The sequence below is a fragment of the Schistosoma haematobium genome, chromosome ZW, assembly GCF_000699445.3.
Source record: "Schistosoma haematobium chromosome ZW, whole genome shotgun sequence".
Lineage (NCBI taxonomy): Eukaryota > Metazoa > Platyhelminthes > Trematoda > Strigeidida > Schistosomatidae > Schistosoma > Schistosoma haematobium.
The window spans coordinates 25,058,709-25,202,887 of record NC_067195.1 but is presented as its reverse complement, the minus strand read 5'-3'; the positions used below and the strand labels follow the sequence as shown (position 1 = coordinate 25,202,887).

Below are 144,179 nucleotides of genomic sequence, written 5' to 3'. Positions count from 1 at the left end.
TAGAAAAAATCTTTGAACAGAACATAAAGTTCCACAGCACGAGAGAATCTCCGACACGTTAGTGTATGAGCTACTATGATCATTTTACTCTTACTCTTTATAGTCGAAACTCGTTTTCAGTGATTTACCGTACTAAAATCTTTTCAGATTACTAATCCATTAAAAAATAGACTTAATGGTAATCTCCATTTAAAAAACTGATTACTGCAAAAGAGGGTTTTGATATCATTTTAAAATAGATTTTTCTTAATATTCAATTTAACTCCTCTTCCTACCCTGACGGGCAACGAAACTAGAGGTAATTACTTTTACTATAAAATGAACCAATCACTTTAGCTTACATATAAGCTTTACCTCAGTATTTTGGTATCTTGAATTTCACAAATCTGTTTCGTTCCTGTACTTACAAATGACTTTAAATGCCAACAAATGTTTTATGTCTTGTTGCATTTATATTTCACCATGCGTTAATTAACCCTAAATGATCCTACTATATGCACATTCTGATCGTTAATTTTTTCACTTTATCTTACTTAAATGCCAATCCAAGTTCCTATTATCTCCAAGATACTTTTCTATTTACAAACGCTACTAGACTTTTATTGACTACACTGGTAACTTCGTAATCTGTTCATAGTAAATCACTAACTTCTCTATTCTTTTTATTAGAACTTATGGATATGCAACCTGATGAAAAGTTAGTGCATAAAATAATTGCCTTCAACACATAAGTATTTTAACACGATAGTAATTTTGTAACATGATTCTGAATTGGATAAAATTAGCATATATTAACCTGATCTAAACATACCGATAAAATTATAGATAGTATAGCAACTGAATAAGAAAAAGAGTGTAGTAACTTTCATACAATCAATTTCGATTATGATAAATTTTGGTTAAGCCCTTTTATTAACTTACTTAACAGACAATGTTACTTAAGCAGTGACAACTCATCTATTCTTTGTACTATTATGATCACTATCTTGTCTGTATAAATGTGTACGCTTGATCACATGACAGCCTACATACATATCTCTCTCTAGCTTAAATGTTGATAGCTTAATTATCTTTCGATGAATCATTCTCTTCCCCCATGTATATATGTACTCGAATCCTATTAATGGTCTTTGCCTTACTATGTCCCTACTCGAGTTGACTATAAATTCGCCTGTCTACACTGGCATACACATTCGCCTCTCTGCTTTAAACTCGCTTGGTGAGTGTAGCTTTGTGGTCCGTTATATTCGCTAATAAACCGTAGCCGCCACTTATTGTCTTTTAATTTCAAACACCATTGGGATTTACATAATAACAGTTATTAAGGTGATCGATTAGCAAAGCTAAGCCACTACAGTAGAATGTCTATCGCCGTGTTTTAAAGTTAATAAAAGATCATCCGTTGGTAAAATTATCAAATATTCATATATTCAACTAAAGTCATTGTTGTGTCTATTTTCACAGTATGTGGAGTCGAATGGGGTTTGTAGATTACTCTTTGACATTTCTATAAATAACTTTCTTCAATTTCTTGTAAAACATATTGTGCAAAAATCAACATTAACTTACAGTAGGGTTTCCATTGGAAAAATCTTTTGAACTAGCAATATTTTCAAGAGTTTTCTTATAAGGTAATATTTCTGGTTGAGGTGTTTTATTTATGTCCAATGAAGTAACTTTAGGAATAATTGAAACTGCTTTGATTCTTGCACCTACATCAATTTTGAATGCGCTTAAATCTAATATTGCAATATCCTAAAAGAGCGAAAGCAGTTTAGAACTTAAGATATAGACATCGATAAGGTTATTTCAAGAAAAATGTCAAATATGCTTGAGGCGGTTTTTTAACTTATTGCTAGGCAATTATGTCATAATGCTCAGTAATTCCGTGATACCAACTAAAATGGCACGTCAACGAAAAACATCTTAAACAAAAACACGTAGTTTGAAGTAAATCCAACCAAGCTTACAAAAAACACGTAGTGTTTTATTGTTGAAGAGTAATATATAGAACCGTAAGGGGTACATGAAATGCTTGGTCAGACCAGAGAACAAAATGCAAAACGAAACGTACATAAACTAGTCAATATTATGCAAAACTCCTGCATCTATATTTCCTGTATTTATACATCGGACTAATAAAAGTCAATATATGCTGCGTGTGATTTCTATTAACTTGACAGATTTGATACTAATAGGATCTCACCGTAACTACCTAAATGTCATTACATATTATCTTGACGTAAAGTTAACTCCCAAAGAAAAGCAGATTTGTACCTAAACTTCGCCATTTTTCAAACGTTTATTTAGTACCATAATAGACATCAATAGACAGTCATTTTGCAATGGGAATATAGTGAACATCACAAAAGCGCTCAAAATAATAAGCTAGCAGCAAATACAACTTTCAGTTCGTTCAGCAGGTACTACTCTCATTAAGTACTGTAAACCAAACCTTGCACCCAGAAAGAAAGATTAGGAAGCTTTTCATTGCCATGGTAAAGTGAATACAGCGATGTAAGGTTCGCTGCTAAATGATTTTTTCCATTTTATATTTTGAATATCCCACCGACACTCATTCGTGATATTGGTTTTGATTGTGTATCAACTGAAGAGGTTGATTATATATATGATCAGTCATTTGTTAAATTGTTTTTCATGTTGTCTCTTAATCAGTATTGATTACATCAATTCCTTTTTAAATTTTACTGCATTTTAGCACATAAGTAATGATCAATCTTAAGAACTATGTTAAATAATTTGTGTCTTCTTCATGTTTCCAATTTTTTTTTCTGTACCATCTCAAAATCAAATACATTGTCGAAGGTCGTTTGTAGCTAGTGAGGAGTCGCGAAATGTAATGAATTCATTTTATAGTGAAGATCCTCTTGTTCTTGCTATTTGGGTTTTAGTGTTTCAAATTTGTTTTGATTAAATAATTATGTTTGTTAATCACGTATACTTACACGCATTCATATAATATTTACTACACATTGCGTATCTAATAACCGAAAAAGTCAAGAAGTACCACAACGGCTGTTTATATTTTTATCGCTTCTATCGCTTGGAGAAAGCAAATGCAACTGTTATCGAATTCTTATAATATTAGACGATGAAGATTTTATGGGAACAAGTCATTTACACATGGGTATAAATGGTCGCTAACCTCTGTTTAAAGACTTTTATACAAAGTTTTTTTAATATTCAGAAGTTGAATACATTTTTTTTAGTGCTGAGAATTCTTCAATCTAACGAAACATATAATATTGTATACTAATAACACTAAAGTCTCATTCAACCAAATTCGTATTTCAGAATTTCGCTTTTTAGGTACAGTACGTGCAACGGCAGTTTATATAAATGAACCGAACCAATATACCGTAAAGAATATTTAATGCGTTAGTTCTTAGTGTTAAAAAACATTTTCCTCAATGAAATGATACGATTTGCTTTAAAATGTCTTCCTATGCACATCTATCATAGTTGACCAGATGGAAGATATAGTAGCAAACATATCTTCAAAACGAGTGGTAATCAGACTGTAAAACAAAATAGCACAGTAAAGAAACAGTGCATAAACCATCACACCAAGTTTATTGCTGGAAACAGGTAATGATGTAAACAATTTGGCTTAGTATAGACACTAAATGTATGAGTATGCTTCAAAACAAATTTTACAAATTGATAATAAAAATGTAATCAGAATAATTTTATTTTGGCTACACATTTTTGTGAAAAGATGTGTTCTGTAATGACATTGTCCAACTGATGTGCTTGAGTGTAGCCCGAAACATGAAGCTATATAAACCTGTAAAATGTTCTTTGATAGACTTAACAAAAAGTAGATGTTAATGAATGAGCGTCACAGGATGTTATTCTCAGTTTGTCATATTCCCAGGAATTACTCATTTTTGTTCTTACCTGTTGTAATCAAAGGTGATTTAATTCCTAATGATTCCAACAATAAAAGGTATTACTTCTATATGGTGCTATCATAAAGTAGTCATTAGTTTTCAGGTTGTAAGATATTTTTATTAGTTAATAGATCCCGAAAGTAAGATATTGTTAAACGGTACTCAGTCCAGATTTCATAATTCAGCATAGTAAATCGTTTTATATATACGTTTTTGGATTTCATTTGGTTGGAAACCTCAGTGAACTTTATATAAAGTGATAAATTTTTAATATGGGTTTCTTACTAAGGATTTTTTTTGTAAAGTGAACTGTTTTGATTGGTCAATCACTCAATGAAATAATAAATCTGGGGAGGACATGTAGTTTACTTGTTATCATGGATATCATTCTGTATGGCAGTTAACCAACTCAAAATGGCTAATTAAGATTAGTAATAATACTTCATTAGTTTTTGATGTTATTACGACTTGATCGTTCAAAATTTTCGAACAAAAAAACTTTGAATATATTCATTTATCTTTTAGAAAATCAGTGAATGTGTCTCATTAACTCATATGAAGGCCGAGTTGTATAACTAATACCAGATTGTATTACTTACTACAGATAAAACTGCTTACATTTTTATTATTAAGCTTTAACGACCTAACTTTTTATTTGCAAACTTCTCGGGACATCACAAAGGTAGTTTCTTGCTTTTCTACTTACCTTCTGTTACGAAGATACTTTATTAGTTAATGGGTATGATCAGTCGATAAACAGTTATCTATTTATGCATATCAATAATATTTCATTACTCACCTGTATGGCCGTTAGTTACAGGGTTACGTGTGATTTCCCTATGCTACAGAGTCTAGAATGGAAAGGTATGCTGAATTTTTTTCTATTTATGTACTTAACATACTATAATAATTGACATTTGATATTCATGTGGTAACTGTACTCGTAATGATAAAATAATGACATTTTGAATACATAGCTTTTACAACTGAAATTGGCTGTTGTAAACCTAACACATGAAATGAGATCATTTTTTGTAGACTATCTGCATGTATTTACAACAGTCAAACAAAAACTCTGGGGTTTACACTTATTAATCAGGCCTCATTTATCACAGCCATAAGCCATTGTCTAGAATCCAACTAGTTTGATTTCATCTAACAAATTATATCATTCATGTGGTTTCAGTTTATCTATTGATCTGGAATTTTCGTTTTATGAGGACAATTTTGTTGGTATAGGATGATAAATTTCCATGAACCAAAGCCATATTGTTGAATTTTCGTAATGTACTGACAGATAATTTGTATGTCACAAAATAAGCCAATCCAAATAAGTATTTTTTCCATCACGTAACTTTTTAATGGTTGTTAAGCTTAATTTATTCAAAAAATGTCACTACCAACTGGTTTCAATTATTCCACTTAAACAAATAACTATTGCTCAATAACCACTGAAGATTATAATAAATCCATTCTACGTTTGTATGAGTGGTTTAATAAGTATTTCCTTAATGTGTTTCCTAATGAAGATTATAATTAAAGAAATGTGAATAGTTAGTCAAATTTGTTAGTTTATGAATTATTGTTGCAGACCAGTTGTAGTATTTAGTTTTGAGTTCGTCGAAAAATGTTGTACAATAATAGATGAGCGGTTTCTCAGATTTAGGTGCGGCTCAATTTTCATACTAACATTTGTGCACGCAAATAAAACTAAATCGTTCAACAACATGATCTTTTTGATTTTTAAACAACCTCTACGTCTAGATAGTATGGCAATGAATAAGCTGGTATTTATTACACATAACCTGTGTATTTAGTTTGCGTTGCACATAAGTGGAGACTACAGCTATCAACTTCTCATTAGCAGCAAATACAACCTCTCCGCGTTTGAACTTACAATATGCTTTATTTTCTTGTGAGTCAAGTAATCTTTTCCAGTTAGTCAATTACATGTAATGGAAAGCTGGAAGGATAAATTTATTTACGTTTTGAATGCTTCCAAAAATGTTCAGACGTGAGATTTTGTTCACCTAATTAACTTACCATCCAAACAAAGTTTTGTGAATTCCAATCCCTACGATCGAACAGCTTCTTTGATATTTGATAGGATTCTTTGTTATCAATTGAAATAAAGCAAAAATGACATATTCTGGGCCGTCATTCTACTATCTCTAAACACATTTATTTGACATAAGCAGTATGCTTAATTTGTAACCCTAAGAGTAAATTAACAGTTTTATTGAAACATATACTCATTGAGATTCCTAACAAAAACAATAAAAAACTGTTGATTGGAGAGTTCATGTTCCTTGTGTAATCGGTAGCAAACAGTAAACATGTTTTACCATGCAAAACTATTAACATTACTAATTAATAAACAAGTCCGAAATTCATGTTATATGACTTAAAAGGTTTTCAAACTGCTTTTTTTTCAAAATTCGGCGTAAGTGTTGTGGTTTTCATTTACGAATTCATGAACATTTGGAAAGCGATCGAATATTTATTGAACTAAGTAAGACAATAAAATAAATAAGTGATCAACAGGTGAATAATGTTCGATTTTATTTAACTTACTGACTATGCTCTACCAGTCAGTTATCCTTATTGATTTGGATTAAGTCGATATTCCAATATACTGTGCTAATTGAATAACTTTAAACACCACTAACTGCTAGGGAATAATACTTGACCATAGTTAATGACAAGAGTATCCTTTTAACTTAGTTTGCAGAAAGTCATTTGTTCGAATTAGATCTTTAAGAGGTGTTGATAGAGTGTTATAAGGCTACCAAAACTCTTATTACAGATATATATCTTAAGTGTAAATATTTAGTCTGACGACTTTATTTAAAGAATATTTATATTGCAAAAATGTTTCTATAAAATATAATCGTTATTTCTTGTGACAATCTAATTTACTTTTCAGAATTATTACGACTTAGGATGATCACTTCTATTAGTGAAAAATGTTTTTTTTAATGCATTTTTACTGTTTCAGTTTATTCTTTAATAGGGAGTTCCTCATTTTTATATATTGATTAATTAATTGGAAGTTTCACTATTGAATCGTTTTCTATTTGATATTACCTATGACAATTATACAACGCTACAGATTATCAATTTAGTTTCAACATGTATTGACTATGAAAGGTTTATATATAGTACGTAATATGATACGAATATTAAAGCATTTCGATACCATAACTACCAGGTAATTTACTGTAATTTTGAATACAATTGATTCCTAATCGTTTGGAACGCTGCTTATCGTCACTATACAAATTATTCGTTAACTAACACAGAGTAGTTTCGTTGTTTTTTACTCAGTAAACGTCACTGATTTACTATTTCATTCCATCACATATCAAAGGTAGATTTTTAAGGTGTAATGAAACTAGTTTCGCAGATTTATTCATTGAAAGTTGAACCAGATGAGCAATTTCATATATTTAATTTGAACGGATATTAATTTACGACATATATGGAAAAGGCTATTGATTTTTACTGAGAAACGTGAGGGATTTGATTGCTATGCGGAAAACTTAGGAATACGCATTACTTTCTACAGGGTGACTTTAAATGTAATACTATTTATATGACAATCACTTGTGAATCAGATTCCAGATTTTGGATGACTTATCAAGATTAAACGTTTGTTAAGTAGTATAATTTGAAATATATTGTGCTACAGATCTATATATAACTAAGTAATCAAATAAAAACTACTTGCTATTTCTTATCAACCTCATTTTCTAAACCTTATTCATTAAACGATGACTACAATCTAAACGTTTTACTTTGAAGAAGATATTAAGTTAAACAGTTCATCATACTTCTCGTTCAACGAATTTTCTGCCTTGAATAACCGCCTTTTTTAATAACAATGTTAGCACTGAACAACAGTATTTTAATGAATTAGTATGTCACTGAAATGTTTAGATAAAGCGATAACATGTACTTACCCAATCTGTGAATATGAAAGTATACTGAAAGCCGGTCATATTGTGCACATATGCCTGTAAGAAGAAATATATGTGCACGTGAGATATTAAATCATATAAACATTTTAGAAAATGTAGAAAAGATGTAAAATAGGAAAGTAAGAGATAAAACAAAGACAAACAAAAGTCATATTGATACGCAGTAAAGTATATAAAATTGTGGTTATAATGTACAAATACTGTTACAACAATCCTTTCTTTGGTAGTGAGTGCTAAGAGTGTACCAACTAATGCAAGTAATGCGGCTAAGAAAACAAGTGATGTAGCATTATGGTACATAATGTAAAGTTGAACGTACTCGATGCCTCAACACAAATTCTAGGCCTAAAGTTGGGTTTCCTCAACCCTTATAGAAATAAATATCTCTAGTTCTATGGAACAGATCTGACTTTAATATAATTAAGCTTCAATAAGTGTTGAGAAGTGAATGGTGCCTGTACTAAAAAGGAAATATAAATAAAATCTTATTTGATTTGAAATACCAACAGAATTAAAAGTTCGGTGTTCATCGATTTATTCAGACATTAAGCTTCTTATACATTTTGGAAACTGTCCAAATTTAAAATGAAGCAATTTTTCATTTCCTTATATAGCTCAAGTTTAGATAAGAGCTTGAGGGTTGCAACATTGATGACAGCTGGCAACGTAAAATATATATGTATTTGGTCAAGTTTTTTGTGATTTATTTCTGTATTGAAAGAAATAGTTATTTTTATTGTTTCCATCAGATCCTGACTTTTTGACTTCAGGTTATAATGAGTCAGGTATATGAATTCTAAGGTCTACTGTTCTGCACGGGTATTCGTATGGAATTCATTGCGCATTAGAACCCATTCATGGGTTTATAAGTAGGAAACAACTGGGCACACGTGATGTATAAATTCTGATAAAACCTCTTTGCTACCCATATCTAGCACAAAAGAAGAATATTTTAAAAATTAGAACCTCTTTTCTGAAAGCCTATTATTCAAAAAAAAACAATCGCACATTTTTTGACATAAAGCTCTGTCCCGGAAGTATTACAATCATTAGAATCAACCGTCATTGGTAATATATTTTTAGAATAAAGTTTGCAACCCTTTTTTATAACTTCACTTTCCTGATTGTATTGTTTGTAACAACTTTCCATTGGACCTGAATTTAGGTTTGAAACTAAGATTTTGTATCCAGATGAAAATATTTACCGTCTGCTACATGGATACATTATTCGAATTAAACTTGTTTAATAAATATTCACCAATTAAACTAAAACACATACCATAACTAAGAAATTGGTTACTTGCCAACTGGGAATGTCCACAATAAAATTTTTCTCCAATCCTGACCCTAGCTCTGCCATCATTGCTCTAGCACCACTTGCATTTTCATCCCATGATTTAATTTTTAGTATTCCTTCAAAATTATTTACTAAAGTGGCAAATTTGAGCAAACCTAAAATAATATGAAAAATAGATACATACTATGAAACTATTAGTCATGATAACAGATGTAACTCCGATGTAAATGTTTCAAAGATAGCATTGAATGTATGATATCCGCCAATAAATTCTCACTAGTATTGAATACATACTATGAAAATCGTTGTGTGAGACTTCATAGTGTTAACTTCCACATTAAAATTTATTTATATTAGATGTACTAGTGTCATTATTGTATAGAATAAAGTGTCAAATGTTTACTTCATATTGATTGAAATGTATCTAAATGGTGTAAAGTTGTCCAGTGATTTTAAAATACAGAATGCAGTTCTCCAGGGTATTAGGTTGTTTTAAATTTTGTTTAAAAGACACTGTATGGTGCTTGCTCACTTTTAAAATGAAATGTAATTATTGAGAGACTGACCTAAGATAACACGTCAGTATGGTATAGTACATGTTCTTGTTTGGCAGGTAGAACTTACGGAACAGTAATTTTACTCCACTTAATAAGGTAAGTTAAAAGTAATTAGTTCTATTATAGGGTTGATTGAAGAGTGCATCACTAAGGAACAACGAATATATTTCATAAAAAGTCCGCAGGCCTAGTAAATTTTAATAATGTATGACTTAAACTTACTTTCAGGTTTATTGTAGATGAGTGTCATACGTTTCCATTTTTCCACCTGAGTTAAATATTCATATAAACCTATTCCATAACTTTCTATACTTGGATGTAAATGTATGGCATAAGTAGTTTTTCTTGGTATCATATTCCAGTGTGTTTCAACATATGGTAAACCAAATCGATTGGCCAAAGACAACAAAGCTTGTGATAAAGATGTTGAGCTTGGTCCATATAAGGCAATAATGCCTCTATCCAAAATTTTGCATGCTTTAAATAAAGGAGTGAATGTGGACATAGGTAATCTAATGAACAATTTAGTTGAATTCAAAAGAAGTACCAATGAATAGACTTTGCGCTTTAATTAAATTTGAGTCACAGTTACTTAATTATTATTGTCTTCGTTATAAAAAGTGAATTACAGATAAATGAATCCAGGAAGTTTGGTTTCCAGAGATATGCTATCTTGACATGTACTTAAACTTGATGTATTTAGAGATGCAGATGGAAGCTAGCATTATTTAATTGGATAACTTTTGATTTTATTATTCTTGAATAAATTTTCATAAAGCTTACCCAATTTACATTTCGATCAGTAATCAGATTTATTCGTATCAAAGTCGCTTGCAAAACTATATGGTTCCGTCTCAATTTTTATCGCTTTTTATACTACTTGACAACGTATGAGAAGTTAAAAAAAAGCGTTTTTAGCGAAGACAGATCAAAAGATTCATTTTCAATTTAAAGTGTATTTCACTAGACCAGTTATACTGCATATGTTTAGTGAAATTACAAAACGTTGGAAAACTCACCTTTATTCGAGACGCAATAGAAATATGCAGCTACGACTCCAGACAGAACTGGGTCGTGAACCATGGTATCAACGTGTAGTCGTTTTAAAGACGTTATTGAGAGTCTCGTTATGGATCTAAAACAGGTCCTCACTTTACTGTGTTTTTATATATTTCGACCTCTGACATCAGTTAACAACCAAAAATACCTTCAAGATAATTCCACACAATCATATGACGAATTCAGTCAAATTGGAAAGTAATCTTTATTGTTTTATCATCACAAGATCCTTATTTAAATAATACTGGACATTAGTGTGTTCCGAACAAAATGAATCATATCATGTTGCACTAAAAATAAGTATTGTTTAGATTTCGTATATTATTACACTCAAAATATGGTAATAATTAACTATCTTTGTAAATGTATGATTTAGACAAGAAATTGATCGCATGGTTATTAATACAGTACATCAGTCCTGTTTTTCGATCAATGGTTAAGATTAAAAACCTTCAGAAAAATGAAACTGTCTAGTGATGGATATGATTAATTGTGACATCCACTCATTTGATAAACTCAACCCATCACTAAATATTTAAGACTTATTTGCACTTGATCTTTTATCTTTTTTGTTCACATAAAAATCTTAAAAGGACGACAACTTACTATAACTAACGTATAATTTGTGTTCACCTACTTATTAATTGTAGAGTATAAACTTTTTGAATTTTGTTTTTTTTTAAAAGGACGAAACCTCAAGCGTTCATCATGAAGGTGCATAACTTTGTAATTATATATGATGAAAATAATTTCCACTTTTGGTTCCTTTGATTGGTTAATAAACAGTAACCATCATATTTATTTAGAGGTGGGTAATGTAAAATTCCATTGACTAAGTTGCAGCATTACTTATTAATCTAAATGACATTTTATTAGCCTTTTTCGTACTTTTCAATATTTTTTTGTATTTATCTTAATCTCAATAAAAATGAAAACACAAACGTGTGGAATATGTTCTCTCTAACAATCTTCAATGTAGTTCAAGTACTAATAGGGAGAAGTGATTATCCATAAATCTAATTATATATTGTTATTAAACACTAAACAAACAAATTAGTTTTAACAATTTAAATCAAGATAATTTACCGCCATTTACTCACTAATTTAAAACAAGAGTTTACATGTAGGATAATTCAAAAAAAAATGTATATAATACTTCCTTAACAGCAATAAATCATAATCTATTTAATTGAATTGAAGTAACTCACAGTTCTGTCAATTAACTTATTTGTGAAACAGTTGCTTTTAATTTACTTCAAATAAAGTCATGTAAAAATTCAATTAATATGCCGATTTGTATTACAGTTGTTATTAGCATCACGAAAACGACAATAAATCATAAACTATGTAAACTGCATAATCGAATAGATTGTTTTTATGTATTCTTATTGGCATGTTCGTCAGTAATTAATTGTGCGACTAACTCCAGATTGAATCCTAATAATGTAACCGACATTCTGATTGTATATAATCATTCAATTTAAGTATCTCATCAATAAATTCTTTGTTTACATCAAAACAATATTATTCAAATTGACACAAATAGATATCTCGCCAAACCCAGCTTGGTTTGATCAAATAGATGGTGATGTAAATTAATATTTTGGATTCACAGTAACATAATGGGTGATATTTTATTCAATTAATTCGCTTGTTAAACGATAATCATTGAAGTATACTGGAATTCTTTTTAACTCTACTGCTAACACTTTCCTCTAATTCACAGAAATAGTTGGATACCTCTTAGTATTGGTTTGTGATTTTTCGCTGATGATATTTAGAAGCGTAAAGGATTAATCTTTGTTGTTATATGTACTTCTTGGCTTTTTAATTGTGTGGTATTAATGTATTTGGATTTCGACCAGCTGGAGGATTCAGAACGTCAAAATCCGTTTATTTATGTCTTGTCAGTTGGATATAATTGCAATTCATGGTCAGTGTTAACACTGAAACTAGTAACTGCTATTCCGGATGCAAACGCTTAATCTACTCAGCAGGTGTGTTCAGGCAGACAATACTTTATTCACCGAGCATGAAATCATTCGGAAAGCTAATATTCAAAATTAACTGGAAAATTTTAATTTAGAGGTGATATCAAGGGATCCCAGTGCGATGTAGATATCTTAGTAAACAATGATTCCTAAGATCTTGAATATCAACAACTTCGCACTCAGTAGCTCAGTGGACAATGAGTTAGCATTTAAAGCGAAATGTACTAGGTTCTGGTCATAATATGAATATCCACCTAATATATTTTTATGTCCATTCGCCATACAATCGAATTATATTATTTTGAAACATCAGAACAGTAGTTATATAGCCATATAAACCAAACTTTTATTTCGTACAAAAATGTTTTGATAGGTTTAGCATATGGGTGGAAAAAATAAAAAAAGGGTAATAATGAGATTGAAATTTAAGATACTGCTAAATGACAATCGTAAAATTTGACACTAGATTATAGAAATTTAAGGAGGTCGTTAAATGTATTCAGGAAAAAACTAATTATATTAGTTCAAAGATCTAAAGATAATTTTTATCAATAAGATTACTGTTTTTGAGATTACATTACAAAGAATTGAATCAACTTGATGTCAGAAATTCCAGACGAGTAAGTTATATTATTAGGAACTTATTCGTTAAATATACTACTTTTGCCTAGGACAGATCAGATGAGAAAGGTTATTCATATTGATTTATAAATAAATTTATTTGAAGGGAATTATAACATCTTGTAAACCATTAATCTCAAAGAATAGCCAACTTGTATGACCGCCTTCATCATGCTAAGTTATTTTAGATAATGGTCGAAATTTTATGTTTAGGAATAAAATAACATTATCCTTTTGAGGTATCTTGCTACTTGGCTTTTAGGCTTTCAGATATTTTTAGATGTTCTCGTAAACTTATTGATGTCATGATTTCACAGTTAACTAGATTCATTTTTGTATATTTGGTGTCTTCAGTTTTTTATTCTTTTAACATAAATTAAATACAACAAGTTATTAACAATCATTTGGACAATCCATTTTGGATGTCCTGATGGGAATATCAACCCTGGGATGCAGATAAATCCAGGTGATGTGTCCCAAGCATTATGAAACACGCGTCTTAGATCCTATTGCTAATCGCTGTTTAACCTTAATTAAATTTGTGAATAAATGGCTTTATCTAGACAATCCGCAGAGAATGCATGTGTGGTACAAAAAGTTTGATCAATTTTAGTGCTTAGTATAAACAGTGGGATGATGCAAGCATACAGAATAAATTTATCTTACATTTGTGAAAATAAACGATAGACGATTTTTTTGAAAGCGTTTTGAAATAAAGGGAATTGTTTTTATGTTATCATGATTAATTAATTTATAGTTGACTGAATAAGTGAACATTTAAAAAGTTGTTAAAAACATGAACAAATATTTATGCGAACCACATACGACTTTTTCATTCATTGAAATTAATCAATTACTAGTTTAACATGACGTTTATCGACGGAGCATACATTTAATTGGTGACATGGTATTCATAAGATAAACATATTTTGAAATAAGATACATAGATATTACTGACAAAGATATTACTGATGAGTTATTTCTTAGTGTTATAAATGCAAACACGCAATATTTACAGTAGTTTACTATGTATTATCCTTAACAATTTTACAATTACCGATTGTGTGAAAGAGTGATAATATATTTGATTGTCTAAGGAAATTAGTGAAACCGTCAACAAACCTGTGACTATTCAGTTATAACTCAGTTTCAAAATGTTGTTTAAGCAAGATCTTTATAGGTCTCGTATATATATAGTGGATAATCCGTAAATTAACATCTTTCAGGTACTGGAGGTTTAGCTGTTCATTAGTCGACTCATTTGATATTTTACAATAATCCATCTGTTTGAAACTAACTATGTATAAATAAAATATCAAGGACGTACGTAAAACATTTTTATAGTTCATTGTGAAAGTTGTAATCATTTCAAACCCTTATTTGTGAACGGAAGTAAAAAATATCGGTCTAGAATAAAGCATTTTATAATTTTCTGTTTCATATTTTTTTCTGTTTAAGTTTTGACACCTAGAAAAGTGGGAGCTTTGTATTGATCCAAGCGGCGGTATGACTTTATCTAACGATTTCCCAGTAAGATGTAAAATATGCAGCCAAAGGAATGACGTAACACAGGAAAACGACATTTTGCAGTTGCGTCAGAATTTCAATAATAATTTTGCGCAACAGTTGCTACATCGAGTCATAGTTATAGCTATCAAAGTCTAAAATGAAGTTGACACTTGAGAATTTTCTAAAATTGAAATTTCCACATGTGTGAGATTTACGGTTACAAGTAGCAGCATTATAACCTAGTTGTGATAGAAGAGAATGTGAGATTTGTTGTTTACAGAATCTCGAACCGCGAAAGGTTATTCATGTATTTTTGAGCCTTAGCATTAGACCTTAAAAGTTTCATATTTTGACTTCATTACTTTTTCAGTATGGTTGCGAATTCTTTGGACTATCAAATCAATGTCACTTTCATTGTAATTTTATTACTTTTCTTTTTTACAGACTGTACTAAAAGCTGATCATTTTGAGATTGATTTTTGAATATTTAAGCGCACATTAAAATAGCTCTCACGTTGTCGTTGTACGGAAAAATATATTCTTGTTTTGTAGATCAATTTTTTCAAATTTTAGCTTATGCCTAATAATAACCAAAAGGCTTTTAAAAAACAATTCTTTATGGAAGCAGTGTTACTTACCTTGCTGTGTGGCTACAAAAACATTATCTTTAGGTACAAATTGGATAATAGGTTCTAACTGGTAAGATGATAGAGTTCCACTTTGACCTAGGACTTCATTAGCTGCTTGAACACCATTTTCAAACGCTTTCTCAGTGTCGCGGTCTTCATCAGTAAGGATAACTCCTGAAAGTAGAAAAATGTCTGGTTATCAAATAGTTTACAAACGATTAACTTATAAAGCTATTATAATTCGTGAGTCGTTTAAAATCTGTGCATTAGAAACTGTAAATGACCCATTCGAACCAAATACATTTGTGTAAGGATAAAAAGTCAAATATATTGGTGAGTAACGTAATAAACACTGAAGTTATGTCTAAGATCTAGGTGAAACTGAGGGGAACGAACTAAACAGGTTTATAGACAGACTAGATAATTCAATGAAACATGATGGCTTTCTGCATAATCCTTGTCAGTTTCAAAGATTTATACATATAAGATTTTAATGTTGCGTCCAAAATATATTTTATGACTTTTTGAACAGTAAAAATGTCAAAAGGCGGTAAGGACATGGACGGTAAGAGCTGACGTCTTAGATGTTCTAAAACAAACAGTTCTACAAGACGTGTACCGAGTTGTAGAAGCATCTGTAATCAGTCCGGGTACGTTTAACAACGAAAGTAAACCTATAGTGATGCGGTACTTTTAACATCAAAATCTATGGGTAAGAGAGCTGTTATTTAAAGAAGTTACATTTAATGAATATCTCCACGCGTATAAAATTTACAAAGAAAAATTATTTTGAAACATTCATGAATTATCCTATCCGTGTTACTCTGACAATGACATTACTCGCTTGTAAAATCTTTGTAAATTTTAATTACAGTTTTATTCACTGTATATGTTCATCCTTACCACCTGATTACTTGTTGTCTATAGATGACATAAGTTTTTCATGACCCTGATGTTAGTCATTATGCAGTGGCTTTATCCATTAAGCGATATCACAGATTAGGTGCTAATGATCTTTTCGTTGATGCTTTATTTGTGTAAGCTCCTTATTATTCGAAAGCCGAGGTATTCATTTTGTTGAAAAGTTCTGTGTATTATATCTAAACACCATTAGACTACTGATTTTAAATATAAAAATTTATTAGTGTTTCAATAAGTTTACCAGTCTGTAGGATCTAACCTTGATTTCACGTTTAACCGTTAAATGTTTAAGTCAATCCTGATGGATTTACCTCACCAATGACGAGTATCTGAGAGTATTGATAATCAGTAATATAGACCAGGAAGGGGCCAATCATAGTCTCTCTGATAACTGCTAAGCACTACAGACTTAGGATAATGGCTTCATGTCAATCAGTTTTGAGAATATGAAGCCAAAAATCTGCTTCAAGATAGAGAGTTGCTTAGTTTGATGGGGATGTTGCAAACGTTATTTGATGAACTTCAGTTGAAAACACATCACACTGACAACAACGGAGTGGTATATTATATATATTTGACAGTTATCTTCAAATTGTACCTCATTGTAATGAAATGAAGATTTTTCAGAGTCTGTATATCATTAAATAAGGACATTGAATGGATTGATTAATGGTATGGAACAAAAGTAAAACTTCGAAAAACTCCAAAAATCCCAACGTAGTTTGACTGTAAGCCTGTCTTAACATGAAACAAAAATCTAGTAACACTATAAAATAATCTTAAACTGACAACAAAATATTGATGAGGTTTTAACACTATTAAATGTCAAGTTTTTCAGTAAGTCAGTGAATCAATTTTTCTTATTGTTTCCTTCTTTCATTTTTATTATTCTGCCTAAATTCTTCTAAGATTATTGTATACAGTCATGTACATATACAATATGGATGGTTTTTAACATTGAATTTTATCTCGATATACATTTATTCTATGCACTTCATTTGTTTGACCTTTAAATTATTTCTAATATTAAATGGAAAATCCTGTATCTACATTAACAACAAAGATGTAGTTGTACTATATCTAATACTGTTCATCATAAAGAAAATTTCGAGTGTATGTATGTGTACTTTTCACAAATTGTAAGGAGAAACTGCATTCTTTTCTATAAAACTAAATGATACTTTGCAAGTGTTGGACAAAGACAAGAGTTTGTGTTTTTCATTGGGTTATACGTGGTTACTGAAAGTTAATTTAAAGTTCTACCAGATTTATTCTGTAATGTTTTTTTGGGATGGAAATACCATAGACGGTAGAATGTTACACCTTAATCTTCACTGGTTGCTCAATTCTCTAAATTTTCTTACCGTTTGTCTTCAATCATCTACAAATAAACATAGTGAATGTGAACGTAAAGCCGCATAACATAGTCACTACAATATAGCCAGTCAGATATATAGGTCCGAACACAATTACAAACGCATAATGCTTAATAATTTAAACATAAGATATATCTACATTTTCAATTAAACCAAATTCAAACAACTTTCTGTGTAATCAATGATTTGTATATAGTTCAACAGTTAGAAATATATTTAATAGAATAAATCACTCAGCTTTATTCTAAATAGCTTCAGGAGCAACTGATTTCATTATACCTATCGATAACGAACAGTGTTTTGCAATACAGTATTTCAAGTACGACATCTTATTTACAGTTATTATCTCAGCAGAATGTCATGTTCTAAGTAAATTTAAGAGCGATTCGCTCTTGTATTTTCATGTGATAGTAAATGTACAATAACGTATCATTTTCATAAATTATTTACTTTGTCAATAAACTTCAACTTTTTCTATTTAATTATTTATTTTTTTGTGAAATAATTATGGTTTTAGGATAGTTTTCATAGTGATCTAATATCGACCACCGAACTAATATGGTAAAAAAAGCTATCGGAAAGCTGTATGAAATTGAGTGCGGTATTTCAAGTCCTTTTGGTAGGGAGGTTCTCTCAAAAACTGATACTTAATTTGTGCAATAATACAGGAATTGTATACGTGATATTATTTTGGTCAGCAAGGATATTCGTATCCCTTAGTTCCTAATTTAAGTCTTCTACACACCTTTCATCCATTTATCTATAATCGTTTCTTAGTATATTTGATCAGTTGCTTGAATTCTCATTTTTATATATTTATTTGAGCTTAAAAATGTACGAGTGAATATAAATAGAGAGAAGCTCCAATAAATAAGACATTGTTATCAGGAGTTTCCACACTTTATCAAGTATTCAGTAACGTGATGTAAAAATCAATACAAGTACATTCAGAAAAGTATAAATTTGCACGTTGAATCAGTTCAACGTATAAATATTGATCCATCTTTCGTAAACATCTCGGTAAAAAAATGTGTTAAAAATTTCTCCATACTTTGATTACTTTATTATTAAAGACCAAATGAAAAATACAATTTACTGAAATGATGATTTTCAGCTTACCGATATATATAACAGACTTAACTTCTCTTGAATATCTTGTTAAGATTGTATTGTATGGATGAGTTGATAAGTTGGACGGTAATGTACACTGTAATCCATTTACAGTAAATATGACTAATAAAAATAAATTTAACAATATCTCTATGGTGTAAATCATCTTCTGTATGTTTCTTCGTGTTCATCTAGTGTGAATAGTAAGGATTTGAGTGAACTCTAAAAATTAAACAGAAATTATGTTTGAAAAAGTTACTCTTCAATATTTTACTGAAACAATCAATTGAAAAATTACATTGTAGACTGTAATTTTAAAAGTTATTGAAACAGAAGTAAAAATGTTTATTCATTATCGAATCATTTCTAAACCTTCACGCCACATCATGATGGTTGGATTTGTTGAAAGAACAAGTCGTGAGAAAGATAAGTTTAAGTGGAAAAGAACAAACGATAATTAAAAATCAACGTTATTTGATAAATAATAAACTGAATCAGCCAATCTCATACAAATATGAATTTACTCTAGAAACTTACCTTCATGAAAGACTGGTACTGTATTTAATAATTTTCGAAAAAAAATTTCTTTACACTAGTAAAATATGACCGAATGAGGATACTCAATGAGCAGTTAATTTGATTTAAAAAAATAACTTCCTCTAGGACTGTGTATCTAAGTGACTGTTTATCCACACTGTTCTGTTTCTGAGGTCTTTAGAGCAGGGTTCTAAACTACCACTACTAGTTCTGAACAGCGAGTCATTCAACTATTTTAACACAAAACGATAAGCATCTCTATACATCTCGAATTCAACTGTGTAAAATATGGTTTTATTGATGGAATTACTAGTAAATTACATTATAATAAAAGTCAATTTTGACTATACTCGATAAATACTAGTCCATTTTTTCAATCACGAAATCAACTAATTATATATTCTCAGTTGGGTTTCATTGATATGCTTTAACAGCAATATAGTGGATAAAATATATTACAATATTTTTAATAAGAGGCTTAATTTTTGTTCACATTTTTACAAATAAAAATATTTCTTTTTCAGCAATTCATTCAATTGAAGGTTTAGTATAGTAATAAACAATTTTGTTTTCCAGAAAGTGATTTGTGCAACGTTCGATTTCTAAGAAAAAAAATATTTTTGGCCAACTGTACTTTTAATTTATCACTAAGATAATATTGACTCAATCTATATTTTAGAAAACCCATTTAATACAGAGTATAAATGATAAATAATTTATTAAAATCGATTTTTCCTAGTCTCCAATGTCTTTCCCTAACAAAGATCAAAAACAACATTGTTCATTTATTACCTATCGGAAAATAAAAGTGTTTACTGCTTCGGCTTTTGGTCGACAAATTACTTTTTCTCTGTCCAATTAATTTACAAACCATTTATTATTATTATTATATTTTTGCTTAGTCAATACGACAATGCCTTATCTTCAGATCAACATAATTAAACTTAATTATAATTAGGAAAAGCATTTAGATTTCGTGGTTCCTACGAATAGAATCTTATTTAGCACAAATTTGAATTAAGTCTTTTAATTTCATAACAATCAGAGAAATATTCTCAATTATATGTACTATTTATATTTTTAATCATATTTTGAATGTCAATAATGAATTCTGAACGTCTAGAATTATTTAAGTATTTATTTGGATTATCACTAGTAGAATGAGAGAATTTAGTGATGTAACATTGTGAGACGTAGCATGATTTCGCTTTGTTATCTTCCACCATAAAAGCTAATTTGTTTGGATTACGGTAAGAAATAGAATACAGGACGTACATTTTCGTCCGCTTCCATACATATTATCTGGATGTACCTGGAAGATTTCTTTCATTAGCACGTCGAGGCTTGTACTCAGTCTCTATGGTGTTCAACTCCAACTTCGTACATAGTTGGCTTTTGACTCAAAATAGCAACAGTAGAATAATACACACCTTTACAAATGCTATTTGACAATGTTTAAAAGTAATTCTTCGTGACAACATAACCGACCTATGTTATATTAGTTATGTATATACATATGCTTAACTTTAACTGTCGTCTTAGTAATGGATTATAATATTCCTAGTGGAATTAAATTAGTTTAGAGAATAGAAGATATAGTGTTGCACAAAAAACTCAACTTAATCTATTTTAATAATCATAAAACAACAAATTTATGTGGCAATGTAAGTAGTAGTTGTAGGCTACTAAGCAGAAGGGTCATAAATGGAAATGAGAGTTTACGTAATTTTTGTCTATCCGAATAAGCTATCTGGAAAGCGCTTGCAGAACTATTTACGAGCAGTGATCAGGAAACCAGAGAAAGTTACATTCCGTAAGAAGCTTCTCCTTTCAACGCTTTGTTCCGACAGGAATATACATATAAATGTCTTATCCGACAGACTACTCAAAGGGTTTACCACATTATCAATGAGCGAGCTTTAATGCTACAAGGAAAATCAGTTCTTTTCAGATTGGAAAAACGTCTTACTGGCAAGTGAAAACTAATACGAAACCTAGGTCTGTGGTATCCTACTAGTAACATAGTGTATACACTGTTGCATTTTTTGAACTCATGAGGATAATTTAATTTAGTTGATAGCATTAGAAAATGAAGACTAAATAATTACAACATTTGTTACCGCCCAGGGATCGATAGATGGAAACGAATCACGTAAATTGAGATTGCAAACAAATTTTGAATGCGAGCAGTAAACTATTTTATAAATTCTCTCGTTTCACCTACAATTATGGAAGAAACTACTTTATTAGTGCAGCATCATATAGGATCGAAATGTGTTACCTTATCAAGTGATCAAGTTAGAACTTTAATTTACATGATTTTATCAACTTTTTTAAACAAGGATACGTTGTGGTCCTCGATTTTCGGGTTATGTTGCTGACGGTTTTCAAATAACATGTGCACTTCTCATCCCGTTACTTTTAACCTATCAAATTATTAAAAATTTACATGGCTAAAAAGCTGTTTCATTCAGATTAACTGACTGATTCTTTAAGGCCGTGTTAGCTGCTTTCATTAGTTTTTCTTTCTATTCTTTTTGCTGACAAGTGAGTATGTTTCCTAATCAGACCTTTCAGTTATGACATAAAAGCTTCTTTAAATACGAGATATTGATAGACTACATATTTACCCTTCATGAAGTTGTATGGACTCATTGTTATGTCCTGATAAGCATAATGAATGGTAACTTTCGAGATCCATTTATGGACCAATACTATGCGTATATTTTTATCATATAATTGTTAAATAACTAAACTGTTAATATTCATGTCCCTCTTATCATGAGCTTGATTTTGACCTATGAACTATTATTATACGATTTACCATTCTTGAATTATGCCCTGTCTATTAATCACTACCTCTCACATTCACAGCCACATATGGCCAAATCTTGTACAAATGTTGTTTCGTATTTTATGGTACGATGTGATCTGTCTGATTAGTAATATAAACCCCGCAATTTTGAAATAAATGGTTCATATTGCAGAGGCTGAGATTGGTGTTCTGAACTTAACCGTCTGGGTTAGGCAGGAAACAAGGCCGATAAGTACTCTAGACTGCTCGTACGGGTTTTAGGCATCATTGGTCCGATCGATAATTCACTGCTCTATAGTTGGCTGTATCATTATGTTATACATTAACAGGGCACACAGGCCATAAGTTATAACATTTATCACTACTGAAGACAAAAATTAACTAAATTTTTGAATATCGAATATTATATATGTTCAAATATTTTATTTAACTGTTTTTGCAGTCCTAAAACAATGTTAATGGGTGAAAATCAATTAAGCACATTAAATAAATATGTTGTGTGTTATTGAGAAATATTTACAAAAAGTATTCGGACAAACAAAGTATGCTAATTTTTAATTATATACGTGATGAATAAGTAAATGTGGACATTAAACACTTTAATAAATCATATCTACTCATTTTAAAAGAACAAAAACATATGTGATGTTTTGATTTAGTCAACTCCGATAGTTTAGTTATTTACTCAAGTTGGCTTATCTATAGATAACTGCATAGTTACTGACAGACGGTTATAAAAAAATTTCAGAAATATAGAAAAATCATCTAAAGTAAATGTGTAGGGTAGTTCAATATGGATTAGAAGCAATTAAATATGAGATATTTTCTGTAAGTATCTATATTGTCAAAAGAGTAGTAAGTAGGATATGTATGACTCCTATTGTTGATCTAGACCAGAAAATACAACAATACTCCAAGTTTTTTTTTATTAAAAATATAAGGAAATAAAGCAGATTAATAAAATGTCTCAAAGTTGGTATATGGACATGTATAACTCCTTAGAAATTTTCATATGGAATTAATGAATGATGAAATCATTGATCAATAGGAAAACATCATGCATAAATGCAAAAAAAATGAATAAATATTAATTTTCTAAATTGCATAGATCAATTATTCAGGATGCTTTAATTACTGGAATTAATTATGATGTTTCGCAGTATTGAATGACTATAGTGTTTTTATAACCTGAAAACGATAATGCATATGTACAAACTTATATTCGAAGAAATTGTTGATGTCTAAATATGTAAAGCGAATCCTAGTTTAAAAACTCGCATGTGTGTTTTATGGGTTAAGCGCGTTACGTGGGAAACATTTTTTTTTAAATTCCCATCTTTCAGTAGTTCAGCCTTTCATAATTAAATTCAAGTTGTACTTTAAACTCCTATAACACATACTTTTAAGTAATATCTTAAGTTAACATACCAGACAAAACTCTGTAGACAAAAAATTATAGAATACAACCTTTTTGAAGAGAAGAAAGATTATCGATACTAGTAATCAGGCATTAGTTTTAGACCCAAAACTATATTCTTATTTAAAGTTTTAATTTTTTGAACAAAATAAATATATCATTTAGATTAGTTTTAGTTATTTTAACTCCCGACAGTTCTACCAAAGCACTAAAAATGACAAGCAGGTTATCGAAAATAACTGTACGAAACTTCATTACAACTAACACTGATTTGGAGATAACAGATAAGCACATACATATCGATATACAGTAAATAGACAAAGTTGAATCATTATTTTTTTTTGACATCAGAAGAAAAAAAATGTAGTTCACTTGTTACTTTGTAATTATGTCAAGCGAAAATTGTTCAGTAATTTACAATACAAGTTCTGAAGGAAAATGAAATTGCTAGGGTTTTTTCTAACAATTACTTAGTATTTCACTGAAAATTGATAAAAATAAATACATTTTACTTCATCGATACAATAATGTATGAAACTCCTCTTTCCATAGACCATGTCAATGTTGTTGTTCAAATTGATGCTGCATGTTTCTCGACTAAAGAGAGTATCTAAAACCATCCATATTTAACGCTTTTGTGCTACAACCTAGAATTGAGTTCACTGAGCTCAACAACAAGCAGCAGCATCAGTGCTTGTTGTACTAGAGTTGCGAATCAATGTGAATGAGTTATACAGTGTTTCTCAATCTAGATATTGGTTTGCATTGACTATTTATAGTTTGAATACAACCTACGTCTATTATTGATCTTTTGGCGACTAGGAAATTCGTATAAAATAAATTCCGCTAGGAAATGAAATTTATTCATTTTTGACACTAGTCAATATACATTTAATATTATTTTGGGAAAAGGTAAACGTGTTATTAGTGAAAATAAAACAAAATTTAGTTATTGTTCTATACATGGGATTCTATATTAAAGACTTTTATACCTTGTTTACAACCATAATGCATAATGGAACATTTCGTTTGTTAATTTACTGCTACATCAAATTTCTTGTTTTTTTCTTGTTACTTTGATTATAAATAAATCCAGTTATTAAAAACAACACGTTATGTCTAGAAGAATTACCCCACTAATTGCTGAATGTTCACTGACAATATAGAAAATAAATGTCTGGCTACTATGATAGAATATTCATTTATTCACTAGTACTAAAATTGGCAATTAAAAATTGAAAGACTAAGGAATTGTGGTTCCATGGATTACTCGTACACAGCCTCCGATATTAAGTTTTGATCTCTAAAGCGAAACCATTGATTTTAAGCGAATATTATGATATAACTGTGCATACACAGCTAAGTAGGAATTTTCTACTTCCATTTTGTGCCTTTTTTCTGAAATATTATCCTGAGTGAGCATTAGCCTCTATATTTGAAATAAATCATTTTATTACTTACTTTATAGATTAACATTTGGTGGAATTCTTTTAAGATAGTATTGACAACCGTCTAATGATTTCATATGGTTTCATACTAAATAAATGTTGCATGGTGCAGTGTAATTGAGAATACACTTTTAAGTAAATAAAAATTTAGTTTCTGCTTGTATTACTTTTGCAAGCCATAAGTTCAATGATTTATCTCATCTGCGGAAATCTGATTTAAAGAGCTATCAGTTTTACTGAGTATGATTAATGACAACACCACTCTATAAACACTGAGTACGATAAACTTGTATTGTTAAAAAGAGGAAAATATGAACTAAGTGTAATGGCTTGCCACATTTCATTTTTTTAACAGTTTGTTGGCTGTATCTAGTCTTTATATTGTTAAACGAGTATGGAGAAGAGTACTTAGTCATGAATAACTGAAATGTCTTCCTTGTTAGCGAATCTTAAATATGTATTCCTCTTAGATCTTGGTTGTCGTAAATTCAGCCACCAGTCTTTAAGGGTCAGAGTAACTGAATCGAAAACCTTACCAATATTTCAGTGAATAACTGGTCGTAGGATAATCGGAACGCTTGTTTTACATTTTACTAGTGGCCAAAATTGTCTCAAAATCGAATGCAACGATAAAACATCTAATTTGTTGATATGGTATAGGTACTCATCTGATCATATAACATTCCTTATATCTAGAACGTGTTGCTACCTAAATTTCTAGAAAAACGTTTTTTCAGCATTACAGTGGTTAGACTATGTACTTTTACTTTTTAAATAACCAGTAATATCTATTGAATGCACTGGTTACTCAAATGATTCTATGTAATGATTATAACATATCTTTTATCTAGATAAAAATAAAACTGAAAAGAGACATCTCAGTGATCGGTATATTTTCTTTAATTGATAATTAAAGGATCAAAGTAAATTTCGATCAATCAAGGTCCATTTCTGAATGTCAGTATGAAAGTGTTGAAAATGATTATTTTCTTTATAAACTAATGATAAAATTGAATTATTTTTGTTCTACTGGATTACATGTACCTAGTGTCGATCTGATTAGTTAATTAAAACATCTCGATTAGTCCGAAATAAAAAAGAATTATGACAACATGGTATATAATACAAAACTAAATTTTGGACAGTTATCAAAACCAATAAAACAGTAACTTAACATTCCAAAGTCACAAGATAATATTTGTTGGTTTGAATAGGGATTTATCAATAACGATAAAGAAATTACAAGGCTTAAATAGACAGTCTTTTTTATGCTGTCATTATTATATTTATCACTAATGTTCTGCCTTTTATTTCATTGTTTCGTAGGACAATGATATCGTCAGTTGATCCAACATTTCTCACCGAAAAGAAAGGTTTTGTAGGTGTACAACTATTATCTACGATGTTTTTTTCTTTAATAAGCAATAGAAATGAAAGCAGTGGTAGCAGGCGTAAGTAAGTAAGAGATGAAAGCAAGTATGATAACCAGTGAGGTTGAGTTAGACTGTTACACTATGATATACAATCGGGTGTTTAATTCCTGTCGAATAGGTAGAATATGGGTAACAGAGGAATCCAGGATATGCGTTCCGTTTTATTTCAAACTCTTAAGATTGATGTACATACATCCAAGAGTTGACCTTCACCCTGGATCTCCAACCCAGTACCGTTCGTTTCAAACGCGAACGCGTTATCCACTTAGTTATCGAGTCCAGACAGCCACTCACTTGTGCAACCGCGACTGATTAAATTTCATCCAAAATATCAACGACGGAACAATCCAAACCATTACTAATTAAATTAATTGTTTAGTTGTTACGATTCTCGAGAAATATATTTGTCTAACTAATCTAGGGACTTAAACTAATTTGCAGGGCAATAGTTGTGAATATGTATACATTAAAAGAAACTGATCTTAAATGTTGCATTATTGAACTTCGGTTACAGCATTTAAAAAACACTGCTAGAACTTTGGTCGTCTCACGCATGTGTAAAATTTGAATCACAACTGTTTTCTAAAGACTTCAGCCTAACTGAAATAGAAGGAATACTGCGAGAATCTCTCCAAAATGATCTATTGGACAATATCACTGTTTCTTTATTTCCTTTTTGTATTATACCTTTACTTATGACTCCTGTAACTATGTTTTATATTCCTCAGTCTTCTTTGTCCAGGCTTTTATTTTTTATCTTTGGTTAAGATTTACTTTTATTACTTAATTTCATTTTAGCCAGGTCAAGGACGATAAGGTCGTGTATGACTATACTCGAGGTTACGGATTCGTTGACCTTTGAACATTTTCTGAAAACGATTACTTGAATCATTGCAAACAAATATTTAGTCCCATTTTGTTAGGAATACCCTCATTGATTTTTAAGTACTAATCACATTTATTAACCATTTCTTTGGATGTTTAATAAGTTATTTTGTCCGAGAGAAACCTTCGAGTGTTTAGCACAAGCTGTGCTGTTTGAAATATTTTGTACTTTTATTATACTCGGTTAACTTAGTTAAATTAGAACACATTAAATTACGCACAAAGTTTGATAGAATTACATGCGAATGACTTAAAAAGACTTAGTACACCATACAGAAGGACTTTGTTCGGTATAGCTGAATAAACTTTGATTCGTTGGTCCTCTGCATTCAGATGACATATTGGGATTTTTGTCGTTACATTAACCAGTCATCAGAATGATAGAATTCAGTGTTTCCTTACTATTCAGCCCTTTGTTTTCACGAAATAAACTGTATTGACCATTTCTGTCACGTTCAGTTCTCAAAAGCTAAAGTCTATTTTATTTTATTGACTAAAATTACTCATACTTCAAACAATACTACAATATTTAAGAGCAGTTCGCCTAGTATAAAAGGATTTCCTATCAAACTCAAGTTTAGAATTTAATATCCACATACAAGGGAAATATCAGAAGGGGTTTTGTGGAGATTGTAGTAATTTCAATAGTTGAGGTCATGAGTCAATTGAAGCTAGACCACCATGAAAAACCTGGAAGCACTGGACGGCTGTTTCGTCCCATTACGGGACCCCTCAAAAGTGCGCATCTACGATTCCGCTCGAGGGATTCGAACCCAGGACCTGTCCAACGGTGTTAATGTCTCACTTCAACTAATCCACGAAACTGAGCGACACATCCACCATTGTTATCAGTGAGTTTCTATCTCACAACAGATCTCACAACAACTCTATTGGTCACTGCTTCTCACCGGAACTCCAGGATATACATCTTGAAGCCAGTCGCCAGTGAGCATATTCGAACCCAGGATCTCGCGAGCGGGATCGTGAATGCGCAGTACTGAGGAGTCCCACAATAGGACGAAACAGCCGTCCTGTGTTTCCAGGTTTTCCATAGTGGTCTAGCTTCAATTGACTCATGATCTCAACTATTGAAATATTTATTTGTCAGATTATGCAAAACAATTCTCTTCGAGTAAATTATTGGTTTTCAGCAAAATAATAACCACCTTCAGACACTAAAATTGTGACATGTTATCTTATTGATAATATTAGTAGTATATTCGTAATTTGATGTAATTATTTATTGTGTGTTGTGTCACCCTACGTCAGTGTAGTATCCAGTATAGTAACATGTAATAACAGATCTATTTTCATTCCGTGTTCATTTTAACTGAATTTATATCTTATGTTATATTATTTGTTCCCCCAGAGTAAGCAAAATTCCTAGTATTAGAATACATATGAAAGCGGATAAAGACGTAATAATGATATTCCTTGAGTAAATGATCAAAACTAACTCTAATAAATAGGATTTAAGATAGATGTTTTTAAAATAATGAACATATCACTGCTTTATGAAACAGAAGTTAAAATGAATGCTCTTATTGCTATCGTACTATAACACATTATTCATAGTTATAATTATCGCTTACAATTGAATAGCAAAGTTCATGGGAACATTAAACAAAAATCATCCTCATTCAGTGATATAGGTATAAATTAATTAACGTGATAATAATACTAAGCTATATAGAGATAATTGTTATGAACTTCTGATGTCAGTTACAAATATGTGAAATTCGGTCACTATAGAGGATAAATTAAAAGTATCTTGTCTACTATTCGTTGACGGATCAGCGTTATTTGCAGTATAACTGTATAACTAGACCAAATTGAAGGCAGTTGAATATAAATCAGAAGATACTTGTGTTATCACTGAAACGAGAAAACATTTTTTCTCAAAGAAACATTACGTCTGCTTAAACGTAAACTCAACTATGGTTTTTCCTTGATTACAGTAGTCGATTCGAGAGAAATAAACCGTCGTATTTTCATTTATTTGACTTGGAAACTCTAGGCTGTCAGATTTGACAGAGCAGACTAGGAAAAAACTTTCAGGCAATCACAAATGGTCTGAATGTCATAAATTAGAAAAATACGGGCTGACCAACTCCCTAGAAGTGTAAATATCGTACTATGGGTCAAATAACAAAACAGTTAACCTGGCGACAATACTCGTTCCTAAATAATGCCTTCTGAATAGCTCCTCAAAGTATTATTCCTTGTGTATACACTTAAAACTGTTTCTCCTATTAGGACATCGATAGCTAGCTACAGATCTCTAAACACTTCTGTACTGGACTCTTCTTTTCTAGTGATTGCCAAATGTCATTTATGGTCTCGATGTCTGCCTCCTATTTCCTGAGCTATTTGTTTTTAATCTGCCTATCTTCCTTTTCTCTTGACGGTTCGGATTTGGTTCATACCTTAAAATTAGGTTGATTTTTGCCGTTATCTTTTCCCTTGTGAATGCTAAGGCCTAATTTTGTACTCTCGTTGGAAGCACTTCACAGTATCGCGAAAGAATCTAAATGTCTTTTTCATACATATTGCTTAATGCTTTTTCGTAACCAAGGAAATTGGTGTATGTTGATGTTCACAATCAGACTAGTTGTTCAACAATGATCCTCTGTATCGCGACTTAGTTGATAAATAGTTTATCCTTACAAAAGCCGGCTTGTTGATTTCGAAGTTTTGAACCTACTCAATCTTTCGTTAGGTTGAGTAGCACCTGAAAACTGACAGTATTGTTATCTTTATTTAGTTCTCGCACTTAATATGATCTTATTTCTTCAGTGCCTTGATGAGATGTTCTTCTTTCTAGTCTATTGTGATTAGCTTTTTGTCCCAAATCTTTCAGTAGAGAACATGGAATGTCTTTGAAGCTACCTTTTTATATCTTTAGAGCATCAGCTGGTGAACTGGTAAATCTATTCTACTATTTTTCCTGCTACATTCTTGATCGTATCGTAAAGTTCTTTCGTGTTTCTTTTTTTGCGGCTTGTTCTGATGTAGTTGTTAGGGCTCTGATATATTTCTGCTTGTCAACTCTAATGCTGTTCTTCATTCGTTTATTTAGTCGTGTATATTGAGCTCTCACATTAGCTTCCTCTGCTTCAACTTGGCTATTATCAGTTATTCTTCTCTTATTTTTCCTTTATTCAGTCTCTCTCGGGCTGTCCACACTTCAGCGTCGTTTCTTTTACCCAGGTCATATAGTCCCATAATGAATTCATACCTTAAGTCGTTCATCTTGGCAATCACGTTTAGGCCCTCATAGGAATGGCCAGGAATTTTCCTGGACAGTTCTTTACGATGGAATGCAGCCTATGGTTTTCTAAGAACACTTTTGGATTCCATCAGTGCGACTTCTTACGTGCAGGGGCCATTCATCTTCCCCATCAGAATACAACAACAGATCTCCTTATGTTATTTATTTTTGCCCAGACTTTTCATTGAGTTTCATCTATTATAAACACCTCAAGGTTGTATCTTTTTTACTTCCACTTCTATTCGAACAACTCTCCCGATCTTACAGTGTTAGAACATTTTTCGTGTCTACATCAATTCTTGTAATGATTTTCAGAAGAGGCGTCAACCTCATGTCTTTTGGAGAATCTCCCTTCCACCATGATATGTGATAACTCTTCCATATGAAATCCTTTATTGCAAATTAATCTCTATGCCATGATAATATAGACTTCAAGTTACGCAACATAATGAGATCATTAATATTACGTTTACTATTTCTGAATCTCGTGTTATGCATATAATGTTTGCCAATTATAGGAAAGTAGTATTAATTTATTAGTATCTGGACATAACTAGAAATTAATAACTTTACATGTTAAATCTCCATGGAAGGGATCAAATTATTCACTTTTATCTGTAAAGATAGTGATTAACCTGATTTTGCTCTACATATCGGTTCATAGTTATGAATGGAGTGATCGATAACAGATAAAAATTACGTCGTACAGTAATCGACTCGACTTGCGTCTTCTAGCGCTTTGTAGTGAGAGTTATCGGCATCGCTATCTTGAATGTTGCTATGACTCATTTCGAGGTTCAGTACGAATCAATAATCTTTTTCACAACAACCATTAACCGTAAATCAAACACTAATGAAACATATCAACGAACGTCAAACTTCGTGACTTACACTTGGTTTTTGCTTTAATGCTTATAGCACAATTTTAATACTAACCAAGAACAAATTTTGGTCTATGATATTTTGTTTACATAATCTGTAAGTTTGAATTTATTTCTTATTAGGTTGAATGAATGCCTTAGTATACAGAATACCGCTGTCGTAATCTGAAAGCCTATCCTAATATATCCTATATGTCTTAAAATATCCCACAAACTGGTCAATATTGGTTGTTTAATGAAAAAATAAATTTATTTACAGCTTAAATGTCAATTATAAATTAAAACCTGCATTTTTTTAATGTGTAGAATAGAAATCTAACCTAAATTCAGTTATACAGACACAAATTAGTTTTTGTATGTTGATTTATATGCACCCTAATGTCCTAGGTATTTTCCTTTCATTGTTAATCACTAAAGTGTCCATATGCACACTAACACATAATAAGTATGCTGAAAGTCCATTTTGGGGTGTACACAAAGTGTGCATTACATACACACATATACAAATTTTGATTGCTTTTTAAGGAAAAAGTTTTAAAAACAGAAGAAAATCCGTTTTCAAGTTCTAAATCAAAGTTACAGAAGGAAATTGTTTAAATGTTAGTTCATATACGTATGAAGCAAAAAAGTAATGATCGAATGTGTTTAGGGCCAAAATTCTTACATTTCTACCAAAAAACTGCAATTTTAGAAATTACCATTTACCTAGTCCTATGCCTAGTCTTTATTAGGGTGGCTTAATAAATCGAATATATATAACAGTTCCAGTTACTAGTCAATAAATAGGTAGGAACTCGTAAAATTTGTTATTATGTCTTGAAAAACAATGGCATAATATTGATATATGTATGAACTTTTGAAATATATTATAACGCTGATCGGTGTAATCTGAAGATATTGATCGGGATATGGAATGTAATGAACCTAGAAACCTTATGTGACAAATATATTGCGTAATTAGCAAGTAATCTCGGAGTTCTAAAAGTTTTTAAGAGAGGTTCCAAAATGAATGAAAACTATATTAGAGTTTATTCAGAATATGGTCAGTGTTTTCGTAAGATATGCTGCCCATTATCTGTTTTTTTTATTTTTCTCATTACAGAATGATAATATAGGATAACCTTTTACTGCGAAACAGAATCGAATAAGAAGCAAGTTTAAGCAGGTTAGATTTCACCAGTCTAGAAACAATGAAAAAATCTTATTAACTTCAATATCCTTTGGTTTTTCGCAGAATATTTAATCATAAATCAATCAATCATTCAAATTACGTATTCGAATTCTGGTCATTAAATGACCGTTATTGGTTAGATTTTCTTATCCATAATACTCAAATTATAACTAGTATAATATAATAATAGATTCAAAGTGGCAATTAGATTCTAAAATATTTTGTTAATAAAATCAGGGAATTTACAATGGAAGTTCATTCCGCTTTCTTCTTATCTTATCTAACACTTTTCTTATAATAAATAAGGCAAAAAAAATATCAAATAGCAGAATTGAATAATAATGTGACCAATTGTTATATTTCTAAGAATGCTAATAACAGCAAAAGCAGTAATGAAGATAACGTAAATAAATTAGATAATCAAAAGCAAAAAAAACTGCGTTCATTATCCTCAAGGGAAATTGACATCTTCGTTATTTGTCTACTATACAGTTTTGTGATCCCTATACTTCTTTACTTTTTTTAATCTTATCTTTTTTCTTACTTATTCACAGTTAATAAAAAGGCAATTTTCCCTCCTTGTTTATTCCTCTTTAGGGAAATAGTTCATTATACAGTTTATCTAATTTCTACTCTTCATATATTTCCTTAAGCTATTTTCTCATAAAATAATGGTGTATGCTTCAATTGGTTAAGGATGATTTCTGATGTATCCTTCGTCATATATATTTTATCACAATGAAAGCTAAATATATCTGGTAAAAAGAAATGAAGTGAAGTTCAGTGAATATATATATATATATATATATATATATATATATATATACAAGCTGTACGTAAACAGTTACTTTCGATTTGTGAAATTTATATGAAACAAAAGATTATCGACAAATTTCACTAAATAGACGGGTGTATTCGTGCATTATGAGAAACACTAGGTAAATAATTAACTTTGTTGCCTAATACCCTAAGATAATTATATTTTTGACATTTTTGTCAAAACCTATGTGTATACAGATGAAGATAACATGGACTCATTATACAAGGGAAGTATCTTTTTATCTTCAAATTTAAAAGTAGTATTTTTAATCACAATTGATTGATCACTGGGTGGTGATCAGTGTCATGCTTGTCTAGTCCCTATTAGTGCAGATCGAATGCTATCGATCATGCTACAATGTGGCCACCAGTCTAGGTGACTCGACACTGCAGGCACTATATATTGAGATTCAGATGGTGGTTGGTTCCTGTTGACTACCTCCAATCACCATCTAAGTAGTATTTTTAACCTGTCAAATAATGAAACGAAGGTTTTCCAGGCAATTCCATAAAACTGCAACAAAATATTTAGGTGATACTCATTCGTTTCCATTGTATAGATTTTTACGAGTTATGCAACAGTTTTGTTGTGAATTTTACTTTTATGCTATACTGTTTTCAATAAAGTAGACCGAATAACAGTTGTGGATCCGAACTGTCCTCTGAAGCAGAGTGAACAGCACTAATTTTTAAAAAATTGCTGGGATAAACCAGAACAAGACGTTATTTTCACTTATTTGTTTATGTTTCTGTCCCTTACACTTTCATTCTTTTATAATTTTATATCCTTACAAACTTTTAAGTTACAGCCATATAACTTAATAAGGTTTACATCATAAATCAGTGGGATAGTGAAGTCATTTAAACAGTTTTAAATGATATTACTTCTAGATATTTTCGAAGCAATGAAAAGATGCTTTAGATGTACAGTTTTCATTTGTTTATGATGATTTACGTACTGATACAAGCAGTGATTATTGAGGATTTTGTAATTTCTCCACAAAATCATATAATCTTTTATTGCAAGCTATAATCCTGTTATGACGCCAGAAAGATATTTATTCTGAGTTACATATTGTTTCAGTAGTATAAAGTACGGAACTAAAGGAGTAAGACTAGTAGCTTATAAATGATATTCTAGGTAGGTTAGTACTGATACAATTTAATAGTTATCAACCGTGATGAGATTCGATTTTTTTTCAATATCATCTCATTACTTAACGAGACATTACAATACTATGATGTAAACTCCTGAATAACATCAGGTAACTCAAACTGAAATAAGTGTTTACACGAGATCTAAAAATAATTTTAAACTTTATAAATGTAAACCACAGTTAGCTTCATAAATAAGGAGAAAATCTACATTGCATTAACTACAATGATCATCATTTTTATGAAAATCTCATTGAACATTGGTATGATAATTTCTGTTACTAGTTTTTCTTGCCTGAATTAATTGAACACTGTTTTTAGTTAGCTATACCTGAAACACAATTATAAATGTTAAAGCGTATTTTTATTTACTATTTATTGGTGATATTTAATTATTTAATGGATAAATACAGTAACACTGGCCATCTCCATTGAAAAGTGGTCTTTTTTTAAAGGAATACTCTAAAAAGATTACCTAAATTATTATAGTTCGAACTAACTGCAATTCCATGTAAATGTTTTTTTAGCCACATACTTTTGTGTCTGGGCCATTGGTATTACGAGAAACTTAGTGACATTAAAATCTGCAATCAATCGTTTAACAACTAGATAACTACTCTAAATACGTATCAACCTCAGTTTTTGGATACAGTTTCATTTAATCACATAATTACAACCAAATACCATATTTTAAATAAAATATAGATCTCTTTATCTCCAGACGGAGTGATTTCTCTCGACAAATCAGTTAGAATTAGTTTTCAAAGAATAGCACATTTTATTGCTTTGTGTGATGTTTATGTAGTATTCAAAATTATATATATATAGGACTATTGTTTATCTCAATATGGCCATATGATTTTGATATTATATATTAATGCAGCCAGGGCAAATTATCTATCATTCCATATGTCATTTTTGTAGACAGAATTATTTATATACGCAAAATATATATCAAATAATGGTAGGCATGCAAGCCATATCTACTAATTAATTAGGTTAAATATAATCAAATAACTTGTAATCGAATAAATGATAGCATGTGGTAATATATAACCTAATGGATTGTAGTAATCACGAACTATAATATACAAAATTGGATATAACATTATTTGTTTTACATATATTCAGCGAATGAACAAACAGTTGATGTATAATACTTTATCATTATTCATTGTTCAGGGTTGAAGTTAAATAAAATATAAAACTTGTATATGCATAAATCAAACTTCTTTTAATACTACCCACTTCTTATCAAAGTTTTGCACAGAAGTTCGACTTAAAAGTTGTATCTAATATGCTTGAGAAAACACTCTCAGTCTTATTATTTTTGATTTATATTACTATATATTAAAATAAAACCAACCAAAGTGAATATATTCGGAAAAAAATGGAGAAAAAATCCATTTGTTTGTGAGCAGTTGAATCATATAATCTAGAGTATTCAAAAATTTATGATCCTCTTGTGTATCAACAAATACTTTAATTAATAACTGCATAACATTGTTCAGATCACCAGTCACTAATGAACCTGATTAAAAGAGTGTGATATTTAACATCATTTGTAAAACTGCTCAGGAATTGCAGAAGTTAAAAAAATCTTTATTTTATTTTTGATAAAATAAAAAAATGGGACAAAATTAAGATAATGGAGTATTTTATTTCTTTCAAACAATTCGAAATTAAGATCATTAAATTTATGTAGGTAGCAATAAGTCACGTTTCTGTAGCTTTTTCTATCTTCCATAGGGGTAAAAATTTTCAGGCTTTTAGATCCTACATTTCTTGATAAAGTAAACAACATGTCAACGTAAAAACAAAACATGGAGAATCTTTGATCTAATTTGTTGCTGATGTATCTTGATGCAAATAATGTAAATTTTGTAAGAAATAATTATTGGTTTTTGTATATGCATAGGTTTATTGTATAAGAAATATTATTTATAGCAACTGCGCTCGTATATCTCAGGTCCTAAGTTCTATTGGGGTTAATAGTATGGTTTTCTTTAACTAAGATTGACATACAGAAAGCCTAGTTCATCAGTAGATCTTTTTAATAGTCTCAGTGAATCCATAATCGTAATATCGACCACTTGTCCAATGTATTACAATTAGAATTAAAGTTAACTAATTCATATTCGAATGAAACTTAGGAAAGCCTACAATAATATAATCTATATCAACCGTGATTTTAAAACTTTTCATGACTATTGTTGTGAAACTACATGTGAAATTTTTATTGAATCCTTTAACCTGTGAGATACAAAAAAGGAGTTTTGAAAGCTTTAACTGTCGGAAAAGCTGCTTGTTACAATACTTTCACTAGAAGATATTTTCTACCCTGAAATGTTTTATCAAAAGACTATGAAATGTGAGTTACCACATACTGACTGACATTAATTTAAGTTGTTGGCACTCATGGAAATTATAGTCTATAAGATCTCCTTGGAACATGTTTTTTTAAGAATGATGAACGTAAGCGGCATTTGTCGACTCTAATTGGAATTATTAATAAGTTTATATTATCATCGAGGTTTGAATTGATTATTTAAAAAACTGACCACCGTGTGAACTGTTTGTAATAAATAGCAATCATTTCATATCTATTGTCGAAAGAGTTGGCCCAAGTCTTCAAACGGCAGAGGTTCAGTTTTCTACTTATTGAAGTATGCAACCATATCATTATTACTTGCTTAAACAGGAATGCGCCAGTTGAGTCAAACTTCCAAAAGTTAAAAATTGTTTTGATTTCGTTTGAATGTTTTTAACATAAAAGCTATCGAGAAACCTCTTCATTCCTGAGGATTGTAAAAACTCTTCGCTTTAAAAAAACTTTTTGAAGTCATGAAAGTGATGATTAGATAATTGTATTTAGTTCTAAAACCAACAACAATGACTTGGTTAAAGTTTACGTAGGTTTAGAAGAATTAGTCCTCTTGATAAATTTCGATAGTGCACCAAGAAGACGAAGATTATCAGAACTATGTAATATATTAGCGCAAAACATTTCGAACAATCTGATCACACATTTATTTGTTAAAAACATTTATATATAAAAATAAAGGGCCAACTAGACTAGAAATGGGGGGCATGAAGAGACAAAGATAATAATGAAAATAATGTGAAAAACAACTTGAAGCCTCATCACTCTGGATAATAAGCTAATATTACTAGGGTAGATTTAGGCTGAAAACAAACTTTCTTTGGGTTTTCGTACGGCCATGGCTTCAATAAACCATAGTTTGCGCCATTTTACGCAGTGTTAATATCAATCTTATCACCTGTTTCAACTATATGTTTAAAAACAGGGAGCGATGGTTGTATATCATATATAGGTCACGTAGTCAACGAAAATGGTGGAAAGATAAGGTCGTAGATTGAAGAATAATGTTGTTGATTTTAGATCTTCAGGATTTCCATAATTTTTAGAATAGGGTTCTGAAAATGACCATATACGTTTACTTCGATCTGCATGAAATATGAGTCAGATTGAACTACGCTGATGACGGCTATACTTTGCTACTGTACTCTATATAGTCAGTCAGAAATCACTTTTATTTGAATGGAACTTATGTAGATTGTGTTTATTTCACCACTCCGTGTTGAGAAATATCTTTTTACATTGATTTTCCTCGGTACTAATCCATTTTAGCTTCATATTTTACGTATTTTGGTGTTCCATCAAATTAAGAATTTTGTGTCTTTTATCCAAACTTTAACGTGAACCATACTTGGTTAAGTATAAATAAATAGAATTATTTAAACAAATAAAGTCAATTAAATGTGTGCACATGCTATAGGTCTAATAATCATTTTTTATAAGCAGAGAATGGAGATTTGATAACGCGGTTTTTCGTCAACATCACATTTTTAATTACACTATTTATAACCACAATTATGACTTTATAAATGCCAGTATCCTTCCGCAATTTAAAGCTTTTGGGTCTGCTTTTTAAAACGCATCGCATTTGGCAATACTGTAGACATAACACGGGTTTATTGATATTTAGCCTGTATTTATTAGTTTCATCACTTCTGGTTGCTACCACTAGCACGGAAAACAAATTTTTGACATAATCTAAAAAATAATTATTAACATTCTAGTTACTCGAACAGTAAAATTAGTATAAGCTGACTCTTGGAGTGAGCTTATTAGAAATTTATTTGTAACGTGTAAGTTTTAATAAAAATAATCGCTTCCTACATCTCAGTATCAGTATTTGTTTGCACTGATGCCCTTTCTTCTGTGAATTTCCCAGGGAATTCATCGTTATCAAAGCCATTATATGATTTCAACTTGAAATTGACTAATACGTGCTCTTTAAAGTTTATCTAAGTGAATTTTCCGAAGTGCGAGAATACTTAACCTCCTCTCTTTTACTATTGATAAGATTTTCTGACTGAAATGAAAGTTGTTAAGTTAAAAAAATTCTAATTTTCCACGATTTTCTGTCGAATTAGCTAAACTGAGATATCCTGCTGAGCTTTAAATTATTCCTAAATTAGCAATCAAATTTTTTAAGTCAAAGGCTGGTTTCATTAAAGTTTTCCTATGGAAGCGTCTAAATATCGGTAATTAGTTTTACAACTTGATGTATAAACCACTTTATTGTTTCGAATGATTAATTTACAATTGGTGAATTGTAGAAATGTCGAAGAATACTGCATTTTACTATGAAGTAATTAAAGTACTTTTGATTGCATGCATCCTAACAGTATTATTGTCTACTTAGTAGTTAGTTTATAATGAACAACAGATTTCGGAGTAGAAAATATTATTCTTTCGAGTAAGGCTTATTTTCATATGACAAATCTTTCAAAACATTAGTCACTTATTGTGTCATCTAGCATATGATAATGTGAATGAACGTTTCTTATTTAACTTGTCTTGTTCTGAAAATATAATTAAATTTCTGCTACAGCCATTGCAGTACAGATCAGTTACCATAAAATACAAATACATTTATGTAATGACATCAGGAATTTTGTCAACCCATTATTATTGCGTCCTATACTTAAGTCCATCTTAATTCGTTTAATGGTTAATCAACATAATTCGTGGTTTTTTTATAGTTTTCATTCATATTTAGAGAAGTATTTGATAAGGCATTTAGCACATCTCGTTCAACAAGTTCACATTATTTACAAATCATAACTTCAGTATTTTTTTGGTGCAAAACTTATATTATGCTTCCTGCGGCAAACAAACATTGTTATAAGTGTACATAATGACGATAGATATGAATACATTTCAGGGAAACATTAAATTCTTAATCTAAAAACTGAGTTTAAAATCATTTTTATCCAAATGAATATTTGGTAACCAGTGGTTTGTTCTTAAATATCTATATCTACATCAGTCAAGCAAATCAATTCAACAGCTACCAGAAGACAAATTAATTTAGTGATCAGTTTCTAATAAATATGGGTTAGTCAATGGATATGAAAATGTACCCAGTTTACATGATCATGTTTATCATTTGTCATAATGAAACTATTGAAAGAACTACTGAGGAATCTTAGCACTTGTGTACTTTCTGCACGTGTACATAAATTCTTATTTCTAATCATGTAAAGTTGTAAATTATTGGACATATTGAATTCAAAGATTCACTTACTGGAAATGTTCCTATAATCCTCACCAGAATCGTTATGCTGTATGTTTATCAGAGTAACAAAAATATCAACAATCCACTATTTCTGTAAACGTAAACTTGTATGAATAAAGTATAAATAATTTTTACGTTAATTTTCTTTATCGATGATGTAACTGTTTTGTTGTAATATGGTCACTCCATATCAACTTTTATTGCCGAATATTCTGTTATTGTAGAAACATGTCCATTTGCAATATTTTGGTATGAAATATATTGTTTTCACTATATATATATATATATATATATATACCGTATATAATACAGAACGAAAAGTTATTGAATTTGGTAAGCCAATCAAAATTTTCTCTAAAAAGTGTGTTCAAGGTCTAATTTGACTGTATAAACTATATTACATTGTGTGTATGTTGACGGTGGTAGTCGAGGGTGGATAAGTGGCGGAAGGTTATGTTTATTTCTTTAATCAGACAACTATTGTTTTGCTCCAAGTTATAGAACTTATGTCCTTCTGCATGCAACTTTTCGAATTAAGGCCATCAACCAAACATATGCATTCGACACACATACATACATAACTATACGACAAAAGAAAAGACATATTGACAGCATACAGTAAAAAAAAGACCACTTAATGTTTTTCTAATGTGAATATTCTAGATGACAGGCAGTTGACAGTTTAAACACTTAGTGAATGCTATACTAATTTTCTTGCTACTTTATCATTATCATGTCGATGATGTTCAAAGCTGTTTGGTAGCGAAACTAGGTTGACATGAAAATTCCAGGTTGGGGAATAACAAAATAAAGCTTTACGTTCCATATATTTGAACGTGATGGTTCATATATATATCTGTCTATGAACCGCAGTAAAAATGTTTTAGTTTCATCCTTTATAAAAAAAGGATAGCAACAAACAAGCCACCATGCGTTTTGTATAATATCTCGTGTATATATTAACTAGTTCACTGATGGGATTGGTCGATGAACTTACTAAATAGATAAGAGAGTAAAACTAAAAAAATCCTTTATATACATTATATATGCATATACATTCCTGTTTATCAGTCGTAGTTAATCGACATATCAAGATATTGTGCACTGTTGATTTGTTAAGAAAAAGGAAAACACAAAACTAAAATGTTCTAAACCATTTTTTTTCATAGATGGAACAGTTGATGTGAAGAAAATAATTAATGATTATTTTTCTCCTTATATCAAATAATTAGTTTATTGTTATGATCCATATAACTGTAGAATTTGATTGAAGTATTTGATATCAATTAGTGTTTTCATTGTTCTACCGACTGAAGAAGATCTTTGGTAGACTCATACAGATTCCCAAATTGACGACATCCAGATATTTGGTGAAAAAATAACTTGGTACCTGTGAAAGGTTTTAGAAATGATTAAGTTTCGAATTCACTCAATGTTCAAACTTTTTGTTACCAGTATATTTGAATGAGTGTCCAATATATATGTTACATATGAAATGGAAACACACAGTCGCCTGTTAGAACCTGGAAAGTTACAACATGTGCATTAACTGTTGGTGATCATTAACATTAGACTAGACCGATTGTAAATATATGGTTTTAATTTCATTCGTCAATACTAAATATTAGTAGTGAAAAAACGTATTACAACAGAAATATGCAATGGATTTCATGATGTTAAAACTGATGTTCACTAGCACTCTTTGACGAACAATAAAAATCAATAAATATCCGCTAAGAGCTGAATATTAATGGTAAGGACATGACCATTATCATCTAGTGTTTGGCTATTTAATAAAGAAATATTGGCTACTATGAAATGTTTGTTCACATGTTGTGTAGTTATGTGATATGTAAAATAATAATATTTTAGCTAGCTAGAGAATAACAGGATGACTCCTGATGAGTGTTGAAGGATCAGTATATTCCCACGATTTGAACAGATCATGGTTAAAATCGATTGGTTTCAGCTTTCTTTAAATGGAAATTGGATAATGCATCACTTAAGATATTCATTCAAAGATAATCAAAATATGGTTTATGAAAATATTAGATTTTATCTACGTTGTAATTTATCATAAACATAATCGTCTTTATCAGAAAACGTTTGGTTTTATAATAATCCACATAAACTATGTGATTGTTCCCCGAAAACTGATCAATTTACTACTAAATTATTAAAGCGAACATTGATAATATTTTGTTTAATAATAAATTATTAATAAGAAATATGATAAGCGATTAAGAATTGTTTAGCACAATTATTTTGTATAATTCACTTTGGTTAAAGTTCATGCATAGTATCCTTGTTATTTCTTGTATCATCAAGAAATAAGCTAATAACTTAGCATCTTTTATTATTTTTTTAAATGATAAAAATGTAGATTAGTCGTCATTTGACTTGAATTAAACATTTAGTGATATGTATACTACATAATCTATTTTGTTCATTATAAATTAACAAGGGAACTAATTTAATATTAATCAATTTTGAATGTAATTACTACAGTAAATTTGGAATTCTATTCATATACAAAAAAAAAATTAATAACAGAACTTTTTAAAAAAATTTATTCCTTTAAATGTTCTGAATGAAAAGATAATAATTACGTCGTTCATTTCTTCACATTCAATATTATTTCTCAAAGATGGAAATAATTGTCTACAGAATATACATAATATGGGCTTGGAGGTATTTTACCGAAACTCACATGATTGATGTTGATAATAATAACCAAGTACAAGTAATTATACAAGGTATCATCTATCACATCATATTACTATATAATATTGATGCATCAGTATTCTTCTAAATGCATATTTTTGTTCTGTGTCAAAATTGAATTAATAGAAGTAATGGTAGTATTCATTAGGATACATGGGTGGTTGTATTATGGTGTCACTAATACGGAACAGCATATTAAAATATGTTATGTGGTCAAGACAAAATTTAACACATGCTCACATGACACTAAAGGTTCATTTAGATAACTCAAAATCATCTTCAATATAAATATTTTTATTATTGTTCCGAACGATATGAAAGTTTCTGTGAAATAGTTCAAGAATTGACTAAACTATATTTCACGTCATAGTCTAGTATAAGAAATTAGTTTAACACAGAAGTTTATTTCGGTTAGCTGAATACTAATGGCATTTTAAATGATGAAATCAAATATGTTGATCAATTGACTAAAACGTCTAATCTGACTGATCTAAAATGGTATTGATCAAAACATAGTTACATCGGTAGAACATTTGCTTGGAAAACCGTAAATATATATTCTTCAATACTATTTTCTGTTGACCTCAAATTATTCCATTTTATTATATAAACTCCAACTGTATTAAAAGCCAATATTTTCAAAGCCATAAGTTGTCCGAAGAAGTTACAGTTGTATTGATTTATTTACCTTATTTTATTAAAACTCTAACTGATTGGTGAAAAACAAAGTTTTGCAAAATTCACTCTTGATTTTGTGAAACTAAAATTGATTTCGGTGTGCTGTCTATTATAATTGTGACCAATGTTTCCACAAAAGTAATACTTTGTTTGCCTGTAATGAGAAATTTGACACTGCTTAGGAAAAGCGCATAAGTAAACTTTTAGACAACTATACCACTATGTATCAAGGCACAAATAGGAACCATGGGGCTGAAAAATCTGTAAGAACGTTACTTTGAAAGCACCTGATAGAACATCAAAGCGGGAACTTAGTTTCCCCAATGGTATTAAGGTCTCCAAAAAAGGAGAACATTAGGGCAACTTTACGAACATCTAATTTTGTCTAGCATTATTTTTCTTACAATGAAGATAACAATGAGAGTTCTATTTCATTGTATATGACTGTCGTGAATTATGTGTTTCGTTTATGAGCTATTGGTGTATGGGAAACAATACTATCATTTTAACGGAGAGTTTCTAAAAGTATTCATTTGAAAACGTGACTAGTTTTTTATATTTGAAAATGTAACACTCAAGTTTTTCTTTTCGATGAAATTTCAAATATAACGTAAGATGCGTAGTCAGAAATAACCCTACTGACTGACTAGATTTAGAGATAAATGTTCGCAATTTATGTAATCAGCTTCTCCAAAATAAACGTGGAGGATCAAACAAAAATTTATCTTAAACTGCTTTGATTTATTTTCTATCAAGTTCTTTTCGGCCGTCTTAGCACATACCAGACAAAATAATAAATCATTGCTTTGGTATCATACTAATGAAATGAATAGGGTGGAACTCTGATTTGAAAGTTATCTTGCCTACAATTTAAACATTTGCGATTACTTAAAAAATGTATTATTTCCGAATACGTAAATCATTGTGCTTATTTACATTAGCCTATCGTGCATAAATCTGTCAAAACAGAGACAGATGTGATGTATAATGTGCTGCCATGCCGTCAACCTGATAATATTTCTATCACATTACATTACCTTTAGAATGTTTACGGTTGTTTGTCATGTTATCCAATAGAAGAGTGATATTGTCTATTGTGAAAAAAGCATCTGCCTAGTGCATCATGATTTTCCTCAGTTACTTAGTGGATGTAAGTTTGCATTCAATACCGTTTTCAACATTCACGGATTTTTTACAAGATCATGTCACTTTATTCATAAATTGTTTCTTGCAATTATACATTGACGTACTATTTTGCTAATCGAAGTATTTTCGTCAAAAAGTTCCGTCTACATTTTAGCCATCACCAGTCCGACAATGTTTTTATTACTTTTTTTAATATAAGCCGCCTATTGGTTTATTCTAGATCAATCCGTAATATCATTATTTGTTAGAAATACGCAGGTAAGTTGGGAAGACATTAGAGAAAAGCTTTTCGTTATCATAATAAATTTTCTTCATGTATAAACTTCAGATGCCGAAATATTATTAGGTCCAAACTAACAATCGACTGAATAAGGAAGAGTTTTGCTGAAAATTATATAATTTTTAAGTGTTATTCACAACAACTGACTCTAGTTGAGGTGCCTTCGGAAGCTATTAATCAATTAACAATGAGCACCATGAAAGGCTTGACGTTCCTGAGTTTAATTATTGAAATCCTTGTGTGTAAGCTACTGGGAAAACCTATATGGGGACTTCCAAGTTTCCCTAAATTTTCAAGATCATTTGAATTGAGATCATTCATGAACGAACAATTTATATGCCCAACATTAATGTCCATTTTTGATAACCTTTTTTGCCATTTAGTGGTCATAACATGTAAATAGCGAAATCATAGGAAAATAAGCTGTTTAGCATCCATATAAGTGTCATACTTATTATGATGGTCTTTAAACTAAAAGGTTTTTGTTTTTTTGTTTTTTTTTTATTATTAGAAGCTTTATTCAACATTATATTTTTGATACAACATAGAATTCTCAGCATAAAGTATTTCAACAAGTTTCTTTTTCTTATACCTTGATCGATTGTGACGATAAATTTTGAATGATGACCAGTTAGATGTTAGAAGTTCGGTAATCCACATTTGATTACTGTTCATTTGTTTCAATGCATATTGCCAGTAACCATGATGTCGCTGATTGTACCTTTTTGTATCCCGTATAGCGAAAGGTTGTAAACTTTTCATAAACGCGCCTGAATAGGTTGTGCGCACAATAGACATAGTGATGTGCTAAAACAAACAACAAAACAGATAACTTGATGAAATATCTAGATCGGAGGAACAGGTAGCCCAGATATTCAAGCAGGCCGCCTTTTGATTTTAAAGCCGTTACTACTGTCCATGAATATCTACCATAGTATTAATTAAGCGGAGGATATAAAAAGTGGTTCCAGTATTTTCGACAAGTCCTCATTATGTTTAGGTTTAGATTACGTTTATTTTAGTCACCAAAAAACCTTGATTATTGTTCTACTCCACTGAGGTGATAGGATATTTATGAGGCATTTATTATACTCTCAAGGAGCAATCAGTCAAATGTGTTTTTAAACTTACATGTGCCCACTTTTCGACATTACAGATAGCTGATTGAAACAGATAATCAAATTCTAACTAGCTTCTTATCAAAAGAATCACAGTTGTTATAGTTCTTTATGTACACAGTCTGCGAGTCATCGTTAAAATACAATCAATAAGTATTCGTCACAATACCAATTTAGTATACGTACTAGTTTACTTCAAGTATAGGTGTCGACTTATTTTGGTCTTTCCATTAGTTCCAATTATTATGGATTTAATTAAAAAAATAACATCGTTTGTTTATCCTACTTGTTCATTGTTAGTTGATTTATTGAACAAATGCCCTGTTTACGTTTACCCTACCCATAGGTTCTTTCATTTCTCTCATTCAGTAAACAACTATTTATCCTACGTATATATATATATATATATGGATTAGGATAATAATTTATATTGATGTAAAATATATACAATATCATGTTTTATTTCATGTAATCACATCATTCTTTTTCATTTGGAATTTTTATTCTTCCTAAATATTTTATCATGTAGTTCAATTTATTGAAATGAATTATGAGAAGGTAGGGAAATGATGAAATGAAACCGGGGGAAAATAATTACCATGAATAGTTCAAACTAGTGTATAAAAATTATATTTTTGATATGAATATAAGTATCCAAATATAGAAAAAAAAAAAGAAGAAACACAAATGATAAGCCTACAGATATGTTGTTTATTATGTCAATAATTAATGTACAAATAAATATATTGTTCATTCGACAGTAATTTTACATGGAATCAGATGGATTAAGTAACATGTTTTATCGATTCATTTCATTATTTTATAATTTATTTCTTTATTTAACTTTGATTCTAAAGAATAAACATGAAATAGTGAAGTAGATTTTGTAATCACTAGAATTTGTATCACGTCAGCTTATATATATCTCTGGCTTATTACTGCGATAATTTGTTTGTATCTTGATATGATACTGTTTAGAATTCTAAAATGAATGCCAAATTCATTTACACCAAGCACACACACGAGCAAAATAAAAGACCTCCTCTTGATTAAACGAGTATTTTATTGAAATAACAAGCCACCATCCACCTGATACAAAGTAAACTTTAACATTTAATTATATTGCCTATCTAGATGTGATTCACTTGGACAGAGAATTAATCGGTTAAACACCTGTTAACGTAAAATTTTCAAGGATAAGTATATCAATTGAGGTGAGTCATGTTCTTATCCTTTATCTGCTCATGATCTTTAGGATTCTCATAGAACTAGCTTAAACTTCTGATTACTATAACAGCAGTACAACTATAAGAGATTTAACGCTTTCGATCAAGTTTGTTACATAAATTTTGAATCTAGTATGGATATATATATCATAGTATTCATATATCCCGTGTTTTTTCAAATTCAAATAAAACGGTAGGAAGAAAACTGTATTGAACTCAAAATTAAATACTATACCTGGAATAATAGAAGCACTTGCAATACTTAATACAAATATCTTTCACACCAGCCAATTCCTGTATTCAGCTGAAATTTAGGAATACGTGGAAAACATACAATTATCAACAATATCATTTTAAGGTTTGGTAAGTTCCTTCAATATTACTCATTTTAAAGTTTAACTAGTATTTGACCAATTTATTAATCTGCAAAATTAAATTATTCTTTAGATGCTCAATTTTCTTTCTTTTTATTGTTTCAGTGATAATGTTCAGAGATATAAGTTAGCAAAAATCGAAGTAACTTCACTTTAAAACATTATTAACATGTAATCTCCAAATGCATAATCTACAGAAGTGTTAGTAGTATGAGTAAGCCAGTTCTTTATCTCACTAGTGATACTTACCATTGAAAAGTTTCGTTTAATTTTCAAAAATCCCTATTTACTGGTGTAATCTTTTACTTATATTAAAGGAATTAACTTCTCTATGCATTATACCAATGCTTTGCTGAATAGGTTTATTATTAATTCAAAGAAAACAATTATATTTATATTTTGGATAAATCTCGTGACCATTTATGAACTTTAATTTGAGAAGTATTCTTCTTGTAATTTGGAGTTATATTTCAAGATTATGTTTGTAGTCCCAATGTGATTATTGCACCATTTATATCATTAATATCCGTCAAATATTTTCAATATACCTTCACTGAAATCTTATAGTGATTTATTATGAATACTTTAATGTATCGTTAATATCAATCTGAATAGAACAATGTATGTTAGTGGTCAGAACAAAAAAAGATTTTCTGTTTCATTAACCTCTATCAACAAGCTTTTAATAAAAAAAAGTTTTTTTTGAGTTTGTCGTTTTAATTTTTATAGCAGAGATATTTCAAAGGAGAAGTATCTTTATTTTCTCTTCAAGCATATTATGGATTACTTTCGTTATATAATAAACTACATGGAATCTCTACAATGAAAATATATGAATCAATAGTTCGCTTGCTATAGAGGAAAGTAAAGTTTAAATTTCCAAAATCCGATAAAATCGAATATGAAGTAATTCACGTGTGCCATCGGATAGGAAGCCACATCTTCAATCTCTTGAGTTTTGATAATACAGTCTACTTGTTCTCTATGTATTGACTAAAACATAATTATTTCATAACTTGATGTTTGGTGTTAGAACAAGCAGTGGATCATTGGGATGCAGTGCTATGGAATCCCAAAGCAAAAAAAAAACGATTTCCTAATATTACATTATGTTTCTTGGTTCTTTAGATGAAATCGCTTGTTGATTAACATTGTCTTCAGAGAAAAGAAATGTCCACTGAACGACTTACTGAAGAAATTGAAAAAGGTAGTTTGATGTACGTTTTAATTTGTAAATTTATCTAGAGTAGCATAATATTTCATATATAAATGAATTTTGAGCACTTTAGATAAAGTAATAACAGATAAAGCACAAAATAGTATATTAAATAAGTAATTACTGCTTAAGCGTTATCATTTTCAAACCATACAGTTGCAAATAACCTAATAATGATGATCTAATGATTATCAAAGCAAGAACACGATATCATTTCTAAAATAAAAATGTTTACCAAGCTGTAATTCAAAATGTTCGAACTGTTTCTGTTTGAAAAATATTATGCCTTGAGTCTTTTTAAAGAGCAACCGATTCGCAAACTTATACAGATAACAAATTCTGAAGGTAAATGATAATGAAACAAATTCAGAAACGTTTGAAAACATCATTACACTTAAGTCGATGGATGCGATAACTTACATAATAAAACACCTAGTTCCACATGTAATTTTAATGTCAAATTGAAAAGAATTACCTCGTTTCGTTTAAATTATCATATGTAAACGAATACAAGTTAATTAACATGTCAAAATTATATGGTGTCTATTTCATATTGAGTTAATTATTTTAAGCTTTAACATGAAGTTCACTTGATCGTGAATAGTACAAATATAAAAGCTAAATCCTATTCTATAATATTATAGTTCCAAATAACCATAAGATTCATGTCAATAATGATCAGGGACCAGAAACTCTAGCTTCCATGAAATTTTATATTTCTACTCGATAATTAATGTTGTTTAAATCATCATTCAGTTACAGTATTCTTCTTTTTCTAAATATAATAGAAGAATATCTGGGAACAGTCTACCAATTTTGTCTTCTTTTATTTTAACTATAATAAATAGTTGATTTTTCATTTGTATGATGGAATGCATCACATAAATTTTAGATATCGTCTTCAAAATAATGTTTGTTGATATTTTTATTTTTCTGCATGGAATTTAAACATTAATCATAAAGATAACGTGGATTTCTTAGGAAAAAAAATAATATAGGGGTGGGTAATAAAAAAAAAGAAGAAAATAGAAATCAATTGATAAGAATTATTCACAATTTCTCGTTTATTTATTACTTCAGCTTTGTTAAATGGGAAAACTAAGATAAACATCATCAGTAATAAGGAAATCGATTATTTCTGCCCTTTTTTTCAAAAGAAAAAAGATCATAAACCAATGTGATTATAATCCATACTTCTAAAATAATTTAAGTGCACCCAATTAAGTTAATATGTTTCTTAAACATTGTACTATTATACTAGATGTATACGGAGGAGTGAAATTTAGATACAAACATTTCGAAGAATATTGCTGAACAAATAACTTTATTTAATTAAGCACTAAGAGGACAATCGTACGAATCCAATGAAAGTTAGCTTGTATGCAGATACAGAAATCTCGAATTTTATTATCATAATCTAATAACTGGAGAAACACCTTGATGGATAGCTTATATCTTCTAAGAAGAAGATCAGCCATAATCTAGGTTCCAAATATGTAACACTCGTACTTGATGTGCTCTTTAGTGAATAAGGGTAATGCTTCCGTCGGTGAATCTAGACAGATAGCATTTACCTGCACGGTAGCTTTGAAGTGTTTGAATATCCACTTAGATAATTCTTGCTATGAGCCACTTTTTGCTCCTGAAGTATAAGCGTCTATATAACTTATAACACTGGTAGATTAAACTCGTTCAGATAAGAAATATAACTTAATTATTGAGTTGTGTATAGGTTCCTTTCTTACAATATACATAATACCTTTGCTATTCCTCCTTGACTTCCAGTAGGGTGTCATATAATGTTTTGCTGTTGTGCAGACAAACTTTAATCGATTCATTTATTGTCTAGTTAGAAGAGGAGGAAAGCTATGTTAAAGATATAACAGTATAAAATTATCCGTCATTTGTACAACTCTTATTATATGGAACCAGATGAGACCAATTGTGGTTACATATATAGTGGAAGTGATCTATAATACGAAGTCTCAATAGGCTTTAACTGTATAACCTCGCTAATTTTACACTTCTTAAGCCAATATACTGAGAAACAAGGACTGTTAAACTTATAACCAGTTGAAAGGATTTATATCAAATAATCTAATGAAATTCATTTGTAATTATTACTTGAAAGCTTCATAAGTAGAAGTCAACAAATGAAATAGATGAATAGGATCATCACCTATCTAATTACTAAACAAAAACGGGAATGCGAAATAAAAAGATACGACTTTAAAGTTAAATAAAACCAAATATCGAACGTACTAATCTGTTTTTGTCTACGTTGACATTATAGCCAATGATTTTAGTGACAAATTCAGATCTGTGATGCATATTCTTTTGATTGTTGTAATTTTCCAATGTACATTTCATATGAACATATACTAAAGACATTTTTTTCAGAAATTCTTAGGACATATTACTTTTATGACAAATGTTTTGTTAACCAAACTTGTATATGTGTTGCAAGAAAATGTAATTATCCTAAATGAGTTTTTACATGTCACCAAATGCTAATTGAACTTTACCCAAATATATTTAAAATAAATGCATGAAAAACAACTTTTCTTAAACACTGAGTAGTGGATTACCAAATACTGTTATTGAATATAGAACAGTCAGAAAACAATCCATCGTCGATAATGGTATCCCCTTTTTAATGTGTCAATCTCTAACACTGTGAAATATATTGTATTCTACTATACTAAAAGAATCTTACGTGAACAACTTAACAATTATCTCCGAGTTGTTTGTAATATTTCATGATATAAACAAATGAAACGCTATATTGCTTCCTTGAGTTTGATGTTAAAATCACACATGAAAAATAATTGGCTTTCAAAGGACTAACCATACATCATTGGAAAATGGAAATTTTTCTTTAGATTGAAGTCAGTTACTATAAAATGTGAAAAGTGAAAAACATTCATACCAAATGGTTGAAGCCTTATGGTTTTGTAACTATCGATTTAGTAAGGTCAATGATCACATTTCAAATGCATTTAGATATAAATGTATTTTCGACTTTTATATCTGAATGCATTTCAGAATAAAACATGTGTAAACCGAAATGTCGACATTTTAATCCTGTTAAAAAAACTTTATGTGCAGTGAAAAGACCTAAATATATTGTTTAATTATTTATGTTATTCCTCTCATTAAGGTGAAATATGATTTTAGTGTTCCGTTTTATATTATTCAGAGTTTCCCGCCCTTTGCTTAATTAGGCTTATGGTTAGAATATACTAATTGCAGAAATATTTCAATACTTGCAGCTGCCTAGTTTTCTAGCAATCTAATTGTTGCCTGACGATGGCTACTTCTTAGAAGTATCGTATTGTAGATATTTGTTTAACTTATCCCGTCACCTTTAATAAGTCTAAATGTGTGACCAATTGTTTATCACGAAATTTCTTCATATACAACAATTAGCAGGCTATATTTTTATCAGAAAGAGTAGTAAGCGAAAAAATGCCAACGTGTTCGAACATTACTACTGATTAAAACGTCTTACGAGTAAAAATAGTTGGTATGTAAACATTTGAAAATGTCAAAATCTGCTCCAATAGTCTTTAGCATATTTGTGTTTCCATTTATAAAATATACGCTACTGATCAAAACGTCGGCAAAGTATTGCACTATTAATATAATACTGTACACGTATCGTTAGTTTTTAAGCTTACCGAATATTCTGTATTAAAGTTCACCAGGTTACTGGTTTGTATTAACCATTTTATTTTTTTGTGTTTATTAAATCTAAAAGTTCGGTGAACACGCTATCTGTTTGCACCTCTCCAAATTAAAGCATAAAAGTATAGTAATTCAGTCTGCCAGTCCACATTACATATTGTTGAATAAAGATAAGCAGCTCAGTAGATGGATTTATGTATTTTAACATTTTGAAATTTAAATATCCGATAGTTCTGTGTAGCGTTACGCACTCATAACCTTGTTTTTCATTATCTTCTTTTTAAAATTCGTAAGAGAACTAACCACAATAACTAACAATATAATTAAATAATCTAGTTATTTGAAAAGTCAGTTCTGTATTAGTTTAAGTAATTTAAACAGTAAACTCTTTCCGAAAAAAAACATGCCTTAGGTGTGAAACGTGTCAGACAACACAAAATATATTTTAGTATATTGAAACGTGCCCAAATATGAATGTAAATGTACGCTTTGTTCTAGCACTATAAATCTGGAAAACCTACAGAGTTAATCAAATGTGTAGATTTTCCCATTAATACATAGTATTCTTTGCTAGCAGTATTTTATTTGAACAGCGAGCAAATAAATTAGATTGTTTAAATAACTGATTATAATTTGATTTATGCATAACACACTATCAGAAGGGTTTTTCCTGGAGATTATAGTAATCTCAACTATCGAAATTAGTATAACACTGCTAAACACAAACCTTAAGATCAGCTTGTAATGCCTTAAGCCTATACCTTATAACAAAATCTGACCGCAGTAGTTTTAAAAATAAAGCTTTTGGAAATAGTACATGTTACTCCACTATTCACATACTTTGATGAAAATGCAGGAAACAAATGTGCCCATTACTGTGAATACAATTCTTTTAGATTTCCATTTCGATGATAAACTACTTGCTAGTAGATCAGAAAAATGCATTAAATTACAGCGAGTTTGTTACTTTTAAAAGTCACTCGAAGTTTATGAAGTCAGAAGCTTTTAATTAGTAAGGAAATGTGTTTTTCCCGTTTCTCTTTCAAATATTGATTGTATGATTCAATTACTGTGCCATTACTTAGTTTCTTCAGTTCTAATTCGAAAAAAGAATTCTATTCTAAATCTCATAGATAAGTTGTGAAACTGTTTGTGATCAGTGAATACTTTAATGGAAACTGTATTACGAAATAATAAATTAGTGTTTTTTTGTCATTAAATAAAAACAATAAGGTGCTAATTACTTTTTGAATGTTTTTAAGATGAGTTCCTACTACTGGTGTCTTACAGTTGTGTGGAAAAACTAAATGATTGCTTTCAACTTCATTACGTAAAATAAAATTTCTGTTTCTCACTGAAGCTAACTGAATTCAGAAAACTGATTTAGTGTGGAATAAGTTTATGAATATAGAGATAAATTATTAGTAAACGATAAATAAATTTGATAACCTTACAAAATTAACTATATCCTGCTACTATTTAACATTAAATCGTATAAATGAAAGTTTCTCAGCTAAACGTTTTATCATTCAAATAAAAATATATCACAATTATCCAAGACTTAATTAGTAAACATTTATCATGTACCTTGAACAACATGTAACCATTAGACATTCGAAATGATTCAACGACTGCTCACCTATTGGAATGTTCTGAAATATACCGACATCACAATTAGACGAATTCACATAGTGTAACAAAATGCAAATACCCAAACTAGATCACTTATTGATTTATTCAAAATATTTTTTATCACCATAACCTAAATGCTTACAAGTGTATGTATGCAGCTATCATTAATGATACTAAATTATGATTACTAAAGAGTTCAAATGAATAGAGCAAAAATAAATTCACAAATATAATGAAAATATATTTACCATTTATATATCTCTAGGTGTCCAGTTAATTGACAAAATAAAGTTATATATTTCCCACATCTTTCAAGCATAGTTAGTCGACTTGATTATAAATCAGCTTTGAAAATATGAAGAATTGTATTTTCTGATTTATTAACTTAAGAATGCGAAATCTCATGAGAAAAGTTTTGTTTCTTTCATTTTACAAAAGCTTTTGTGCAATGTGTTTTGTCCTTAAAATAGTAATGCCAGATAGAGATAACAGCTTTAAATAGACTTTATGAAATTTACAAAAACTATAAAAATCAGCTGTACAGATAATTTGTGCTACACAAATGAACCAGTGGAATTTGATACTGTATGTAAAAGCTCTGTATATATTAAAGTTCAATTATTCATTTTATCCGTATATTCCTGATATAACTTTTAAGGAGACCATGGTAATATATAATGATCTTCAAGTATGTAACATCAAGGTTATTTTACATTAGAGCGTGTTATTAAGTTTACACAGAATAAAAGTTGCACTGTCTTGCTATAAACCTGGGTTCGTGTGAAAAAATGTCAGTGAATAAGCTACAGAGTATAAAGTTCTTCAACTTTTTATTTGTTTATTATAAGCTGCTTTTAAAACACGATGATAAAATTTGTTTGGTCAATCGCCAAAAAGTAAATTCAGATTAAATTTTTAGAAAAATTATACGATTTTTATAAAATGAAAAGGATTTACGGTTTCAATGCCAGACAAGTACACAAACCAGAGGTTGAATATGAGTTTCCAAAGTTCATACAGCACGAACGTAGCAGCATATTATATGCATATATATATATATATATATATATATATATATATATATATATATATATATATATATATATATATATATATATAAGTTATATAGCGTTAGTCTTTATAGACAAATTGTAAAAGCTAGTAAAACTTGTATTTTACTCTTCGGAAAATCAAAACTATATGTTACAATCTCCATACAAGTCAAGATCGAGTGTACAATTATATTATTAATTCAATTTAAAATTCCGAAACTAATAACAGTTATGTGCTCACTAGTGAACAGCTTCAAAATGTAACTCCTGATATCTTGGTGAGAAGTTCTTGCTTGTGGAGTCAAATCCATGTCGTGTGTGAGACAATTATTCACCTCTGGCAATAGATGAAAGGTTGCGCAATTTCGTGGATTAATTGAAGTTAGATATTAACTCTTTGATGACGACTCGGGGGTCAGGATGTTAGGCATCCACCCTTGGGGCCTAAGGTAATAGGTTCGAGTCTCGTGTGTGAGATCGTGAATGCGCAGTAAATATGAACTAAATTATACAAATGGGGGACACGATAGACTAAATTCAAAAGTAACAGACCAATTAGACAAATGTCAATGTTCTTTCGCTCTTCAGTTATCACCTAAAAACACTTGCTGATATTTAAATTTGAATAGGTCCGACTTAGTTGTAACGCTTCATTTATATTTGATCAAACAGGATCATATAAACTAAAAAGACAAAAACAAGGGGTGAAGTTTTATTCTAATGTTTCAATTCACTCATATTGTGTGAAGAAAACTCTATAGTACAATTGTATTACGTTACTTATAAGTGTTTACTGTAATTTACTGAACATAAAGATTTGAAAATTTATTATATAACAAAGTTGATTATAAATTTTCAAAACCTCTATTATTGATAAATTACATCCGCTCTTCAGCAATTGTCAAGGTGGTTAGGTCTAAACTTACTATTTGATTGAAAACAATTAACTATGGGAAATGAGAAACCTTATAGAATTTGTGTAAAATTGCTGTTTTATAAAATATTAAATGTTTGAAGATCACAGCACGAAACTAAACATGCACTAATAATAGTGTATGGAACATAAACTTCCAGTAATTTTCCAGTAAACCAACTATGCCTTCGAATCTGTGAAAAAAAAACACATTTAAACACCACTGAATCATACGAATAACAGAATAAGAACATGTGTATAGTTAGTTTAATATCTTTTTAAGATAAATATTTAGAATATTCATTATGTATCGTTCTTTATATCTTAGTCTTCAACTTTTTAATCAGTGGTAGTTTTCACCCTTTGATCTTACTTTTAATCAAACTATGTATCAAAAACATTTTCTCTTACTTATAGAAATAATCACAAGGCAAAGACAATGTCTAAATGTCTGTTTCATATATGTATGTAGGTGTATGTGTACTTTAATGTTTCTGTATGTTTCTGCTTTGGTAATGATAATGATTAAAGCTATAGGATAAATGTATACATAGAAAAATATATGAAAGTGATACCATATTTCCTTGAATACAATAAAATAAATTAAATTTTCATATCACAAAACAAAACAAAAAAATTCGAAAAATTAAGGAAATAAAAATGGAACTCGTGTTCGATCATTAAAAAGGAAAAATCATATGTAGTATGAACATGAGACAAATAATCGATAATAGCCGAATTTTTTTTACTTTTTATATCACATTTAAATTAATATTATTGAAGCCCATTTAATTGGCTCGACAATTATACAACATTAAAATTCTTTTGTAATTAATCATTAACACTAAATTCTCCTATAGTGTTGTTAGAAGTACCGTTAATGGTTTTGTTACTGATTAAGTTATTTAACACGTCACTGTATAGTTCTACCACTGAAGTTTTGTAACATCTGTAGTAAAATAATGAGGACAAAAGTTAATTTATTGGGTACTAATTTCAACATCAATATAAAATGTGGAAAAGCTCGTTCAATAGATTTATTGAGTCTTACTTAGGATTAATAAGTTTGTTAAATGCTATGAACTAAAATATCCGCAAATTAGTCGTGATTTCAAAGCTCTTAGTGATGACCATAAATTGATACAGGTTGTAAAAGACGAGTTGTTTTCTTTTTTTGAATTGTTTATTTCATCGGATTTGGTTCTAAAGTAATGCTATACACGATTCTCTGGAAATAATATTTTCACAATGATTTTTGAATTTTCTCATGAATTTTGATAATGTTTACTGTAGACGTTTCGGATATTATCGTTCGTCTAATGACACTTCTCATCTGGAACTTCATGAAACCTATTAAATACACTTTTTCCGTCTACTTCAATTCAATAAGCATTTAAAGTAAATTACGTTTTACGTATTCCCAAAGATATGAAGATAGACTATGTTTCTCAAATTCAATAACATTTAATTTCGAAAACGTTTATGCCTTCATTTCATTCGGTTTAATTTCCTTGAGGCAAAATATATTGTCGGTATTTTCATATAAGAACAGCATATGAACATAATAATTAGTTGTACATAATTTACATTGTGATTTCCCCTCTGTGTCATGAAATATTGTAACATTTTAATAATGTTAAAAACTAGTTTGTACTAAAAACTGTCTTCAAGTATGAATTACCATGATTAGTTGGATTCTGTTAATGAGTTTTTAAAATATAACAATGAGTAAACTCATTACTCTAGACTTACGTAGTTAGCTTCATCATCTCACCAAGGTTAAGTATTTATTTAATTGTCTGATAGATAATCCTAATAATAAGTGAAGGTAGACTAAGACTGTCCACTTGATTAATTAGTTGATTCATCATAAATGTCCAGTAATATGGTTTCACTTACTAATTACTTTTTTTATATGGATTGTGAAGAGATAATTATTTCATAGCTGAAGCGACTTGAATAATTGTCAGAATCCATTCCATCCGGATACGCAACCAATAACTTAAAAGATTTTCGGAAAACAATATTATGTCAGAACGTGAAGGTTACAATGTTAAACCGTTTACTCTAAAGTATTCACTGCTTGATAATCATGACTGACGTTATTTGAAAGTGGATTGTGTACGGAATAACTGGAAAACAAGCTTGAGGTTTACTTTCATAGCAAGAAATGCAGTCAATTAAATCTTTATATATAAGAATGTGAAGAAACTTTTTGTTTAGTATTATGTGTCACATTATATAACCATGTTTTTTCAAGTTTACTGTACATGATAATTTTCAAATTAAAAAACTCAACATAAACCACCTTCCCACATAAGATCAATCTATTTATATAAAACTCTTTATATCAAACCTTTTTGTGATGCATAGGTTTCAATAATACATTAATAGATAGAAATCATGAGTCAGTTGAAGCTAGACCACCATGGAAAACCTGCTAGCACTGGACGGCCGTTTCGTCCTAGCATGGGACTCCTCAGCAGTGCGCATCCACGACCCCGCACCTCACGGGATTTAGACCCAGGACCTACTGGCTTCGCGCGCGAGCACTTAACCACCAGACCACTGAGTCGGCATCCAACGGTGTTAATGTCTAACTTCAACCAATCCAAGAAGTTGCGCCACCATATACCATTGTCTTCAGTGAGCTGATATCTCGCAACAGACCTGGTTGAAGTTAGACATTAACACCGTTGGGTGCCAGCTCAGTGTTCTAGTGGTTAAGTGCTCGCGCGCGAAGCCAGTAGGTCCTGGGTCCAAATCCCGTGGGGTGCGGTGTCGTGGATGCGCACTGCTGAGGAGTCCCATGCTAGGACGAAACGGCCGTCCAGTGCTAGCAGGTTTTCCATGGTGGTCTAGCTTCAACTGACTCATGATTTCTATCTGTGAAATTTCTAAAATCTCCACAAACCCCTTCTGACAATACATTAATAGCTTATCCACAGAATATGTTTAATTAGTTTACTGATTATCTGAGAGATTTTAATTTGATATGGAAATATTTGTACAGTTTCAATGTATATTAGGACAAAATGAGATAGCATTCTGTAAACGAATTGTTGTTCTACATATGCCAACTTCATATTATACTTTTCTCTTTGATGTTTGCATTCGAACATTCAATTTTTCACAAGTAGACAACCACTATTATATAGCACAATATTATCATAATTCTGTGTGTTTGTACTGACATTTTATTTAATATTTATCAGGAGACTTTGTGTAGGTTATACAATTTTTTAAAATCATTTTCAAACCTCTATTGATCCTATCTTCTGAATTGAAGAACACTAACAAACGTTATGAACAAACACTAGGCAGCTTGGATATCAGGTTTCTTTATATTTAAACTTACGAGTGAAAAACATCTTCATATCCAATTCCGACGTATTTGTATACTGTATAGAGATGATAATAATCAAGAAGAAATTTAGATAAAATGATTGTAGAACTTCTTGAATGTTGAATGCGAATTTTGATTTCGAATAAAGTTCGTTGCTATTTAAGTACACACTGATTGTATACTTCACTTAAAATTAATGGGGTTTTCGAAATAGCATGTCATGTTTCTGTTATTATGTCAATAAACCGATATGTCTTTACATCTTTATCATAATCTTGAGTTCTTATTATCTTAATTTTCCTCATACCTTGTCCTACTTCCCTATTAGCTAAAAATATACTGTTTTTTCACTATTGTACACACTTTGTTTATGAAATGATGGCTTTGTATACAACCAAAGCTCAACCAGGAACAGAGATTAACATCAAATGGACACTGAAAATGGTATTGATGTTCGAGGGAAACGTTTATACTAGTCATGAGTAGATAAATTTTATTTAAAATAATCTATATAGCATAGATGGGCTTCATCGTCAGTGACTTTAGGACCTTTAGTCCATTGTTTTATGCTGAAACTCAATAAGGGTTTATCTACAAAAATAATCTAAATCGATGCTTATAAAAAATAACAGTGATAACTGAAGCGTATGTATGGCGTGAATGCGGCTAGATTATGTAGATTTTCATAACCATGGTAAACAATACAACCGAATGAATGTTTTTTTCATATTAGAGTTACTTTTTTATTTATGATGATATAAACAATATTTTTTCACTAATTTTATTTATTTACCTCAAACATTTTGCAGAGTCAATCTCTTTTATCTGTAGATTCTTATGATTTAAACAATATCACTAAATTTCATACACATAGTCCCCTTTATTATCTTAAAGAGAACAAGAACAAAGATTGGTGCAGAATAATATGAATTCATTTTATTTCATTAGGTTCTCATCAGCTGTTTACAACCGAAATTATTTGAAATTCAACATTATTACAGATATTGACATATTTATACATAAGAGTGTGATGAAGGATCAATACATGTGTATGATGATGTAGCGAAGATTCAGATAGAGTTAATGAGCTCATAAAATGTTTGATTCGAATAAATAAATAAAGTTAGAGAGGGAAAGTTCTGGAACATTGAAATAGTGATTAGAACTCATGAAAATAGATTAATGGTAATAAAAAAAATATAAATTGAAATCAATCAGTTATGTATGATGTAATTTAAACTTCAGAAAGAGTTGCAATAATGACGCAATAAATAAATAAATAGGAGCAAATGAATAGAAAGGGTGGCGGTTATTGTTACCAGGGTAAAGAAAGATTTATTACTGTCTCTTTTTGTATACATAGATCTGGTTTTAAACGTTTGATTGTTTGTTAATCACCTTGAAGGACCTCAGTATATCAACTTCATGTCCTGTATCAAGGAGATGTCTTGCGATAACACTGTTGAATGCGTTCAATCCATTTAACCTTAAACTTTTCGAAATATGTTCTTTGAATCGGACGTAGGCTCTCCTTTCTGTTCTACCAATGTAACTGCTTTGGCAGGCACATGTAAATTTGTATACACAGTTGGTGGTAACATGAAAGGGATACCTGTCAACCTTTGATTGTGTCAAAGAACATGTTGTTTTGGACAGGACAATCAATTTCGCTGCAGGATAAGTTCTTGTTAGTGCAGTTTTTAGTCTCATATTGATTGATCCTGTGACATCGTCACCTTTGAATTGAAGTTTAATAAAAATAGGCTTTTTATTTGCAGTGATTTCTTTCGGTTTTTTATCTTTACATTTGCCGTATTTCTCAATAAATTTCAGTGGGTATCCGTTATTCTTTAAACACTTTTTAACATTCATAACTTCCTCTTCTAGTGTATCGGAAGTACATATTCTTTCTGTTCTGTGAAACAGTGTTTTGATCAGTGCCTTTTTGTAACTGATTGGACAAAAGCTATTGAAATTAAGATAACTACCATTCCATGTGTCTTTCTTATAAACTGAACGTTGAACTGTACCATCTTTTCTTCTTTTCATTGCGATATCGAGAAAATGGAACTTGTCTTCTTTTTCATGTTCCATAGTGAAATGGATATTCGGATGTGCTTCGTTGAAAAACTCTAGCAGATTTATTGCATGTTGTTTATTATTACATACGATGAAGGTATCATCAACATACCTCGAATAATACGTCATTTCATCAATCGCTCGTTTGAGTTTGGTTCTTTCGAGGTTAGCCATGAGAATATCTGCTAGGACAGGACGTAACGGACTTCCCATCGCTACACCGTCGATTTGTTTGTATATGATATCGTTGAACTGGAACTGAACATCTTTCGTACAAATGAGTAATAGTCGTTTGAATTCTGGTACTTGTAGAGGTAGGATGTCAGAATGTTGACAAATTATGTCTATGGTTTCAAGAAGTGGTATTTTTGTAAACAATGATGTTACGTCAAAAGAAACCATAAACTTACCAGCAATATTTATGTGATTCATGCTGTCAGCAAATACAAATGAATCCTTTAGTGTATAGGTGGCTAATCGTTGACCCACTGGTTCTAACTTATCTGCCAACCATCGTGCAACTTTGTGGTATGGTGAATTGATCATTGACAAAATAGGTCTAAGAGGATAACCTTGTTTATGTGTTTTCGGTAATCCATACATGTGGGGCAAACGAGACCCACGAGGTCGTAGATTATTGTAAATAGAGTTATCGATCATCTTTTTCAGAAGATCTCTGAGTACTTTGGTGATTCTTTTCTCAATGGAATCAGTTAAGTCTTTGTTACTTTTTTCTAACTTGAATCTCATATGGTCATTCAAGATGGACTTCATCTTAGAGACATAATCTGTTTTGTTCATTAGAACAACACTTGAGCCTTTGTCTGACCGTAATATCATTATATCGTCATTTCGTTTAATATTTCGTAATGCTGTTTGGTGGTCTTTGGATAAAAGCTTAGACTGTGGTGCGGGTGAAACAAGATATTGGTTTGCAATATCGACCAGTTTAGATTTAAACCAGCCTTTCTTTTCTTCACTAACTGGGTGCAGCTCTTTAATTTGATCAAATAAATTCTCAAATTGAGTTTCTGTGTCGATTCTGTCGGCATGTGTTTTGGGGATATGAAATTTAAATCCAAGTGACAAGGCTTCTGTTTCTATCTGATTTAACTTCATTGTTGATAGATTATAGAGAAACTTTTCGGGGTTTCCCGGAAAGCCATGAGTAGATAAACTTTATTTAAATTAATCTATATAGCATAGATGGCCTTCATCGTCAGTGACTTTAGGACCTTTAGTCCATTGTTTTATGCTGAAACTCATCTAAACCACGGAACCTTTCATAATAAATTCGTCAAAATGTTAGGAAAGTTTTGTTATAGGACAGCGATAAATAGAAGTCATAGGAAGAAATCATGATATAATTAATATTCATACGCACCCGCATGCGTCACTATTCAGTAAATCATCAATAAAATGACTTCTTATTATGATCTCCGGCTAACTTCAATTTATAATTCTAGACAATACCATCTCATTCCTCTAAACCTTCTATGTATATTTGCTGAGGATCAGTACACTTTTCACAATTTCTATAATTATTAAACCATTCATATTATTAGTTTCCGGACTTCGTTTAATTGCCATTTCACCCTCCTATGTTTTTGAATGTAATCCCCAAACGACCTCACACTTGTCCATGCAGATATATATATAGGTATTAATGATGATCAATGTCGATTGATTCATATTATATCATACCACATTGTTACGTTTAAGTACATAAATGATTGTAACCAGCTAATGATAAACAACAAACTATAGTGAATCATAGTGTTGTTCTCAGTTTATTCAGACTATTTTTCTAATTCTTAATTTCTTTACTATTTTCTGGCTGATTATCTCTAATTTAGTTTATGAATTATTATCGAAAAAGTGTGTCAGCTGACTCTACATTGAGTTCTTAATAGATTTTATTTACATTAAAGTAATTTAGATCTCTGGTAATTAACGATTACTGTAGACAAAATAAATAGCAAGACAAAATACTTCTTTGAGCGTCTAATATAAATAAAGTTAGGAAAATTCCTTTGCATGTTATACACAATCTTTACTAAAAACGTGAATGTTAGTCAGGTTACAACAATGTCTCTTTTAACTTCATATTCACAAAGAAAGCTTTTTTCTGAATGGTTTAGTCTTTTTCAGAACTATACAAAGATATTGCTACTGTGCTTGCTATTCACTGCGAGATTAAAATCGTTCATTACTGAATTCGGCACAGAATGTCAAAAAAATGTTCTCTATGGATATTAATTAGTTCATCCCTAGACACTGGGACTCTAGATTTAAATGAAAAAAATCTCTAAGAACCACCGTCTTCTCATTAAGACTTTGTTTAAGTAAAAAAGAAATTAATTCTGACAAACAATAAGCAGTTTCTCTCTAGATTCCTTATTTGGCAACAAAGCCAAAAATCATTAAATAATTTGTTATAATTATTGATCAATATGCATAATAATATCCAGACAAAAAAACACTCTTATCTAAATAATATTTCGGTTCGGTATTTGTCGCTAAATATTTAACAAAATGTATTTATGTACCCTATTTCTCCTGATTATATTGTAGATACGTAGAAGAGATTACAGTACTGTAGTAATTTCTGATTTTTGTAAAACAACATTGTTTTCTTCTATAGATGAAGCATTCATACAGAAATAACTTATTAGATAACTGAGTTTAAAAAGTAACGAGGAAAATTTCGTACACTTATCTGTGTGACGATCTGACTGGATCAAATGGTTCTATGCCATATCGTATGTACGAAACAGGTTTAATAGAACCACTTTAATAAAGCTGTCTGGGAATAAAATTCAAGTAAAGGTTTTAGCGAGCAAAATTATTATCAAGATTAAGGCTTGTGTTATAAAAAAACAATGGATACTCAAACGATTCACACTTTAGATTTCACAGTAGAAAGGATTTCCAGCTGTACTCGAGATCATAATCAGGAGTTTTGAGCCTTATGGTGAATATCAATTGTTGGACCGCTGAATAAAAATAAAAATGGTCGACATTTCCAACAAAAAGACATGAATATAAGTCAATAAAAAATCTATCAAATCATAAGTGATTGTGCATTTTTTCTTTTAGCATAGTTCGATTTAAAAATGATTTAAAATTATGAAAATGCACCATAATCTTATTGGTTGTATTACTGGTACATATAGCATTTTCTAAGGTTAAATAACTTTGGAAGACTTGAAGAGAATCTTTATCATAGCAACTGAATTTTGAAAGGCAGATTATAATATTAACCTTCATTATTTTGGATGAATGTTCATTTCCATTTAGTTCACAAAACAATGTGAGATTTCGAAGTTATATTTCAAATTAATGTGAAATGAACAAACAGTATTCAAGATAACACTAATTCCGGGTGTTTTGCGATGTATAAAAAACAACCTATTCTTAATCTTTTAAAATTATTTCCCCTAGATTTCTTTTAAGTTTCAGAGACTTCGATGAAGAGTGACATTAAAGCATTTGAAATTAGTAAAATAATAGCACGGTGTTCATCATACTAGAAACATTTTAGTCGTTTAAAAATCCCCATACATCGTTTAAAGTATGTGAATTGAGGACTGTTAAACAAAATACAATAAAATTGTTAATGTTGACATGACTCATAGAATGTTAACTTGAATCTGCGTATATGTTAAGGTAAATTTAAGATCCATGATCAGAATAAATATGGGTCAAATAGGGTGAGAGAGAAACAATAGTCCAATTACAATTCGGTCAAATGTTTAGTGGAAGGCTATCTTATGTGAAAAATTAGTAAGACCTAATAAGGAGGGATGAATGCGAAGTGTATGAATCGTGTATCGGGGAAATGAGTAATGATGTTTAACTAATAGTAGCACTGAAATCTCCTGTAAACATAACTTAGAGATATGTAGTGTTATTGGGATAATAGCAAACATTAATTTGTAGCCAAAATTATTCTGAACTCATTAGAATGAGTACTTATTATTTTGAAGCGATTTTTGTAGTCAGTGATATTAGTTGGCCTACTACTGATATTCATATGACGGTGTATATCATTAACGTCCACCATAAAAATGAATATGGAATGAAGAAACCGGAGCTATGCATACAGAAGAAATATATTCAACCAATCCTCCTCCCCTGACCAACATCAAGGACAATTAATCAATCGTAATCTTAACTATTGAATGACCTAATTTGACTATGACCTTTCTCCGTCAATTGTAATTGTCCCAGTTATCTTTATTCATAAATCTTTGTATTATTATTATTATTGGTTAAACATCATTAATCTCCACTATACATGATTCATTCACTTCGCATTCATCCCTCCGTATTACGTCTCACTTATTTGATCGAATTGTAATTGGACTATTGTTTCTCTCTCACCCTATTTGACCCATATTTATTCTGATCATGGATCTTAAAATTTTACTTAACATATATGCAGATTTAAGTTAACATTCTATATGAGTCATATTAACATTAACAATTTTATTATGTTTTGTTTGTTACAATCCTGAATTCACATGCTTTTAACGATGTACTTTGACCATTTTTCGGATTATTAATTTGGATATATAATTGTAGAACCTGAAGAGAATTTATCGAAAAGAATATTCTTCGTTCAAATACTAGTCTTTTGAATATGGAATCCTTCTAATGCGTTTTATTGTTTTGTAGTGAGCTCGATATTGTTAAACCTTAAATGACAAAAACAACTCGTATATCGTTTATTGTAATGCAAGAACAATAAGGATTGCCGGAAAAAAGTAAGCTCAATGAATTTCCGGTAAACTGAATCTAAATTTCAGCAGTTTAAAAATCCTCATAGGATATTTAAAAATGAAGAATATTTGAGCGAACAATTGTTTTCAACAACTTCATCATCAGGCTCTACAATTATAAGTCCATAATTATAAAAATTTACATAGGCCAAAATTAAGGCATGTATTAATGAATTTGACAATGTTACGTGTTAAAAAAGGGTAAACGTTTGCATGTGTTACGATATATATATACTTCAAAATTGTATTATTTGCCAAATTAGAAAGGTCATTCAATAAAGGTCAGGATGATTTGGAGTAAAGTGCTCAGTCACAACAAGTATAATAGTATTATAAGCAAAGATGGATAGTGGCTAGCAGTGGAATCCAGGACGCGCGTTTCGTCCTGTTTGGGACTCGTCAGCTGGATGTACCTGCATCTCAGAGTTGATGTTCACTCTGGGACTCGAACTGACGAGTCCCAAATAGGACGAAACGCGCGTCCTGGATTCCACTGCTAGCCACTATCCATCTTTGCTTATAATGCTGGTAAATTAAGGCAATATCGAGGCATACGCACAGTATGCACATATGCCAATAAGAGACTGATCAATTTCAGTCCTAAAACATCAATGGGAGATTCAAGTAAAACAATATCAAGTGAAGTATAATAGTATTATAGCAAAGTTGAAAATGCAAAAAAATTGTGTGAATAAAATGCATAGTAGAAGAATTTAATTTTGTTAATTGAGATAATAATAATAATAAGATTGTTGTGTGAATATAATATGTAATAAGGGGGGTGTTATCAAGGTAATTACGATCAACGAATTAGGAATGATGAATGTGAAGATTAAGAAAGAGATAATCGAAAATAATGATAATAAGGAAAATAAATGAAATAAAGGGAGGGGTAAGAGGTTTATAATATTCAATCTAGGTATTCGGTGATTATTTATGATTATTACGATATTTACCGCCATTATCTTGGAAACATTTCTTGCGAATAAAATTTACAATTTCATGACTGGTAGGCATAAAGTAAACAATGTTAACTATTAGAACATACATATCTCTACAAACTTTACAATGACAAAATTCATTAACACCTACTACTTAATTGCTATTTTTTTGAAAGAAGGATTTTAGGATTATAATAATTATGTTATTGCATATAAAACTCAATGTAGTTGGTATCTTTTCGTTTAACATTAAAACTGGTCAAGTAGTATATGCATTGAAATATGTAGATTTATCATGCAAAACACACATAAAACGCTCATGTTTTCTAGCCAAAGGAATTGATAATAAAACTAGCTGTCAAACAACTTTATTGTTTATCCGAAAGAAAGCTAATTCCGATAAATAAAGTACAGGTAAGTATACAACTATTATTGTGTTACCACTGTGGCTGACTACTTCTGAATGTGACAACTAGGAAATAACCATTTTCATTTTTGTTCAATACCATTTGATTAAGATATTATAATATTCACGAACTGTTTATTTGTTTATGAACCTTATCAATATATGTTTCTATCAAAATAAATGATTATATTAGTTTTATGGACTTCCCATAAATCGATCAAATTAAACTGGTTCTCATTCAGTTACACACCATTAATTATATGGATTATGCTATCGTTCAACATTAAATGTTTGTAAAATTGAAACTGTATTTAGTTACTAAAATTATTGGACATTTAAAATTCGTATAAGTCCACATTAGTTTACCTTATTTTGTTTCGTACTGAATAATTGAATTAGTATTTTTACATATTGAACAAATAGGTGTATAGCGTTAACTGACGTGTGAATTCAACATTTTTGGCTAATTACATTATACCATTCAACAGAACTAATAATGACTTACATGCCACGCATATTACTTAATCTGTGTACTAATCATAATAGTTATGCGAAGAAGGAAATAATGTTTATTCGAAGGTTAAACGTAATTTGACTGATGAGACTAAATTATTACAAACAATTTACTACACAATGACATGACGACAGATAACTCCAGTATAACTCCAGCATAAAATGCGAAATCTGATACATACATGAAGCAAATTCCTTCTCATGTCCTAACAATAAGGTAAGGTGAAAACAGATTTCAAATTTGTTACTATTCTTGTTGATGTACTGTAAGGAAGCATATTTTTGTTACTTTCGGAAATGGTTTTGTATTCAAAATTACGTAATTATTCATTGGGTTTGTCTCACTAGATGTTGCTAGTTACACTGATCAATCAGGAGAGCTGAGTAAATAACTCAGTTATAGATCACGATCTTGAGACTTTGGGGTTGATTTCATATATGATTTAAGGAAACACTAATAGGTACATGTATTTCATGCCTGATATTCAATTTTTGTTCACAGTGCAATAGTATCTTATTCTATTTGAGAATAACATCAAAAATTCAAAAATTGTATCCTGATGCTTCAATTTGAAACTCACAAGGGATTTGTTTAAGCAAAGCGCATATCAAGTTTTTGTTATGTACTTTGTGCTTCTATATATTATTACATTAGAAATTTTTTTATGATAATCTTTTGCTTATAGACTGACAGATTCAGTGGTCACAAATTCATTATCAATTTTTCATATCTTCTAACCGACATTTATCTATAATCAGATCTAAGGTTTTTCGTTAAAAGTTAGATATCATCAGTAGATTCCGATATATTGTTTGTTTTAGGAGATGTGTCGGCTTTTTAATCAATATCAGGGGTTCGATATAGTTTGACTGAAGCACACAAACTAAACTCCTATTAATTTAGCATATTACTGCATAGTTTAAATCAGTATTACGAATAAATAATGATGTGTACATATATTAGTGAGGCAGATTCAGAATGAATATATATGAAACGCGTACAAAATGCGTCTCTGTTTTAAGTTGAGCAAGTAAACGAATCTATCAGGAGAATATCTCTTAGATGTAGGCTGATAAGTTCTCTCTTTTATAACAGATGTGAGCAGTACCGTAAGCAAGAAACTTGTTTTACATTTTTGTATTACTATTAATTTTTTTGTAGTACATAATAAACCACTTTGAATAGGAAAGATTACAAAACGTTACCTGTTAGTATTTTCTCCGACATGCGAGCAAATTTAAGGAAATTAGACTAGAAAATGTACTACAAGTAAGTCAAAATTGTATTCTTTCCCATGCACCAGTGTGACTGAACGATTCAGAGGATAAAAATCTCTCAGTATGATTTACTATGTAAAATAGAGTTCATTTGTTAACAAGACGATTTTACACTTTTTTAGTATACATTCAGTTCGTTAACAATGTTTTTATACAACTATATAATGAATAACTCAAAATCACCTAGCTGCTGATTGATTTTCCACAATAAATAAAATCTCATTTCCCCCTTAATTTTAATTTATAACCTTTTGAATCCATTTCATTCTTTTTAATATATAGTTCGCTTTAAGTTTAGAATCCTAAAAAAATACAGACTAAACTCATTGGCACATAAATGAAAACATACTAGAAGAATTTAGGAGTTATTTAACTGAAGAGGATACGTGGAGTGAGACACTTACAAAAAAATCCACCTGTATTGTCCTAAAAGCAAACGACATTAAAATATAGGTTACATTATTGTTAGCAGTTCTTTTTGACAAATCAATGTCTTTTCAATAGTTATTCTTATACGTAAATAAGGTATATTCCTTATCTTAACATCAATGAGTTCACAAATTTTACATGACATCACATAAGAAGTAAGAAACCAAATCACATTATTGGCAGTGAATATTCCATTCATGTTTACAAATTGTCCGAAATCAATTTATTTCCACCGTCTATTACAACTAGATATACACATAAATATTATCATTATAATTAATCCGTCAATTATTTCATCGGAAAATTGAAATGAAAATAAACAAGCACAGATATAATTTGTGGTTTAATTTGAATTCAATAAATTCATTCTACAAGTTATTTATTGTTTAGATTCATTTAAGCAAAACCAATTAGCTAAATAAATAAAACAAATTTGTTTTGTTATGAAAAGCTTTTTAATTCATTTTCGATTTTTAATATTCAATGAAGCATAAATTAATCGACCATAATAGTTAATTATTATTATTATTATTATTATTATTATTATTATTATTGGTTTAACATACATAATATTCTCATTATGTAGACATGAATGACAGATAATCACTTTACTTTCATTTAAATAATCTTTACAGAAAATAAAAATATCACTTTTAAAATTAAAGTAAAATTATTTTTCCTGAAATTAAAAAGCGATGTGACATGACAGATGATGAGTTGTAAAAATGTTGTTTTGAGCATAGGAAACTATGCTGTTTTTTGTTTGGTATTCACGGAGTAATAAACTTACTATTGTTGAAATAATACGAAGTTATTTTCAACTTTTTTGATAATGAAATTGTTTGATCAACGCGAAATATGTATGTAACTTTTATTTTTCCTTATGATAATGAAATTTATTTTATGTCTAGTTGAGGATAAGCGGTAATTAGCTTAGGAAATTTTAATGGCAATAGAATTAATATAAATATTTGGTTTGAAACCTGTTTTGAAAGTTAAATATGAGCTTTCATGTTCAGAAATTCAGTTTTTCTTATTATCTCTGTTTGTTAGTCAATGATATATTCATTATGCTTCTGTGATAGTCCTTTGGAAGGAAGGTGTTTTATTCCAACTTTAGTTTTACGTTACTCCATATATCGTAAATTGATATCTGTGAACACAGGATCACCCTTTGCTATAAGGTGCATTTCAGTGAGAGCTATCGATCTTGTAAATCTTTAGTTATATTCAACAACCTATACGTGACGTTTAAAACTAGACAACTGGAGAAAAACACAAATGGCTAGGCATCTTTGTTTGGAATAAGCCTGACTTCTTATTGATTATTTGGTGATTTTATCTGTAATATAGACACAGTGTCAGATCAGTCAAAAAATAGATTTGAACGAATTTTTAAAATTTATTCATCTCGAATTTTATTTACAAAATCAGTACGTGGACGGGAAAAACAAGCTAATGTAAAATAAAAAAATATAGGTCTCCAGGGAATATTTAACAAAGAGTTGAAAGCTCTGTCAAATATTTGTACTTGAGCTAATCAGGTCCCAATTTAATCAACACACACTTAAAGTCATCGCCATTTTAAAACAGTTGCTGTCTACCGAATTTCTGAAGTATCAAAAGGAAAATCGTTGTGACAGGAGGAAACAATTTCATTATGGATATACATTTCAGTGAATCGAGCAACTGACTCTTTAAATACGGTCGCACTAAAAAATTTCAAAATGCCACATACATTAAAACATGCCTTTTAAACACAGTCTTATATATAAATTACTTGTAATAATAAGCTAACTGGCAATTTCAATTCGTATTTCCTAAAGTACTTAGGCAAGTTTTATAAGCCGAACAACATCGATCCATATAAATTCGTTTACCCACATAAGAAGAAATTATTCATTATTTATATTTTTGTTTCTGAAAACTATTATTCCGTCTTAATTCACTGATTAACTACTTGTGGAAAAATTCAATTTCCACAATTATTGATTATTTAAGAACATTTTCGTTGTTTATCCAACTTGTCATCACCGTTTTATCTATTTTTTTAATTTTAAGATGTGATAGGAGTGTGTTTTATATTTTCGTTTTCATGTGAAATATATCCTGGGTTTTCCTGAGTATATATATATATATATATATATATATATATATATATACATATACAGAGAGAGAGAGTATCTGTTTAAACATGACGTACATATTAAACGCGTAGAACGAAACATTCAAAATAATTGAAATAAAAGAACTGACTATAAAAATTAAAAGTTAATGAATATTGACTGTTGTAGTTCATTTTGTCTTTCAGTTACCTTGCTTAGACTAGTGAACACTAAAACTGCATAAAACCATAATGTTTTATTGAATAGTTTGAATCGTCAGTTTTGATATCGATATATTTTTTAAACATGCCTACAAGCTATACGTCAAGGAGCACCTTAGCTTAATAAGTATGCATCAAATACTTTTGTATACTCCTAGACGCGTTTTTCACTAACGGTGGAACTTTTTTTTTTGAAAATCTTCGTCATCGAAATCGTGACTCTATTACAGTTCTGCAGTAATGCAATAGCCTTAGAGTAAATCATACAACTGAGACCGTAGGAGAGAATTTCGAACATGAACCAGTAAGAAAATCTCAATAAAGCGCATCATATAATAAAATTAGTTCGTTATAGCAGAAACACATTTATTTGTTAATACCCAGGCATAATGATTTACTTCGCAAGTTTTTTCACAACAAATATTCATTGCTTACACTCTGTCTCGAAAGCTGAGAACGATGTTTTATTTTTGACTCTACATCTGTAACACAACTGGTAAGGTTAAGTAAAAATTATGATTGTGAAAACACGTTTTTCAAAATGTCATAAATATGCTTGTTTTTTCAAACGTAATTGTTTGTGAACAATTTTAAAACGAAATTATAAGGGTGAAATGGGCGCCCGTGAACTAATGATAAAAATGATAACAAGTAGTCGAAATATGTTTCTTCCTTTTTAGTTTATCTCGATTTTCCTTCAAATCAAACAGTACTGCTTACACTAAAGAGGAAGAATGGATTTGTAAAATCTCAGCGAAAGAATTTGAAGTGAATCGAACGTTTCGTCTGGCAATCTGGTCCAGGCTTTTTTACAGTTTACAGTTTAAAATTCACATTTGTTATAAATTTATCAATAAACCGTTAAACATTTATACTTCAAGTCAATCCAAAGGTATCAACGTTAAAGGGATCTTTAATAGACGTGAATGAATATGTAAATTTCAAACTAGGATTGAAGTGATCAGTCTTTCTCGTATAGCGGTCTAATAAGTCAAATTTTCGACAGTATTTGTAAAAATTGGTTTCCTACTTTTTCTCTGTTACCAATGATCACTAATTATGAGCTAAAATACAAGGACGCTGATATTTGATTCTAATTGATCTCTTTGTTTTCATAAAGACTACTACATAGAAGGATTTGGTCTATTGAAATGATATTTGTAATTTCGTTTAATATACTTTTCAGTTCAATCTTCCAGGATGCTTTTGTAACTTGGTTTTGGACCAATTTTTTGTCCTATTTATCGAACGACTTGCGGAATTTCTGGTAAAGTATAATTCGTTTAACTCTCAAACTTTATGACGTACTTCAGTTCACATTATGATCAGGAAGTGTCAGATTTCTTGAAAGTAACGTATGTTTGATGTACGAATCGTATTTCTCTTGTCCTAAATGGTAAAAGGGACGACTAAAAAAACGAATATGCAGAATGTGAGACTGTCTAAAATACATTGTCATCTAACACCAAAAGGCTGAAAATAAAACTGACAAGAATCGACGTTTTCTGGTTTAACAAGAGATAGTTTCAAAATTATGAATGACATGAGTTGTTCCCCCACTTAACGTCAAGTGAAGGAAAAACTAGTAAACCTTTGTATGATTTTGTATGCTAACTGAATATACACTGTTTTCATGGACATGGTATATGCGTTAGTAACTAGGGTCATTATTTCTCGCCTATTTAATTATTTCGTACGTCACAATATACTACTTAATAAATTCAGTAGTCGACCTAAATTTCGAAGAATTGCAGCTTATAATGTGCAATGAACCTTGATTGTTATGTTATCACTGTGTTTTCACTGTAATGACCACTGCCTAATAATTGTAACTGTTATCTTCGAATTCTTCATACTCACTGAACCCTTGTTTAAGTGCAGTTGTTACTAGCTATTATTCAGATTACTATTTGTTTGTAAATTATCTTCATTTAAATATTTCTGAAATCTGTCATTTTTAGATGATATATTGATACGTAGAACGCTACATTCACATAATTTGTGATCATAATACCGTCCCCCAGGCAATCTCTTCTCTTTGAATAGGAATTTAACCACTCACTGTTGAACCTTGTTGAGGAACCGTACCATTTTATTCGATAAGTACACTATTTAATTTCCACTTTAAGTGTATGTCCAATCATGCTGAAGCATTACAGAACAAACATTACGACGCGATTAATGTATTTTTGCCTCTTCATGGAAGAGAGCGAATTCCTTGAAATTACGTGACGTATGTATGAACGATAATGTATGACTAACGAGTATTTCTGACAGTATATATTGTTCATCTAAAAATACATTCCACGTTTTATGATTTCCATCTAGTGATATCTTGTTTTACGACGTTTTGTTAGTCACTATTTTTTGTTCTCAGACTTAAATAATTACACATGGAACTATTCTTAACAGTATAAATTATCTTGATGTGTTCTGTGACGAGAACCTATAGGGATGTGTTAGAAGCTTTGAATCAACTAGTAGAAGGCTTGGACATCATTTTCGTTGGTACATGATATTACTGGCTTGAAAAGTGCTTACGAATTCTATAAATCGTTAACTCATCAAAGTTGCTACTTAAAAAATGAATAATTACTTCTTTAACTTTTTTACACTATTTCATCTATTGAATTTTCGTTTTCTGACAACTGTTTCATCTATTTCAACGATTCTTACGACTCTTACAAAGTACTCGTGTAAGTTTGTCGTTTGTACTGAGCATATATCTTTACAAAACCCATGCCACTGCACAACCAAAGCTTCAGTAACATCTGCGAATGTTGCAGCCAGTGTTACTGATGCTTCTGTTATCCAGTTGGCAAAAAATTACCATAATTTACTTAAGTCTCAATCTGGATCGAGCAAAAAGAGTTCCTATTCCAGCAGATTTCCTGCTCCAACATATATTACATTGAAAAGCAGCATCATCATGGTAGTCTGCACAAGGTCTACAAGTCATTTCATTGGCACAATTACAAATAATGGAACTTCTTAGTTGTTCAATTTGTTGTAGCCGCTCAATTATCACGTCTTCTCTAATATCCGCTGTGGACCGATCGTATGTGAGCATCGGGTACAGAAATAGGCACTGTGACCTTGAAATCCCTCAAACGCTACTGATTGGCTCGTACATAAATTATAATCTTATAGTATCGGTTACTATGTTAACCCCACATAACTTATTCTGGCTTCTGGACAGGTTAATTTATCCATTCTTCTTGAGTCACGTTTTGACCTTGATAATCGTTCACTAATCAACCCTGACTGTTTTTATATGAGTATATGTGTGTGTACATCTTATCCTACTCATCACATTTCTGTAGTTTATTTTTGTGTAACTATAAATATCGACTAATACTTGAATAAATCGAGTTGGCTCACACGCCTTCTCCATTCAACGTCATTTCACTTCGCTCTCTTCTCTTCGCTTTTTCAATCTGCTTCGTTCTTCATTCTTTGTTTCTTCTCTCTGATTGCCTGTTCAAATCAATGAATGCATGAAATATATATATTCAAAATCCATTCTCGTATTTGGCTTATATAATCCCGTTACTCACTAACGCGATTTAAGTCGAAAATAATATACGAGAATATTCAGGATGCATATTTCGACAGCAATCATTCAATAACAATCATTTGTCCACTTTTAGTGGAGTCAGATCCAGGGCCACTAAAGTCTCACCATATATAGGCCTAGGTGTATTGGACTGAGTGTAAACTGAATGCCATTCCATTATTTGAATGCTATCGATTATACCAGTCAGGTGTGTATTTCTGACAGCTTGTGTTTTTATCTTATTTTTTACCGTAATTGGATAACAAAAAGTAGCACATATATTGGAGCAGCCAGTAGAATTATGTTAATTATATAGTTTTGGACAACATTTTACGATATTTTGCATGTAAAAAACAATTGTATTGAATTGTTAACTTTAAAATCTTACGAATATTTTCCATCTTATTACACCAAAAACTTCTAATCATACATAGACTCTTTCATATACATCAATTCATTGTCAATGGACATGTCAACCTATGAGTAAACTACTAGACCATATGAATAACACTAAGTGGTTATGATTGTAAAGACCGAGGTTATAAGAAGGTCATCTAAAATTCAAGCAGCCACGAAACTATTAATCACTCAGAGGATAACCAGTCATATATATATATATAATTGTTCATTTCATTTTAATTAAAAATTATATTCTTTTAATAAACAATTATTTGAATTTGAAAAAAAATACATTATTATTTATCATTAACGAATGAAAATCCGTTATTTTTGATATTAATCATTACTTCAAGAGATCAGTACAGCTTAATGTGTGGTTTTAATTAAGATAAGTAACTACATGAATGAAGAATTGTCGAGATTATTTCACACTTCTCAATAATGTGGTATGTGGTATTTATTGTTTAGTAAAACATTTCATAGATATGAATAATTGTTAAATAAGAAATGAACGCTAAAATAGTTAACCCAATGAACATGCCTATTTGGATGAACAAATGAATACTAGGCATTTTCACTCTATGAAAACTAAATAATTGGATATTGTTAACAATTTTCTATGTTATGACAAGCCTAAATTTGGTTTCTGTTTTTGTTCTTTTTACAACTTGACCAATTTATCATTTGTCAAAAAAAAACAATAGACTTTCTGAAAAGTACTTAGTTTTGTACGATAATAAGAATCTGAGCATGTATTAACAATCTGTTTCATTAACATAGTAACAGGAAAGAAATTTAATCAACAGATAGATTACTGTACTTTCTTGAAATGATTTTATTTAGTAGACCACATTATTTTAGGAACCTCAGAAATAAAATAAGATGATGATTGAAGCGATGAGGGTGTTGTGGATCTAGGATGACCAATAGATTTTCCAGAACTCGTTTTCGTTTCCGTAACAGTGTTCTGTTTAAATGTCGAGATCTCTCGCAACAAATCAGTTTTATGAGCACCGTTACAGCTGATATTGGTCAATGAGTTTACCGAATTAAGTTTACTTTGTTCAATAGTTCTTGAACCTTGAATTGTGTTTACGTTTTTAGTATAAGATGGTTGTATTAATGGAAGCTTTGGTTTAGTTGCTATTGGAACTTTGTCATTATTTAGTTCCGTATTACAATGAACTTTGTTCATGGAGTTATCGAAATCTTTAAAATTTTCCGGTGGAGGAATAGTATTGTTCGTTGGTAAAATACTAGATAATGTCTGAAAATGTAGTTTTTCTGCAGCTGTTTTAAATGACTTTTCATTTGATGAAACAATTTCTGCTTGTTGTTTTAAAGTTCTGGTATTATTCTCTGTATACGTTGTATTATGACAACTTTTATTAAGTATTGATTCAGAATCATGGTCATCCTCTCCAGAAGCCATTTCAATCAGACGACGGCGTTCAGCTACTGCCCTTCTAAGGTTATCTTCAAAAGATGTTTTCTTAACAGTTTGTGATAATGAAAAGCTTTTGTAAGCAGTATGATTATTAATGTCATAGCCATTAGAATTCTGTTGGCAATTAGAGTGCTGAGTCGCCGGTTCAGTAACATTTAATTCAAATTCCTCTGGAGGCGGGGGTGGAGGGAGTAAGAGCTGATCTGACCAAATATCCTGGTTCCGAGCATCTTCTAAATTTTTAGACGGTTTAATACTTTCTGAAAACTTATCATGTGGTGTCTTTTTCAGAATACCTGTTGGCAATTCAGAGTTTATACTGGAAGACGTTTTATTTGGAGTTGTCATAAGTGGCGGTGGAGATGGTATTAAATTTATGCTGCTAGAAGATATAGGAGGTGGAGTTGGAGGAGGTGGATGATCAAAGGATAAAGAATTTTCAGGTTTATTTACAGAATCGAAAGTTTTTTCTGAGAGTGTTGGCCTGGACTAAAAAACATAGGACTCACATTAAATAATACTGAGAAGATAAAATATCTGCTATAAATAGAAGAGATTAAACAAAGTTCTAATCATAAAAAGCTAAAATGAATGATTTAATTTTAATTACAAATAACAGATAACCACAATATAAATGACTACAGTGACAAGGAGATCAATTCAGGCGTAAGACTACCTATTTACTAAAGCACCAACTCAAAGCCTCTAACGATTTTACTTATCGATCCTTTTATTGATGATGAAGTCTGTCAAACAACATCACAACATAAAGTACATGGCTCAAGATGTAAGAAGACTTTAGGATGAATATACATCTAAAATCAGAATGTCAAGAAAATATTTCGACAGTTTTCATTTGATAGAAAATATTTTGGGCAATCTTGCCCTACGAAGCAGTAATTATAGCCTTCAGATATTCACTATTTGTCTTCAGTCTTATCTCAGTACAGGTTTTCATTCAGCTTCAAGGAATTTTAATTGATCAACTGACGTCGCTTTAAAAACCACTAGAAACTAGAGGACACTGAATGCTAGTTTTGTCCTACAACGCAAGGATTAAACTTCAAAATCTGGATTCTCGAAGACAGTTTATTATCTGTACTCCTGAATTTATTGACAAATGTTTTCAAAAATTCTGTTTTTTCATACAGCTTGTTTGCGTCTTATGTTTTGAAAATAAATTTCACACTTCTGAAACTGTTCACACAAAATTTCAGGATTCATTATTGATATTTCTGTAAACCATCAAGAAACAATCACTGGTGGGCAGTTCACTTTTACATAAACAGGTAGTTTGATGAAAATAAATATTTTAGAGTTCACTGAAACTACAGACTAAGAACCCGTAAACGAGTGGCGGTCAATGAGTATTTAAAATAACCACAAATTAGTTCCTAAGTGATATATAGTTTCCATTCGATTCTTAATCGATGTAAGTTCCAATTAAATTTACATTTAAGTACATTATTACTTCAAATTTCTATTAAATTTATTATCCCAGTTGTTTTTAATCACTGATTATTCAACATTTCTGGTCTCTAAAAATTGATGAGATTTCAGCAGATTCTGCAATTTGTATTATATTTTTATTGTTGTCTGATAAGAACACAATCCTCATGTCAGCAAAGCCATTGTGTCCTTACTTTTTAAATATTAGATTACTCAAATGTGTAAAGATATTTCCTTTAATGGAGTTTTACACAAATATTCCACTAACTCTGCTTTTTTTTACATATTTAGAAGTTTGAGTCTGCACACTAAATACACCAGTTCCGACGCATTTAGTAAATGTATGACTAAATCGAATTGTCGCATAAAACGAACATCGATCGGAACCTAACAAAATTTTTAGGATTCTAAAGTTGAAAAACCAGCGAGCAAGATACATTTAGTCGTAGAGCATAAAATTATCAATACTAATAAAACTATCGAATCCTCAATTAATATACTTACCTTTAAGCTAATAGTCAGATTACATTCTGCTTTTTTATATGGTCCATTTTGGAATACACTTTTAGATAAAGTTCCAGTTGTTAGAACTGGTTTACTAGACGGTGGTGCGGGGGCTGGTGTTCTGTATGAAGGTACGTCCATTGAGGATACCGATGGACTAGGATCTAGTCGAAGAGACTTTAATTTTTCTCCACAGATAAAATCATTGGACGAAGATTTATTTGTTGAGTTTTCTAATAGTATTGAGAAATTATTCTGATTTCTATAAAATGAGTCTCTACAAATGGTTTTGTAAGCATTTTCAGTGTTCCTAGGCCAATGATTTTCTACAGATTCACAATGTTTGTTTGAAAACTTATCCTCATAATTGGACTTTTTTGCTTTTGAACTGTAAATGTTGTCTGAAGATTCGTAAAATTTGTTACCTATAGAGGAAATTTTCATTATGAATACTTTATTGATCAAGAATGAGTTTGAAAATAGTTTGAAAATGACAGGAAATAAAGAAATCCTCTGTCATTGGAACATTTTATTAAATTATAACGATGGAAATGGAAGTATAGCGCTGTTTATTCAGGTAATCAAAATTTAACGAAAATAGTGCATCGTCTCATTTATAATATTCACATAATATGCATTAATGAAACAAATGTATATTACTCAAAACCATAAGTCAGACCGTTCGTTCTAAGCGTATATGAGTATTCGTTCATATCGAAGTTGATATAGAGAGAGCCGATCAGAAGTAGCCTAATGAGAAGTTCAACCAATGACAATCAGAAATGACCTAAAAGACAAGTGCATTTCATTGGCAAAGAAATGGATAAATATCCTATGGATTAGAGTGGTATACATATGGATGAGTCTTCGTGGATTTTATTCAATGTCCCAATACACTGTATCTCTCACTCTTGTGTTCTCGCTCACGTAGTTAGTTGGGAAGTTAGCGCGTAGCACACTGTGTATCAGTATCAGATTTTGGACACCACCCGTAACAACAGAAGTCCATAGAGTTTGTGAGTAGAATGAATGATATATTACGCCAGTTTGCTTACAGACTTATAAAAAATGCAGTTGTTTGTAAATGTCTGAATATTTAAAAATGTAAATCCCACCAGAAATCCAAATCAGCAAACAACAAGTGAAAATTAGGTAGATTATTTATTATGGATTTTCCTTCTGTCACTCTCGATTACTTGGTTGTAAGATAATACTCTTAAAATATAAGTTATTATGTATGCATATAAAAAAATTATTTGCATCTTTCAGACTAAAACAATATCAGTATGGCCAAAATAACGGGAAAAATAGTATGAATATTGTCTAAAACTATCACTTACTTTTTGCGGATTGATGTGATAATTTGGGAGTTGAATTAATTTGATCCGAGTCAACAGTTATCACTTTTAGACCTAAAATATCACTGGAACCTCTAATAAGTGAGACAACAGCTTCATGTGACATTGTAGTAACGTTGATATTATTTACCTGAAGGAGAGAAGGATAAAATAGTTATAAATAAATGAACTGGTGTTTTACGAAAAATGTTATTCACATTATGCAAATAAGATTGGCGTTTTTCAGGATACGATATTGAAATGTTTTCGTCGGTGTCAAAAACACTCTTAAAGTACCATGGGAACAACAGCAACACAGACATGGATATTCTCTTCTACTGATAACCTATCAAATAACAATACTTATCCATACCATTGAACGACAGGTAATGGAAGAATAATATATTGTTCAGCAAACCGATGAATTTCCTCTTTTACGGCCAGAAACGTATTACGCGGTCGACACTGTGAATTGTTTAACTGAAACGAAGTAATTAAATTAATAATCACTAATAGTAAAAAATCTGCTCATACATATTCAGTCACTTTACCATTCTCTGAAAAATTCCATTATTGTCCTCAGTAACTGTTTTGATGTGAAATTCGAATAAAACAACTGGGGTCCAACCATCTGGATTATCATGTAGGTGCTGAATTTACAGTGTATTTAGGATGTTGTTAAACGTTTTGCAATAATTTTCTGGATTTCCATTTATTTCCCCAATATTCTGATAATAACACAAGATCGATATAATTTTATACTACTTATATTGAAAACAGTAACTAAACCGTACTGTTAAACCTAAACAAACCAAACGGTTGATAAGCGACATAAAAAGAACCAAAAACTTGTTGATATTTGTAGTCAAAATCAGTATTTTACTCATCTTGAGGCTTCAAGATAAAAAAATTCAAAGACTTTAATATACCTTCCATTTAATTTCCAATTTTATTAGTTATTTAAGTAATGCCAGGAACGGACTACATGTAATTGTTTGCATATTACCGATAAATGCTCCCTAAACAATGTATTTTATGATGACTTTTAAGCAACTACTTTGTTCATGGCTATAACTGCTGGTGTACAGAGATTCTTTAAAAACTGTAAAAGCAAATCATCATAATGACGTAATTTTTGTGAGATCTCTCTAAGTAGGATGAAGTAACGGTTTCTACTCAGCCTTTTAAATGTTCGTTGATGGCATTGAAGCATACTAAAAGTGTCTATTTCTTTACAAATCAGTAACATGTAAGAAAAACATTATAAAAATACTGAAAGTGAATAGTGTTCTGTTTGTTTATAAGTACGTGTGCAACCATCCATCCAAAAGTGATTATCAATCTTTCAAAAAAATTTCACTAGTATTTGCGATAAGAAATAACTTAGTTTACTGTTAATTTTGACGGACGATATTACTTTTCTCACGAAAATTAGTATTGCATATCAAGTACTTCTGTTGAAAAACAAACGCTGTAGATGTAATTATCTAATGAATTTATAGAGCTTTATGAAGCCCGTTAGACTTCTGATACGACCAATTTTCCTAAAGTATGGTTTGAAGACTTTTTGTGAGTGTTTGATATGAAACTCTGAGTAAACTGAAAGTGTTATTTACCTGCCTTCTTTTAAAAAATATTTTTTCGCTGAAATTTCACATATATCCCCTTTACAGTTACTTTTGATTATTTTTCATGGGAGATTGATGTTAATTACAATGTTCCTAGAATCTTAACGTTTTCGAACAAGTGAACTGAAAAATAACATTTCCATGCTAAACTAAAACAACATAAATCCTTGAACGATAAATTTGAGTGTTTAACATTCATCTCACACTGAATAAATTCAATATTAAACAAACGTTCTCTAACCAACTTTCCAAGTTCATGACAGTCGTTTCTTAGAACGTTGTATGAAAAGTATAAATACTTACATTCATACTATTCATTCAAATTTGCTTCATGTTTAATATCACTATAGTCTTAACAGTAATAATGTTCGTATCTAAGAGGTACTATTCAGATTTATGACTGAAATTGCATTTTCAAATGATCTCCATCATAACAACAGCTGGAATACACAGGTTCCAAAATTACATAAACAAAACATGAAAATATAACAGCTGAATTCGCGAATCGAAAACCTACAAGCACCGGTGGACCGTTTCACCCTAGAACGGGATGCGTCAGCAGTTCACATCCACGATCGCGCACGTGGGACTCGTACACGAGACTTTCGAACACGCGCGCAAACGCTTAACCTCTTGACCACTGAGCCAGCAATGTTAAGGTTTAACTTCAGTCGACCTATAGTATTGCGTGGTCTAGAGATTAGGCGTTCGCCCGTGAGACCGAAAACGTGGTTTTTTCTTTAGTAATATCTAAAGGTCACTAGAATCGATTGGTTTTCTGTGAAATACGTTTATTATTCTTTTTTTCTGCTTCAGATATTTGGTTAAAAAATGACTTTAAAATACATTAGTTTGAGTGAAATTAAATGAATAGGTTAATTCACTAAATACTAATTGATACCAGTCTAAGTATGCTTATTCGATAAGTAATTAGTAATGCTTAAAAGCTTAGTATTAGCTCAACCACATATTTGACACTAAAATTTAACTTACCTCCAATATAAAATCACCTGCTTTCAAACCTGCCTTGCTTGCTGCACTATGGGGTTCAACTTTCTCAAGGTATTGTGATGCTGGACACTCAAGACATGGTGTAAAATTTCCAGATATTCCTATACAAAAAGGCCAAAGATTATTACACATTATTCACAGTTTAATCGTTCACAGAGTAATTCTGGTAAATTCAATTTAGATTAATTTTAGTAAAAAAAGAATTAGGATAGAATGGTTTATGAAATTTGAAAGATTTTCTAAAGACATTTGTTCTAATTTGATATGACCATATGTAACTAATATCAACTCAAAGTGAATAATTCTCTCTTTTTGTTTAAGCTTTTGACTTTATTAATAATAAGCAATTCAAAAGTAACCGATGAGTAAGTTCACCATTTCCAGTTTATTTCACCGACGTCAATCAACTTTTCTTCGTATACAGTAACATACATGGTATTGTAATACAATATTTTTGATCACATAGCTGTACAGGTTGAAGACAAATGAGTTCTAGGTTAAAGAATTGATTGCTTTGGCTCGATATCTATGAAAAGTATTTACTTTCTGTTGTGTTGTTTCACTTGCACTAACCTATGATTGAATAAGCTGTTTAAACCCAATCACATATTTTTTTTATTGCATATATGGATTTGCGTTAAAACGCTTACTAAAACAAACCTTAAGTAAAACAATCATTTATGAGTGGTAGCTGTTAAAGACGTTACAGTCTGATATTGATTTTTACACAGTTGACTAATTTGAACTATCTAGTATATTCTTTTTAATTTGACTGTTTTCGTGATTAAAATAAGTACAATAATCCGTGACAAACAACTTGTTTAATTGACCACAAAAACGGAAAATGTATTTCCCATTCAAATATTAAGGTAAAGGGATGATTAATAATTCCACCTTTTTTCTAACAGTGCTTGAATTCCGGTTTACATGAAAGACTGGATTTATCGTTATTTAGTTATATATAAATTTGAAGTTTCCAATATTAGCTTATGTAACATATTCTTTACAATTAGACCATAGTTTAGGACATTTAACAAGATAGTAATACTCAATTGGTATTTTAAAACTTTGAAAATTGTTTCTTTGACAGGAAAGAATGACAGGTATCTCCAAATTAACAGTGAATAAGCATATTTTTATGGAATGTTACTAAAGTAACAAACTTAATGACTTACAAGAGATAACTATTAATCGGATTACTAATAAATTATTGATTGTATACGTTTATGTCTACACAGGAATTTGTTTAAGAGGCTACGCCCACATATGTATGACTCACGAGTACTATCCTTTTTATGGGAAAAAGTAATGGGTAACGCCTCACCTGAACTAGCCAATATACTCTATGTATATGTGATTTTATGAAAAGAATGTTAGCCACGTTCTAATAGTAATCATTATTGTCGTTATCGTCATTAAAAAAATAAGAACGAATAGGTGAAAAATGCGATTCTCATCGAGTTTTAAAATGTTATTCGTTTATTTTCCATTGCAGACTGATGTAGTGAAAGGAGCATAGGAACTAAAGCATCTGATAACGTGAAATAAAATAACTTGACAGTCGACGTTTCGTAGACGAAATTCAATAAAACAAATGAAGTTGAATGTAAGAAGAATGTTGTAAAAATAACAGTGGTCTCAATTTATCCTAAGAAAGAAATTAGTTAAGAATATTAGTATTTACATGTATACATTTCCACATATATACAAATATATTTATTACTCGTTAATGTCATGATTAATACCGAGTCAATATTTTGAGTACCGATGAGTGTTCTAGTCTAAAGAACTAAAATAAAAGTTATTCAGTGAAAAAATATCTAAACTTACCACCAAAATCTCTGATAAACACATTGTCAAACTGGCAGTGTCGTTGACTCATAAATAAATTTAAATCTCAGATGAGTTTAAATAAGCAACAAACATTATCTGCTCCTGTATTAACTTATTCAGACCCACAGAGAACCTAAATGTTAGTTTAGATGACTGTCTTTCGTTCGAGTGTTTTCAGTCAAAAATTAATGTATATGAATGCGAGTAACCAACTCTAGAGTGCATATTCGAATTATATATTTGACTATGAGTAATCATGGTACAACTTTCATTGAGGTATTTTTTCACTCGGAGAAAACAACTGAGTAGTTTATAAATTGTTACAAAAAGTAAAACATTGCAATTTAATTCCTATTCAATGATTTGCCCACCTTTTTTACCACGTACAACAAATCCAAAACCATTCGGACCTCTTTGAAGTGCAATCATTCTAGGCAAGTTGGTGGTATCCAAATCCCTGTCAAAGAATTAATTACACACAAGAACGAAAATGAATGCACATAAAAATTATTTTAATATCATAATAGAAGGCAAAATTATTATAGATCAAACTTAAGAAGTTTAGTTTATCCTAAAATATATGACTAAAAAGACGTTTGAATAAGTGATGAACAAAATTCACTTCCAAATTAGCAAAACAATAGCTCACACTCAAACAGAAATGTCCTTTCTCAATTGAAAATTGTTTACTTTAGCCCGAAAAGGATACCAACTTGAAACGTGTAAATCTTCTAGCAAGTTATAATTCTTTATGTTACGAAATATAAATATTTTTTACAGCATTATCAACGCATAACCATTCAGAACGACTACTGAACATAATTGATGAATCTGAAAATAAGGCATACAGAATAATCTAAATGTTCAAACCTTGTATATCCTTAATAAAATATAATTCTAAGCCCAATCATAGAAACTTTGGGCAGTTATAGGGAAAGAAGATCGTATTTCGATTCATTTGTAAATTATTATTACTATTACTTACAATTTCATGCTAAGTATACAAGTGACATTTCTAAAACACTTTAGTTATTACTTAGTGTCTTTAGAAAACGGTAAATATCTATGTTACTCAATATGATAAATGAATTCAAGTGAAATGGAAGCATCTTTATCTTGTCCATGTATATATAGTATATTTATTCTACCGCATTTATTTACAAATTGTAGATTGGTTATGGAATACAAGTATATTATACATAAACGCCAACTTATATACCTGTACTTATCATAATTAAAATAAAGTGTATATTTGTTAGTAATAGTCATATGTAATTGTCTTGATATGAGATCAGTGTTAAGGCTATGACCACCACATACGATTGTTCAAAAACATCAATTCATGTGTATCAACCTACTTACAATCCAAATTCAACGAAATCTAACAAACAATGTATGTTTATTGCGTAACAGTCTTATACTATAGACTAAACAACTGCCGTATACAACTAATTACAGGATATATTGTTTGGATAAATGAATGAATATAAAGAAAATAGCATATGTAAAATATTATTTGGATTTTGATCATATCATATGAAAAATATACAGTTTATAATCCAGATCAATAATTCGCCATTAGTGAATATTTTGGTACTGAAAATTAACTGAAATGACAAAGTCGTAATCCATTTTTTTTAAAGCAAATTGTTCAATTCAAGAATAAGTTAATGCTTGTTTAATGTATCAAATGATTTAGTTTTCAAAAGACCGTTTTTTTTGCAGTATTCATTGTAATGATTTGATCAAGGCTAAAAGTCGGGCATAATACTCAGCCTTACAAACCGTAACGATTAATCGGTATTTAAAACTCTCCTAGTTAAACTGAATTAAGCCAAAAAAAACATGGATTTACTTCGTCTGAGAAATGATAGGAAAAATTTACATAAAACAACTTATAAAACTATGGTTCCAATAAGTCATTTATAACAGTATTTCTAAGCACATAATTATTTATTACTACATTAGAATAGCCGAATGAGAAGTTTGTAATTCTTGTCAGGATCTGTTGGTTGCTGAAAATCCGCTAAATAATAATATATGTAGTAATAGTTTCAAGACACTTTTCCTGTATTCGACTCTACATGAATTCGAGTTTCGTGATATTAGATTTAACAAGATCACGGATGATGCCAAGACCTTAATGTCTGGTAGTGATCACGACATCTTTAACCGATTGGCTTGGAAATTATTAGTTATTTTGGTAAATTCTGATTAATATTTTCTACAAAGTGGTCCGTGTCCATTGCCAGAAATAAGACTTTCAATCAATATCTCATACTTCTCGAATTATCGAAAGATCGTTTTAATCATTTGCAATAATTACTCTAAATTAACTCTTTTTCTTTAACCGTTTACGGTTTCTGAACAATAATGAATCCACGTTTGTATAAAGCATATTCACTTAAATTGCATGGTAAAGCTAGAATAAGTGAAACGGGAACAATACTTAATAGTAAGGCATATTGATTATAAATGGGCGAGACTCTAATTTAGGGACGAGCCAATCAGAAGCGTTTAAGCAATTTCAATTATTAGTCAATCAGAAGACAGCATAAAGTAAAAATATATTAAAAGAAAGTAATAAATTACGGTGGATATTCTTCTTTGACATGATTTAAAAACTCGTATGTTAGCATCCTAACCCTAACCTTAACCCTCACCTAACTCTAACCCTAAACCTAAACCCTCACCTAACCCTAACCCTAAACCTTAACCCTCAACTAACCCTAAACCTTAACCTTAACCTTAAACCCTCACCTAACCCTAACCTTAACCCTCAACTAACCCTAACCCTAACGAGTTTCTATTCCATATGCATTGTGAATTCAGAACCTCTGAACCTCAACCAAACCTTAACAAGTTTTTAAATCATGTAAAAGAAGAATATCCACTGTAATTCATTACTTTCATATAATATATTTTCACTTTATACTAACTTTCTTCTGACTGGCTAATAATTGTCAAGGTCACTTAAGATTCGTTCAAAGGTCGTCCTTAAATTAGAGTCTCGCCTAAAAATGCTCTGATTTACTACAGCTGCAACGGTGGACACTTTTTAATTGTGCAGCAATTTGAAGATGACTTATGGAATAACAATGCGTGCTAAACTACTTTAGCTGACCAAATGTTTTATATGCATGAAAGTTGCACTGGCTTAAGCGAACAAATAAAATCATTTAATTGGTGCGTATAAATGCATTTTCACAATTACTCAGTGTGACATCTTTGAGAAATTATATTTTGACTTGTTTGCTTTGAAAGATGATATTATATACATACTACCTAGACTTGTCCATTGTTTTCTACTAGTGATACTTAGAGGTTAGACTGAATAGTGTTAAAAAAAACATATTTGTTTCACTGATAGAGAAGATGAATTCGCTTTGTAATGCGTAAACAACGAACAAGCTCATATTGACATTTTAAGTGAATAATCTTTCTGTAGGAATCAGTTTGAATTCATATAAGAAGCTATGGACTTGATATCAGTCACTGTTGAATTTCGCATCACTGAGTGTAGCAAAATTGATGAAATATTTATTGCTGTGTACTGTGAGTTTTTCTGAACATTGACAGATGGATTTTGTCGTTGTTTAAGTTTTCCGAAGTTGGTAATGTTTTGATGAATCCTAAAACTTATAAATTGAACTCTAGCAAATACTTTTCCTGATCTTAACTTTTAGATAGACGAGAGAGTTGATCAAATAAAACATTTTTACATAAATTAGTCTACGAAAGATATTGTAGATTCATAAGCCAGAGACTATCAGCAAATGCAGATTATGGTAGGGAAAAAACCTACTTCCAGATCAGGAGGAAATCAGGAAATGACGCTGGAGTTGAATAGGATACCCACTGCGGAAGTTATCAGACAAAGCAAACCCTGACTTGGAGTCCTCGACGCGAAATGAAAAGAGCAAAATCAACGAACACATCATATGGAAGTGAAGACAGACATAAAAAGGATGGGTCGTACTTGGCAACAGCTAGAAAGGAAAGCCCAGGGCAGAGTATGTTGGAGATACTTTGTAGGCGGCCTAATTAAGTCGTAACTTATTAGAGCTTCAAGTGCATGAGAAATTTAGAAAAAACTAATGATATTCATTTATGAGTAATAAAAAGTACAAACAAGTCATGGATAAAATACATCACATTTACTTTTTGATTATGGTATATACATTATGAATTGAACGTAATCATTCATAGAAAAACTAAATATATAGTCTATTAAACCGCATCAAAATAATTGTGATGACTCATTTTATGTTACATAGATATGAAAACCAGGTTTAATCTTGTTTAAAACTCAGCAAAATAAATAATAATTTTAAATAGGTACACTGTTCTAACACAGTAGTTTCCGTAAAGCATATATTTATGTAGACCGTTTCATTTTCAGTTAAACTAATTGAAATAACCCACTCATATGGAGAGATGTTTTTAAGCACTTTACCATTTAAGCTAATTTTCTCAGGTAACAATTAACACATTGCTGTTACATAAATTTATTATTTTCTGATTTTATGTATTAAATAGATGGTATTAGCTAATAAATACTAACATCATTCAAATTTCACCACTACTTAAAGAGATCATGACAGAATATTCGTTACTAGATCAATTTCAAATGACATTTGTGAACTTGAGTATTGAGAAAAAAATTTAACCTTGTTACACTTCTTACATTGTTAACAGAGAATGTAAGCAAAGAATAGATCAGATGAAACCACTGCTTGGAATATTAGGATGATTGAAGACTCAATGTATAAATAAATTCCTTGAATTATTCAACTATTCACTAATCATTAATATTTATATTAAAATGAGTAGGATAGGTAAGTGAATAAAGTATACTGTAAACCACAAAAGTTTATTTTAAAACATATGCTTACGCAATACTATCACGATTTGCCAATAACAACTGCAAGATTGCTGATCCATTCCTGACACTATTCGTGGATGGAGCTGCAAAGAAATGTTTCAGAAATTAATTAGAATATAAATGTCATACAACCTTCCTTATTTATAAAATAGGATAAAGAAAAAAACAACAAAAATGTAAATGAAACACTGATTCATAAATAGTAATGTTTTCTCACTAAATTGGCAACAAAACACGAAAGTTTGATGGTAATATTACTACCTGTATTTATTCCGTTTAAAATGAATTGAACCAGGCAGGTGTAAATATATTTCGATCAATATTGAAACCTGGAAGATCCGGATGGCCGCTTTGTTTTAATATAAGACTACTCAGAAGATCGCATACACGATCCCACATACGGGACTTCATCTATCTATAAGCATATATCATTTCAAAGTCAGACCATTGATTTTTTTTAGAACAGTATTATTTATTTATTACTTTCGACGCTGAATATTATATCATGAATGAATAAAAGTACTAATCTTATTAAATAAACATTAAATCGACCTTAGAAAAAGCAAAATGTTCAAATAACTAATTAGAATAATGTCTAAACCTGATGTGACTAATCAATTGCGTGATATACATTATTTGACTAATTAAAAGATAAGTTCGGACGTTTCTATTGTTCAGTCATGTATCTAGTGCTTTTTTTCAAATTGATTTTATTAATAACCTTTGTAACAATAAATACACATAAATAAATCCGTTCATTCCAAAAAGTTGATATAAGTAATGAATATATTCTGTGAGAAATAAGAAGCATGATAGTAATTAAGATTATAACATCTAAATAATGAAATTATAGAAGTCTAATACTTTTTTGTATTATAGAAGAATCTATATTTATATCTATATATATAAGGATAAGTTTTGACAGTTGTTGCATCAGATATGCAGTTAAGTTTAATGATTAGATGAAAAACTCGGAATCATGAATAATATTTTAATTTACAATTTTACACTCAATACATTTCTAAACATTCAATTAGAAGTTTTAGTATAGTTGAATTTCAGCTAACACTGAGATCCAGATCTCCTACATAGTCCTATTTTGAACTCTATGTATGGATGTACCTATGTTTCAGTATTGATGTTCATAGTGAAACTCAAAACCAATCCATTACACCTCAAACACCAATCCATTATTCACTATTCTACCCGTTGAAGAATGTAATGGTATTATTGATAATAGATAATAGATCAGGGTAGGATTGCATCTAGCTGAAGATTCTCAAATGGACTAATGCCCGTGTCTTAGATTCCGCTGCTAGACACATTTTAACTATACTAAATCCTGTAACTAAAGCCAATATCAAAGTAACCAGTTCAAAATTCAATCTTAAACATCAACAACGTAAAAACCCAAAACATCACAATTATTTTATTACAGTTTGTTAAAGTCGTTCAGATTGGTCTCATGTTGAAACAATTAATAACTATAATGCGTTTCAGCTCATGAAACAAGATATAAGGTATTCCACATCGGTCACTACGCGAAGTATGCTTGGTAGCGAAGTTAAAATGATGATATTTTAGCTCTATATCAGATATGCAATATATTGCGTATATTCTGTCGTCAGTTAAGATTTAATTTATGGAAAAATATAATACAACGGTACGATATTACCATGAAATCAGTTGATCAACAATGTGTGCATAGTTTAATCACTTATAAGAAACTTTCATTGACAATTTAAATAATGAAAAGAAACCAGATTATTAAAATTGAATAAATTATGAAGTATTTTGTTGTTTAGTAGTTGAATTCATGAGTCAATTGAAGGTAGATTACCATGGAAAACCTGGAAGCACTGGACGGACAGGTTTTCCATGATGGTCTATCTTCAATTGACTGATGAATTCAACTACTAAATTACTATAATATCCATAAAACCTCTCTCTGATTGTTTTGTTGTTGTTGAATAAAGTGAACACACTGATCTATGAAACATTTGAAAATTTGGCAGTCGTATAAATTTCATTTTATTCATTCTATTTAGTAATGACTAAATCCAGCTTTAAAGTTACTAAGACTAATAATTTGATATATTTTATGATATTGCTTAACTTTTAACGTTATTTACCTCTAAGAGGTTTTCAATAATGACTCATGTAATAACAATTTCTGACTACAATTAATAACTATATCAGTGACCAATAATGTTTCTTTACATATTTCTCATGTACCTATAAACGGCATTGTTACTTCCGTTTAGGATTTCTACAGACACGTTTTATTCAACAACTATTTCAGTATTATTTTCCTAGAACCGACGAATATTATCATAATTGATTATCTTTATAATATTCACAATCCAAATTTTCATGTATATAAAGAAGGGTTAACTTAAGATGTATGATAATGAGTTTAATTAAATATCAGTCTTTAACCCCATAAGTGTTTAGTTTCTAATTAGTAATTTTAACACATTAATGATTAGAAATCTGTCAAAAGACTATTCTAATATATTACAACAGCTTTTCTTTAAAAAACATTCAAAACATACCAGGCATTTCACTTAACTGTAATGGTATATTATCGAATCGTACTTTTGCATATGGCTTTCTTCTCGAACTCCGAGTAGTTTTCGCCATTTATAAAATGATTCTTCTAGAACTGCAGAAATTTTAAATAAAATATCTTTTTTTCCTGGTTAAATAAAATAAATTTTCACGTTTGTCTTGGAATGTAAACTCTTGCCTGACTACATTATATAGTTAAGTGAAATTTTACAACTTAATACGCATTGGTTTACATTTATAATTTAACAATGTCATTTTAAACAACCAGTTTAATTAGAGCATAAAGAAAGGAATGCATTCACCTAATTATTTATATACAAGCTCATAAGCTAAAGAGTATTGTGTGTACCGTGTTAGTTATTGAAATTATATCTCTATCAAAAAAGAAAATATCTAGACGTACTTTTGCAATTGATTGATCACTGGGTGGTGATCAGTGTCATGTATGTCAGGTCCTTCTTAGTGCAGATCGAATACTACCGATCAAGTTGCAATGTGGTCACCAGTCTAGGTGACCCGACATTCCAGGCACTATGTTGAAACAAAATGATGGTTGGAGGTAGTAAACAGGAAACCCTGGTAACGTCTCCGACTGTGAAGCTGGGTGACACGAGATCGAATCCGTCAGGGAGCATAAGTTCCCTCAAAATTACAGGTACACTTTGCTGACGAGTGCCAAGTAGCACGAAACCTAGGTCCAGGGTTTCCAGTTGACTACTTTCAACCACCATCTTATATCCAGACGTACTATTGTACAGCGTTCTAGATAACAATAAATATCATACCTCATAAAATTCTATATTAGTTATGCTTAAGTAAAGTGCACATAAAATAGTGAGCTGTTTAAAAATCAAATTATTCTAACAAATGATTAATGCCACCTTACTACCCACACTTTAGAGAGTGTTCCTACATTGAACGATCACTATACAGCAACTGACGCTATATGTATCTGGTCCATAATTCCGATCAAAATTTATCTAATGGTGCACTGACGTTCTGTACACCATGTTTTGACAAGTAGTTGAGGATAAGCAACTTCTCAATTTAAAATTTTGGCATAAATCTCTTAAAAACCATCGCTTCCTAAGGATTAGGGTACCTTTTCTTCATGTGTTCCAACTGGTTAAAAATCTAGGTTTGGAGTTTCCTGCCAACTACTTCTAACCACATACCTGATACTACATCTGTTTGATATGTGCTAATAGATTAAATACTATTTAAGTAATTACTTCAGTATTTTCTTACAAAAATTTACAATTAGCCGTTCACTACGATTTAGGATCTTCAACTATCGATTACAACTTATGAATAATTATCTCACATTAATTTAATTCTTTTCTAATTCATCCCTTGATTTTATTTTTAGAGGATAATAAACGAAATAAGTTCTCGAATTTCATCATAATCTACATTAACCCATTTGAAGCCTTTATTTTACGCTATCTTTCACCAAAAACTAGTTCAGTAGGAAACAAATGATTTTATATTTCCTATTTTATTCAAGGTATGTAATGTTTGTTTTTGTAAACACCAAATTTCGGATAAGCTTGAAAATAATCAGATTAAGTTACTTCATTACTGATTAGATATTGTGGTACGTAGAGAAGATGAACAGAAAATGAGTGGTAAGTTGACTCATTTTTCAAATACAGGTTTGCGTCATTTGCTCTGGACTACAATACTTATAAAAGTGATGGTAATACTATCTGGCACTCTAAACCATAACTGGGAAGTCATCATACAGACCAGAGACCTTATTAGACGTTTCACACTTAAATAACACTTGATTACACGACTAAATTCATGTATGCTTTAAAGAGCACAACGTCCCATTGATACTAAATATTTTTGCAGCAATCAGCAAAAGATTTGAATATAATTTCCTGAAACGTATTGACTATATATTCGAATGCATTTTATGTAATGTAACAGTGGTTGGTTGCGATCGGTTAGATCCTTTAAACTCAAGTTTCTTTCAGGTTGGCAATCCTCAACAGAGCTCACCTACAAACATTAGAACTTGTGTCACCTAATATCATAAACAGAAACATTACCACTGTAGTATTCAGGCTTTTCAGTGAATAAAAAATTAATATTGACAAAAAGTCATGTTGTAGTCCACACTTTAGTGACTACGAATGCAGACTATAGGCCAGTTGCTTGTTATTGTGCATAGACACTTTTATTGACGGAATTCCAAATGCAACAACAAAACATTATTACCAAAAACAACTAGATATGAAGTTATTAATAACCTTAAACCTATAGAATGCTTATTCAGTTATTTCATACCTTGTTTAACAACCCATCCGCTATTTTCAACAGATTATAATGCAATACCTTATAGTAAAAATTGGTAGCTTGAAAGAGAAATCATTACTAAATAAATTAATAATATCTGGTTGGAGTGGCCACTGTATTTAATTTACCTAAAATTAACTTTATCATATTAAACATCAAAAGATGACCATACTTTCAAGATAACTTATCAAGTGATCACAAATATTAAGTGTTGGGAACATAAAATTGAAGCATACTTCAAACTGTCCAGGGTGCCATTGAAAACATGATCTGATATCGAGGTGAAAATGTAACCTGATAGACCCTGGATTTTGTAGAGTGAAAAATAGTGTATTACTAAATGAGATTTATTATGAGTGTTCATGATGATAAAAGTACCAGCTTGTTTTTTTGTAATTCTGTCAAAAGTACTTATTTATTAACATCAAATTCTACGATTTACTTAGAAGTTCCTTATTTTTCAAATAGTGAAATTTATCAGAACGTCAAGTTTATGTAAATGACTGAAATATCTTGATAAATGCAATGAACAAAATTATTTAAGGTTATTTAATAATGAAATGGGTTGTGTGTTTTACACTAGTTCAGTAGCTATAGTACTTGGTATAAAACCGGTAGATAACATACTCGAACAACTCTACCCCGTCGTTAATTTTGGTAGCCAGTTAGTTTTACCAGCCGATACACATACAGTATGACTCAAATACAAACATACACTTGTGTTCGACAAACGAGTCAAATAAATAATTAGTGATATTATTTTATTTATTTACGTAAAATGTTAGTATAACTTAAATGATGATTACTAGTATAGGGGTTGTGGTAATTATTAAGTTTTTTTTATTGAGATCATGATCATGATCTCCACAACCCCTATACTAGTAATCAACATGTGCTCACTAGTGACTAGCTTCGTGAGGGAATTCTCGGAGTTCTAGTGAGAAGCCGTGATCAGTGGAGCTAATCCATGTTGGGTAGAGACAGGTATCTACCTCAGTACAATGGAAGTTGGTCGCACAATTTCGTGGATTGGTTGATGTTAGACTCTATCACCATTGGATGCCGGCTCAGTAGTCCAGTTGGTTAAGCGTCCGCGCGCGAGACCGAAGGCCCTGGGTTTGAATCCCGCGGGCGGAATCGTGGATGCGCACTGCTGAGGGGTCCCACAATAGGACGAAACGGCCGTTCAGTGCTTCCAGGTTTCCAAAGGTGGTGGTTCATGATCTCAATCAAAAAAACTTAAATGATGATTGTTAGTCGTATTAGAATTGTTGACGATAATAGTCTACTGTATAAACAGGTGGAACTATTTACGTATGCTTTGATATAAAATATAATTTGTTTTGTTTACTTCAGTGGAGAGAACAAAGGGGCTTAAAAGACCTGATAAATAGTTAGTCATTAATTTTATCAATTCCCTAATAAAACATCAGTTGCATTTAACAAACTTGATAGTTTAACAATAATTGGTTAACTAATCTTATAAAGTTGTATGACAGAAGTGAGCGAGAATAATAGATTGTCATTTCTATTTTTATTCTTTCCAAATCACTTATATGTTTATGAAGTATTTTGTCAGTAATTATAGTGAAAGCTTGTTATTTGCTCAGTACCACGGCAGTGAACTCAGATAATTCGTCATGATTCACAGAAACGCTTGAAACAAGCAACGTAGCAAGAATAATTGATTTTAAAAGTGCTGCACTGAATGTCACGTGTACCCCGTGATGAAATATGAAGGCCAAAGATACGAAATTCATTGAAAGGATATTTTATGAATGGATTTATCACCGAGTTATATATATATAAAGCGTTAATTTCGTGAAAAATTATGAACAATGACGTCATAGAATAGTCTTAATTCTAGGTTATATATTGCAGCTGATATCAATTGAGGGTTGCGTAACTTCTACTTAATATGTGCGAAAAAAGGGCGTGCAAAATTATTTTGTTGACATAGGTTTATAATGTGAACAGAGTAAGATGATGAATGTATTTTCGTCATAATAAACAAATTTATTAATGGGATTAAATGAAGTGATGTTATGATATACGAGAAGTAATTAAATAAAGAGGAACATTTTCAAATGCAAAATCAATCAAACAAAATTAAGGCAATAGTATTGATAATGCTTAAGGGCTACAATAAAGATGTGGATAAGATATCTTTCTTTTATACGCAAAAGTCAGGTTTTATCTCATAGATGGTAAGAGCTTTTGATTATTCAAATAGCTGAAAACGAAGAAACTTTGATAGATTTGCACGAACTATATTAATAACCTTAAAATCAGCATGTGTGTACGTTGATAGGTTAGCGTAGATTAAATGTTTAAGAAAACTAACCGATTCTTTCTCATCCCCTTTGAACCATATCCATATTAAAAACAAGCACTGGCTACGGCCTATATATCTTGCTTCATAATAGTTGGTGAATTGGAAGATGCAAATAGAAGCGATCAGACGAGGAGGCCTGATAATAAATTACTTGTAAAGAGATTTCTTCGCTGAATTTCGTGTTTTTTTATGTTTAAACAGAAATCTTAAGTATGATTAGACAAAGCGATGCCTAATGAAGAAACAGTCGAAATATTACGGTAGATGTGCTGCTTTTGTTAATAAACGTCGTTAGTAATAATTCAGGATTTAATTTAAGAATTTATGATAATACAAAATCAACTATTAAGTTGTGCTTTATGTTGGTCGTATTTAATGTTATTGACAACGGATTAACCTGATAAATAAAACTTAAACTTTTTCATTATTTTAAAATGTTCGAAACAGATAAGGTTCAGTTGCCAACATATAAATTAGGCTCTGCAATTCAAAAAAAATGAGACGAAGGTTTTTTAGCTATTTTGTTTTCTTAAAGTGTGAGTATATTTGTTATTATTCATTTCAGTGTCATGTATTTCTAGAAATCGTCACGTTCTGATTTCATTGTGTAGTAACTTGAATATTACAATACTGCCCGGGTTTCTAGATCGAAACACGTGTTTTTCTTAGGGGACCACACTCGAAGCCTTTGACCTAAAGGTCTGATCCACAAGACGGTGGAGCAACGTCAGGAGATGTAGTCCCATGATAGCCGGTAGCCAATAATTGGTTCATACGCCACTTGTTCCTTCAGGATATTGGAGCCCATCTGGAATCGGGGTTTTCTAACCCCCCTTAAGCGGACCACCAACCTAGTTAAAGCGCCGGACATTCACTTTTCGTTTTCTCAATTTCGTAAACAACACCCCCACCGCGAGAAGGCTGTGACAAAAACTAGTTCATTAAAATACATCAGTTATTTCATAAGAGTATTCATTTCTTTAAACTCTTGTTCATTATTTAGAATTTATTAGTAAGTAATACTATTCTATGAATAATAATCAATGTCATAATTTGTACAAAATGATAAATGACAATAAACTTTGTTTAACAACTTCATTTTTCATTTTTTTCTTTTAAAAAACGTATTAAACTTAATGTAAAAGTAAACGATATTACTTTTAAAATCAAATGACCTGAATCTATGTTAACAGACATAGGTGAATGAGTATAGAAACACAGACTCATTTACTAATACTCTACTAAGTAAACACAAACTAAATTGATATGATGATTTCTTGTAATGACTAAGAAGTATGATCAATAATCAAATAGATTCATGTAACGACTTAAACAACGTTCAATAGTCATTAAATAATACACATGCTCAAAATTTATGCATGAATAAGATAATTCCGTTGTATTCTATTGAAAATTACGAGTTTGGTTTATTGCTTCATGTTCCAAAAATAAAACAGGTTTAAACAGGCATTAACATTAAAGTAAGATGAAAGTTACTCATATCAGGAAAAGAAGATATTATTAGGCCGAATTCGGATGATAGGTATATATGTATTTATATTACATATGGATATTTTTTTCACTGTGTTTTGTCATTCTGAACAAGGTAATAATACACAGTAAACAAGAAAACTAAAAAGTTGTAATAAAATGACTCTTAACTAATAATGGACTCAATAAAGGAACGTTTTTTTAAAAATTTATCACAGATTAATTCAGATTGATTTCGTAATGTGAATAAGTTAAATCTTGTTTCATCGTATTTTTTACCATTTTGAAAAGTAGTGTATACTAATCGATCATTCATTTTATGTACTGCAGTGACTCGTAAGTTAATGGGTAATTTCCAGGGGATTGAATATTATTTGAGAAAAGTTTAAGAATATTCAAAGTGATTAAAAAAAACAGCGAATCATTTCATTTATTATTTTCTTGAATTGAAACTCTTCACTTTACAATGATCAAATACACATTACCTATTGCAATTGATAATCTGTTGAAGATAAAACTAAATCTTGTTTGCTCTGTGTATAATTGTCAGTATGTCTTTATACAGAAAAATAAAGAAGGAATCAATTTTTTAAAAATGTTTTTGGCTTAATGGTCATCAAATCACTGAGACGTATATCGGTAGAGCAAAAAGTGAGGTTCTTATTCATGTCGAGTAAATCTCACTGAAATTGACATTAAAAGTACAACGCATCGTTTAACATTATATACGCCCGTCACTAGCTCGATAAAGGACATGAAGCTGAACTCACAAGATCCTTAAAATTAGTCAGTAAATAGGAAAAAATAAATCTACTGCTTTTCAAAGAAACTATCACTAACAAATTATTGGAACACATTTTATGTGTTCACAAAAGGAATGCCGTTAACTTATCTCTGCTCTACCAACACAAGTTTCAGTACTTAGTTGTGTATTGGCTCTTGTTTGGACGTAATTGATATTACATTTGATGTAGTTTAACTTATGTCATTAAAATTCCACTGCCCACCTCCTCTCTAAAATCATTCAAACATACATTCTAAAAGTAAACAATTTTATGCTAAGTGTCCTGATATACCCTTGTTTTATCTTCAGTTTCGGATCAGTACTTTGTTGTCAATGTGATAAAATGTTTTAAATTTTCTAAATTGAGAACTCATATTATTTATTAAGTTATGAACAACTAAACCGAATTCATGAACTAACTGGATTTATATTATTTTTGTAATATTACATTTTTTGCATTATAGAGATTAGTAGAGGGGAAAATTAAGTGGCTTACAATGAAGTAGATTTTTCACTTCGATAGAAGTCTGTAGGTTGTTTCCTAATGGATATCCAAGTATGAAGAGAGTAAATCGAAGCTAAAGCAGACTACTTACATTAAAGATATCATCATGTAACTACTTAAACTAACACATGACGGCAATTTAAGTTGTGACAATGAAAAATAAGACTGGATCTGTGTACCTTGGTCTGTGAAAAAACAACTAATTGTTCGAATGTATTAATAAACTGGATAACTAAATAAAATCACTATGAAGATAAAAATATATAGGTTATATCCATTAAGTAACTGTAAGTTCACCGAACTTTACTGATGACTTCTTCCGAATTACATGAGTATCGTCTTTGATGACATCCAGACAGAATATCTTGGAGTCATATATTTTATTTAGACATCATTATTCAATAATACAACATATTAATGAAACAAAAATAGCTATTTGTGCAACTAAAAGAACTTGGATTTCTCACAATTTAATGTGAAATTTTAGTCTAAAACAAAAGTATGTTACATTGAAGAGTGGATTCTTTTTCTTTGGTATTTTTTATTTTAAACTGAAATTAACTGAACCATTACGCGTTGATACAATAGGTCTACAACGTTCAAATACATTATATTTAAACATTTTCTCATTTTAATTATGACAGAGAAAATTAGTAGCTATTTAATGCAATAGATATTTGTTCCATAATAAATAAAACAAATTTCGAAAGCTGGAAAACCTATAAAATTGCTTTGATTAGGTAGCTTTTAATTTATCCTAATAACCTGTTGACTAATCATTATTATTGGAATCGAATTGTCTACTTTTAAATAACCCGAAATAATTTTATGATAAAAGATTTTATTTTTCGAATTCGAAGAACATTTATGAACGAGCTATTTTACAGAAAACCAGACATTTTGTATATTGGCGTGGTCCAGTGCTTCCAGGTTTTCCATGGTGGTCTAGCTTCAATTGACTCATGATATCAACAGTTGAAAACCTACAAGTGTTGTTAATATTATCTGAGAGTGTGTCATCTATAACAATAAATTCTTGGGATAAGAATTTAATTGATGGTTTAATACATTTAACTGTACAAATTACTATCAAATAAGTTAGTACTGTTCTTTGACCGATCGTCACTCTTTTAAGTCTCATGTATTAAGTAATATATAGGATTGTGACTAAATTATCGAATGTTTTTCTATATTTGTAGTTTGACGTGTGGCATTTAGAAACATTTTAAAAATATCACATGCAACCGATAATAAATGCATAAATCAAATAATTATTGGCTTACTCCGCATAGACGAACTAACGCTAAAGATAGATGCTGTTTCTGAGCCACTTTCATTTGTTTGAGATATCCACGCTGGATCTAAACTTGGACGATATGTACTGTGTCGGTCCTGTAAATTAGTTGTTTTGAAGGATTCACTTGATGTACGAGGTGCTGCTGGTGTTGATGAACGTCCTGTACGACGACTTTGGGATGGTCTCATGGTAGCTGAATAGTTAGGATAAACTATGTCATTAGGATCATGGCACTTCTGATTGATACCATTCGATAGTTTGTTAAGATTATATGCAGATCTAGATTGGTTTAAATGATTATTCTGATCATCAGACGTTGCCATGTAATCTATAAAGGAATTTAACAATTTATAGGATGTCTTGATAAGTAGGTTTTCTTTAAAAATCAAATAGTCCTTTGATTTGAAACGAAAAGAAATGTCCTCAGTGTATTGTACTTACATAAATATTGAGGTAGACCTGAATCACTCTGAAAAATGCAGAAAGGTCAACTTTGTCATTGAATGTCGATTAATAATTAGTTTGTTTACAGCTTTTATTTTCTCGTTTTTCGTGTTGTGACTGTTTTTTTATGAGATTTAGCTGGATCCTACTCACTTAATCATTCAAATGATAAATACAGATAAATGCATTTAATAGCTAACTGATTGTTTAAATAAAGTTAGCTGAAATGAGATTTGTCCATTTCTACTGCCTTAATTTATGTCAACACTATAGAACAAGTAAAATGATGATCCAAATCACTCACTTCGAAAAATGTATAATGTTAATAAAACAAAATAGGTTGAAGACAACACAGGAGCCTTACTAATATTTCATCTTTAAAAATTGTCAAGTTGCACACTTTTATAACTAATTCCTTGTTTTGACTTATATAATAAGAATATTCTATACATTTTCTTTTCAAGAATGCTTGCTGAATAGTAAGATTTCGAAAATTATTTTTCTTTTATATCCATAAATTAACATTCATGCAAGAGATGATTTATTTTTACAATTTTTGTCTCCATTGTATTAGAATAAACGTAGATTACTATTTTTGTAGTCACTTTCTTCGTCTGTATTTTATTATAAACTTATGGAATATTACAACTAAACACTTGATCAAGTCATGTATTTTGGTTAATTACATATTTTAACTCAACTAACATTTCGACGAATGAATTTGAGGATGATATTCCCAATTAGCTTAATTGATATGAGATAATTAATTCAATAGAATTATTCATGAGATGAAATCTACTTATGAACATGAGCGAGGAATATAATCTGTAGTGACAGATATTAATTTGCATATGTTATAAGAAAATTGCTTAAGATAAAAATAGATGGAAAGATAAGTAAATTAAGCATGTCGCCTAAAGAGTAATATAAATAAGCTTTCTCATTCTGTCTTCATATCGCGAGACTAGGACCAAGCTATATAGAATGAAACAAATATTTAATAGTAATTTAGAATTTTCATTTACTAATAAGAACTATTTCATCATCATAATCGAAACAAGTATTTATGTTATACATAAAAACTTTCATCTAAATTTGGACAAACAGTTTCACAGTAGTTAGCTTAGTTGATTTAGTATTCAAATAAAACCGGGACTTAGTTTGTTGTCTACTTTAAGTTTGATAGTTTTCATTTCGAAGATTCAGATTAATTTGATCTTCGTTAACATTTTTATTTCTGACTTATGTAAGCTACAAATAAAGTAGGATGATGTAATATAATTCTGATTGCAACCAGAATACGATTAAAAACGTGATTTATCAAGTTGAGAGACACCATTATGTCACATAGTGGAGAACGTTACACAGCTGAATGGGTGAAACGGAGTTATTTATATATTAAATGAGGTGGTGAATATTATAGGAAGTAAGAGCGAGTAGCGTACGGTATATCTAAAGTCGAATATTTGGTAACAAGATTTAAATGTCAATTTTTAAAAAGATCCCAATGACATTCACAATTACACAAAGTAGATGGGCGAAAACCACTCAGCGAAACTATGGAGAATTAAGTGATGAGTAAGCATGTCAGATCCGTAATAAATGGATTTGGCATAAGATAAAAAGGATTACGGAAATGAAATAGCTTGATGATTTTATATGCGAATTTGTAAATATGAATAAATTGAATGGTGTGACATCTCTTCTAAACGTTTACTTGTCTTGAGATACAACCTACTTAAGAAGACAAATGCATAACCCCTTCAACACGACGAATAGCAGATAAGGAATATTGATGATAAATACAACAGTAAATCAATTTGAAAGGAAAGACTTTCTAAAGACTGTTCATCTCCTTGATTTCAAAAAATAACAATCTTACTTTTATTATCATTAAAATCTATGGAATCAGATATAGAATTTAATTGATAACCACTTATGCTGGTATTCATCCATGTATTATTTCTTATCATGTGGTTCCCTTTAAGTGTATTACAATGATCTTTTTCAAATTCAGGTAATCCATCTACTTCAGTTATTCCATTTTGCTTTGAGAAGTCATTCAGTCGCCCCATACTAGAACACCTTTGCTGTGATCGTATACGTGAAAATGATCTTCGGCGAAGATTACGTTTTAGATAATTACGAATTGGAACTAAAAATGCAAAGGGATGAAAGGAATATTTTGTAATATAACGTAAATAAAGATATAGTCATTCTACGAAACATGAAATTTCTCTAGTAATCTGTACGAGATTCTATCAAAATAACTAAGCAAATTTAAAGTTAGTAGTAAACCTTCAGTCTACATTTAATTTGTAGAGGAAAGTTCTTTTTACTGCAGACTCAGTCAGCTACAACGTTGGATCAGGCACATATATGCATCGGTTCAAGTTGCCATACTTCATTAGCACAAAAAGATGAACACCGAATTGATACTACAATGTTAGTAATATATAAAAGAAAGAATGCATACAAGGATATAATACAGGAAGAAAAAGTTAGTTCGTAGATATAAAAATATAAAGCAGTTTTATTCTGGCGGTTTAAGGGGAGACAAAGAGTGTATACACCTACTCCATAGTGATCGATTCTGAGCCATGTCATCCAGAATCTCCAACCATCGGTTATGATAGTCGCGCGGACCCCAACCAAGTAGTCTACCAGCATGACTCAGATCAGAAGTTAGTGACTTCAAGGACTGATGCCACGTTTTGATTTGACCGCCCTTAACTTTCTTTTAACCGTCTCTAACACTAGTCAGCTTTGCGCGTCGTGGTAATCGGTGTTCAGGCTTGCATAACACTTTGCCCAACCATCTCAGTCTATAAAGATTCACAACCTCATCAACTGATTTAACATCATTCTCTAATACCCTGCGTCTAACCTCACTATTCGACTTCTTCACTCTCTATCCTTAGTTTAGATGTTGATGCAGTTCAGCTCTGAAGTAACAATTCGCATTTAGAATGGGAGAAGCGTATCTCGAACATCCTGGCATTGTTGCTCAATGTTACCAAAACACTCTTCATTTTATCAGTGTCTTCACTAAACAGGAATATGTCATCTGCTCATTCTAAGTCGATAAGTGGACCTCCTGGAAGGAGGTCGATTCTTGAAAATCCAGTCGGCGAGAATGTTATTTCCAGCAGTAGGTCTATGATGAAGCTGAACAAAAATGGGGATAGTGAACATCCTTGCCGGAGACCAATTGAAGTTGCAAAATCAGATGACAGTTCTCCGTAAGCTCTGACTCGACTGGTAGTGTTCGAGTAAAGAGCCTTCACAAGGTTTATATACTTCTGAGGTGCACCTTTCAATGACAGAAACTGACACAGAACATCTCGGTCAACAGAGTCAAATGCTGCTTTTAAGTCAGGAAAGACCACCATTATTGGACACAGATGAGCATGCCTGGGTTCTAAAATTTGACGAATGGTGAATATGTGGTCGATACAGCCATGACCAGGTCTGAAGCCAGCCTGATTTTCTCGTGTTTGCAGTTCACGAGTCTTAGTTAGGCGTCCGATAATTATTGAGGCTAGTATTTTAGACGCTATATTAGTCAAACTAATCCCTCTATGATTATCACGAGATAACTTTGACCGTTCGTGTGAAACCATAAAGACTGAGTTCTGATCAATTTTATTGTTTGATAGTAGACGAAGTTGGATGATTGTTATCACTTACAGCTATTTTAGCACATGTTTAGCCACTCCTAATAGGAATTTGTGAATAATACCCCCCTATGTATATTTTTCCACATACAAGTAAGTTATTAAACAGATTGGAACACATGATTCAATTGTTTACAGGCTATTTATGTTTTTGACGAATCTTGTACATCATTTTTTTAATAATCATGACTTTAACTGCATAGCACATCACACTGATAACCAACTTAAGTCTTCGTTTCAGCTCATGAAGAATCTAAAATATTTAGTACACATTATCAAGGATTGCATTATAGCCACGTTACATTTGCTTGTGTTTTATGATATTGTATCCAGATGTATATATATGCATATCAAAAATTCAAGTCCAATCTCGTTCCTAATGTATATAAACTTAGTAGTAATTAAATAAATTAACAGCCAAAATTGTTTTATTTTTATTGAAGTTTATTCTGTTTGTAATTATGACTTAAGTGTAGATTTTTGTTCGATAAAAGCTTTAAAAAAAGATTATTTTCATTATGATGAACAGGAATGAACTTTGACACACTATTACGATGATCATGTTCAAACAGGATTTGAGTTCTTATTGACATATAAACGTTGAAAAATTAACATGAAACTTGTGTTATTTTTTGGCTTAATCTCATTATGCTAAAACGATTTAACTGGTCTAAACAGTGTTACATAGTATTATGATTATTAGAACGTAATTAATAATGATAATAAACTCTAATTTTGTGTTAAACTCAGATTTTTCTACAAGATAATTACTAGACTAGATAATAATTATTATAATCCAGTTGACCGATAAGACTGGATGTTCAGTTATTTAAGATATAACTGACCATAAGTGCTGGTTAGAACAATTAACATACCTAATGATACAATCTACTTCGATTTAACCAGTAAAATAGTAGTAGTTAAATTATGCAAATAAATTTCTGTCGCGTATTCGATGTTTAAACTGGATTTTTTTTTAAAGTGATAAGTAATACCAACATTTAAGAAATTAATTTTTATGATTGTATTATGTTCCAAGCTTTAGTTGGTTTTTCAGGTACTTCTATCTAGGTAAAAGGTTAAATTGAATTTTAAAAGGGAAAAGAATTTATGAAATATTTTATGAAAGAATTTGGTCCACTTAACTGTCTTGTAAAAACTCAATAAAAGCCAATAATATACAATAAATAATTGAAATAAACAAAACATAATCAACAAATGGGATTTCGAAACTGAAAGCAAATGGAATGCAAAATTGTAGTTATAGGAATCCATAACAAAAGTATTAAGTTGAAAGAGTTTTTTTTCTGACATAAACCATATATGCTTTTCAAATGGACAGCAAAAAAATAAGAATCTGAACATTGTGAAACTGGAGTTAGACCTTAGGGGTAAGGTAAACATGGTAATAGAATGTGATCTGGATAGAGAAATAATGGCCAAGTGAATTTATTCGAATAACCTTCTGAGACTTAAAAGAAGAAAGCATAATCATCCAGAAATTCTGCAAACCAAAGTGGTAACCGAGATTACGTGTTTAAATTTGGTTAAGATTTTCAAAATTCCTACCTAGCTCATATCTATCCAAGCAAATCCGAAGTATTCGAAACTTTAAGATAGTAGGAAGATTTGCTTATGTATATGCTTCAGGATGAGTAATTTTGCGGTAGATCTCAATGATTTGAAGATGATTTCCTCCGAAAACTTGTCTCATGATTAGAATCATTTAAGCCTGAGCAGTTTCAAAGAGCTGCTAAACACTATTTTACTTAACACCGGAGAGTTATGCTGATATGAATGAGTGTGGTGACAAATGTCTAAAGTAAGGACCCGTGGATTCTCGTTCGTAGACCTAAAGGTGCCATCCATAAACATTCCTGAGAAATTTGAGTCGCTCTTTATTGACTATTTTTAAAGGGCTCTTCAATTTACCTCAGTCAGAGATGAAACGTATCTCTAAACTGTATAGCTTTATTGTTTTGATGAAATAAAAATAAGAAAAGGTTAATCTTTCGAAATTGATAGGAATAATATGAGGTTTACAATTACTCATTTTTCATACAACTGGATAAAACGGGAATCTTATTAACATACTTTAACATATATGTCAAATCGTGGAGTACTTACCAACATCTTGTTCATGAAAACCTTTAATTAAATCTGCTATTTCTATGTGATTAGAAATCATTGCTTGTTCATAAGTCGTGTGTCCATTGAAATTTTTTATATTTTTATCAGCACCTCGAAATAACAACATCCGAGCACAGGATTCTTGCCCGGTGTATGCACATATATGAAGTGGGGTGTTGCCGTTCTTCGATGTTTGTACATTAATTTCAGCACCGTAGGCAAGTAAAATTTCCAAATGTTGTACACGACCAAATCGACATGCCTATTTGAAATAATCAGGAAAATAGTTGGGCAGAGGACTTATTCCATAACCACTGTGAAGACTGTTTAACAGTCAGCATATGCATGATTAATTAATAAATGGTTGATTTTTACTTCAGCCCAAGGTTTTAATTAATGTTATCATAACGCTGTTTATTTACCTTTCCATCACATACCCGATACCAGTAAAGGAGGTGTACATGACATGTTCAGATAAAAACATCTAACTACTGGACATCTGAAGCTCTATAGGTTTTACAATACAACGTATATATGGTTATTTTTAACAAGGTAAATAAGTTAGAAAATCAAAAAAGATTCTCAGTATGGTTGCAGAGAACTGATAGGTGAAGAATTTCGGAAATCATATTGCTAATAATATCAGAATGTATATTAAAAGAAACTCCATTTAAACAAACGATGCTTGATATCATGTGATATAATTTATTTTCTATATGGTTAGATGTTTTAAACTACCATTAGTAATGAAACAGTGTTTACCACATGTAAAGTGCGGATTACTTTGTAGCGAACGCCTAGTGTTTTCTAGTTGATGCCATCACTGAAGACGAATGGATAAACTCTAATATTATTATGCATAATATGAAGCTTCTTCAACATAATCATTCTTATGTTTCTTCCTTGCACTTATGCACTTCGTCATTCAATATGATACAATCATCAAAGGTAGCTTAGAAAACCATCAACCATTAGTGATTTCTGAATCATCGAGTTCTTAACATTTTACAAGTCACGCTAAGAAATAAGGTTAATAAAACTTCTATAAATGAAGAAATATTATATCATATCAGACTAAAGAAAACTGTCTGAATCAAAGTGCCTTCCGGTTACATAAATCGTCCACTATACAATTGCTTATAAGCATATAACCAATGAGACGAAACGTTCAATGTTGTTCGGACCGTGATGTAACCTGTCCATTGATTTGGACTAAACTACGAGTAAATGTTGTATGTAAGAAGCACTAAATATTTGTTTCCTCAAGTCAAATATTTGGTAAAATTAATTGACCAACATTGTATAAATGTATTTGTGGTTTGATCTAAATTACAAACCTTATAGGATACAGGTATCGATTCTTGGAGACGAAATTTAATTGTCATTTATATCAACTGAACGTTATTTACATAGGTACAATAGTTTTCAATTAATTTTTTAGTTATATATATCGTTATGTTTGTTAGTCACAAAATATTTTGTTCTTACTGATTGTACATCTATGTATAGAAGTTTACAGTAGAGTATGTAGAACCTACAGAATATTGTAACCACAGGCGACAACAAATTTCAATAGTAAAATGATCTTTAACTTCTTGAAAAGGTCGAAAATAAGTAGGTGTTCACTGCAACTGTCCAACTGTTTACCAAGTTGCTTGTATTTACGGAAACTCATTTTTCTTTTATTAGTAACTTGTTAAGATTTAGTAAACAAGTATCATATAAGGTTTGTAAACAAAATACTGCTAATTTTTTACATCAAGTTTAAATACAAAGGTTTCAGGTCATTATTGATATTTACTCTGGTGTACATATTCTTCAACTCAAATCTCAGAGATAGTTGATATCGATTTCATAGTCCAAAATGAATAATGTTTTTGCATGTGAGTATTATTAATAATGTTTGACTTGATAATCTCAAACTAATTACGCATTTAGTGGATTATTGACAATGATAAAATAATGATATATATGTATTATTTAAATGAGTATAAAGCTGAATTCCTAACATTTCTAGGCTAAGTATAAATCGTTTCCTCATGGAACTAATTTGAACCAAATTACTTTTTTTTCTAACAACTTACAGTAAATTCACTTGTTGTCCTACTTGAATCTTCCCATTGCTATTTAGGACTGCAATTGATCAGTTTCATGTTGGCATATGTGCATCCTTTTCGGATTGCCTCGATACAGCCTTAAGTCACAAGCTTCTTAAGCGGAGATGGATAGTGGCTAGTAGTGGGATCCAGAATACGCGTTTCGTCCTATTTGGGACCCGTCAGCCGGAGGTACCTGCATTCCAGAGTTGATGTTCACTCTGGAACTTGAGCACAGTACCGTTCGCTTCAAACGCCATCGCATTCTGGATTCCACTGCTAGCCACTATCTATCTTTGCTTAAGAAGCTTGTGACTTAAGGCTATATCGAGGACGTCCGCAACGGATGAACATATGCCAACATGAAACTGATCAATTGCAGTTTTAAATAACAATGGGAAGATACAAGTAGAACAACTCCAAGTGAATTTAAATTTCACCCCATTGCGCAAGCAGGTGGCTATCAGGACTCAGTAGCTAAGTGGATAGAGTTATGGAGTTTGGAGCGAATGGTACTGGGTTCGAGTTCCAGAGTGAACATCGACTTTGAGGTTCAGGTATATCCAGTTGACGAGTCCCAAATAAGATGAAACGCGCGTCCTGGATTCCACTGTTAGCCACTATCCATCTTCGCTTATATAACGGCATTGCTATCATTTCCAGTTGTTTTAATTTCGGTAACTGTGTGGAAGTTGAAGAACAACTTCAAGCGAAATATATTATTTTAACTCATTTGCTTAAGTTTGGAAAATTAAAAGATGACTGATTTACTGTAAATGGACGTATCCGGTAGCCAGAAAGTTAAACAATAAAAATTTAATCTAAATAGATCTTGAAAAGTTTTCCTTCTTACCCTAAAAGACAAAGGTGCCAAAGCATGATATTCCTACTACAGTAAAATCGTAGCTAATTCAATAATGAATAACACATTCGAGGGTTATTATTACCTTACTACATCACATACATGATTTATTAAATTTCGAATAACACTCTATTCATTACATTCGCTCTTTATTAGCAGTTTATTAAATCATAAATTATTTTGCGATTTGGGGGGATTTTTTCCTCTAAATTCATTATTTCTTTTGTTTTGTTGTTAATTCATGAATCGAAAGGTTGATGGATATGTATTAATAGATAAATGTTAGGAAAAACGTTATCATGGTGAAGTAAAGTAGAATTTATTATCACAAATGTATATGTAGTCAACAAAATCTCTTGTTATTTAAATCAACATTTACGTTTGTCAGTCATCTCCCTTTTTATTATTTTCCGGTATAAAAAACTATTTTAAGAAAAGTAGTTTCTAGTGCTTATATTACTCCAGATGTGACAATGATCAAGAAAAATACAGCCATACGATCTATGAGTAATTCGGCTGCCAAAGATATTGTCTGATGAGATATTTGTATAACATTTATTACGGAATATTTTTACAAACATTATAACTCATAAAACTCACACAAATTTAAAAATTACATAAATTTAAAGCTTTATCAATATATTTGATGTGGATCATACAATTCCTGAATGAGTAATTGGATGACCCCATTACTGTTTAAATAATATTCAACAAGATATGATAGTTTCTATGATGCATTAGTTATTTAAATAAATAAAATGGACTACCAAGTCTACTTCAGCTTTTTTTCCAAGTTAAAGACCTCTACTAATCCACTATTTCTATAAATTGTTTTCTAATTAAAGACTAACAGAATTTTAAAATATTTATTCAACTTTTGACAACAAAATACAAATATTATTGTAGTTTGAATGTTACAAGAGCTCGTTCATGCGGCTCACTAGTCCCAGTTATTAATCATTAACCAATGAACTGATTGTTTCGTTTGAACTAGCTGAAAACAGTTAGCTTTTATATTTTGACAGTACAATTATTACTGTTCAGATAGTCTAATAACTTCCATAAAGAGTATTTAACATAGTTTACGGATAATTTTTAAGAAATTAATTAATTTGATGTCTTTTTGAGCAGTAATTATAAAATATAATTATAGATATTTTAAAATGTTAGGTAATGTTTAATGACAATTTCAATTGGTTATGATATTCAAAATTAAGTCACCTGATGTATTTCTTGAAGTCCTGCTTCATCTGCTATTCCAAGAGGAGAATGATCAAATAGTAATCGTTCAACACATAAAGATATTGTGTTGTTCAATACTGCGTAATATAATGGTGTTAAATCTGCCTTATCTCGTGTATTCGGTGATTGACCAAGATCAAGAAGTACCTATAAAACATACATTGTAGATAAAGTCAACTCACCAGAAGAATGAATAAAAAATAAATCAACGACTAAAATCAACTACCTGAAAATATTTAATATCGATCCGTAGCAGTTCGGTTATTTGGTTAAGACGCCAAACAGGATTACTCGAAAAAGTAATTCAGTACATTTATGTTGAAATAACAGAGGCGAAATATTTAGATTTCCTGGCTATATTTTCGTAAATGAGGTCAAGTTAGGCTTAGTAAAATTGAGTGACTATACAACGGTTTATTACGTAGGTTATTTTATGAAGAGTTCGGTTAGTATAAATGTATCTCTTTCTACTAGCAGAAACAAGTTAAATCATTATTTGAAACCAAAAGGTTAATAGACAGACTCAACAGGGTTGACTTCAGATGTCAGGTTAATTACTTGAAAAGTTTGTTTAAACTGCATGACATTTCGTTACCATTCGCTTTGCTTTTATTTCGCAACATGACACTTTTTAGGTGAAAAGGTTCTATATTTTTGGAAACGTGATCATTACTTATTTTTCCAAATTGAACACAATTCTGTATCTTATCTGTCATAATCAATAAAAAGATTCTCAAAATTTCGTCCTACATATAGCGATTTGCGAAGCAATGCTTCATTAAAAAAATCAGTCCTTTATTTTTCCAAACACATTTTTTTTAAAAACTAACAAGAGTATTCACTCTAAACAAAATGTAAGTTTGTTTTCTATGTTGTAAACCATCACTCTATTACTTATTTATCTAAAGAACCAACGAAACAAACATTTTTCCATTCTACTTATCATACTAATCGAAGCAAAAAACATCTAATTTTTATTATACATGCAGTTGTACATTTATAACTACAGAATACTTTTTCCAATTACCACATTTCAGATTATTTTTGACAAGACAAAACTATTTTTTTCTAAATCAAGATATTTTTCTTGAAACTACTTGAAAAAGGTCTTGAGTAGTATATCAAAACGTAAAGATTAATCAGTTTTAAAATAATTAATAACGTGAATGACATAGTGAAGTGATAACGCTTCAGTGACTTTCAATAAATCAATAAATATTTTCAACAAAGATTCAATACTTCAACAAATGAGCTTTTTAAGCAGAAATTTTGTTAACTTCAGTTTGTTTCTATGTATATGCTTTATCTATATAAATGTTGATCATTATTACAATGTTCAAACTAGTCATAAAAACACATTTAACAGTGGCATATTTTAACATAATTAGAAGTTGGATAATGCAAATGAAATTTATTTGGCGGATTAATGTCACTTAAATGTAATTTGGAACAGCATGAAAAAAAGACATCTTCAATGGATGTTCACTTGTGTTACATTATGAAATTTAGTATTGATATATATGTGTCCGAATAAAAATACTAATCTGCTCTGTTTTTGTAAACTAGCATTTGACAAACGTTATATGAAAGACCAATCAACTCTTAAACAGTAAAGTTGTCAAATATAGGTACTAAAAAATTTTCTAAAGTATATGATGGTCTAATGATTAAAAGTAGCCTCAAGTATTATCATACTTTTGCCTTCATAGTGTGATGTGTGCTACTGATGTTGACAGATATAAGTAGTGTGTATCATCATCGAAAGTGGAGTGCCTGGCGGCAGAAAGTTGTGAGAATAGAAGACAACGAGATCAGATAGTATTTGGTATGGAAACGAAGAAATAACAAAGTTTGAGACAGTTGATGGATATTTTGCAAATGAAGTATTACTGTATGGTCCTCAGATTTTACCAAGATGTTCTGTAGGGTTGTATTAAAAGACATTTAGTTGTCCCCGACTTTGTTCTCGTTCACTACAGTAGCACTATGTCTTTGATGGATTTTTCAGCAGATAGTCAAACCTCAATTTATCTGAGTTCACTTGTTTAAGCTGCTTTGTCGTACGTTAAGCATAGCTTAACTAAGATTAGTGAACTAATTAATAACTGTAATTTATAAATATTCCAAGTACAGTTGTAAAACCTATTTTCCTTCAACCTACATAAGTTATGTTAACTGATATTAGTTCAACACTGGTATTACAATTATGCTAGCTGTTAAAATAATTATAACAAATCAAATTTTTCCTACATTACATAGCTTTCATGTTTCAGCTAATGAAAAACTAGAATTATGTTTCGAGACTCGGTACTTAATAAAATCTCACAAACTATTGAGTGTTATCGGACCATTGTAAATATGGTGTCGTAGAGCTATGTAAAGTTTTTTTAATTACTGTTACGATTCACCTAATTTCCAATAACATATCGTTTGTAGCGTAGAATGTATTGTTTTTGTTCATCTGTCCTTAAAATGTTCATTTAGTTGTAAAACCTAATGTGTTATGATCGTCTTCTGGATAGAAGTGCATGGTTTGTAATTTAAAGTAGCAAATCTCAGGATTAAAATTATATCATATTAGTTGGTAATGGCATGCCCTTGGATGAGTGCTTAGATAATGGTCAAAATTTAGAAGTTTATTAGATTTTTACTAGTAATCAATAAGAACTCGTTTTATATGAAAGAATAAATTATCATTAATCCCTTAACAGCTAAATATTTTTCTTCCAATAAACAGGTAACTTGCTGACAAACCAAATTTATCACTATTGTGTTTACTAGATCTCAGTACATTTCATTTTATTTAAACGATAAGAAATTCTGACCTAGTATATAATGTCACTCCATCCTAACTGTTAGTCAATAAAAGTTGTTTATATCATAAATACGACCAACAGTTTACTTGGTTCTGTTTACAAGGAAACTTTAAACAAGGTAGGTAGTTAAAGTTAAAAGTTTCAATATGTTCAAAATTTGAAATCAATCAATGAATTTTGTGAACGACCATATGAACATAAACATGTTAAATGGTTAGTAATCACTGTTTTCCTATGGGTAACGCGACTGGACTACAAAACGTCAACTTAAAAAAAATATGAAGCATATATGGAACAATATGAGGAAATTTCCTGTACAAAAGATGGATAATTTATCGGTTTGGTTTAAGTGAAATTAAACATTCTCTAAATCATCGTCAACAGTAATATGGTATTGTTTTCCTAAAGAAAAATAACTGCAAAATTATATGCACAAAAACATATGGTTGATCTTATCTAGTCAGGCGAGAACAATAGAATTTTCTATTTATATTCCTAACATGAACTTCCGTGTGGATGTGATCAAGTAAGCAATCGTGAATCATAAAATAACATGGCCATGAAAAGTAATGTCAAGGATGAAAACCCGGATATTATTTTTGTGGATATTTCTACTAACAAGCAGCAATGTATTTATGCAACTATTGTATGCTTTAAAAATCATATCAGCACTTGGCCATTCGGATATATATTTCATTCTGCATAATAAAATCACTTATTGAATCACGTTTACAGATTATTTAGTAGATTGAAGGCAATGTCACAATCGAGTTCTATGTAGTTATCGATGTCTACCAATGACTAGACTAATTAAATGCTCTCAGTACAAAATTTTCATGAATTCAGTTGGCTTAAAAGAAAAACCAAATTATGACTTTGTGCTTCGCAATATTTAACAGCTGAAAATGCTCTAAATTCTACGTAAACTCAAAATCATAACAATCTCTACTTTGCAAAATAAAGGGAACAAGAAACTTAAGGAAGGCTATCTTGACTAATTGAAGACGTGTAAATCTGTATGCCATTACGTGATAAAAGTGGTAGCCAGTTCCTGAAGTGTTTTAAAATACAAATAAAATGTGTCAGTAAACAAAACTTCCGAAATTTTATGAAACAGATACTAAGCCCAGAAGCAATTGTAAATGTGATAATGGATGATCATATCAAATGCTGTCGAACTAGGAGTATTTAACATCATTATTCACATGTGAACCACTGTTTAAAATATAGTAGGCTAGCAATTAAAAAACAGCACCAAGAACGACTTATCAACAGACTTTAGAATATTAACAATGGGAAATTGAAATAACACATATTTTTCAAAGATGTAATCAGTTAAAATAACTTATACATAATTGAAATCTTCAAAACACATTTATCAGACGTTTCTCTACTATCTATGAAGACTTTTAATACCAATAATTATTTGTTTCTTGAAAATATCTGTTTTTTAGTATTCTTTTCAGATTATATTCTCTTTTTTCGACTTGTTGCTTACTTCAATTCCTTGTTAATTTGATTTCTCATTCTGTCACGTTTATTATATTTATGTGAAAGTAATTATAAAAATATAAATCTGTTTCCCATCGATAAAGAAATTGAGTTGAAATTAAATATTATGTAATTTATGCAGCGATGTTACACGGTAACAGTAACCCAATTATCAAACATTGCAATTCCTAACATTAGGAAAAAATTCCAACATCACAAAAGTATATGAAGATGAGAGGATATTTAAAAATAAGATGATTATGACTAAATGACTGATGTGAATATCGTCATTCCAATGAGATTTAATGTAATCTCAGGGTCGATTTCTCGTTAAGAACTAACTTCAAATACGGAGATTTTGGTAACTTATGAGTGCTGAATTGTTACTTCACATATGTCCGGGTTTTATAATCAGTGTTCACCTTCTATGCAATACATCATAGCGAAATATGAACTGCCATTTCAATCCTAATTTTCAACCTGTATATAACCGAGGAAATAGTGACTAGTGGTTTGGAAAAATTTGAGCGTTGGGTAAATGATATTCCTTTACTTTAATAAAGCTATTAGCATAAATTAGAGGAACGTTACTGAAAACAATTTTGTCTTACTTTTCACAGATTGGAAAATATAACTTTCTAATAATAATGAAATGGTGACTACTTCAGAAACTCAATTGCTTCCGTAGATTATTACACTATTAAACTACACTAAACACTTAAGTTAATAAAATAGTTTTACGATTTGAAAATCTGATATCTTTTATTTCTAGTAAGAAACTTTACATACCACAGAGCTATGTTTTTTTAGAATTTACATTTGCAGAATGTTCATAAGGGAGTCAAAAGCATTTTAGTTAGTTTTCTCACTGACTATTGCCAAAGAACTAATTAACAGTTTGTTTACATTACGATTTGAAAGTAAAGATAGCAAATCGAAGGATGGTGAGACAGATTATTTTGTCGAATAAACAGGTCATAAGGTGATCAGTTAAATCCTGAAACGGGTCAAAAAATGTTCAAACTATGCTTAATTAATTATTGTTTCAGAAAGCGAGATCGAATCAATCTAGTTTAAAGTAAATGTAACCATGTTCAATATACATAAATCAAACTATATTTTATGAATAAATCCTAAAATACTAATGAATCGATTTTTAACAATGTGCATGGAGATAATTAACTAACCAACGAACTTTCGATTACCCTATTCACGACTTGTGTGGTTTAGTGCTAAAGAAATATGTGTTTTGAACAGGTAACTGTACTTCAGGAAAAATCTTATTAAAAGTGGACTTTAGATTATCAAGACAATTTTTAAGCTCGTTAAAGGAGAGTCTGTATAATTCAAGAGTAACTTCTTCAGCATAGTATTAAAATCTTTGCGATTACAGAGACTTTAATAAGTTTACTAGTTTTTTAAAGATTATTATTAGCTTTCCCGAATTTATAAGTATAGAATCTCATTTACCTAAGAGATAACAGATTTTTTCTTGATTCTTTTATGACCGCATAAAACTTATTTGAAAATCTCCAATCACCCATAAATTCTTGATTACGAACTCACTGATGGCGCTTTGAAATAACAATATGGGTCAATTATGAATAGAAATCATCATCTACTTTTTACCTTTATACACGTTCACCTACCCTGTTAATCAATGAATCACTAGCAAAATGATTTGTTTGTGACTTTACTATGAACAAAGGACATAAGATCAAAACTATATTGATTTACGTATAATTTACGATCTACTTAGCAAGAAGTCATGATTTTCGGGTCTTTTACAGTGTCATTTTCACACAACATAAAAAGGATTTTTACTACCAATTAATAACGCTTAAATCACTAATTATGAGTATTTTACCAAGACTATTATGTCAAACAGAGGTCATTCATTTTGAAATGTTACTCAAATAAACAAAGTCGTTTACTTGATTCTTAATCGTTTATCACACAGTTTTAAAACATTTAAAACATTATTTTACATTCACGTTTGAAATGTTTGGAAGTACTGATTGTTCTGAATATGAAGACAAAAACATTACTAAATGACTCCTTAGAAATATCTATTGAAATATATTACATCAAGAATCATTTCAACTTAATATTTAGTCAGCTTTAATTTACTTTCGGTTCAGTGGAATTATTTTTATTCTATAAAACTTTAATATTATTATTCTCCTTCATTTGTGCACTGTTGAATTTACAATCAAGTTAGTAGATAAACAAACTGATAACAACTGAGAATGTTTCAATAAGTGATATTCATAACATTGATATTCCTATAATACATTTTAATAATGACTCATTCAACTATAACCGAAACTGATTAATCATATTAATGTTTTCAAGTAAACATAAAAAAGGAAGTTGCAATTATGTTCATATTTTTAACCATAAAAAATAAACAGAATAATTGAGGTGTGACCCATAAGCAACTGTATTAATTTAAAAAAGAATACCAAAATGGAAACTTGGATATGGGAAAGAAATTTTTGGTGTTAAAAAGAATTTCAAATGATTGTTCCTTATTTATAGACAGATATGGGCTTATATTTTTTTTTATTAAAAAAAGAAGAAATTGTGACACAGTCAGTTAAACAACTCTATATCGGAGATTGGACTTTAAAGGGGACACAGCGGGTGATATTCTAACACATAGACTCAAAAGATCTGTTGAAAGGACGTTTCACACCGCCAAGTTACACATAATTTTCTCAATTAAACCAGTACTCACTCAACTAATCAAGGATAGGTTGCCGAAGATAGGCCCCTCCATGTGTGTATACGAATTCAACTGCTCCTGTGGAGCTAGTTACATAGGTCGTACTCAGAGAGCATTATCCCTGCGTGTTCGTGAACATGTACCAGCATGGTTGGGAAAAGGAGTCATTAAGTCGATCAACAGCACTATACTTTCACACTTGGTAGATAATGTACATTATATCAAAATAGAGGAAGCTTTCTCTGTTTTATATTAAGTTCCGAAATATCTACCTGGATCAACTAGATTACCGTTACTCTACGTAGCCGAAGTCATCTGGATCAACTCCAGAAAACCAAACTTTTGTATCCAGAAAACGTATGTCCAGGCTCTATGTAACCTTGGCATACGACTGGATCACCGAATACCTAGACTGAATATTATAAACTTCTTACCCACTTCCTTTTTTTCCCTATTATCACTATTTTTTGATTACCTCTATCTTAATCTTCACATCCATCATTCCCAATTACCTTGATAACACCCCTCTTGTTACGTGTTATATTCACACAATAATATTATTATTATTATCTCAATTGACAAGATGAAATTCCCCTACTATGCATTAATTCACACAGTATTTTTTTGCATTTTGATTTTTGCTATAATGCTAATCTACTGATTATGACTGGACCCTTTACTCCAAATCATTCTGACCTTTATTAAATGACCTTTCTAATTTGCAAATAACACAATTTTGAAGTATATATGTCGTAACAGATGTAAACGTTTACCTTTTTTTAGCATATAACATTGACTCATGATCTCAACTGCTGAAATTACTACAATCTCTACAAAACCCCTTCAGATGGATATAACATGGTCAATCTCATTAATACATGCCTTATTTTGGCCTTTGTAAAATGTCGTAATTATGGACTTATAATTGTAGAGCCTGATGATGAAGTTATTGAAAACAATTATTCGCTCAAATATTCTTCATTTTTAAATATCCTATGAGGATTCTTAAACTGCAAAAACGTATACATTTGAGGGTAGTGGATGTTTGATGAAATTAGGCATTGATTAGCGAAACCAGTGAAATTTTATAGCACATTATTTTTTTGTTTCCACTTTTCAATAGCAAAGATATCGAAGAAATATTGAAATATATTTATCAAATAGTAATCGATACATTTCAAGAACTAATTGAAAAGGTTTCTGATTAATTCTTTTAACCATGTAATATTCTAGATAAGGTTCTGTTGGACCTCTATTAATTTTTTTTAATTGTATGAATTGAGACATACTTTCTATTCTGATACTAATACAATAAAGAAGATATACTAATCACTGGAGTTTGTTAAATACTAATTACTATCAGTATTATATATATATATATATATATATATATATATATATATACTTCTTATATGCTAACCCAAAATATCTACTTGGGTAAGAAAACTAAAAGGGAATAAGAAGCTCAAATTGGCTAACCGAATCGGCAAGATATAAACAGAAAGTTGGATCAAACTTTTACCGGTAAATTAAGCACGTTAACATCTGACACTTATCGACTAGCTTGTCTCTGATTGACCATTTATATCAGAAACAAGCTTTCTTTATGGTTGTATCCTACTTGACACATTCATTTTGATGACTGGAGTAATAATTTATCAATTTCTTTAGGTATCCATTATCAGTTTAGGACATTGCAATACTAGTATATTCTTCTCTTAGTCTTTTATTTATTCAAAATCTACGAGGATAATCGAATATATACTTTAATATTCCTCATCTAATACATAGCTATCCGATAAATCTAAGTGAGCTACCTATAGAGGTGACTCAAGATTCACCACTTCATTTTAAAACAAATACTAACAACATAATATCAGTAGCATCAGTCTGTCTTAATACTATGATCTGAAAACCATTAGAATCAAGAAAATTATTATTTAAAACTGTTGGCAGTTTTGGTTATTTGGCCAGACATGTAAGACAAGGTGTTTATACCTTGATAAGTGTCTTGTCTTACATCTTGAAAATCCACTAAGAAAAGTAACTCCACATTGATTAATATAATTGAATATCAGTGGTGTTCGATGTAAGGTTATCACAGACATAACAGAAAATGGGAATATTAATCAAAACTAGCATTTATCTAGTACATTTTTATTTTAGTAACTAACTGAACATGATCTAAAATTTATTGCATATTGTTAATTTTTCATCCTGAGATTTTAATTTATAACCTGAGGATAGACCTACATTTTAAACATCTATTGTATAACAAACAAAATGGCCAATTGTCTGTATACCTTTTATTCTCAATAATTCTTTAATGTTTTATTCAGGATTTCTGCAGGAATTTTACTTTGGTTTGCATAATTTGTCAATAATCTACATATTACATGTAATAATGTAACTAAGTTATAAGAATTATTTATTCAGATTTATGTCAACAATTAGCTTTTGCCAAAATGGAAGTGAATAAACAAACAGTTTAAAAACCCGCATATTATGGAAAAATATGAATAACATATTTTTAAATGAAATCAAAGTTTTATATTATTTACAGAGTATTTTGATAGGAGAAATAACAACTCAATAGAAACTTGTTACCATTGAAATAAAAAATAACGGCAACTCCCATCTATAAGCAGAGATAGATGATGGCTAACAGTGAAATTCAGGACGCAATATTCGTCCTATTTCAGATTGACCAGCTACGTCTACCTGCATTCCACAGTCCATGCACATATGTCAATAAATGACTGATCAATTTCAGTCCTAGACATCACTGAGAACATTCAAATAACCAATACAAAAATGAATTAAGTTTCACCACATTGCACAAACTAGTGGCTATCAGGACTCAGTAACTAAGTGGATAACGTGATGTTGTTTGAAGCGAACGGTACTGGATTTGAGTTCTGAAGTGAAAATCAACTGTAGGATGCATACACATGCAGCTGACGAGTTCGGAACAGGATGAAACATGCGTCTTTGATTCCACTGATAATCAATATCCTTCTGTTATTATAATTCTTGTGATTTAAGACAATATCAAGGCAATCTACACAGGATGCACATTTGTTAATGAGAGACTGATCAATTGCAGTCCTAAACGTCAGTGGGAAGGTTCAAACAACCAGTAAAAAATACTCCCATCTATTTCACTGACCTTTAAAGGTTTAACATTCCATAAAAGTATAATTTAATATCTACTATTTATTTTACAGTTATTAAGCGAAACTTTAAAAGTATTCCCAACAGCATGATTGTATATCTCACAAACTATATACCACTATTACATACGTTTATTACCCAAATTAAAATCCTTCAAAATAAATCTCGGAGATAAGTTTACTTCACATTGTTACCAAATTGTGAATAACTTCTAACGAATCACAGAAAACGCTTAGTAATATCTTATTTAGAACAATAACTGATAAACAACATGAGAAAGAAATATGCACATAAGTCAACAAAACTTTTAAGTATAACTTAAAAATTCTCCATTCAATTGGATTCATAAATATTTGAGATTTAATAAAATAAAAATATTATTTGTATATGAATAGTTAACAGATTTGTACTTATTCAAGACTAAGTTGATTTCACCTGTATTCAATAGCTTATTTCATTTTGAATAATAGTTAGTAATGTAATGAACAGTGCGCGTTTTGTTTTATTAATGACGAAGCGACTGAGTGTACCCCATCCTCATTAATGCTGTTTGCATTTGTCCACACCTAACAGACGAGTTCAAATATCTTTATTTTAATCAAAGTATATAGGGGTAATTTTAATTACACACCCTTGGGATTCATCTCTATTTCTAAGGTAATTAATTTCAAAAAAATTGGTCAGTCTAGAATCAATGCTGTTTGTGAACTTTATTTGTTTTGAGTGGCAAATCGGTAACAATAAGACAAATAACACTTACCTTGATAGCTTCATAATTGCCTTTCTCTGAAGCACGATGGATCGGTGTCATACTATCTGATGCCCGATAATCTAAGTGTGCTCCGCCAGCCACTAAAGCCATAACCATTTCGTATGGTTTTTCCAATTGTACAGCCATGGTGAGTGGAGTTTCTATTTGGAAAATTCAAGAACGAAAACGGATTAACATGTACTACAAAGTAAAATACGGGCAAATTAAAGTAATTTGTATAGTAAACATTGAACGTAATATTTTTGTCTAACATAATAAACGACCACTTTATCCGATTATAGTATTGCAAATACTTCTGATTTATATGTCTATGAAATCATTTAAAAACATCTAGTAAAATAAATAAATCTTTGTTGACAATGAGAATAACAATATTTTTTCAGAAATTAGTTCACTTGCAAACTATTAACTAATTTATCTTATCAATTGAAACTTATATATTAAACCAATGTTCTATGCGAATAGTGAGCACACTTCGTAATTAAATTTATACTTGAGTAACAAGTAAATGTTTAAGTACCCTAAAAGCGAACCGTGTATATCACGGAGCAGATAAAACTAGACTTTGATATGTATAACGAAACCAACTCTTAATCTAACACGACTGACTGGTTAAACATACAAGCATTTTATCCACCAACACAACTCTGTTACACAGTCAATGATCTCATAAACCGGATATCACTAACGTTTTTCTGACAAGCCTGTGGTAATCAACACAAAACAAGCATGAAAAACTTAATCTGATGAGGTATTGCAATGCTACCAGTTGACTTATTATTTCCACCTAATAATCTACGTCTAGCCTATTATTGATAGCACCATAGTTCAAGTGTATTAGAACAATCCTTAAAAGGTGTGTGTTTAGATGCGCAGACATTTCTGCATTAGTTTTACTCAGATGTCAGAGGCGTTTTGAAATTTTGTTAGTTGAATTCATGAGTCGAACAAACTAGACCACCGTTGGAAACCTGTATGTACTGAGCAGTTGTCTCGTCCTAGTATGGGACTCCTCAGCGGCGCACATCCACGATCGCGCACTCGGGACTCGAGGCCAGAATCTTCGGTCTCGCGCGCGTACATTTAGTTCAGTATTTCAATAACATGTATTCATCCTGATTAGTATGTAAGTGAGACCAAAAGATGCATGCGGACAAAATCGCTCTTAATTAGATGTTCATCAACATTTACTCTAATAAACAATAATATTATATGTATATATAAACAATATTAAATCAATGAAGACAGCTTATGAGTCATTTAAACAATGTTAAAGGACTACATAACTAATCATCATAAGTAAAAGTACGAATCGATAGCTAGGTGGAACGTATTTTGGTAACTATGAAAGTAATAAACACCTTAATAACATGAGCAAATTAACTGACATAAAAAGTTGGCGAATACACAAAATACCAACTTACTAAAGTAATGAACTTCAAAAACTACGTAACAACAAGTGTGTTTAATAATTAAGTGAAGAGGAGATAAGTAAGGGATAAAAAAACAAGTGTGAAGAACTGATAGAACTATTTGTTAAGTCCTATCAGTCCAGTGATGGTGATAGAGGTGTTACGCGTTCCTTATGAACAGAGACTACAGTTGGTAGTTCATTTCCTAATAAATTCTGACATGTGTAAGAGACGGGATATAACGCGATTAGGAATATTTAAACATACGAAATAAACCACTCCAATATTTTTTCTAGTTACTACATGTCTGCTATCGGCCGAGTGTAATAAAATGGACATGAGTATTGAATTTATCAAACCCTACGAAACCATGAAGGGAGGTGCTCGCTAGCTCATGGGCTAAGTCACCTGATCATACACTAGATAAAGCTTTCGCAAATATAAATAATATCGCATAATATAGTTAAGACGCAGACAAGAATCTGTAATTAAGCTTCTCATCCATAAAAATCTCTTAAGTTAATTGGAAAATATAGTAATTTCAGATTTATTATACTAATTATTTAAAAGCATTAGATTTTTCTCTAACAACAGCATAGCTTTATTTTAGACACGGTTACCATTTTACGTGGAAGAAAGCTGATTTTATTAATCAAGTTTTTATAGGGAAACTGACTGTTATGGCTAGGTAGTAAACAGACATATATATATATATATATATATATATATATATATATATATATATATACGTTTTATTCAATGTAGACAAAGTACCAAATTAATTAAACAGGAAATACTGTAAGGGTTTGATATCATTATCAACGACTCTACTTCCTTTCTCTAATACACTTTTGTCTCTTAAATTTGCTTTTGTACTTGAAAAAATATCATTCAAGTATACAAACCAAGTAGTTATAGGAATTAATGACTTATTGAGATCTATGAATATTTTATAGATGGAAAGGAATTTTTGTCAACCTTTATACACATACGAAAGTACATTAAGATAAATAATAGTTATCTCATAGTGTATGTATTAGTATTAAATTACTGCAAAGCTTTTCGGTAGATCTCGATTCACTGATGTTTACTACAGAGATTAATGAAAATAAAAGTTTGCGAAAACAATTACCACCAAAACATTCTATTAGATAGCATATCATTACCTTTAAAATTTACGATAGCATCTATTTTGATGAACTCAAGAAATTTAAATTCATAAATAAGGAAGTCATGGCTAATGTAAAAGGTTTCAGGATGTCACTTTGATTTCATTTAAAATCCAAAATGTTCAAGTCATAATATGGAATTCGCTTTGGCCAATGTTAAAGTTTAAAACGTCAACTTAAAAGGTTAACTGTATATACTCCTGATAAAACTAAGTAGTTTAATATCAGAAGTAGCTGCAATCTGACGAATTTTAAAACTCGATAACAAAATAACTTCGCTAAAACCATTTGTTCAGGAAAAGCGTCTTGTTGAACCAAGTTTAAATAAAGTTCAACCGTTGTAGATTAGTTTATTAGTCCTAAATGAGTTACTTTAGAATAACACAAACCTTATTTACGTTAATCGTTCTATTGTTTAAAAGTCCCATCACTAATTATTTTCGACAACTTAATTATAGCCCATCATTCATCTGAAATGACAGATGACTGAAAAAGATTTTAGTGAAATAGTATCCTATATTATTATGATTTACCAATAATAATTCTGAAATAATTGACTTGATTTTTTAAGAGTGGATACAAACAGTAACTACAATGATGTACAAATTGAGTTTCTACACACGTTTTTCACTAGAATATTTAAGCCTCAGCACATTTTCCTTGATCGATCAAATATTCATTTCGGCGTTAACAATTCATTTACTGACACTTTCGTATAGACAATAACATAAGCTCTTAGTCAAAAACTCTTGCCCAAATTAAAAGAACAACAGTCAAAGAGATTATGTTTTATTATCGTGAAGAGGTATAGTTGATGTTATACAACCGTATAGAAATCAGTCTGACGTCATAATAAATTATTATCAGTGACAATGATGTTTTGTAAAACATTGGTTAGTTAACATGAATAAACATTCAAATGGTTTATTCACTTCGGATATGATTACTAAATCGTATTTAGATTAATATCCATTATAATATGAATATATGGGTGGTGCAATATACGTCACCGTGTACAATCCTGTTCATATTAGAGTGGGAATATATATATATATAGGAAACAACGGCTCAATTAAGTTGTACTTTATGGATGACTTTCAGTTATGTTGGACGAATTTATGAAAAAATAAATAAACAAATAAAATGTGGGAACAAGGGTGGAGGGACAATTCATACAGAAAATTCTACTGCCTCACTAAATAATTAGTTCAACACTATACACAACTATGTACAACGTTTAAACATTCAATTTATTCATAATAAAACAAAGCTGTTTATGATTTCATCTGAATGAATAATAATTTGTTCAATTAAACTAATATTTCACATAACTGTCTATCGTTCAATTGGTACAAACACTAGGGTCACCAATACAATTTGCCGAGAGTTTTAATATCGAGATGTTACTTATAGCATATCAAAAAGTCACTGATTTGGCAATTTATTTTTGCTACACAAAATAGTTTTTTTCGTTATGAATTGTGATTAATCGAATTGAATCATTTTTCGAAAATTTAGAGCAACCTGTAGATGGTTGGCTGTTTCACAATAAACAAATTGAGCTAATAGAACCGATTTAAAATAATAGTGACAAAAATGCAGAGAAATAAAAAATTTTTTTGCTATGAAGCAGTATTCTATCAATGCTATTGTATTATGAAACATATTTCTATGCTAGACGCTTTTTAGCATCACTACAGGCTTTTTTAATGAGAACATAACAGATAGGTACTAAGGTACAAAAAAACTATGCGACAACTAACTTTCATCACGGTCTTCTAACAGTCAAAGTGTGACTAGAATTGGGGATCTTTATTTGCTCTGATGGCAAATAAATGGATTCTTGTAGCGATAACAACACGGTTAAGATAAATGAAACAAGATTTTATGAATCACACTAGACCGAAAAATATAAGAAAATAGTTTATAACGAGGCTCTTCCTAAATTCTAATAACAGAGTCAGTTTTATTATAACAGAGATTAGTGATTAAACCATTATTTAAAATTAAAGTGGTGTGGTGTTTGAATGAGCTAGTGATTCCTTTGTACTTGTTGAATGCTCGAATTCGAATTCCAAATACTGTACATCCGTTCGTGCCTATCTATTGCTTCTTGATCCAATTGAGTTATTTCTGGGATTCTTAGTTCGTACTATAATTCAAATACTCTTAATTACCACAAGCGGTTAACTAATTCTTTACGTTATGTAAAAAGGGAAAATGATATCTCCCGTGCTAATGAAACAGAACATAATCACCGGTATTTGGAAAAATGAAATGCAGAAAAGGTTTCCGTTTTTCTGGTTCTATGATACTAGTTACTATAGTTCTGTTTGGTTATGTCTGTTTTGTAACAATCTGTAAAAATGAATGATTCGCATTTTACAGTATCTCAATTAATATGTGAGAGTCCTAACTCTTATAGCGTTCATAATAATATGTATCACTGACTCAAACTTTACCTCAAGCTACCAAAATGTTGGTATTTTGATGGATTGACAGATCCTAAGCAACTAAACTCGAAGACACTAGTAATTAAACCACCAACCAATGACTGGGTGATTATACCCCACTATGACAATATCATAGGTAACCATCAGTGAAGTAATCTATTTATCGTTTTAATGGTTAAACTCATTTTGAACTTTCTTACTACTGAGTGACTTCAGTTTAACAAGATTCTATGTAATTATAAGCAGAGGTGGATAGTGGTTATCAGTGGACGCGTGTTTCATTCTGTTCTGAACTCGTCAGCTGCATGTGTATGCATCCTACAGTTGATTTTCACTTCAGAACTCAAATCCAGTACCGTTCGCTTCAAACAACATCACGTTATCCACTTAGTTACTGAGTCCTGATAGCCACTAGTTTGTGCAATGTGGTGAAACTTAATTCATTTTTGTATTGGTTATTTGAATGTTCTCAGTGATGTCTAGGACTGAAATTGATCAGTCATTTATTGACATATGTGCATGGACTGTGGAATGCAGGTAGACGTAGCTGGTCAATCTGAAATAGGACGAATATTGCGTCCTGAATTTCACTGTTAGCCACCATCTGTCTATTCTTTTATCATTTTTGACTTAAGATAATTTCAAGGTGATCCTCACAGAATACATATATGTCAATAAGCGACTGATCAGTTGCAGTCCTAAACATCTATGGGAAGATTTAAACAACCATTACAAAAATGAATTAATTCTATGTAATTTTTCTGTTTGGTGGTAACTAATGGATATATATTTTATAAATTAACTTATCGTCTACAACGAGCCCATTCTCAAAACTATACAATCGTATATACATGTATTAATTTATTGGTTATATTTATACGATATATATGCTCATATGCATAAACTGATAGATAAATACCAAATAGGTTTATTTAGTGGTAAAAAATATGGACAAGAATATATCAATTTATCTTTTTGTCACAATGCGTTTATTCAGATACTTGCTTAGTTATTTAATAAAAACAATCATAATAATGTATTCACTTACCTCCGTTTGGTTTCCATTGGAAATTTGGGTCCAGTCCTTTATTCAACCATTTATTAACTTTATCTACATCATCCACTTTGACATATTCAATAAACTGACGAAAATTTGCCTTAGAATATGCAATTGATAGAAATAAATTATAAGGATAAACGATTAAAATAAATTACTTACACTAAGGTAAACATAACGTGAAGGGTGAATAAGTGAACAAGCTGAAACCAGTTGGAGAAATATTGAAGATTTCACGAAAACTGATATAATAATGGATAATCATAAACTCACTAATGAATAGCTTTGAAGCAAGTTTCCTGAAGTTTCTGTGTAAACTATGGGTCGACAAAGTCGAAATTAAGATGGGGGATCGATGATAACGTTAAATAAGCAACTGATTTATAAAATGGTTCAGCTAAAGTTGGAAAACATAAATCAACAGATATAACCATTTCGGTTCATATTTGTTGTGTTCACGGTGGGAATTATGGGTCGTTTTCACTTCGATTGTAAATAAAATCCAGATCAAATGCTCATTGATGAAGTGGTCAAACCTACATTTGAGACAATTTTTAGATAATTGATGACAGTAACTTACAATTTCTAATAAACCAAATGATTGAGTTACTATAACAACGTTAGTGATACGTGAATTCGCTCAATGAACATACTAGTTTACTCAGTAATTTGCTTTCTGTTATTTCCGCTTAATTCAATGGAGAATCTCAGTATTATGGACTATAATATTGAGTGATTGAAATGATTAATCTAACACATTGCTCACTGCTATCGTTATTACGAAACTATCTAACAGTTCTGAAATCCAACTCCAAGGCTTCAGACCTATGATAGACGATAACATTGAGCTACTATGATAAATTTTATTTGTTCAGGTAATTGACTCAATTCGACTAAAATATAAGTAATTCAAGATGTCAGATGAATGTCTACTATTCTAAAATTCTCAGTTTTTATGTGATCGAAAGTCCCTTCGGTTAGCAACATTCTCAGAATTTAGAATGTCCAATTAAAACATGTTAGATATATGGGGTGTTTCCACTAAAGTCGATAATCAATTTTAAAATTACAGTATTAGGTGCCTTCAAAAATAATGAGTAAATTTATTTGTTTATTTAAAACAGAAAATCTTGTACAACTAAGCACTGAAAATAGTATGCACTACGAGCGTCGGTAATTGATGGACGATATCAAAGTTACTGAGATGATGGGCCCAAAACGCGAACAAGTCACATGAGTCAATGTTTAAAAACGGTGAAGACACAGCTAACTATTAGAAAGCCATTCAGGCGTACAAACTTTTCAAGTGCTTCTAACAGATCACTACAAAGAATGAGTGCAGGCCTGTGACTCTATCAGTGCGGTAGTAGCGATTTGCTTTTAATAAGTGAAAAACAAATGTCATACTAACGGGCACCGATTCCTGGCTGAATAAGTATAATTTGGATAGCTTGTGTATAATCTTAAAGTAAAACAACATCAGCGCTATAATTAAGGTCAAAAAATCTTTCCAAGATACAAATCCACATCCTCAATATATACTACCTTCAAAGCTTTTTCCAAAATGTTAACCTTGGAGAAGAATTGTGTGCTTGGATAACTCTGTTTAACCCCACTACTAGATTTGGATAACAGAGAGAGGCGATTTTAAGCCTTCTCCTTACCTGAAATGTATATACATATAGGGTTTTTAAGGTGTTAATAAGATTCCTAAGCACACTGTTCTTTAACAGATAATCCTAGAGAACAGTTCTGTCCAACAAAACGAAGGATCGCCTTGTATCAAGTTACACAACAATTGATGGCCTGCAATACATGAGGCAGTACTCTTACGTTTGAAAGTAGGGTAAAATGTGACTGATATATCCACAAACTGGTAAGAAACCAGACCACTTGTTATGAATCACTCTATCATCAGTTTTGTCAATCTGTGAAATATGACGGAAGCAATACTTCGGACCTAATCTAAAGTAGACTTATTCTCCGATGGCTGATCCATGAATTACGTAAGTTCTTTCTGAAGATGGAGATGACAATAACTTGATCCTGTGATGTTCAAGCGTTCTCTATTTCCAATCCTTTTATCAAACAACTCAGTCAGGTGCGCGATCATAAGTCATACATATCCTAGAATATAGCAAGGGATACTTCGCCAGGGCTTTGTGACTTATGGCGCCCCAGAATTTTAGAATTCTTGGGGAACTCTTGTTCATTAAGCGGATAGGCAGTTACAGACTAAACAAGCCAAGACAGTCGAGACATCACTGGAGTAATAACTTATCTAAACTGTCCCTTTGCCATCATCAAAGAGAATATTAGGTGTTACTAATTGAAGTTTCATCAAATTCACAGACACGAGACCTCTTACTGCTAATGACTTGTATATGTTGAACTACCCTATAACTGGTTAACAAGTGTCCTCTGTCTCTATGTCTACTTCATGAAATTTCTTCACATAAGAATCAGTGTGCATCATCAAACACATGGACCACCGAAGCAGACCTTAGGAGTATTTAGATAAAAAAATGTATTATATCATATAAAATCAAACAAATAGTTCGTAAAATTTGTGGTCTGATGATATTTCTTTGTGTTTTAATCAGCATCGCTCTATTTTAAACATTTCTGACTGATAAATAATAATTAATTTTTATCTTTATTTTATAATTACCTCTTCTCCATTATTCAAGATGATACTCGAAGTTTTTGAGAACTAATAGAATTCTTAGCGATAATCACAATTTAATTAACATTTATATGTCATAAGTTTAAGTGAAGTAGTTGACAAAATAAACGTTATGAATGTCTGAAGTCAAAAAAATAATATTGTTCATTCATTTATTGAATCAGAAGATATTCATTGTGGAAACCAAGGTAGTTAACCAAACACCTATTAGTCTTTGACCAGTCGTTTTAGATAAAGGTATCTGACTTATTTGAAAGACCGTTGAGATCACTGAATTAGCACTAAACTATTACTGAGTGGATGTGTCAAATCTTATCATTTGATGCATTATCCAGTTCTCGTCACTACGTGGCTTGTCACTTTATGTTTTATTTACTAAAACCAATATTAGAGATCTATCATGTTACTCAATATCAAATTTCATCTAAATAGAGAGACAGATCTTGAAGGCTTTATCAGTCTGCACGTTGGCCCACCGCTAAATTATCAATCGAGTTTTCAGATAACGCTAACTCTTACTCATAAATACTAGTCTTCATCATATTAGCTGACTCTAGGATTGAGGGTTGCATAATTCAGCATATACTTTAATCGACCTGTAATATTTTGCACTGAATATTTTGTAAGTAGTTTTGATGAGCAACTCGTTTCCGCATATCTGTTTTGCGAACTTTGTTCAAGTTCAACTGTTCTACAATTTCATATTTTAACTTTTAAGCGCATTCCCTAGATAAATCGGTACGCCCCTCCAAAAGAGAGATGGTATAGTTTATTGATCAGATTGTGTTACATGAATTCATTTCCATATCTAACCTAATACTAAGTTTCATGATCGTAATCAGACATGAGAAATTATATGCCAACAGGTTAATTATTACCTCTTAGTACAACTACAATTTCCCAAATTCTAAATCCTTATAATGAAAGCAATTTGATTTGAAAACGATAAGTTCATAATTTATTCATTTTTCTTGTAGTTATTTCCCTCCGTATACGTTGTAGGGCAAGAGTAACAAACATTGAGAGATGAAGTAAATTCATTTCGTATACCATATTTATTGCCAATAAGTACTAATTCGTATGAATAAATGATATGTTTTGCAAATGCAGTTTTGTGATCAAAATCCAAAACGTCATTTAGTTCATTAGTGAAAAATAATTATAATTACTTTCCATATTCATACAAGTCGAATTTATAGACGAATGGAATAAGCGAGAGAAAGACCATGATGTATCCAATACAAGAAAGATTTCCCAATTGTTATGAATATCGTAGGCAAAATGACACGACTGACAGTAATTAACAAAAAACAATGATAGAGTTATCATAACAATTATGAAAATAGTAAGAACAGTTGAAGGCTGTATGAGAAAAAGCAATTACTAAGATGGCAAAAATTATAAAAAGTCAAGGTTTAACAGTAGACGGATACACGAACTGGTTTTTTTCACCTCAATAACTACTTTATTCCGATAATTTTATTTTTGGTATGATTTCAATTTACAGAATATATAATGTAAGAAATTTTAGGAGTAGGGAGTGTCATGACTACAAAAAGTACACAGCATCTTTTACATCTCTAATTATCAGATGTTCCTCTTTCCTGAATCTATCAAGTCAAAAAATCTTCCAAAGATACGAACTGACTTCATCTGAGAATGTTTCGAGAATGTTTAGAATAGCTAAAACATTTTGAACACGTGGTTAAAAGTTTATTTGTGATTATAAATCATGATAGTGAAAAGCATTCAATTTATCTGAAAAGGTCTAATTTAAGTAAATTCAGCCTGTGTTTAGAAAATAAAACTTAAAGCCAAACTTTAAAACAATTAATGGCCTTTTTAAAGATTATGAAATTTTATAAATCAACGAACAAACAATTTGTAAGGAACCTGAGGCATCACTGTTACTGCCTTATGTGTTTGTGTCGCCTTAATTGATATGCAGTTGAGCAAAAAATAATATCACGATCTGTTGTGATATTATAGACATTTGAATAATGTAAATGCTCATTATTAGGCGTATTATTAAGGGGGAAAATGGACATATTAGACATACGCTAATAGTTGCATTTAATATGTTAGTTTGTGTGGCTAACACTTCTACTTAAAAATGATTAACTAAAAGACACTTCTTTAAGATTAACTATTCCAGATAGTTACGTCATAATATTTACAAGATGCATAAGATTATATCGTAATTTTTTTTAATTTTTCAAGAAAAAGTAAGTACTTTGAAGATAATCATTGTTGACAAGCACTAATTACGTTTTAAAAAAACATTCAACTACTAATTGGTGTTTAGGTTAATTCACTACCTGTAAGTGCCTATTAAGAAATGTGTCGCTTCATGTACTATAAATGAACTTTTTTTCGAATTTTACTTGACATTTCCAATGAAATAATTATCATTCGGATAAACCACTCTTAAATTATTGTCAAGCTGACGTTATTTTGTGATAATAATTGCCTTAAAGTCACAAACAATTGATTAATAAATAACTTAGGTGTAAAAATAACATGTGATCATGAATTAATTTCCCATTGTTAGTGCACAATAAACACACTACTTTAAAAATGAACTTTGTTCCATGATAAATCAACAACAAAGATTCTTTTTTTATAGCAACACGTTACTTTATATCCCCTAAATATATAATCTATCAACAATTATTGTGTTATTTAAACAACCGTCTAGTGCTTCCAGGTTTTCCATGGTGGTCTATCTTCAATTCACTCATGATCTCAACTACTGAAATGATTAAAATCTGTTAAATTTCAGATAGCCCTCATAAGTAGTGTTCAAAACTACATTTGAAGAATTATGTAAGATTTGATGCTGAAACTATAACTAACCACCTTCGGGTGCTTTCAAATACAAGTACAGAATTCGACAAATCATCGCGACGAATACTTAGTGGTTCAAATTCCCGACAATTCTGAATTGACTTGAAGAATCACCTCTACCAAATTACATAACCAGTTTTACTTCCAGTAAAATTTGGCTCAACTTTTAAAAGCAAGTAGAGAATAATCAAAAAAACGTTCAAAAGCAACATATAGCAATAAATACATTCGCGGATGAGGATCTTTTTTAGATTGAAGTTTATGTAGGTCGTCTAAACTAATGTTAGTTTTTATCATGAAGTGACGCCAGCTCGGTGATAATGGTAAATAGTCGCAATGTGAGACAAAACAGCTATTTAATACATCTTGATTTAAAATGGGTTTTTTCTCCTGGTCTCAATACGCTATGAAAGATAACTTAAAATTAATACCTAGGTTTAAGTCTCCTGAAACTTGTAGCTCCTTTAATACTGGACAAAGTTTATTTCGGAGATATTTTAAATATATATAATGGGTAATATGACTGTACTGCCTGTAAAACTCCCATATATTATGTTGGTCACATGGTTTGACCTTATATTCAATGGCAAATTAACGCAAAATTGAGTATTTTTACGTTATCAAGGTTAGAGCAATGTCTATGCTCAATAAACAGCTTAGTTTATGCTATCAAGTTGAACCACTCAAATGTAACAAACAGTTGTGTTTCTATTTACATATCTCACTACGTAAATTCCTAATTGCCAGATAAATTCGTGGTGATTGGTTTCGCATGCCATCCTGAAAATAAATCATATATATGGTAAACAGCATTTATTCTAGTCACACATCCACATTTTGTAAGATATACGATGCATACGACCTGACAAGAAACAATCTAATCATAATCATCCATTAATTTACCCTACTAATCAGTTAAGCGTGCCCCTACAGGGAGAAGAGGTCATCCGGTTTTTTATAATAAGGCGATGAATTCAGGAAATAGTTAGATGCGATTCAAATATATATCTTTTAATTTACGGTAATTGATAGTTATAATTCATTTCTTTTTGTTCCATGAACACACTAAATTTACTTACTGCAATGTGGAAATACATGTCAGAAACTTTATACTCATAGGACCATATACCAAGGAAATTCATTTCCAGCCACACAGCGCCATATGCCATCAAATCGATTGGGAGTTAGAAAGTTCTGACATATATTTCTGTGTCTGCCCTTGAGACGTCTGGGCTCAAAAAAACAAAAGATCAGTTGTTACATTGTTCTAGATGGGCTGAGGTTTAGTATATTGAGTTTAACAGTCAACAACATGAAACTCATTTGTTAGAAATCCTCAACAAAGAGCATCGAAACATCCCACTTACTATGTAACATGAAAAGATTGATAAGATCCACTTAGGACTGAAAGTAGGTGGTAAGATAAAACGACCGGTTTATTAAAAGAATTAATGAAGTGACTTATACCTGAACTTTAGTAGTCATTGCCCAGACAATTCCAAGAAGACGTTGATAAAAGCACTGTTTTACAGAGTAGAAAGAATATATAACCATCAAATTCAGAGGAGGATCGATACGTGTTGAACGTTACTAAGATATATACGGTTTTTATGAAAGTTTGTCCATAAATACAGAGAAACTATAGACAAAAGTCTAAATACACTACATTCAGTAAAAATTTCTTCGTTATCCACACTAACCTTGAAGATGATAACATTGCAAGAACAATCAATAAAGCGCCTAACAGTGCACTAAATGGAACCTACCATAAAGCTGCATTTTCCATTCTGTGTAGAACACACACTTACAAGCTCAGTCGAATCTGGTAAGTCCGCTTTTATGTTGCTATTAAATGCATGCATACACTGATTTCAACCCGTTAAAAGAGTAATATAAGAAAAACAAAAACAAAAAAGTGGTTTGTGCTTCCTGAATATTTCCCAAAACGTTTTCGCTAACAAAGTAAGGATGCTTGATGGTAACACATTTATTTATCTCATAGACAAGCTGTTGCTATTATACGTCCCAAACCTGACTCACATTTTCAAAACCAATCAATCATCAATCCTGTTTGTTTATGAAAATAATTGAGAGTGGCTGAAAAAATAACTAAGCAAGGGCGGCAAACAAATTTTTAAATTGAAAGTCATGCCTAGTTTTCTTAGGTTATATTATGAAATTTATCACGACATATTCTAATTCAATCATTTGTTGATGAAAATATCCCTTAATACTAGTCCATCTACTAACTCCCATATCTCTATTACTTTGTTAGTCATTCCCGACAGAATTTAGAGACGACTTTCGATTGGTAATATCACAATCCAACACACTGTTGCTTGATCGGTACAGATTTTATTATTATTGTTAAACATATATATTGGTATACAGCCCTGATGAAAAACTAATCATTATTACCCACGTAACTTAGCTTTTATTTAAATATACCATATTATTCGATGCCTTCTTCAATATGGCTAGTGTGACATACCAATTTTTATCCTTTTTAAAATTATTAGTTTTATTTTGGATCGACCAACGAGAGCAAAACATTAAAACTGCGGCAAATTTTACCTTTTGATTACTACAGTAGTTTCATTGAAAGCTACATTCATCATTTAAATTGACTGAGAAAAGAGCTACACCGAAGTTCAGAATTTATCTCTCCTATCGCGATTTTTCGTAGTAGCCGCGTAAGCCAACCATTGTATGGTCTTTGAAGAACGATAAACATACTAACAGGCTTTGCAAATCCACTATGCCACACACTTTAGCAACAGGGTTCAACTTAGTGCGCACAAAATGTTCGTTTATATTGCAATAAATACTACATGGACAACATACTCTAATCTGTTTTGTATTTACACACAGCTAAGTATTCAATTTGTGTGCATGTTAGCAAACAAGCACTTTATTAAAAAAGGTTTTCGATAGTTTCTGATTAAAGACTAATTTTTGGTGGAAAATTTTAAATGTTTAATATCAATCAGTACTTTACACACCATATTTTTCATTGTGATTGAAGAGCAGTTCAAATACAATAAATAATTTTAATAGATAGTTGATCAGCGTCTTTTAACAACTATCATGAAGATTCTGAATTATGCAAAAGTGCATTCTATGGTATTTTTTTTAAATAAATGACCTTACGCTAATATGAGGTGCAGAATATGTATTATTTGATAAACACATCAATAACTCCGATATAATATAACATCGAAGTGTCAAATTAATGACAAAAATAGTCTTAAGCATAAAAAATTTCAAACGCCGACTGAAATTTGTCAACAAAACGTGAAAAAGAAGGAAGACAGAACCAACTGCTTATAAAATGATTACAAATCTCAACTTATTACTGGAAAAAGTTATTACTGAGCTACGTATATCGTTAAAATTACCCGAAATTTTTACTTTGGGATTGCGTTACATCTAGATTTGCTCCTATTATTGAAAATAATCACTAAACTAAATGCAAGAAGAACCAACTTTTATGTTCTAGATCATAACAGACCAGCACGATAAACTCGGTGACGCAAAAAGGTGTATTTAAAAAGGTAGCACTAGATTATATAGATTTTTGGCCTAAAAACCTTTAAAGCGCCTGATAGAAGTATTCAGATTGGACACTGGTGATAACTTTACGACGGGGACAGTAAATAATTTTCCTGTATCTAAACCATCGTAAAGTACTATTTACCTACCACGTTGTTTCTTTGGTTCCAGTATATAAAAAGATTATGAAAAATACCTCGTATGAAGCTAAAGGGTCAAACAAACACGATGGTTTACCTTTGGATATTAATTGAAATCTTATAAAATTTGCCTGAACGTCCTGAACAAACCTTTGTCAGTAGATCTTGACATAGGGTTGATAACGTGTGTAATGTTTAGGATAAGTCTAAATAAACATCAAATATAGAGGGCCGACCATTTTGGCAGGTAGAAAAACACTATAGCAACTCAGACAAATATATTGTTTATCATTTAATTAAAACATCTAGTCAAACGGGAAAAACAGTTTAGGCTTTATAGTTTATTTATCAGATATATTTACAAACAGCTACCAGTTTTAATTTTAAAACACGAGCATTTTTTGAAATAAATCGCCATTTTGATGACTTATAGCTAAAAATTTGATCTTATAGTGAGCGATATTGACAAAAAAACTTAGATTTCCGCAGTTTGGTCACATACATAGTTTGATCTTATTTGTTTCGTTAACAATCGTAAACCTAGGATAAAAATTCCCGAATATGGCTGTGTCTTAGCTGTGTGTAGACAAACACGTTGTTTTTAGTCATTGATAAATTCTCCCTACTCTACAAATGCACTACTAGACACAATTCAAACCTTTAGAACAACACTTAGAGGAACCATCAAAAACTGTTTTACTTTTTACTCGTATCTTGTTTCTGCTTACAAAACCAGTGAACTTATTTGTCTAATCTGAAAATTATGTCCATTCGTGCGCGTCCCAGGTTATGTTTACTCAGTTATTATAGTCTCTTCAGTGATTGAAAAATAAAAATGTTTGGACCAGATGTATAACCTAGAGGATAAATATTTTCTCCGAATATTTTGGTAGTGAAACTGCATGTAACCATGCCAATGAAACACTTCAAAAACGGCTTCATCACTCGTTATTAATTTGAATAAATATGTCATATAATTGTTTCTTTGACCATCATTTTATCGAACGGTTGTTCGTATGTAGCTTCAGCAGTATGAGCTTTAAATATTATATGAGGAACAAAAATCAGGTCACCAGTGATGAAGACAAAATTGTTGGAGGACTATGTTTGCACTGGCTATTTTTTCAACTGGAAACTGAGAACGTGAATCAAGCAACCAGTTGTATGTAAGAATGGCTATGTGGCTCTTCAGGACGAAAATATACAACTTTGTTAACCATTTTCTGCCAAAATGATAGATTTTTCATCAATGACAAATCTAATGTCTACAAACCGTACCACGGAGACTTGACAGAATCAAAATCCAGGCAACTTAGTAAACACTTTACGAAGATAGTGAAATTTCGGAAAATTGGCTATCACCAAATTCCCAAACATGCAAAGGCGGACCATACAATATCATTCACACATCATGAGTGAATGATAGATGCTCTTATAAATTCCTTACCTTGGTATTTATTTTACGGAGCTTATTCACATTTGTTCTCAAAACACGATAGACGCGTTGTTTATATTTCAACTAAAAAATAAGTAACACCGAAAATGTAAAATTACCTCTAAGTGACCAACCGAACCCTCGAAGGGATAGTCTAGTAACATTCTGTCTTCTTGCAAGAATTTTCCAGCTTTTCCTTTTGACGGAGGAAGAAACAGACCATAGTTCAACTCATCCTTCAAGCAAGAACTCGATCTTTTTATAGCTGTGAGTTTGACATCCACGATTAAATCTGTTGGGCTGAAACTAAATGTCTTCAGAAGGTTATCACACAAGTATTGTATTACTTCACTGTTCTCGTCTGGCATAGTGACTCTAATGAAAACAAGACCTTGAGTAGGTGAATCATTTTGACTCTCATTCATGCTTATAGATAGTCCTGAGTCGCTATCACACATAATTAGTCAAATTTGTCTCTTCGTTTACAATGATAATAAGAACCATCATCTCTGTGACATTGCGTTAACATATTGTCTCTTTAAAATATTGTGTAGGACGACACATAACCTTCAGGGTAGTTGAAGAATAAAACAAAATTAAGTCCTTATTGGTAAATATCAATAACTATTCAATATGTGTGTTAGTTCCCTGTCTTATCAAAGTGATGATACCTTACCTTTAGTTAGTGAAACTAGTTATTGCTGTCATCGGCAGGTAGCCTAGTTTTCTACTCAGGTTTTGTATTAATAAACTTAACAAGAAAAGTACAACATTAGACGAATAGTAATTCTCTTGGGGAGATTACTCTTGTTTTTCTTTATGAGCTTACTAATTACCAAAATCTATTCGCTAGCTTCTAGTACTGTAGAAAATGTTTCCGAATTTGATAAGGGATGTTTAATGGGGGCATATATTTAGACGTCAGTTAGATCGGACGATGTTGTCAATAGGCTCCCTAATTTTGTGTACCTATATCTGACTCCGATTTGATCGTTTTTGGCTGCTACAATCCTCGTATATAATTATGGACTAAGATAGTGTTAGTAAAAAACTGAATTAAATAAATATATTATGTACACTCACTGATCTGGGTAGACAATCTGAGCAATGAAGCAAAGGTAGCGAAGAGAAGAGAGCGAGACAAAATGACATGCAGTGGAGAAGGCCTGTAAGCTAACTCGATTTGATCAAACATTAATTGATATTTATAGCCAGATGAAAAATAAACTACTGACATATGATGAGTAGGATGAGAAGTGCATGCATATACGCTCATATTTAAACAGCCAAGGTTGATAAACCAGTAATTACAAAGGCTAAAATATGATTCAAGTAGAATGAATAGATTGGTCTGTTCATAAGCTGGACGTAACCGACACAACGCACGTGCTGAAATAGCCTCAGAAGTGCTTGTTAACAAGTAACGGTGATAGTGACGTGAATATTTTGATTAAATGCCCATCTACTGAGACAAAATTTAACAGTTGATTGATACAACGTATTATAGACTGTCTAGAAGCATAGCTAGCTACGGATGCTAATTATGTATAATCACGACCATTTGCTCAACTCCTGGTTCATTTTTTCCTGCCTATTTCTGTATTGCTTATCATCACGATGGAACATTCAGCATACAAATATGAAATGCTTTCCTTTGTTTTATGCCATTATTCAAATATTCGTATGCACCATAGCTAAAATCGCTTAGTTTAAATTCTGTAAAGGCTTTTTCCACAAGAAGTTTGGCATAACTATCATATGGGGACTTCCAAAAGAAAGCCAAAAGATATTTTTATATGTATTTGAAATATTATTTCGCGTCATAAATAGCTATACTTCACTTGTATAACTGTTCAACTTCCAGTAATCGTTCTGACGAAACAGAGAAAGAGCACTGATATTATCCTATTGTAATTGCACACCTAACTCTTGAATTATACTTTTCAGATTTAACGTAATCAGAGATGTTATGATTCAACTTATCATCTACACTGATGTATTATTATTCTCTATTTTTTACAAGAAGTTCATGGCTGTCATAATTTGTTGATCAGAGTAGATCCTTCTTCAGAGTGACCGTTGTTAAATCACATATAAACGTTTAATTTTAACCATCAACTGACATGCCTCATGTAACTTACTGTTATTAACGACGATGAAAAAGACAGCCGAACCGGTGTCTATTAAATTTTTGTTTAATTGATAGTTATGGTTGCCTAATTTGAGTGTTACATCCGAGTTATCATATAGGCACAAGGTCCTCGATCTTACAATGTTGTAAGTTGTTCACATGATGTATAAAGACTCTTCGTCCCAGTATGGGGCTACTCGAAAGTGCGCATCCATAATCCCCGCTCTGAACTCAAACCCAGGGCCCTCAATCTTGCATAGACGCTTCACTTTAGGCTGTAACAACTTAGGTTGATTGGTTAAGAGTTGGCCGCAAACGTCTTATTAATGACATAAGTGAAAAAGGCAAAAAGAACAGCAAGACTTGCGACCTTAAGAATCACCCATGTGGCCGTAATTCAGGTAGAGTAATCTTAAAAGAAAATCCTGCTATAGTTTAGTAACACTTACAAATTATAGGAAACACAGTTGCAATAATGACTTAGTGTTAAATCTAGGCAAAAGTTGAAACCGTGTACCTAGAAATACACATATTTTGGCTGTATGTCGGCCTAAACAGTATTTTTGGATTGTTTCAACCGAGGTATCTAGGAGATTTTGCTCGCTTTAAAAATTATGAGAATGACTCACTTGAAATAATTAAGAAATAATAATTAGGGTGTGATAACAAAAAAACCCATTAAACTACGCTGTCGAATTAAACAAGGTTAATTCTTGCATTTTTATGACATTATAGGTTTGTTTATTAGTTGATTTAGTACAGATCCGAGAGGATTTAAATGAAATTCAGGAAATCACTACAATCAACAATCCACAATACCCACATTTTTTATCTCAATAAAAAAATCAGGTGAACAACGTCAAGTTATAAAGCAACAAGAGATTAGGGCAAATAGCTAATGGTAGCGTCAGAATTATTGAAGGAAACTTGAATTTGATTTCTTTATTTCTAATAACTTGTTAGGCTCTTGACATAATTGTTAATCTTTTAAAAGTAGATGTATGCTGACTTCGTACAGAATTTGATGGTCGGTGATGTTTTATCAAGCACAATCGATAGGAGAAAATGTACATGGTACCAACGTATCCATGGAACACATGAGATTATTATTGATAGAACTAGTTGCACGAATCAGAGCTAATGGCCAAAATACCATTGAGTATCTTATATTTTGACAAACGGAAGATAAAAAAAGAAAGGTGATTGTGCTTGTTTGGAAAACTTTGTCTGATTCACATACAGAAGCAGTGGAATTTTAAACCTCAATAGTAAATAGTTGAAGATGTAGAAGAAATCTATGATAAACTGAAACTTGATGTAATGTAAGCCTTCAATTAAGAGCCTTCACGCGCTTGGTGTCCAGTAGAACTAATATGGACAGCGTGAACAAGGATTGTTTTGGAATACTTATTAACACAGAAGCTGGATTTTGGAAAATAAATCAATAAAATTATAAAACAATTGGCGAAGAAATTCCAGAGTCCATCTAGAATGCGACAGAGATGAATAAGAACAGCAAGCTGCATATTTCTTATTTGCCGTTACTCATGTGGGATATGCTAGAAATCTATTTGATGATTTGACTTGTAATACCTTAATGTTAAAGTTAATCTCACTATTATACCAAGTCGAAAGGTATAGATGCCTAACGTGCATATTCTTATACTATCCAATAATCAACATTATGCATTATGACACAAGACATACTCAATAGCTGGAGTTCTCCATGAAATAAATACTACACTCTATCTATCGCCAGAACGTGGGATAAATTAAAAGTAGGCACAAGCAACCGATCAAAAATCAACGTGCAACAATAACCATAGAAGTTAAGGATTTATTTAAAACATGTATTCAATATCGAACAGGCTGTTAAAAAAATACGGTAAGACTAAGAAAAGTAATAATTTTATATGGCTGTGATAATTTTAGTCGTGTTGCAATGATCTTATCGAACAACCTTTTCTGATCCCGAT

At 30.7% G+C, this 144,179-nt stretch overlaps 2 protein-coding genes across 4 annotated transcripts in view; both read right to left on the bottom strand.

Annotated features, from left to right (window-relative positions):
- Positions 1–40,662, bottom strand: part of GRIK1_1 (Glutamate receptor ionotropic, kainate 1) — a 55,199-nt gene extending 14,537 nt beyond the window's left edge. Inside the window, exons 1-8 of one of the 2 annotated variants that reach the window (XM_012936432.3) lie at positions 40,541–40,662; positions 40,415–40,496; positions 18,974–19,186; positions 15,567–15,731; positions 9,971–10,225; positions 9,174–9,346; positions 7,877–7,930; positions 1,570–1,755 (exon numbers count right to left, since the gene is read on the bottom strand). In XM_012936432.3, coding sequence (XP_012791886.1) covers positions 1,570–1,755; positions 7,877–7,930; positions 9,174–9,346; positions 9,971–10,225; positions 15,567–15,731; positions 18,974–19,130 — 990 coding nt within the window. In that variant the 5' untranslated portion in view covers positions 19,131–19,186; positions 40,415–40,496; positions 40,541–40,662. Of the gene's footprint in view, positions 1–1,569; positions 1,756–7,876; positions 7,931–9,173; positions 9,347–9,970; positions 10,226–15,566; positions 15,732–18,973; positions 19,187–40,414 lie in introns of both variants that reach the window. The other variant, XM_051210802.1, reaches the window with a different exon arrangement.
- Positions 40,663–75,485: 34,823 nt separating this feature from the next.
- Positions 75,486–140,530, bottom strand: SHN1 (Protein shank; the record flags this gene model as incomplete). 2 transcript variants are annotated; one of them, XM_012936414.3, is made up of 15 exons in its annotated part: positions 75,486–78,444; positions 79,909–80,333; positions 81,249–81,396; positions 83,867–83,985; positions 86,089–86,174; positions 90,613–90,685; positions 101,876–102,217; positions 104,216–104,488; positions 108,138–108,402; positions 112,320–112,487; positions 123,310–123,461; positions 129,404–129,512; positions 140,085–140,156; positions 140,192–140,386; positions 140,420–140,530. In XM_012936414.3, the coding sequence occupies 15 exons, from the start codon at positions 140,528–140,530 to the stop codon at positions 77,344–77,346; spliced, it is 3,639 nt and encodes a 1,212-aa protein (XP_012791868.2). In that variant the 3' UTR covers positions 75,486–77,343. The 2 variants fall into 2 exon arrangements, with proteins under 2 accessions (XP_012791868.2, XP_051070821.1); XM_051210801.1 differs by lacking the exons at positions 75,486–78,444; positions 79,909–80,333; positions 81,249–81,396; ... (7 more) ...; positions 140,192–140,386; positions 140,420–140,530 and adding an exon at positions 93,158–93,312 and having other exon boundaries at positions 82,162–83,985.
- Positions 140,531–144,179: the final 3,649 nt, after the last annotated feature.